This window comes from Pygocentrus nattereri, chromosome 3, assembly GCF_015220715.1.
Source record: "Pygocentrus nattereri isolate fPygNat1 chromosome 3, fPygNat1.pri, whole genome shotgun sequence".
Lineage (NCBI taxonomy): Eukaryota > Metazoa > Chordata > Actinopteri > Characiformes > Serrasalmidae > Pygocentrus > Pygocentrus nattereri.
Window position 1 is genome coordinate 41,485,564 of NC_051213.1, and position 103,369 is coordinate 41,588,932.

General features: G+C 39.4%; 5 protein-coding genes across 9 annotated transcripts in view; 2 read left to right on the forward strand and 3 right to left on the reverse strand.

The window, feature by feature from the left end:
- Positions 1-813: 813 nt before the first annotated feature.
- Positions 814-52,703, forward strand: LOC108443684 (epidermal growth factor receptor-like). Of its 2 annotated transcripts, XM_017724485.2 has the most exons (27): positions 821-1,137; positions 23,333-23,484; positions 23,613-23,820; positions 24,111-24,242; positions 24,490-24,558; positions 26,857-26,975; positions 27,206-27,347; positions 28,120-28,236; positions 29,037-29,163; positions 29,285-29,358; positions 30,402-30,492; positions 31,707-31,909; positions 32,100-32,232; positions 34,689-34,779; positions 35,072-35,229; positions 35,577-35,615; positions 37,335-37,476; positions 39,514-39,636; positions 39,809-39,907; positions 40,569-40,754; positions 43,517-43,672; positions 45,130-45,205; positions 46,776-46,922; positions 48,106-48,203; positions 49,750-49,917; positions 51,204-51,279; positions 51,501-52,703. In XM_017724485.2, exons 1-27 carry the CDS (start codon positions 1,062-1,064, stop codon positions 51,788-51,790), a joined length of 3,492 nt encoding a protein of 1,163 aa, XP_017579974.2. In that variant the 5' UTR covers positions 821-1,061; the 3' UTR covers positions 51,791-52,703. The 2 variants fall into 2 exon arrangements, 1 of the variants encoding a protein (XP_017579974.2); XR_001859167.2 differs by lacking the exons at positions 49,750-49,917; positions 51,204-51,279; positions 51,501-52,703 and adding an exon at positions 47,678-47,835 and having other exon boundaries at positions 814-1,137; positions 48,106-48,196.
- A 155-nt stretch (positions 52,704-52,858) lies between these two features.
- On the reverse strand, positions 52,859-69,158 carry rmc1 (regulator of MON1-CCZ1). Its single transcript, XM_017724486.2, has 20 exons — positions 68,972-69,158; positions 65,663-65,739; positions 64,617-64,701; positions 64,471-64,527; positions 64,287-64,373; positions 62,965-63,105; positions 62,558-62,661; positions 62,211-62,300; positions 61,772-61,877; positions 60,904-61,012; positions 59,533-59,577; positions 58,879-58,932; positions 58,602-58,730; positions 57,518-57,624; positions 57,133-57,252; positions 56,842-56,919; positions 56,308-56,412; positions 55,207-55,275; positions 54,890-55,115; positions 52,859-54,105 (listed from the first exon to the last, which is right to left on the reverse strand). Exons 1-20 carry the CDS (start codon positions 69,068-69,070, stop codon positions 54,026-54,028), a joined length of 1,968 nt encoding a protein of 655 aa, XP_017579975.1. The 5' UTR covers positions 69,071-69,158; the 3' UTR covers positions 52,859-54,025.
- Positions 69,159-70,011: 853 nt separating this feature from the next.
- Positions 70,012-79,203, reverse strand: LOC108443679 (receptor-type tyrosine-protein phosphatase H-like). Of its 3 annotated transcripts, none has more exons than XM_017724476.2 (8): positions 79,124-79,203; positions 77,942-77,960; positions 76,708-76,962; positions 76,190-76,453; positions 75,780-76,043; positions 74,213-74,470; positions 72,576-72,669; positions 70,012-70,649 (listed from the first exon to the last, which is right to left on the reverse strand). In XM_017724476.2, exons 3-8 carry the CDS (start codon positions 76,829-76,831, stop codon positions 70,469-70,471), a joined length of 1,185 nt encoding a protein of 394 aa, XP_017579965.1. In that variant the 5' UTR covers positions 76,832-76,962; positions 77,942-77,960; positions 79,124-79,203; the 3' UTR covers positions 70,012-70,468. The 3 variants fall into 3 exon arrangements, with proteins under 3 accessions (XP_017579965.1, XP_017579964.1, XP_017579963.1); XM_017724475.2 differs by having other exon boundaries at positions 79,082-79,168; XM_017724474.2 differs by lacking the exon at positions 79,124-79,203 and adding an exon at positions 78,363-78,642.
- A 231-nt stretch (positions 79,204-79,434) lies between these two features.
- Positions 79,435-93,447, forward strand: LOC108443677 (serine/threonine-protein kinase pim-1-like). 2 transcript variants are annotated; one of them, XM_017724472.2, is made up of 4 exons: positions 79,435-79,724; positions 92,377-92,755; positions 92,848-93,021; positions 93,306-93,447. In XM_017724472.2, exons 1-4 carry the CDS (start codon positions 79,491-79,493, stop codon positions 93,377-93,379), a joined length of 861 nt encoding a protein of 286 aa, XP_017579961.2. In that variant the 5' UTR covers positions 79,435-79,490; the 3' UTR covers positions 93,380-93,447. The 2 variants fall into 2 exon arrangements, 1 of the variants encoding a protein (XP_017579961.2); XR_005130071.1 differs by lacking the exons at positions 92,377-92,755; positions 92,848-93,021; positions 93,306-93,447 and adding an exon at positions 84,774-85,070 and having other exon boundaries at positions 79,638-79,724.
- Positions 93,448-98,269: 4,822 nt separating this feature from the next.
- tuft1a (tuftelin 1a) overlaps positions 98,270-103,369 on the reverse strand; it is a 21,316-nt gene continuing 16,216 nt past the window's right edge. The window contains exons 7-12 of the mRNA XM_017724484.2: positions 103,198-103,308; positions 101,808-102,031; positions 101,290-101,395; positions 101,087-101,170; positions 100,917-101,002; positions 98,270-100,813 (exon numbers count right to left, since the gene is read on the reverse strand). Coding sequence (XP_017579973.1) covers positions 100,741-100,813; positions 100,917-101,002; positions 101,087-101,170; positions 101,290-101,395; positions 101,808-102,031; positions 103,198-103,308 — 684 coding nt within the window. The 3' untranslated portion in view covers positions 98,270-100,740. The remainder of the gene's footprint in view (positions 100,814-100,916; positions 101,003-101,086; positions 101,171-101,289; positions 101,396-101,807; positions 102,032-103,197; positions 103,309-103,369) is intronic.

Here is a 103,369-nt window from a genome sequence, read left to right on the forward strand (position 1 = left end):
CAAGCCTGGAACAACAAAAGAACCCGCGTTTGTGCTGTATGGAATCCTTTTAAAAAAGGTTTTACATAGAATCCTCTAAAGCACATTCATCTTAGGAACCCTATCACGCTGCAAAGAACCGTTCAATCATGCATAGGGTTCTTTGAGTGTTAATGGTCCGTTTACTAAAGAACCTTTGAAGAACCACGTTTTCTAAGACCATGGAACCATTTCTGTTTAGAACCACATGCAACACATTGTCCATCAATCTGCAGAACCACGTCACCATGTAAACAACTATTTGGGCATGAAATGGTTCTATACAGAACACATGGTTCTAAATTGAACCATTCCCTTTACTGAAGAACCATTTAGGAACAGTAAGAGTACTGTAACAACAGAAGAACCCTTTTTGGTGCTACCTAGAGCCATTTTTAGAAGGCTCCCTATAGAACCATGTACAACACATTCCCCCTCAACCTGAAGGACCCTTTCACCATGCAAAGGAGCATATGAGCTTGAAATGGGTCAGAATCTTCACCTTTACTAAAGAACCCTTGAAGAACCATCTTTTTGTGTGTAAAGCGTCCAACAGTGTCCATGTCCAGCTGAAGGAGCATATAGAGAGAACGCTTTATGCTAAGCACTGGGTATTTTTCTGTTACGCGCTTCTGTAGGTTCACCTCAGAGCAGACCCGTCTCCTCACTGCTGAAAAGACATGCTGAATTAGTTCGACTCTGTGCTGCAGCAGCTGAACAACACATGAAAAGAAAGCTGGCGGTGCTGAAGCGGTGATAACAGTGGGCTAACCTCCTGTTTGGCCATGTTAGGCTACACTAGGCTTGTCCGTCAGCAACCTAACCTACAGCTCGCACCTCTGTAGCTCACACACGTCACAGCTGCCCTGACAAGTAGCCTGAGCTTATCTACCGTGCATACTCGACAGGACGTACACGGGGCTGTTGCCACCCCCAAACCACGGCTGCGAACTACAACAGCAGAACGGTGTACAAAATAACGTTGAAAAGGTTTTTTTTTTTTTTTTTTTTGCAAGAAGATAAGAAGAAAGTTCGCTTGGAAAATGTTACCTGGAATTCTAGGAGTCTTCCACGTCGCCCTGTTAAGCCTGCTGTGCAGTGCCGCATCTGAGAGAAAGGGTGAGTACGCTGACTTAGCTCAACTTTGAGTGCGGGCACAGCGAGGGAACGGTTCTATTCGCTTATTCGTTCCCGTTTATGTACAAGTCGATAGAAAAAAGGAGTTAAAAACGCTCCTGTAGTCTCCCTCAGTCCGCTGCTGCGTTTTATACAGGGCCACGGTGAGTGAGTACGTTTTTATTTAGTAGCAGAAACAGCAGGCATTGAGAATGAACGCTAATTCTGAACTGCACGCTATATTATTCACTTTAATAGACGCCACACATCACAACTGTTCATATAGAACGTAAAACCATAAGCATGTGTAGTCTGAACTACAAGGAAAGGAAAGGGGAGATGGCAGTAAGATATTACTGAGGGCAGAGCACCTTAAATCAGATGGCACGCCATCTCTGAAGGTTGACAAGCTTAGGCTATGTGGGATTTTGAGCCATTATGGGCATGGAAAGAGGCTAATTCCTCAGGTGAGCTTAAAAGGCCATTTAAAGTCATTTTTTTATTTATTCATTTTTATCTTGGCAAAAGAGTAGAACAAGTGTTTACTAACACATTAAGTTCCAAGACATGACATTGCTAGAATTAACTAACAGGCACAAAAAGTTCTTTGTGTGATACAAACTCATTTTCACAGAGGGCCACATCAGCATAATGGTTGCCCTCAAAGGGCCAGATGTAAGTGTAAGGCAGTATAAATGTAACTAAATGTAACCAAATGTAATCTAGGATAAATGTAAGTACTTCTTAATGTTAAATAACTCTGACTTTATTTGCTTATTCAACTTATAAATATTTGCATAGATGTAAACATATGTTTGCTTGGTGCTCTGTTAACATAACATAAATCCTGTTAATTTGTCAGATTAAGAAACTCATATTACTCCGTCAGTCAACGATCAAACTCTCCAAGTGAATAAAGAAAACTATCATCAAACACAAGTTATCACATTAACTAACTCAAAACTTTGTCGTAGTTGAAAGGGGCAGAATAACAATACAGCCAACAACTGTGAGCTGCAAAGAACATGTGTAACAGATGTGGCATTTTACAAAAAACAATTGGCTGCACGCATCCTTGCAGAGGTCATACAAACACTTAATGACAGATGGTTTGATTACAGTAAACATTTGTCTGCAAAAACACAAACCTAACACATAAACACATAAACCTAACACATAAACACGTAAACACTGAATACACTGCTACACATATAAAGTAGTCCATCCATCCATCCATTTTCTAAGCCGCTTCTCCATCAGGGTCGCGTGGGGGTGCTGGAGCCTATCCCAGCAGTCTTCGGGCGGAAGGCAGGATACACCCTGGACAGGTCGCCAGTCCATCGCAGGGCAGACAGACAGACAGACACAGACAGTCACTCACACCTAAGGGCAATTTAGCATGTCCAATTGGCCTGACTGCATGTCTTTGGACTGTGGGAGGAAACCGGAGAACCCGGAGGACACCCACGCAGACACAGGGAGAACATGCAAAATCCACACAGAGAGGACCGCCCGGCCGGGGAATCGAACCCAGGTCCTCCTTGCTGTGAGGCGACAGCACTACCTGCTTTTTTATTTATTTACCTGCTCACAGACCTTCAGCATACACTGCTTCAAAAATGCACCCTCTGAAAAAGACTTGGACGCGCGGGCCACATTTGGCCATAGAAGAATCAGTTGGGTATCCTAGAGAACCTAATGTAAAAGTTCTTCTGTTGCATAACACAAAAAACCTGTTACAGACCCTTTATTTTAAAGAGTGAAATTTAAGTGCTGTCAGTGGCAAGAAATGCTGCCACCTTCTTGGGGCTCGAGCTTATTTGATATAGACTGATGCACATCGGAAAACAGGTCATCATTTGAGATTGTTTACTTACATAAATGGACATTGTGTTCTCCAGGCCAAAGAAAGAAAGGACGGTTAATATTGTTACCAGTGTAAAAGGTCAAAACGTTTGTCAAAAGGGTTTGTCATGGTATGAGGGTGTATTTGTGCCCATGGCAGGGGTACTTTACACATCTGTGAAGGTACCTTTATCACTAAAAGATATATACAGATTTTGAAGCAAATTATGCTTCCTTCTAGAAGCTTTTTTTTTTTCTTCGCTTTTTCGGGAGAGGGGGGTGAGGTCCATGCTTATTGCAACATAACAATATGAAGACACATTCTGTACATGTTACAATAGCATGGCTGCGTAATCAGAGTGTGGGTGCTAGACCGGCTTGCCTGCAGTCCAGACCTGTCTTCAGTTGACGCTTCATGATATGTGGCGCATCGTGAAGGGCTTGTACTTTTCCTCAGATGAAGAATTGTATAAGAAAACAATGGCAAAAATATCTACAGTCAAAACAAGATCAATTGTTGTCTTCAGTGCCTAAATGTTATTAAAAGGAAAGGTGATGTAAGGTAAGCACGCTCCTGTCCCAACTTGATGCATTTTCCCGGACCCAGATTAATATTATGCCTAAACTAAGCAAAATTCTTACTGCTGATTCACCTTTCTCACTGCAGTTAGTCCAAGTCCAACTAGTTAGTCCAAGACTAGGCTTTTCCATGTCCAGGAAACTGGCCCTGTTTGTCTAGTATACTCTAATGTGAATTTGCAACTGTGCCAGCGTTTTATCATTATTCATGATCAGCACTCAGACATGTACAGTCTGGCCCTGACTCTGATTCTCTCTTGATAGTTTGACAAAATAAGCATCATGTCGTATATATTCACAGAGCAACCATTGCAGAGGATTTCTGAGGGGCTGGAATCTTCTTCTGTATTGTATATTTTACCATAACTGTACAAGAAGATAACATACGTTAGTACTTTTTCCAGTAGAGACAGTTTTTTTCACTGCTTTACATAGAGGTTTTGTATTTTGATATGTTATGAACAATCTGTTTACATCTGTTCATCATCCATGCCCAGAAATGATTTTTTGTAGTGTTATCAATATAAAAATATATATAAAATTAACTTTAGACACTGGTACTGAGTGATAATGGCAATTATCTATCACTGGCATTCAGGGTTAAATTCTAGTTGTAATTCTAGTTTTAATCCTAGACAGCTGGCTCTTGCAAATGATAGCAGTGTAGGGGTGAGTAAAAGTAGATGGTCAAGAGAATGGATTATAGCATCATATAATAGAGTATACTATAGTAATAAAGTGTAGTATAGTGTAATGACTATATAGGGGGCAGCCATGGGCTGGAGGTTAGGGAACCTGGCTGGTGAATGGAAGCTCCCTGGGTGCTGCGGATAGGGCTGCCCACCTCTCTGGGCAAGTGTGTTCACTGTCCCTTAGTGTGTGTGTTTGCTAGAGTGTATTTTTTTGTCATCTTTTTTGAGGGGGCTTGAATGGTAAACTAAATAGCATTTTCCTTTATTTTATCATGTTTTTTTATCAAGAATAGTGATTACGTAGTCCGCTGGCAAACAGCATGATGGCTTCACAACAGCAACAATGTAACCAAAACCAGCTGTACCGATTTCAAAATGTACAAAACACATGTGTGCTATGCATCATCATCATCATAGCTTGTTTACTCACCCAGGATGTTCATCAAAACTACCTGACTTTTCAGTGTCTCTTCAACGTACTATCCTCTGAAAAAATCATCTTTGTGCTAAGATGCTTTTAGAAAACCCAGCCCAGGTTGTTATGGACAGGGCAGATACATCTAGTAGATCCCTGCTCAGAATATGCTTCAGTTATATCAGTTAAAGTGGAGTGTCTGCTGGTTTTCCTCCTTAAATGAAGTATGTATATTGCTGTTGTCGGAAGAAAACCTTTTATCTCTAGAATGGTCAATTTACAGGAGAAGAAAAAAACCTACTTTACTTTTAAAGATTAAGAGACCTTTATTAGTCCCACATCAGGGAAATTTCACCTCTGCATTTAACCCATCTGTGAAGTGAAACACCACATACACACTAAGGGGCAGTGAGCACCCTTGCCCAGAGCAGTGGGCAGCCCTATCCTCAGCGCCCGGGGGTTAGGTGTCTTGCTCAAGGACACCTCAGTCACGTACTGTCAGCTGGTTCCCTAACCTCCAGATCAAGTCATTTTGGACCATTTCTTTAGGTCCATTTATCATGAAATTTACACGCAATGTAAAAAACAACAGGCATTTTCAAATTATGTCAAAAACTGCATAACGAAAAAAGATTCGAGGTTTTCTTCTGACAACAGTGATATGTATAATTTTTACATCATGTTTTTTTTCAGTACAGTTCTTCAGAGATTGTATCAGTCAGGATGTTGCCAATTCCACCAGCTATGTAGGGCTCAAGTAATGCTGTGGGGCAACTGAAGGCCAGGAGAGAGCTAATAGCACAATTTGGACATCTCTTGCTACACAATGTTGCCAAAAGTATTCACTCACCCATCCAAATCATTGGATTCAGGTGTTCCAATCACTTCCATGTCCACAGGTGTATAAAACCAAGCACCTAGACCTGCAGACTGCTTCTGCAAACATTTGTAAAAGAAGGGGTTGCTCTCAGGAGCTCAGTGAATTCCAGCCTGGTACCGTGATAGGATGCTACCTGTGCCACAAGTCGGGAAATTTCCTCGCTACTAAATATTCCACAGTCAACTGTCAGTGGTATTGTAACAAAGTGGAAGTGATTGGGAATGACAGCAGCTCAGCCACGAAGTGGTAAGCCACATAAAATGACAGAGTGGGGTCAGCAGGAGGAGGGACATAGTGCGCAGAGGTCGCCAACTTTCTGCAGAGTCAATTGCTCAGACTGCAAACTTCATGTGGCCTTCAGATTAGCCCAAGAACAGTGTAGAGAGCTTCATGGAATGGGTTTCCAAGGCCAAGCAGCTGCATCCAAGCCTTACATATAACCAAGCGCAATGCAAAGCGTCGAATGCAGTGGTGTAAAAAGCAGTGGAGTCAGGTTCTCTGGAGTGACAAACCACCCTTCTCCGTCTGGTAATCCAATGGATGAGTCTGGGTTTGGTGGTTGCCAGGAGAACAGTAATTGTCTGACTGCGTTGTGCCAAGTGTAAAGTTTGGTGGAGGGGGGATTATGGTGTGGGGTTGTATAAAAAGAATACAAAACTGTTTATGGAAGCTACTGAAACCAGCCATTTGTAGCTAATAAACAGGTTTTTACCTTTTAAAAATTAAGACACTTGGCAAGGCTTCTTTTTTACTAGCTCTTGAATATCTAGCATAATATCCACTGCAGTTCCAGCCCTCAGCATAGCACAAAGTTGGTCACTAGTGAGCATTAATCTGTTTTCATTTGTTCAGTTTCATTTTTTTGAACAACTGCTTATACATGTAGGCTGCTCCCAGATGGGCTCAGCACTTTGCTAAACATTGTGGCTAGCTTAGGAAATTCATTAGCAGGAAAGTGTCATTAGGATTCCTAAAGGGGAGGTTCAGAGAATTTGTTCTTCAGTTCTCTACAGGTCTCCCTTTATCTCCCTTTGAAGATCTGTCACGTCCACATTGAAGGGGGAGGAAAACAGAGACGTGTTTGTGTAATGCAAATTCTTTAGTTAGCTCTGACAGATTTATGCTACAGTGCTTTAGCCTAGTGGTTGCTGTGAAATGCATTCGAGTGTTCGTCCACTGCTGCTTTTTTAGATTGAGTGGCATTTTTACTTTCTCTTGTAAGCCAGTAATATTACAGCATGATTAGTGAGTGAGTGCCTATTTTTGCCATTTGCTTGGCTATTGGGCCAAATCATGTACTTGCCTGCTACAGTGAGGGGAAACAAGTAGTCAGATACCTTGTAATATACTTCCAAATATATCTACAGTATCTCACAAAAGTGAGTGTACCCCTCACATTTCTGCAGATGTTTTATTATATCTTTTCATGGGACAGCAGTATAGAAATGAAACTTGGATATAACTTAAAGTAGTCAGTGTACAGCAGGATAGATTTACTGTCCTCTGAAAATAACTGTCCCATGAAAGATATAATAAAATAATTTCAGATATATGAGATATATGAGGGGTGTACTCACTTTTGTGAGATACTGTGTGTGTGTGTGTGTGTGTATGTGTATATATATATATATATAGATATATATATAGAGAGAGAGAGAGAGAGAGAGAGAGAGAGAGATCATTGCTGTCGGAACAAAACCTCGTAACTCATGATGATTGCACCAGAAGAAATGACCCAAAATGACATGTAAAAAATTCTGGTTCCATTAACTACATTAAAAGTGAAGTAGGTTTTTTCCTTCCATTTTGGAGATACAATGTTTTGTTCTGACAGCAGCTATATATATAGTGAATTTACACACATTTTGTGCTTGTAAATATAAACAAAAAAGCACACATTTATAAGTATTAAAAAAAAGATATGCTTAAAAAATGAAATTGATAGGAAAAAAGCATTCTAATGCCTCAAATCAATAACAGTAGTACTTGCAAAGTGGTTGCTGGCAATTACAGCTTTGATATATCTAGATCTAATTAGCTTTTTGCAGCAATTTTGGCCCATTTCTCTTGGTAAACCCTCTTCAATTCCCCAATTATGAGGGTCCCTCTGTTGGACATATCAAGAAATTGGCTAGGCCATGCAAGCCTTTTCATCTTTTTTAGAAAGCAGTCTTAGGTTGCTTTGCTTGTATGTTTGTGGTCCTTGTCTTGTTGGAACTACCATCTTCTCTCCTTTGTGGGCTGATGAGATGTAACTGTCCTGTAATATGTCCTGGTACATCATCCATTCATTCATCCATACATTCATTTTATTATGAATTTAATTTATAATGAATTACTGATTTTTTTACTGTTTTATTTTTGTTTTGCCTGAGCAAAGTACACCATTCCTGATTTGTCAAAAATTGTGATAAATACATCTTTTGTTAGTTTCCCCTAAAGCCTCATAAATCATGTAAATATAGCTTCTTAAGCATGAAATACAGAAATGCTGAAACAGTTATAAGCTATTAAACCTGAGCCTACGTGGTTACTAGACAGCAAGCAAGCAATGCTTTTGCAAATTCAATTGAATTTGATGAAATGAATGTCACATTTCGATGTGTATGCCAAAATTAAAAAATGAATACATGGGTGAATTGGTGAGGGCTTTTTATACTGTTTATATTTATTTATATTTATTTATTTGTGTAGACCCCGTGACCCTGAGGGAGAAGCGGCTTAGAAAATGTGTGTGTGTATTTGTATGGCCTAAGATTTTAGTAAACATACCTGCCTATAATGAGTCATTTCTTTCTCTGTGGGCTATATATGGTCTCTACCACTTAGCCTGAAGCAGCCGTGGGATAAATTGTGCAGAAAATTCAGTAATCAATTTACAGCGACAGAGTAAATGCACTAAACATTCACTCTATGTGGTAAATATTGATACAGTGTTTGTTACCCTTTTAATCCTCATCTGTTATTGATTTGTTCAGGAATATGAAATTCTTCATTGATTCCTATTCCTACTAAATGCTTTTATTTCCCAGGGGAAGGGCGCAGACAAGCCTCTATATTATGCTGTCTCTGTAAAATTGGGTCTGAATGTGAAACTGAATTTCTTGGTCAGTGCTTAATTATGTCAGATATTAAAAAGCTTTTAAGACTTTTTACTTTAATAATCAGATGCCAGACACAAACCTGCAGCTTGCTCAAGGACTGTAATTCTATAAAGTAGTATTGAGGGTGAGATTTTCTGGGTTAAATACTTGGGAACCCCCCTCCCCTGTTGATATATCTTGAACTACTGAAAAATTGCAGCTGTTTTGGGGTGGGTTTTTCTCCTGTATGATATTTTTTTCCGGTTAGCTGCCAAATGAGTGAAGCTAGATGGGTAACAAGCCACGTATTCTATTGCAAATGCGTTAGTTTATAATGGATTACTTGAATGAATAAAATGACTCATTTTATTATCAGATGAGGAGGACAACAAGCTAAAAGTTACAGTTAGCATGCTAGTTAATATATAGATCCCTCAGTTTGGCTCTTTTTCTTAGGCATGTGTTTATTTTGTGCTTAATAAAAAGCTAGAATTACTGTTTAGTGTCCTCACAGTCTGCTTTGTTAGATATACCAGTTTGTTAGATATACCAGGTTTCATATCTCTTCGGTATTATTTTGATGTGAAGTGCTCATCATTTTCAGGGCCAAATTAACGTCCAGTAACGTCCAGCCCAATAATTTCTAACCATTAGGTATTTTTATAGTTCAGCATATTTATCTGCATATCGCTGTTGTCGGAACAACCTTGTATCTCCAAAATGCTAACTTTACAGGAGAAGGAAAAAACTTACTTTACTTTTAATGTAAGTCAATGGAACCAGACGTTTTTCCAAGTGATTTTGGGACATTTTTGTTGGTCCGCTTATCATGAATTTTACGCACAACATAAGGAACGAAAGGCATTTTTCGAATTCTGTCAAAACCTGAAAAACACCAAAAATGGAGATATGAGGTTTTGTCCCGACAGCAGCAATATAGAGACATGTTTATTCATAGAGATAAGAAGCTCACAGACTGTCTGGACAGGGAATCAAACCCCAGTCTCCCATGTGATGGGTGAGAGAAATATCTATCATGCCAAGGCTTTAGGATTTGACTCTTTACATTGTCCACATCCAGCTAAACCACATAGGTATTCTTCAGTTGATTTATGTGTTTGATTGAGAATCTCATTCTATGACTGAAGTAAGCGGTGTACTAATGCTTGCTTTGATTGTGATTATTAGCCAGTAGATCAGCGGCTAGGCTAGAAGTCAGGGTTGGTTGAACACTGGAGAGAATCCCAATGGTTGAATGATGTATTTGCATCATGTAGGCTGGTCACTGTAGTGAGTGAGCCTTGATGATGAAAGAAAATATGTCACGCCAACAGCATTAGTTTTAGGCCGGAATGGCCCTGTAAAGCACCATTTCTACATGTTATTGGGAAAGCCTAGCTGTCTGCTGAGCTAGTTGTTGAACAGACTTGTGTCTTATATAGAGATTGATTAGTATGGTTTCAAGCCTTTTTACTTCTAAGATGACTTTGGATATTAAGCCATTTAAAAAACACTTCTTCTCACTAGTTCTGTATTGCATTGGAGTTGTAGATGTAAGCCTGGGTTATGGCTCATTCCAATCTGTGCCAACTTTCCAAACTTTAACCTAAACTGCACTGTTACGTTTGATGCAAAGGCTGTTTATCAAGAGGAAGATGGAAAATTTCATTTTAAGGCCATTTTTGTGAACATTTTTAGAGCGGAAATTAACCGTATGGAAGTTTTTATTCACACCTTTTTCATTTTTTTGAGGTGTCATTGGCTTAAGCGAACATGTATTTTGTGTAGATTAGAAGCAGAAAAGAAGAAAGCATCTACTGTCTTCCATGTGAACAAAAATACACTGCAATCACAAGACACCATTAGCCTTACATGCACTTCACAAATAGATTAATCCACGCACAAAGTGCTGCTTACACAGTATCAGTCCAGAATTCCTTGTAGATAAAATGTCAGGATAAAACTGTTGTTAAAATACCAGTTTTGATCAAATCATTCCCCCCGAGGCAAACGTCTCAGGTACATATGAGTGCTTCTGTAAGAGCAAGCCATTAAATCATCTTCCTAAACATGTTAACTTCTCGTTCTGGGGGGGTAAACTGTGATTATGAGATCAGTTGTTTCTGATGAAGAATTCAAAATAATGATTTCGTTAATCTTATTTAATTCACTCTTTGTCTGTTGTCTGCGTAGAAAACTTCAACGTGAGGCATCTTCATTGGATTTAAGACACTGCAAATTTGATTTGCTACAATTTGGTTAGTCTGCAGTTCATTCACATGCCTCTTATTGTGGGTGACAACAGTAAACCTAGACATACACTGCTGCTGGGAGAATGCTTCTACATGCATGTGTATCCATTTGTTACTCAGACTATTTACAGTTTTACTGTTTAAAAAGCCTCTACAACATTCTTCTGACCTAATATCAGCATGTGTACAGTTGTGTGTAGTTTGATCGCCACTAAGCAAATTATGTTGTGTTGATTTCCATACATATTTTCTCAGGTGATGTTTGACTGGGATTCTTAATCATGACATAAAAAGCTTAGAGCTCTTTGTTGATGCGGTAAACACATCTAAATAAACAACAGACCTCGCGGTCTAGGCTCAGCTTGCATACCTATGTGCTCATTTACCAATGCAAGACATCATCATTCCAAGAAGTTTATTATTGATGTCATGTTTGATAAAGGCTGATTTATCTAATATTATTATTATTGAAAAAACCTTAAAGTTTGTGCGTACTTTTGCATTTTTTGTGCATCTTGAACAATTTTTGGCTGGAAAATATAGAAACAATCTGGCAACCCTGACTGCAGAACCATCTTTTGGGAGCTAAAAGTATAGCAATGTTACTCCAGTTAAAAGCTACCTTTTCTTTATTCTGTAAATGAACAAAATTCTCACTCTTTCTAGTGAGAACAATGCATGAATTCTCTTATGAATGTGTGCTGATGGCTGCATTCCTGCTCAGACACTACTACAGTGCAACCAAAAATGATGGAAGCATCATGCATCTTGCATATAATGACAGAAAACAGCAGGATCATTCTACAAAAACGTCCATTTCTGGGCCCCTAGCGGTTACAGATATATTACACTAAATAAAAACCTGTTAGGGTTACAATTAATTTATATTTTAAGATAAAAAACAATAAGTTAGTTGAACAATTACACCTTCTCGATCCGCAGAGGTGCTTGTCGCCATAGTCATGTAAAGGCTGAGGCCATATTTTAAGCAAAGAACATGGTTTTTCTATACATAAATATGGATTATATGAATTAAATGACATGAAAAAGAACAACTGTCAATATATTGAAAGTTGTGATCTCCAGGAGTCGTGTCACTGGTGTTACTGCATAACAGAAAGTCTCAAAAAAAATCACACTGATGACATCACTTCAGTTTCTTTTACCTTTTTTCTGAAGATCTGTGAAGAGAAGCACATGTTGAGTCCACTGTGGCTTCTACAGTTATCCAAAATTTCTACATTTAGCTCATGATTTCTTATGAAGCTTTTAGTTGAAGTCATTGCTATGACCTTTATTCTTAGGTAATTGTGGAAAAAAATGTGCAAAATGCATTTTTCATTAAAGATGTCACTGGTGTTACTGTCACTGGTGTCAGCTTTCTTCTGTGTAACGCCAGTGACACCTGTGAAGAGACAGAAAAGTGGATGCTTCTGTAGAATGACCCATCACGCAGAAGACTCCAATTCTACGTGCTGATACTTCTGAAAAAAAAAAGTTTCAGGTTTTAGTGCAAGGGCAATTTTAATCCGATTATATTAATCCCAATTTGTATGTCAATTTTCATTAAATCCATTTAACTTATAGCATCAGATCAGAATGTAAGATACTTTGTCAGTGTGGCCCAAGCACCTTGTGGTGGATGAAAACTGCAAATGGCCTGTAATAGCAAGTGCTTGGCTGCAGCCGATACATCTTACTGGTGTAAACCAGCGTAAACCACAAGAGATGGTAATGGTGTAAGATGTTCACTCTAAAAATATCAGGTATTAAGTTAAAGTTGTCGTGGTAACGTGGCGGCATGGTGGTGCAGTGGGTAGTTCACAGCAAGTGAACTTGGGGTTGATTCCCAGGCAGTTCACCCTCTGTCTGCGTGGGTTTTCCTGCCACAATCCAAAGACGTGGAGTCAGGCCTACTGGAGACACTAAATTGCCCCTAGGTGTAAGTGTGTGTGGGAATGTATATGTCTGTGTGTCGGCCCTGTGATGGACTGGTGGCCTGTCCAGGGTGTTTCCTGCCTTCCACCCAATGAGTACTGGGGTAAACTCCAGCAACCCCCACAACCCAGGAAGAAGTGGCTTACATAGTGTGTGTATATTCAACAAACTCAAGAAATTTAAGGCTACCAGCTTCCTTTTTTAAATTAAAGAAACATTTCTGCAGTATGCTCTGTAGTGGTGGAAGCTCAGTTCGTGAGTGTTGAATGGGAATGCCCGTAATGCAAATCTGTATTCCATCCTCATGGGAAACTGGCAAGCTCATGTGTAGCAGCTCCAGTAGGTCATTCAAATTGAACTGTTGAACTACTACAGATACGGTTCTAGCCATGCTCACACTATAACTACCAGAGGTAGATGTTACTAGTGTTCTAAACTTACCATTTAAGTGAGCAGCCAGGCTGTTGTGTGGACTTATGTTTCAGATGTGTGACTTTGGTTAGAGGTAGTTTTGCCTATGTACAGTTTAGAGCCAGTGATAGATTACTAGTCCCACAACAGTGAAATTTCACCTCCACATTTAACCCGTCCATCGAGTGAAACACCACATACACACTAGAGAATGCACACACACAAGAGGGCAGTGAGCACACTTGCCGAGAGCAGTCCTATGCACAGCTCCCGGGGAGCAGTTGGGGGTTAGGTGCCTTCAGTCATGTACTGTCAGCTCAGGGGAGCAAACCAGCAACCTTCCAGTTCCCTAACCTCTAGCCCATGACCCAGAAACTTCCCAGACCAGGAATCGAACCCGGGCTGTGGCGGTGAGATTGCCAGATCCTAGCCACTAGACCACCACCAAGCACTGACCTGAATGCAAAAACTGGAAATCCCACTAATCCCACTCCCACTAATGTCCTCGACCCCACACAAACAAATAAAAGAGAGAAAGAAAAAGAAAACAGTCTTTTTGCAATCAATCATGATTGCAAATGATCTTTTAAGTTTGATTGCAAACAATCATTTAGCTTGAGGTCAGTATGGCTGTATGCATTGAATTTTGTTGAAAGCTGTCAGTTAGAATTCCTGCTAGAGCAGTGTCAAGTAAATACTTAGGCTATATGCTAAAACACGGTGCACAACAGTTCATGGATAAACAAATCAACCTTTCCCCCAAAGTAAATTACTCAAGAGATCAGATAGAGAGAGAGAGAGAGAGAGAGAGAGAGAGAGAGAGGCCTTGAGGCGATTAAGAAGCAAGTTGCATTAGAGGCAAACATAGTTCACAATCTTGTGAAAACTGCCAATTAGGTTATTTGTGACCTTGAGAAGGAGGTAAAAACAACACCACTTAACAGCACTTTGATCCAGCAGTAGCCTCCGGCTAAATTTTACAGCAGGATTCAGTTCTAAACATATTCTGGACCTGCAGCAATGGAAATGAGGGATACAGAATAAAAAAAAGTAAAGAATGAAAAGCAAAAAGCATCAAGAAATTTCCACAAAAGTTTACTTTGGTATTTGTGGTGCTATGAAACATATTCAATTCAGTGCATTCGAATTTACATGGAAACAACCCCGATGCTGCTATACTCGTGCTGTTATTTCCTAAAGTCTAGAATGGGAGCATGTCACGGTGGAATGTGAGAGATGTTCCCATTAGGTGTTTTTTTTTTTTTAAGACCAACCTGTTCAGTCACATCCTCCTGCCTTGGCTCTACCCCAGGGCACAGCAGCTGAATCCCAGCAGAATGCACACTATTCTCTTATGCTGCTGCCCATTTCATGTTTTATTTTTTGTTTTGTTTTGTTTTTTGTGTGTTTAATCTCACTTGATTTCTCTTTCTATTCTTGACCCTTACCACTTTGTCTGTCATCATATCATAAGACAGTGGGGTTGATTCTTAAGTATGTTGGCAAAGATTTTTTGGGTTGTGAGTCAAATGTTTTGATTCTCAGAGGAACATTTTATATTAAGAAAGCATGACCGCAGTGGACAGAGTTTCATTTGTTTGCGTCTGTTTGTCTTTATAAGTATGTTAAGCTACAGACAGTGAGGTCTTGCAGCATTTGCTCATCTGGTGTGGTTTCAGGCACTGTAACAACGTACCAGTATGATCATGCATTTTGTGCAGTTGGATTTCGTAAGGGTAAGATGATCATGCTGAACCTGGAGGCCCACACAAAGAAAAAAATGTAAAAATGTAGTATAACAGGTCCATAGAGGAGGAACTGTGCCAAGTTCATTTAATCATTTAATTACTTCATCATTTTATAAAAACAAGGTTGGTTGTCATATAATTAGATATTACCCACAATAGAATTTTACAGTCAAGCTGGTCCCACAACGGTGAAATATCACCTTCACATTTAACCCATCCAGCTAGTGAAACACCACATACACAATAATGAATGCACACACACTAGGGGGCAGTGAGCACACTTGCCCAAAGCAATCCTGCGCACAGCACCCAGGGGTTAGGTGCCTTGCTCAAAGGCGCTTCAGTCATGTACTGTCAGCTCAGGGGAACAAACCAGCAACCTTCCGGTTCCCTAACCTCTAGCCCATGACTGCCCCAGAAACTTCCCTGACCAGGAAGCAAACCCAGGCTGTGGCGGTGTGATCTTCAAATCCTAGCCACTAGACCACCACCGAGCAGTGACCTAAATGCAAAAACTGAACATTTTTCTTCATTTGTGCTCCCGCTAACCAAACCGAATAAACTGGGTAACGAGAGTCATTGATCAGACGCATTGACTTCTGTTGAACTTGTTTCGGACAAATACAGACAGTTGAATCAACATTGATGCTTTGACACTCTGAAAGCAATGTAGCAGGGCATTGACTGGGTGATCCAGAGCTCAGACCAGCTCATTGCTGGATTGTTTTGGGGTATCTTCACCTCATTTGTTTGTTTGTTTGTTTATTCAAATGAACAGACATGCTAAATTACCTCTAAGTCTGTGTGTGTGTGTGTGTGTGTGTGTGTGTGTGTGTGTGTGTGTGTGTGTGTGTGTGCCTGTCTGCCCTGCGATGGACTGGTGTATGGACTTCCACTCAATGACTGCATGGATCGGCTCCTGTTCCCCCCACGGCCCAGAAGGATAAGCAGCTTAGAAGCATGAAATGGTTCTGTAACTCATGGTTCTACATAGAATTGTTTTCTATGTAGAACCATGAGTTACAGAACCTTTACTAAAGAACCCTTGAAAAACCATATTTTTTTAAGTGTCTGGACTACCATGCTCCAATTACTCGAGCACTGGTATCCCACAGAGATGAAGGGAAATTCAATTAATTTTGCCAGAAAATGGTCATTTGAGTAGGAAATTTCAGAAGAAAGCTAACATGCTGGCATGCTAACTGCCCAGGAATATTGAAAGACAGGGAGTTAAATTGAAATATTTTAGGACTGACTGTAAAACTCATATAAACATATAGTTATAAAGCATTAACTTTTCCTGCATGTCTGTTGGAAGCACCAAATATCTTTGCTTTGCCAGAGCTCAAGTGCTAATGCTGCCCCTGTTACCCCTGCTGGTCAGATGCATCGTGTTTGTGGCTGATCTGCGCTGTACCTTTGTGCATTATGTGGGAACAGAAATGGACTGTGGTATGACTGACCACGCTATATTTTGGAGGCTTGTGGCTCTAAAGGTTTGAGACCTGTGTAGTACCATTGTCTGCTTTTTGGATATTTACTTTCAGGGTCAGTGGCGGACTCAGGCTGTTTGATGGGCAGGAGCTAAAAAATAAAAAAGAATTGAATCAAGAAAAGTTAACCTAACAATCTAATAATCATATTTGCCCCTTGCAAATAATTGTTAGCAGTTATATGTGTGTTTTGAATGCAAGTAGGATTTGAGAGGCAACTTCAGAATCTTATCAAAGTATTTAGAGGCTCCCCTAGACTGTTGTCATGGCACCCACTTCAGGAAAGCCTGCCTAGAGGACAGGGTGTAGGGGAGACTGTAGGGCGCTGAATGTCGTTTTCTTCACTGGTGTTTTTTTTTTTCTTTCCAAGGGCACTTCATCGTGTTTGGTCTCTTGGAAGGGCATCTAAAAGGGCAATACAAGAGGGCACTTTTTTGTTTTCAGAGAGGAGGCTCGCCCTGAGTTTGTGTTTACTTTGAGGAGTTGGACTCTTTGCACGTCATGACAGCCTCAGCATTCTCTACAGAGATTCTCCAGGAAGGAAAATGCTCGTGTGTTGTGACTAGTAGTGATGAAGTTATGAGCATTACATGCAACATACTTTGTAAATTAAGCTCTGGCCTGCCCTACATTTAAAAATTACACTGTTGGCAGCATATTTATACTGGAATCGTTGATAGGCTTATGATATTACATGAATCTACCGTGCTTTCTTTTTCTCTTGTCATTATCGAAGCGTTCTTTAAATCATAGGGGTTCCAAGTTGCAGTCCTGGCATCTCCACGCTCCTCATAATTTGTGCTAGATAAGACAAAATACAAAAAATGTGCAGGGTGTAGGGCTGGCAGGACTGGGATTGAGATCTGTGTGATGGCCCACTAAGTGTGTTAGTGGTTTTACCGCCTTCTTTGTTTGTTCCCCAGGAACCATGTCTGCAGCGTGGGTCAGTGGGTGGTGCTTAAGAGGGAGTGCGGGCTTACGGAGCATGTCTTTATAGACATGCTTGGAATTCTGGGAAATGTGGACTAGACTATCTGGAACCTTTCTAGGGGGTAAACCAGAAGTACTCAGAGAGCTGTGTGAATAATGTGTAACATTACTGTTTGTATATTGGGAATGTGCTGTGAAATGGGAAACAGCGTTATCAAGCTAAATGTAATCTGTTAGTTACTGTTGGTGAAGAAGGTACCTTGTGGATTGTTTATGGTTTCACCCATGTTGTTAAAAGTGGCCATGTTGCCCTGTTTTGGGAGGAAAAAAAAAAAGGTGGTTTTGCCTGGCCAGAACCTTGTGTCCCTGTAAGGGGTAATAAATGTTTAAATTGACTCCTTGTTGTGCTCCTTTGCTTTTGGTCACACCCTGACAATCTGACAGGTAGTTTATTTCAGTGAAAAGCAATACAACAGAACCTGCCACTGTAAAGGTCAAGTGATGATCAACAACCGATGTACTGATGTTTTTTAAAAGACACTTGATATCTGACCATGTGGTACCTTGAAGTGCAGGTTTACTTTTCCCCTATTTGTATGTCCCACTCTTTGAATAACGACCCAGTATTGGTCCTTCCCGCTGGTCAGACCAGTCAAATGCTTTCTTTACTTTCTTTACTTACAGCAAATGATGTAGAAATTTCTTGAAAAGTGTGGTTTCTCTCTCTATTTGCTTAGCACCTGGCTTTTTTAATGTAGGGTGGTCTCTGACTTTTGTATTACACAATAAACCACACTAAACTTATGCTCTTTCTATATGATGTGCACTGAATGATGTATCTCTAAAATGGACAAAGGTACATCACATAGCTACAGACTGCAGTAGCAGCTGTCTTGAATCTAATTTAATAAGGTGACTGACTGCATTTTGAATTAGGGTCAAATGGTATAAATTACATTTTTGGCCAAACTCTCGCTTTAATTGCAGTTCATCTTCAGAATTCCCCAGCTTATTATGATTATTATTGCTGCACAAGCAGTTAATTACATTTACTGTAATGTACATAACCACTGCATATACTGTATCATGATCCCTCTGAAAACTTTCCACATGTACACCTTAACTCTTAAATCTCATTGTCCATTTTATCAGCTCCATTTACCGTAGAGGTCTACTTTGTAGTTCTACAATTACAGACTGTTGCTTGGCATACTTTGGTTGCCCCCTTTTACCCTGTTCTTCAAGCACCAGAACCACCACAGTGCATTTAACTTGTTGGTCCACTTTCTAGATGTAAAGTCAGAGACAGTAGTTCATCTGTTGCTGCACAGTTTGTGTTAGTCATTCTTTTGTCCAGGGGTGCTCAAACCTGGACCTGGACCTCTCTGAAGAGTTCAAATCCAACACACCAAGCTGTAATATTCAGATGCTCTTGAAGGCCCTTATTCAGGTGTAATAGATTAGGGTTGGAGCTGAACATTTGCAGGGTAGTAGATCACCAGGACCAGGATTAGGCACTCCTGCTTTAGTCCCTCATCAGTGGTTACAGGACACTGCCAACAGGACGTTGTTGGCTGGATATTTTTGGTTGGCAGACTATTCTCAGTCAAGGAGTAACACTGAGGTGTTCAAAAACTTCAGCAGCACTGCTGTGTCTGATCAACTCGTACCAGCACAACATACCCCAACACACCACCACTGCGTCAGTGTTGCTGCAATGCAGGGAATCCTGTCTTGGGTATTTTTCTCACTCATGAAGTTGACTACTATCAAGCAAGCATGAACATGATTAGAATAGTAGAATTGAGTAGAATAGGCCAATTTATATTCATTTATTCATGCCAACGACCTGAAAACAATGCAGTTTCCACATTGAACTTTGACAGAAGGCTGATTAACCAGTTTAAGAATGCTGAAAATGTACCTCAGCCCCCATGAAGAGCAATGCATTCTTTTATGGTTAAATGCACTTTTGCGTGCTATGGTACATAATACAATAGACCTCTGAAGTCATGTCGTCATTCTGCAGTTGGCGTCATGCCCGTTATCAGGAAATCTGAGTGAGCTTTTTTTTTCTCTATGGCGAAAATGAATACCCTTTTTTCTTAGTGTATTCGGTGTACATTTCCCCCCAGAATATCACTGGATTTTTAACATTTTGGATAAATTGTAGAGTGAAATTCTAAACATTTTGCCAGGGTCTCAGAACAAATCAGACGCTCGCAGATAAAAACCCAAAGTAGAGCTTTACTTCAGGTTAAGGGATTCACAGAACAATCATGGTCAAAGCAGTCCAAGGTCAAAACCAGACAACAGGATATACAGAACAGGAGACTTATAAAGAGAGGCCCAAATCACAGTCCAGGGTCAAACTCGGAAATGGAAAAACCTCGACAGGGCAAAAGGGAAAAGGCAAAAAGCTGGTCAGGAAAAAGCAAGAAAGGTCATACATGGATAATCAACAATTCAAATAACATTCATTATGCAATGGGAGATGGTGACCATCCTTCACGATTTACTAGATTAAAGCCTGGGCTTGTATACTAACTGATTATGTGTAATGACAAACGGGTGAGATATTAGAGCTCAGGGGTAGTATAGCATAGAATTGGCTGACAGAGATAAGGCTGGAGACATAGGATCCACACAAACTCATGGGAGTTATAGTGCTCTTCACAGTCCATGGACACTACAGAATCTACTAGCTGAAAGGAACAGACAGAAGGGGCCTCCTCGGCAGAAGGTGTGACAGATTTTCTGCATAATTCATTGATTGAGAAGTACCACTTCAGTGGTAGTGATAGTAACCAGGGGTCACCATGTTCATAATGCAAATATAGACATTTTATTTACTACTTGAAACCACCAGTGACCTACACATGTCTTTTAAGTTTATTGTTTAATATTTATAATGGGAAAGTAGAATTTATTTTTGCATTACAAAGTACATCCATATGTGGATTTTAGAGATTAGTCGAAAAGCTTATCTCAGAACTAGAATGAAATAACATCTGAGTGGTTGCCTTTTCAGGTGAGCGAATACTAAAGCTAACACTAGAGATAACCAGTGCAATATTTGTGAGGAAAATCTGTAGCCTTCTCTGTGAGATCTATAGGAAATGTCAGTGACACCTAACACAGAGGGTGGCACATATTCAGGTGCATTAATATTAATATAACTTTACACCGAATATTTTTTAATGAATTGTAATTTTTTTACTGAAACTGTCGCAGTGGTTTCAGCATTCGAGAAAAAAAACTGTTCTTAAGAATGTATTACCTTCTTTGAAGTTAACATAAGCAGATTAGTCCACATAGATGCTGATCACAATAGTGCCAAACAGTTTGTTAAGTACTGTGTGTAGAGTATGGAAAGCCATTTCATCAGTCCAACTTTTCCTTATATAAAAGTTCAATTCAAAGGGTTTAGTGCTAGTATTTTGTACTATTATTTGTAAAAAGGACCAAATGTAAAAATTCAATTCATATTAATCTCTTATTCTCCAGGGTGTATTTTGGTTTGTCCACCTGAACTTATGTGACCAAATCATAAGGCAAATTATTCAGCAAATTTTTATTTTATTTATTTTTTACTTTTTGGTAAACGTTCCCCTCAAATTTACAGAAAATGTGTTTTATGATCATACGCATATCGATATATGCTTACAATTTACTGCTGAAAGCCAAAAAGACACTTAGACACTCTTTTTATATTTTTTATAAAAATAATTTTTACAGAGTAAAAAGATCAGTGAAGAGACACCATCTGTTTGTAGTTTATAGCTCAGATTTGTGGAAAAATTGGTCGACTTTTAGTAGGAAAAAAAGTTCAGCTTCTTTTATTATAAGGGTTTAAAATTACACCACCCATCTATTTGACTGGAGAGAAGACAGTTACAGCATCATATGACACCCACCTTTTCAATGTAGCTTATGAAAATTCTGAAGAATATGACAAAGTGTGTTTTAGAACAACCAGTGGTTCCAAGGAGTTTAAGAGGTTACATTTTTTTTTTTTAATCTGAAATTTGTTTCTACTGCCAGCTGACTTTTCACATGCTAACTCAACTCACATTAGTAAAAGTTAAATTTGGACTTTTTTTGACATGTCTTTGACATATTTTGCTAAAATGACTATTTTCCTAAAACAATAAACAATGGATTAAAAAACCAAGCAGCTTTCCATAGAGGAGCACATGTGATTTGAATGCAGTACTTATACTTTCCACAACACAGGAACCTATATTAAGGATTATAGCTAACATGCAGTGGAGGAACTAGGATCTAATGGGCCACAGTGCAACAACATCTAGCAACAAATTCTTCAAAGCTTCAAACTCAAAACCCCAATAACAAAGATCCATCTGAATAAAACTGGCAACTGAGCCGTGTGCTATGAACACTGCATATCTGAATGCAAACTGTGCCCAAGGCCAGTATGAGAGACTCAAGGTTCCTGTCAGACACCCATCACACACCCAGACATTCTCTCACACCTAGGGGCAATTTATCGTGTCCAATTGGCCTAATGGCATGTCTTTGGACTGCTACCCACTGTGCCATGCGTCATGATGTTAAACATGTAAACATGATCTTATCAATTACGATGATGTAATTTGATATCCATTTTTTCTTGTACGTGACTCGCTGAAACAGCTCTGTCAGAAGAGAGGATTCTTTCAATAAGTTTGTGTGATAAAAGAAGATATTTTATGATTTGATTGAGATGATAAGTTGTTTTTTACAGTCTAGAAACATCCTTTACATTTTCCTCTGTTTTTATCTCCTGTTTTGCTTGCCATTGAAGCAAATGGAAAAAAGTCAGTAGTGCAGAGTTGAGCCTTCATTACAGAGTATAAATTGCATGTGAATGTAATTTATAATTGACTCACTATGCAATTAAATGTGTACCTACCAGTGGCGTAGACCATCTTGAGATCATAATAAATGGTCTCGGCCTTGTCATCATTTGGGGTCTTGTCTTGGTCTAGAGATAAGGTTTAATTGTTTTCGAGACAAGGCGAGTCCAGTGCCTCTGTCTGAGATAACTGGATACAAATATTTTCCATTATTATTGATGTTAGGTCACCAATGTCTTCAAACAAAAACTGTCCTTTCTCCACCTACTTAAGGAAAACCTGATCACTGCTGGTTTAGGATCTAATTGATTCTTTCCATGATGGCTGAACTGGATATTGTTTGTTTGTTCCAATATTGAAATATCCCTGGAGGGCAGCTCGGGAATGTTATTATCACTGTGTTTTTGTTCAATAATAATAATTGATGTATGTTGGTGATTTATATGTAGTTGACTTTGTGGTGATTCTGAATACATTGTACAGTAGAAGGTACAGAGTATAACCTTAACCGTCATTTGCTTCCAATAGATATGTACAACCACAATTCCAATGAAGTTGGGACATTGTGTAAAACATGTTTTATGTTTTACACAACGTCCCAACTTCATTGGAATTGGGGTTGTATAATGAATGGCAATGAATGTGAAAATAAACTAAAAACTAAAAATGTTTCACTTTTTTATTTTTATATTCTGAATGAAGTCTTGATCTGGCCTCGATTCTGTCTCAGTCATGGCCACTCCTGGTCTGGGCTTTGACTCAGACTTGAATACTAGTATGTCTCAGTCTCAACTCGGAATCGATGTGTCCAGGTCTCGCTCTTGATTCAGACTCGCCTCTAGCAGTCTTTGACCACAACACTAGTAACTAAATATTTACAATAGAAAACTATCGCAAAATGAAGCAACATACTTGCGTAATTTCTCAGCGCACCCCAGATTACACTAGACAATATAGGTTACAAATGAGCTTCATTCGTTGTTTTAGTTATTTATGAAAGACACTTGTTTTTATTGCTGTATATTTCTGCCATTTTTCAGGACAGATTTCTTTTCATATTTCTCTTCCAACAGTGTGCCAGGGAACGAACAACAAACTAAGTCTTCTGGCCCAAGCAGATGATCACTACGAGGCACTGGTGAGGATGTACAGAAACTGCACCGTGGTGCTGAAGAATCTGGAGATCACCCATATAAGAGAGAACTATGACCTCTCTTTCCTCAGGGTGCGTCATGACGTCACACTAGAATAGAAAGCCGAATTCCCGAAAATGGAGTTAGACCATGTTTACACTACTGCATGTGTTTAGGGAGAATGAATGAAATATTCTTGATTACTATTCTTCATTTACAGAGCATTGAAGAAGTTGGTGGTTATGTGCTGATAGCGATCAATTATGTGAATGTCATACCCTTGGAAAACCTTCGTCTAATTCGAGGACACTCCCTTTATGAGGGCAAATTTGCGCTGGCAGTGATGGCCAATTATGACAAAAACAGCTCGACTATTGACATCAACAGTCCCAGAGGACTTAGGGAACTTCCTCTGCGGAGCTTAAGAGGTAAGAGAGGTCAATTTGTCAGTCTAACCTGAATTTTAAAGTATTTAAAATTTTGCTCTATTAAATTCTACACACGTTTGTGGTGAAGAGATATTGCTTGCAATCAAGAAGTCCAAACAAAATCTGCTAAATAATGTAGACAGGCAGTAATACATATATATGTATATATATTCCAAGTACAATCATAATTGAGCCAGGTGTTTGTTCCTACTACATTTCATTTTAATCATTCAGCCTAATCAAATACTTCAACTGCTAAATACATTTTCTCATTTGTTCATTTATCACAGAGATTCTGAGAGGTGGAGTAAGCATTGCCCATAACCGCTGGCTGTGTAACATAGAAACAATTCAATGGCAAGACATGGTGAGCAAGGAGAGCAGTAGTACAGTGATCATTGAAGGAAGCACTGACCCTAAATGTAAGTGCATACTTTCTTTTTATCTCATATAGAAGCAGATTATATGTAAATTGTTAAGATGTATACTAAAACATTGATCTGCTTTAAAATTCTACATATTACACAATACGTTGCAAGCTTGATAGTTCAAACTGGATTGAAACAGATACCCATGAGACATGAGGAATGTGCTTCAGTTGAGTGTAAAACATGAAACAAACTCTTTTTTTGGTAAACATTGTGACGCAAAACTTGAACTCTTCTTTAGGTAAACAGTGTGACGCAGGTTGCTATAATGGATCATGTTGGGCAGGAGGACTAGAAAACTGTCAAATCTGTAAGTACGTTCTTTCACATGTATGTTGCATCACTTCATATACTGTGCAAAATCCCATCTCCTCTGGAGTTCCACAAGGTTCCATTTTAGGAACACTACTTTTCTCTCTGTGCAGGCCAGATATGTGATCAGGAATTATGAGTAAAATTTTCATAGCTATGCTGGTGACACACAATTATAAATATATTTTACCTTCCCTCTAAAAGTGAAGGCTCTGTTGACAGCCTTACGGACTGTGGGTCAGTCCAGTCCAGATCTCCAAATGGATGTCAAAAATCAAGCTGCTTAATCATTACACTCATGACATGAAATAGTGATTCTTGGTACTGAATTTCAGAGTATCAGGGAGCTCAGTGAATTCCAGCATGGTACCGTGATAAGGTGCCACCTGTGCAGCAAGTCCAGCCGTGAAATTTCCTCGCTACTAAATATTCCACAGTCAACTGTCAGTGGTATTATAACAAAGTGGAAACGATTGGGAATGACAGCAACTCAGCCACGAAGTGGTAGGCCACGTAAAATCACAGAGTGGGGTCAGCGGATGCTGAGGCGCAGATGTCACCAACTTAATGCAGAGTCCATCACTACAGACCTCCAAACTTCATGTGGCCTTCAGATTAGCTCAAGAACAGCATAGAGAGCTTCATGGAATTGGCTTCCATGGCAGAGCAGCTGCATCCAAGCCTTAAATCACCAAGTGCAATGTAAAGCGTTGAATGCAGTGCTGTAAAGCACACTGCCACTAGACTATAGAGCAGTGTAGACGTGTTCTCTGGAATGACGAATAATGCTTCTCCATCTATCAATACTATGGACAAGTCTAGGTTTGGCGGTTGCCAGGAGAACGGTACTTGTCTGACTGCATTGTGCCAAGTGTAAAGTTTGGTGGAGGGGGGATTATTGTGTGGGGTTGTTTTTCAGAAGTTGGGCTCAGCCTCTTAGTGCCTCAGCAGACCAAGAGATTTTGGACAATTTCACGTTCCCAACTTTGTGGGAACAGTTTGGGGACGGCCCCTTCCTATTCCAACATGACCGTGCACCAGTGCACAAAGCAAGGTCCATAAAGACATGGATGAGTGAGTTTGGTGTGGAAGAACTTGACTGGCCTGCACAGAGTCCTGACCTCAACCAGATAGAACACCTTTGGGATGAATTAGAGCAGAGAGGGCGAGCCAGGCCTTCTCGTCCAACATCAGCATCTGACCTCACAAATGTGCTTATAGAAGAATGGTCAGAAATTCCCATAAACACACTCCTAACCCTTGTGGAAAGCCTTCGCGGAAGAGTTGAAGCTCTTATAGCTGCAAAGGGTGGGCCGACATCAAATTAAACCCTATGGATTTAGAATGTCACTCAAGTTCATATGAGTGTGAAGGCAGACGGGCAAATACTTTTGGCAATATAGTGTATAAGCTCCTAATAACCATGCAAGACCTGGTAGTCCACCAAAACTCTCACAATCAGATTTACAGCATTTATACAGGGAGATTCACTTGAAAGAGGCCCCAAATATTCTGCTGTAACTCCCGTTAGGATGAAGCAATCGGAAACAAAACAAATACACTACATAATTTGACATGTGTAATCAACTGCATTACACACGATGCTGGAAGTGATCTCCATTTTTTGCACATTGCATGTTGTTTTGTTCAGATTGCCTCATCCTAGCAAGAATTATTACTGAATATTCAGGGCCTCTTTTGAGTGAATCTCCCTGTAGCTTTTGTGTTTTGAGAGAGAGGAGAAAATCAACTCCACATTTCAGATCTGAAAAACACACAGTGGTTTCTGGCCATCATTTCACTGTGAGAAGATGACTCAACACTATGAGTCTGAAAAGATAGCTGTCAAGATGCCCTTACTGAGAAAGGGAAACAGACAAAGAAGCTGCTGGTGTTCTCAGAACAATGGTCTGACCACCCAGTCCAGACCTCAACATCACTGAATGTGTTTGGGAGTACTTGTGTGAAGTATGACTACGTAAAGCAAAATAAAAAGGCAAAGGATAATGACTAAAATGATATTACATCATATTATATTATATTATGCTATATTATGTTATATTATGTTATATTATATTATATTATATTATATTACACTGAAGAATCTGTGTAATTTCCTGTGAAATACATGTTTTCTACCTTCCTCCTGACACTAAAAAATGTGTAACTTGTGTTTAATGGCTGTTTTGACCAGAAATGAAATAAATGAGGGGCGATCTCAGATTTTTCAGACAGTACTGTAGATGAAATATTTAGTATTTCTTTAAGCATGTAAATATTTATTTTCCTCTCTCAGTGACCAAGCTTAACTGTGCAGAGCAATGTTCGCATAGATGCAAGGGACCCAAGCCTAGTGACTGCTGCAATGAACATTGTGCTGCTGGTTGCACTGGACCCAAGCCCACAGACTGCCTGGTAAATAACATGTGCTGCACTAAAACAACAACAAAATTTCCTAGTCAGCATGTTTCATAAGTTGAACATAGTTCAGAATTTATTTTCACTTTCAGTTCTACCCAGTGAGCTACACAAGCCTCACTCAAGTGAATGACAACAAATAGTGTAACAGCAGGAGTTTGAGGAGTTCATGTTTGTTTTAAAACAGTTAGAACAGTTCAGATGTTTGCTTTATGTGTGCTGTTAAGGCCTGCAGAGACTTCAACGATGATGGGACGTGCAAAGACGCGTGTCCTCGTCTGATGACATACAATGCAAACACTCATCAGCTTGAAGTAAACCCAGTAGGGAAATTCAGCTTTGGAGCCACCTGCGTGAAGAAGTGCCCTCGTAAGTGTCCAAAAGCACAGGACAAAAGTATTTTAAAACATTTTAGCAAGATAAATCCATAATACTTATTCATGGTAACTTGTTTCTCTGATTTCTTTCCATGTCAGCTTGAGTCAGAATATGAGTCCACTTAAGTGGTGCTAAAGAGTGTTTAAAAAGGATAAAATCTGCATTAATAAGTGCTGTTTGAATCATTAACCTTACACACAAGTGGTAAAAGTACTGTAATAAATAGTATGATACATCTTTATAAATACATAAAGTTTCTAATAGACTAAAGGGGTACAAACAATGATTATTCATTTTTTACAAAGTATATATTAAACACTTAGAGGACTTGGACATCTGAGTCATAGCTATTACAAACTGATGTTATGTAACTAAGAAATATTACTATTTATATATTTATATGTAGTAATATTTATAGTATTATAGTATAAGTTATATATTTTTGGGGTTATGAGTATAAAGTAAATGTATCATTATTAACATACTGTGAACAATGGTTAATAATTCAAATGGTACCATTTATTTTTGCATATTTAACTATTAGATAATGATGAAGCTGCTGTTTAGGGCCTGTTATATTAAAAAGTTGCCACCAGTTTTTCACCAGATTGCCAATAATTTTTCTCTACAAATGAAGAAATGGGATATATGGATTAAAAGTGAAATTAAATGACATTTTACATTCTTACCAGTAGCTGATAGCTGTTGTGGCTCAGCATGTGTTTAGTAAAAGTTGACGTCTAAGCCATTTCATCTGCTATAGATAACTACGTAGTGACAGATCACGGCGCGTGTGTCCGGACCTGTGGTGACAGCACACATGAGGTGGAGGAGAACGGGATTAGAAAATGCAAGAGCTGTAATGGACCCTGTCTAAAAGGTGAATATCCACGGAAAGGTTTGTTCTAAACTGTTGGCAGCTCCATTTGTTCCTGGTGTTTTTTTCTTTTTTCACAACTCAGTGCTGTGGGTCTAAAAGATGTGTAGCTGTCTTGAAGGTTATACTAAGAAAAGAAAATAGACCAAAAAAGGAAGAAGAGGAAAATTTGCAAATAAACAAAAAAGCTGCTGATGTTCTCAAAAGTTAAGTCCTGAGAGGCCTTAAACCGTTGCTATAATTTTCCGGTTTGTTTTCTCAAGATAACAAGATGAGTAACTCGTTATTTTGAGTTAACAATTTTATCTTGAGATAGGTAAGTCATTGTTTCAGGATAACCTCTTTATCTTGAGGTAATAATATAGGTACCTTGTTATTTCAAGTATTTCAAGTTATTTCAACTACCTCATGGCCTCTCTAGGCTTCCGTAGAATTTGTTTGGGATTAGTTGGATTGTCTGGAGCAAAATAAAAAGGCAAAAAAAATCTATTAGCTGCTCCATTTGTTCATTGTAAATATCGCCTGTATTTACATTTATGGCATTTTGCTGACGCTCTTATCCAGAGCAACTTACAGTTTGATCGTTTTACACAGGTAGGCCAAGGTGGTGTTAGGAGTCTTGCCCAAGGACCCTTATTGGTATAGTGTAGGGTGCTTGCCCTGGTCGGGGATTGAACCCCAGTCTACAGCGTAGAAGGCAGAGGTGTTAACCACTACAATAACCAACCAGCACTTATATCTTCTGATAATTAACTCAAGAGTTGTGAGTAACAGAACTGTGAAATATTATTGCCTTTATGTAGATTGCAGTGGACTTGGAACGGGGAAACTTGTTGGAGTCATGTCAGTCAACGCAACTAACATTGATACCTTTAAAGATTGCACCAAAATAAACGGAGACATCTCAATATTTGGAACTACATTTCATGGGTGAGAAATCTAAAGTCATTTGCTTCATTCAGTCTTGTTATTTGTGGATAGTGATCATTTAACACAGTTATCTGGAAAAGTCAGCAAAAGTGTTTTTTCTTTTTTCTTATTTTCTTTTCAGGGATCCCTATACAAAAACACCTAAAATGGACCCTGCTAAACTGGATTATTTTAAGACAGTTAAAGAAATAACAGGTACTTTAGGATTAATATCACTTCTCCTTTGGATACTTCTTCTGACACTGATGATTTCTATGGAGAAAATATTGAGTTACGGTCACATTCACATACGTAAAATCACTTCCTAATGTATCAGTGCTATTTGTATTTATTCTAATATTAATTTTTCCTGAGCAGATTTCTCAGGTGCTTAGACTTTCGTACTTTACTGCACATTTTGCAGTGCTAAACAAATGTTAACAGTTACAGTTAACAGTGTTTTGAGCCATATGAATCTGATTTGGCATATAAAAATGATAGTTACATTTTCAGTTTAAACCCCTTAAAATCCCAGGCTTATGACCTACTAAGGCTTATTATTCATAATAGCACTGGCCATTTAAGAGGTTAAATGGTGTTTCTGTTCTATGGTACTACCAGTCTGCCCATGGCACAGTGTGTGTGTGTGTGTGTGTGTGTGTGTGTGTGTGTGTGTGTGTGTGTGTGTGTAAATGTAAGTTGTTAGAATTTGGGTGTTTTAGAAGTCCTTCCAATTCTGCTTCAGAATATTCTGGCCATTTCAAAATCTACATTAGATGCAGTACAGAGTAGTAAAATATGTTTTTATCTGTTGGACTAAGAAGTTAATAAACACATATACAGAAAATAAATCATCCACAGTCTATTTTTCTTATACTACAGCCTCAGGGTCTAGTCTAGACTTGCCTTTTCCCTGAATTGCAAGAAGTGAAATGCACGCTTGATTAAATGCAATTTAATAACTTGACAGCCTAGAATGCAGTTCTTCTACTTGTTTCCACAATGATTGCAAAAGGCTGCATATCAAAGCATAACAGTTGTCAAACAAATGTAATATGGCACGCTTTGATGTCATGAAAAGGAAGAATATCAGATATTTAGATATTAGATATCTAAAAATATTGACTATGATGTATAATGCGTCAATGGGACTAATGATCTATAATGCCTCAGGGCCAAAGGGAAGAGAAAGTGAATTATTTTGTCCTGCATCTGAGCCTTTTTAGACCATTGATCATTGTCATTGTGTTCTTTTACAGGGTTTCTGCTGATTCAGGCTTGGCCAGAAAACCTCACTTCATTGAGTCCGTTTGAAAATCTAGAGATCATCAGAGGCAGAACCAAGCAACAGTCAGATCTTTATAACGACCATATATGAATGTTATTTTGTTCCAATGCATATACAGTACTGCGCACAAGTTTAAGGCACCCAAGCATGCAGTTTAAAACTATTTCTGGCAATAATTGTAAAAATACTTGCAAAAAATACTTTATATCATTAGGACAGATGGAAATAAACACAATCGACAAGACTTTCTTATTTTGAGAAAAAAAATGGTATCTTGTGAGCTGGGTTGAAGAACAAAGTTTGATTCTAAATGTCTCCTGGATGCCCCCAGCTATTGCATAGGTTTGCTAAATTCTGTTACCAGCACATGTGAAGCATATAATGTAATACAATAAAGCACTGACTAGCAAAACCAGGTGCTGGCCACAGATAAAACTGGGCAACCCTGAGGAAATGTTTGAAAATGTTTGGAAACAAACATTCACATATGTAAATTTACTGCTTAATGTATCAGTGCTATTTGTATTTATTCTAATATTAATGCTTCCTGAGCAGATTTCTCAGGTGCCTAAAACATTTGCACTTTACTGCACATTTTTAAACAATTTTTAAACAAGTGCACATTTTTAAACAAGTGTTAACTGTTGCAGTGTTTTGAGGCATATCAATCTGATTTGGCAGAGAAAAATGATAGTTACATTTTCAGTTTAAACCCCTTAAAATCCCAGGCTTATGACATACTAAGGTTTATTATTCAGTAACAACAGAGATTTTGGGCCTGCCAGTGGCTGCTGGTCATCTAAGAGGTTAAATTGTGTTTCTGTTCTTCTGTTCTATGGTACTACCAATCTGTCCATGGCACAGCATTTTTTATATATATATATATATATATATACACTATCTAAGCTTTTATGAATTAGAATTTAGGTGCTTAGAAATGTTAACGTTGTTATTTTAATCTCTCAGACACATTCCTGAATTAAGTCCTTTCTGCAAAACTTTCTGGATTTTATGGCCATTTCAAAATCTAGATTAGATGCTATACAAAGATGTACAATATGTATTTATTTTGGACAGATACAGGTAGATAGATTTTTATGCTGGACACCAGAACAGTTTTTATATAACACCGATTTTGGAATTGGTGTATGAAGCATGGTTACAGCAAACATTGAAAGCCCTCTTCAAGATGCAAACATTTTAAAATGCTTAAAAAATGTCAAATGTAAATGTGCATTTTACCAAAGGACCTTTTTTCTTTTTCTTTCAAATGTAGTGGCCGAGTCAGTTTCGCAGTTCTGAACATTCCAAACCTACAGTATCTAGGCCTACGTTCTCTGAGGGAGATCAGTGATGGTGATGTGGTCTTAAAGAACAACCCCCGGCTCTGCTACACTGATGGCGCTTACTGGCAGAACCTCTTCAGATCTGACAAACAGAACATACAAACTAGAAACATTTCAGCCACCAGCGCCTGTGGTAAGGGAACAATTGGTGCATTTATTTGAAGGAATCGGTAGTGCACAATTGCCCTGGGAAAAGTATAACAATCCACTGGGAAAGATGACAGTGATTTTATTTTTTTTAAAGATGGACTTTCTTGGTATAATGTACAAATAAATAAATCGGAGAAAGCGTGTGATTCCCTCTTACTGTGCTTTTTCATTAGAGTTCCAAAACAGTATCTGCGATGGAATGTGCACTGAGGAAGGCTGCTGGGGTCCAGGACCCTCCATGTGCTTCTCCTGTAGGCGTGTCAGCCGCCGAGGGAGCTGTGTGAATGCCTGCAATCTGCTTGAAGGGTGAGTGGCACAAATATTTGGTTCACAGGCGAAGTTCTGCTAACAATAAGGGAGAAATTCAGTCTTTTAGGTCTCACTGTGCCATTCCCAGTAAGTTAGCTGTCATGACATATGCGTCAGGAAGGGTGCTTTCCTCTTCCATAACATCACCGTTGTGTCAAAATCTTCTTCTTTTTTTGTTTTTCCCCCATTGTTTGGCCTTTCTATCTTTTGGTAAGGGTTAATCTTGATTCTAGTCTTACATTACATGATGAATGGACAGATAGACATGGTCTTTGGAATTCTTAATTGGAGTAAAACCTTGTTACATTAAATTATATTAAAAATAAATTGTTTTCTTCATTTCCCTGGAATTTTGGAGATGCACGTTTTAATACGTATGTATGTATTTACGTATGTGTATATCTATATATATATATATATATGTGTGTGTAATGTTCGTCACCATGTCATTTAGAGTGGATACTTATCACACTTTGGGTTTAAAACTTGTATTCATAACATGATGTGCATTATAGTGAGTTCAATAACTGATAAGCACATATGGTGAAGATGGCTATAGAGATCACTGACATCACCATATCGTTGCATTAGCATTGTGTGATGCTTTTCTAGGCTATTACTGACGCTTCTTCCAGTTGTTGTTTGATTTGGGAGGTTTCTGTCTTCTATGTATTGGTCAGTGTCCTCTTCAGTAGGTGAAATGCATGCTTACTTGGGTTAAAAGTCTGGTAATTGACTCGGTCAGTCTAATGAAATCCTTTCTTGTGTTGGCAGTATGTTTTGGATCATTGTCTTGCTGCATGATGAAGTTCCTTCTAATAAGTTTGGATGCATTTCTCTGTAAATTGGCAGACAGAATGTTTCTGTAGACTTCTGAATTCATTCTTCTCGTACCATATGAGTATAGATTAGTGAATCTGTTCCAGAAGCAGCCATGCAAGCCCAAACCATGGCACTGTGTCCACTGCGATTGACCGATGAGCTTGTATGTTTTGGATCTTGAGCAGATCCTTTCTTTCTCCACATTTTGGCCTTTGCTTTCGTAGAGGTCAGTCTTGTCATCAGTCCATAAAACTCTGTTCCAGAGCATTTGTGGCACATGCCCGTATTTCTTTGCCGACTCCAATCTAGCCTTTCGACTCTCACTGCTGATGAGTGGTTTGCATCTCGTGGTATGGCCTCAAAATCTTTTTCAGACAGTGGGTTGTGACGCCTTTGCTCTACCCTGTGAGGGTTGTAAGTGATGTCATTGACTGTTGTTTTTGGCACGTTTTCTCACGATGTTTCACCCTGTTGTTTTCCTTGGCCGCCCTGTTTGATCTCTGCTTGTTAGTATGCCAGTGGTTTCCTTTTTTTTGTATGCTCATGCAATAGCTCTGACCAACTGTCCCTCTTTTCTCAGCTTCAAAATGGCTTGTTTTTCTTCCTTCACAAACTGAACTCTGAGTAGCCATTCAGAGCTAATAATTGTTTAAAAAATCAATCTAACAGGACAGGTCTGGGCAACAAGAAACACCTGCCAGTCACATGTTCCAATGTTTTTCAATGTTTTTGCCCATTTGACAAAACCTGTTCAAACAAAAGCTGCTATGTTCTAAGTTGAGTAACACATGCAGATGTAAATATCATGTAATTAAAACTGAAATTCTGACAGAAACAAAATAATTGGCTGTGCCGTTCCAATATATTTTGAGGAACAAGACAGAAGGTATAAAATAATGGAGCTCACAATTGGCTGGCCTGGTATTAAACAATGCTATTCATTTAATATTATTTGAATACATGCAAATACTTTTTGTTCTCTAAAATGTGGTTACTATGTACAGAATCCCTGCAATTCCTTTGTTTCATGTAGTGTTGGACGGTTTCCTCTAGTAGGCCGTTTCCATTAATGGAAGCTTCTTTCTGCAGTAAGGGTCTTTTTTTGGCCCTCCCTGCATTTAATCTCTCACTTTTTGGTGCTTTGTAGCACTTCTTCTTTGATTAACGAAAACACATTGAGGCTTCAATAAATAGTGTAAATTTAGTTCATAGGAACTTTAGGAACTGTAGGTCATTCCCTTAATTCTCTTTGAATTAGGTAACTAGTCCACTCTCATGAGAACGAAGTGCTTATTTTGAAAGACTGTATGATGCTGTGTTGTAGTGGTTTCCAACCCTGATCCTGGAGTCCCCTCTGCCCTGCACATTTTAGTATTTCCTCTGTTCCCGACAAACCTACGCAGTTAATTAGAAAGCCTTTCCTGGTTGAAATGGGTGTTTTAGAGCAGGAAAACACAAAAAAGGGAAGGACCAGGGTTGGAAACCTGTGCTATACTGGAACATGGATGAAGAGCGCTCATATCCAGCTGGGGTTGGTTTTGAAATTGAACATTGGGATGTATTTTGAGTGAGATTAGGCTGGCATCTTCTTTGGCTTGCTATTTTCATAACTCTCAATTTTCTTTGTACAGAGCGCCCCGTGAGTACATGTCCAACCACACCTGTTTGGAATGTGACCAAGAGTGCAAGATTCTGAACGGAACCCCAACTTGTCATGGACCAGTATGTGGCATTCACTCATACTTTGTGGCTATTTTTAAGGATGGACTAAGGGTCCTTAGCCATAGTAACTCAAACCCAGAGAACTGGGCTGTAACATGTAGGTTGTTTGCAATTATCATTCTTCTACAGTAATGGTAAAGGTCAGTGAATTAAGTGCTTTAATATCACCATTGCTTCAGACAAACTTTGTATTCCCCCCCTTGGACTTTTGCTTAAAGTTAATGAATTGATCGTCTCCAATCAATGGTTTGTCTTACCTTCCCCTTCCTTATTTCCCGTACTGCCTTTTCAGGGGGCTGATCAGTGTGTTGAATGTGCCCACTTTAAAGACGGCTCCCATTGTGTTTCCCAATGTGCCCATGGTGTACCTGGCATGAACGACAGACTCGTCTGGAGCTACCCTGACAAAAATAGAGAGTGTCAGCCATGTCATCCTAACTGCACTCAAGGGTAGGACAGTGCTTTCACTCATGAGCTTTTGTTTTTGTTATTTAATATACTTAATATACTTCTAGAGCATAAATCCACTTCAAATTTATACAAATAATGTGTTTTGTCTTGTATTGTGTTAACACGTATGAGCCGAAAATGCAAGTGTTCAAAAGAATGAACAAAGATTACACATCATCAACTTTAGGTGTGTGAATTTGAACTGGCTATATGCACTGAAAGTATATTAAATGTGTCTAAGTCCTTGTCTCCACTGCACATTGACCTTTGTACTATGTTCTGTGGTATTTTCTGTGTTCTGTTATAAAGTACTCGTGATAAACAAAGAACTATGTCTCTTTGTTTAGGTGCAGTGGACCTGGACTGGAGGGATGTGAACCGCAAAGGTGGGCAAATATATAAGAAAATACCTGAGAGTTGTCTTCCCTCAGAGTTGTTATCTTTGTTAGTCTTGTTAGCGTAACATCATACACACCTTAACATATTGGCCCTTGTTCTCTAAAGCCTCCTTTAAAAGCATATAATAATACACAAACACACACAGCACTTATGTTCTGACTTGTTGCACAATTCATATGTTTGTGTTGCAAAAATGAAGTGCTATACATTTCTGATGACTTTTGAGAATATTTTCAATTCAAGATTCCGTACTACAGTCTATGCTAACATGATTGAAGTCATTCACAAAATATGATCGGGTGCCTACACCAAAAGCTGTATCAGTTCAATTCTTGGAGTCAGCCCTGACACATTACATACATATACTGTGAAATGATCGATAGGCTCTAAAGTCAAATTGATTACACTGGATTAGATGCATACATGCAAATAAATGTAAGAGAATATAATATAATATTTTAAGGGAAATAACCTGGATTAAGGATAACCTTGATAACCTGAGATGACTAATCAAATGTAAACTAATGTACTAATATAAATCAATGAAATCATTAAAGTCAGGTATTTCAATCACTTCCATGGCTACAGGTGTATAAAACCAAGCACCTAGGCCTGCAGACTGCTTGTACAAACATTTGTGAAAGAATTAGTCGTGGTACCGTGTCTTGAAGTCCAGTCTTGAAATTTCCTCACTACAAAATATTCCACAGTCAACTGTCAGTGGTATTATAACAAAGTGGAAGCAACTGGGAACGACAGCAGCTCAGCCACGAAGTGGTAGCCCATGTAAAATGACAGAGCAGGGTCAGCAGATGCTGAGGCGCATAGTGCGCAGAGGTCGCCAACTTTCTGCAGAGTCAATCACTACAGACCTCCAAACTTCATGTGGCCTTCAGATTAGCTCAAGAACAGCATAGAGGGCTTCATGGAATGGGCTTCCATGGCAGAGCAACTACATCCAAGCCTTACATCACCAAACACAATGCAAAGTGTTGAATGCAGTGGTGTGAAGCACACTGCCACTGGACTCTAGAGCAGTGGAGACGTGTTCTCTGGAGTGACCAGCTTCTCAGTCTGGTAATCTGATGGACGGCTCCGGGTTTGGCGGTTGCCAGGAGAACGGGACATGTCTGACTGCGTTGTGCCAAGTGTACAGTTTGGTGGAGGGGGGATTATGGTGTGGGGTTGTTTTTCAGGCCTTCTCGTCCAACAACAGTGTCTGACCTCACAAATGCACTTCTGCAAGAACGGTCAAAAATTCCCATAAACACACTCCTAAACCTTGTGGAAAGCCTTCCCAGAAGACTTAAAGCTGATATAGCTGCAAAGGGTGGGCCGACATCATATTAAACCCTATGGATCAAGAATGGGATGTCATTCAAGTTCATTTATGTGTGAAGGAAGAAGACTGAATACATTTAGCAATATAGTGTAATAGTTATCTGTGCTTTAGGGAGAAAGAAGATATCAACATTGTCTCTTTAAATGATCTCCTTTTAACCTTTGACTGCATAAAACAAGCATGTGGCTGGAATAAACTATAAGTAACTAGTCAGTTTACCCTTATTATTGCAAATAACATGCAGTAGAATTCACCAAAGTGTATTGTACAGTATGAGCTGTATTGCTAAAGCAAGAGATTTGAGCACACAAGAATATGGCAAACTTTATTTCTCAAGTGATTTGATATAACATCTCATCTCCAGCTCACACACGTCCTTGGTTGCATCAGGCATTGTGGGAGGGATGCTGCTAGTTGTCATGGTTCTCTTTTGCATCTTCATTCTGTTGCGCCGAAGACGCATCCGCCGGAAGAGGACACTGCGTCGCCTATTGCAGGAGAGAGAGGTGCGGAATGATGAATGTCAGAGTGATGTTACTGTCATGTTGAACCCTGTTGATGTGGTCCAAGATTAATCATATAAAACTACCATTTCAGAGATATGAGGTTTTCATGACAGTGACGTGGTATCGGTTTAATTTACTCTGTGTATAGTTTAACATTTGCATAAATATTTAAACATTCAATTAATTTTTATGCATAATAGGAAAAGCATGAATTAATAAAGCAAAGCTTTAGCTTAATTTACATTTACGGCGTTTGGCAGACACTCTTATCCACAGCGACTTAAAATTTGTAACAATGGTAGTGTTAGGAGTCTTGCCCAAGGACTTTAATTGGCATAGTGTAGAGTGTTTACCTAGGTGGCGATTGACTCCCAGTCTACAGTATAGAAGGCAGAGGTGTTACCCATTACACTGTACCAACCATATAATCATATAGCAAAACTGATTTGTTGTCTTCACAACATAATTCACAACAACCCTAATGGTTTTGCCTTACCATTTAACAGTTTTAATCCAAGTGTTTTTTTTAATCGCAACTTGATTAGACACATTTATTTTGGCATTTTACACACTGATATGAAACATTAACTTTGTCGAAATAAACACAAGAATCTTATTTTTTAGTACATAACTGACAGCAATGTGATTATTAACCTAGATTAAACCAGACTGACTAAAAAAAGGTAGTGTTAGTGTAGAAGTAACTGGTTTTTATTTTGTTTCCTTTGTGGTGGTTATGCTGCAGATTTTAAAATCATATCCACCTCATTCACACTTAGATTATTGTGTAAACAATAAAAAAATTCTCTTTGTAAAAGACTATGGTGGATTTCTCCATATAGTACATTAGAGAGACAGCACTGCAAAGCAGTGGAATATTTTGAAAATACTTATTGGTTAAACTAGCTGTTAAAAACAAGTTGTTAGCATTTAATGCTGATTCTGCAGGACTGTGCAGAAACCTTAGACAGCCAGGACAACAGCTGTTTATCTCATCAGTAAGCCAGTAAAACACTAAAAAACATTAGAATAAGTACGAATAAGTTCAGTAGGCATAACCAGAATATCGGTTTTAAAGAGTTATTAGTATATTGTTTGGAAGAGTACAGTTAGAAGAGAGGTTTGGCTGCTGACTTCTCAGTGCACTCGGCCCATTTGTCAAGTTCTGTAACAAGTACACATGATTTTATTTACTAAAAGATTGATTTGCCAAAAATGCTTGATTTCCTTAATAAGAGGTTTGGTAAGGTTATTACTTGGTTACACATAAACTCACAATATATTATTAATTTGTTTATTTACACACACGCACACACACACACACACACACACATATATAGTATTTTGTTAGTTTTTTAACATGGTAATGTTTACTGTCTGACTGAATAAGACACACACACACATATATATATATATATATATATATATATATATATATATATATATATATATATATATATATATATATATATAAATATTTATTAGTATATGGTTAGGCACATACTATACTTACTATATATGTAGTAAGTATAATATGTGCCTAACTAAATCGAATGTACTCTCAAGGAGCATTACTGTTAGTGATTGTCAAACTAAATACATAATGTAAAAAATATATGAAAATATTAAAATGAATCAATTCTTAGTTTGCTTAGTGCACATACAGTGTTGACAAATTTGGACGATTTAAGTTCTTGTTTTTGCTGCACATGTACATAGTTTGGATTAAAAATTAATTACAGTAAATGGCCCCAAGAGTCCAAGAATAAAAAGACTTTGCATCATCAGTTTAGATGCTTAATGGCTCACTGTTGCTGATATAGCTGACCAGTGGGGTACTGGCATTTTGTATTAAATGGCATAAAAGAGCTACGGCAGTGACAAATTAATTGAGTCAGTGTCATAAGTGTAAAAGTAGCTGCAAATTGTGCCCTAGTAGTTGTGAAATCAGGTGATAAACAGCTGTTTGCTTGGAATTCAGCTCACTTCAGCTAATTTGTGGTTAGTCATTGCTAACCTTGTTGACTGACCTTGCAGTTGGTGGAACCTTTGACTCCAAGTGGCGAGGCACCAAATCAGGCCCTCCTCCGCATCCTGAAAGAGACTGAATTAAAGAAAGTCAAAGTTCTTGGATCAGGAGCATTTGGAACAGTCTTTAAGGTAAAGCAGTAAATCTACGATACATTAAATATTTATTGCAATATCTGTAATGCTGCCCTACTGCTGGCCTATACTGACATCCTGGTTTCTCTTGCTTTTAATTTTATCCGGTCTTGTTTAGCTTATCTGAAAACATACTTTATTAAGCATCATTTTACATCTTTTTTCTCAGGGTTTGTGGATTCCAGAAGGCGAGGATGTGAAGATTCCAGTGGCTATTAAAGTTCTCAGAGAAGTCACCTCTCCTAAAGCTAACAAAGAAATTTTGGATGTGGGTATTAATACAGTAGAGATGAAATTGAAGTATTTCACCATTAGTGTTTAATATTGACTGTACTGTTAAATACAATTGGTTGATTAGTTCATTAATTCCCAGCCACAACCTGCAGAGTAGTTATGAGATATTTAATTATAATTTTGAGGAGTTGCAGAATGTTTGTCAATAAAATTGACAAAAAATTGACAAAAAAATGATTTGACTGTAGGTTTATAATTGTTGGACAGCTGTTGCTAAAGAAATACAATACGGTGCAAAGGTTCTAGGCAGCCAAGAAAATAGTTGGCAGTTGATGTCTTGGAAAAATAGAGTTGGACGATCACAGGTTTGCTTCCTGATTGTTCGCTGCACGTCAGCTATTGACAAGTTAAAGCAGGTACTGGATGGTTACCATAAGTACTGGCCTTTCTTCCTGAGAGATTTGGAAATGGTGACACACATAAAATCACAATGTGTTGTTACTTTATCCTTATTACAATATTACTGTATTTTTAAATAAATGCTGCCCAGATTATGGATTAATAGACAGAGCATATAATTTTCTCAGATGCTCCAGACTTTTGCTCAGTAATGTATACTGTATCAAATTGTAAATATGATAAATGCAGTATATGCCTATCCATATCTAATATGTATAATTTCTTGACCTTTCTAGGAGGCCTATGTTATGGCCAGCGTGGACCATCCACATGTGTGCCGTCTGTTGGGAATATGCCTGACATCAACAGTACAGCTCATAACCCAGATTATGCCTTTTGGTTGTCTGCTGGATTACATCAGAGAAAATAGAGACAACATTGGCTCACAGAATTTGCTCAACTGGTGTGTGCAGATAGCAAAGGTAAGTCTGTGACAGATGATTAACCTAGAAATCAATACATTACTCACAAAAGTCACTTCAAGTGGTCCTTATTGTAATTTCTTAATATAACTTGTATACATTAGAACAAAATATCATTCTTCTGGTCCCTTAGTGCAACACACAATAACAGCACAGTGCACAGGACTGCATAAAGTGCAGGCAGTGATAAATGAGTGTATAATATACAGTATGTACACCAGACTAAATATAAAAGATGATAAATGAACAGAACAATAAATCTACATGACAAATACACAGACAGAAAGTAGAGTCTGGCGATGATAGACATGTTCACCAGTGTTTTGGATGTTGGATGATTGTTTCGAAAAACTGGCTACAGGAAACAAAAGCACGATATTTTCACTACCTAAAGAGGCCACTGTGTCCGGCATCTTGGAGATCCGTCTGCACCCCTAAACTTTTTCCGGAAACTGATCCATCACTAAAATGCCAAGAGTCATGATAAATAAGAGTTCGATTGGGATCAGAGTCAGATGGTTTATTCATATTTTGGTCAAGCTGTCTTGTGATTTTATGATGAGCACACAAGCTGTATTTGAATACTGTTAAGAATAAATCCAATAGATGGATGGATGGATGGATGGATGGATGGACTAAAAACATTTTCATTTTAAACAATACGCACAAAAACAGTTTCCATGTAAAAAGATAGGCTAGGTGTGTTTATGTGGTTACAGTAGTGTCATTAGTGTCAACAAGAAACAGGTGTGTTCAATGAACTAATTCCAAGACACTCACATCTGACCTTTACCTTCCCCGTTAAGCTGTAGCCTAAATGTTTGACTATAAGATCATTTTATTTGCTCATCCATTTCTGCAGTGCTTACCTGGCACAGTGTTTGCATTTTCTTTTGAAAGGACTAAGACTAGAGCTGCATTCGCCCTGGTTCACTTGTTCCTTCACTGTTCCCTCTGTAGCATTTGCTATATAGTGAACTTGATTAGGGAACAAGCATGGGGCGATTGTCCGGAGAGTGTCCGGACACGTCTTTCGGAAGCACTGCTTTTATGATGAACCAAAAAAAAACAAAAAACCAACACTTAACAATTAACAGGCATGTACAAGACTTTGTGATTGACCTTTTAACAGTTTTGTCATGAGCTTGTAATTCATGAACATGCTACATAGTTTGTCATAGCTACCAAGTTAGTCAGTCCCTCCTGTTGTGCTAATGTTCAGTATTATATCTTGAAAAAAAGCCAGATCAGCTATGGTAAATATAATGTGGAACGAGGAGGCGGACGCATGTGCTGAGTAAAGCGAGATTTATTTTGGGCAAATCCAGGGTCGCAGTCGTAACAGTCCAGGTTCATACAGCCAACACGGAGACATCGCAGGACAAACATGACGAACAGAACACAGGATCAAACACAGAGAACAAATAGCAAACATATAACTCAAACAAGCATACAAACAGCATGTCAAAACAAATCAAACAACTCCAACATACATCAAACAGTACATCTATAAGCAAAGACCAACACAGACCAGGGCAAACATGGGGCTTATATATCAGAGGGAAGATGACGGACAGGTGGGAAACAGGTGGTAACAATCAGGGAGAGTCAGAAAACAAGGGGGCCGGACTGTGAAGAAATCAAAACAAAAGCACATGACAGGACTAAAAGGTAAACAAAAGCATATGAGGAGACTGGGAGGGGCCAATCATGACAGTAAATAACAGATAAACTGCTCATCTTATTTTTTAGCTCTATCAGTCTATCAGTGTAGCAGGAGAATTTTCATTTTGTCATTTATCTCCAGATCGAATGAAATCAAATGAAATGCTGAGAAGAGTTTATGAGAGATAAGTCAGTAATTGGGCATCCAAGATGATTTTCATCTAAGAAAATGTGTCCTTAAGAGACATTTCTCCTTCGCTAACTGTTGTTACCTAAGATATAACCATGCAGTCCTATAGATGGACTCTTTGATTAAAAAAAAAAGCTGTTGGTGAATCGTGTTTAAATTGACCTAAACTGCTAAGATTATTCCATCACAGGTATTTGCAGCAGTAGAAGATGAGAGCAGTGTAAATGGAGATGTTCATGGCAGGCAGCTAAAGTTAATGAGGGCAAACTACCACAGAAACAGATACAGGATTGTGAATGCCACTTTGCATATTTTTGATATAATGGGGGAAATAGGAAGATAATACCTCATAATGAAAGCATAGGTGGCAATATGTGTGCCTGACTTTTTGTGAACTTAAATATAATCCTAAATAAACACAACACAGCAAGCACACGACTGAATTAAGTCAGTGAAGTTTACCAGTAAGATTTCAAACAACACTAGACAATGGTCAGACACATTCTATAGTGCACTATTTCTGTATTAGGGAGCGAGTGCAAATTCACCATAGGTTTTAAGCATAGTGTCTCAAATTCAAAATGTTCTTGGGGAGAAACATCGATCCTGTGCATAAAAAAAGTGGGCAAAAATTTTGCTTTACAAGAATGAACTTTTTTATCACAAGATATGTGAGCAGAGTACATAATTTAGTCCTTTTAAAGTTTTAATGTATCTATCCTGGTTGTCCTGCATAGCCCAATCAGAAAAAAATACATTCCTCCACAATATACAACATTTTGGGGAAGGGGAGGGGGCTACTGAATGCAGCGATTCTTTGTGCCAAATACTTCAACAAATCAATTACATAATTTCAGCAAATTACTCTTAGTGGCATTTCCATTCTGCATTGTTTGTGTCTTAACAGGGCATGAATTACTTAGAGGAGCATCGACTTGTCCATCGTGACTTAGCAGCCAGGAATGTGCTGGTGAAGACACCCAATCATGTGAAGATCACTGACTTTGGCCTGGCCAAGCTCCTTAGTGCTGATGAAAAAGAGTACCATGCAGATGGAGGAAAGGTGTGGTCATTTGAATCCAACTCAGAATAGTGCAGTTTCACTGACAGAACAAAACTTTGCATCTGCATTTTTATCTTCTTTTTTTTTTTAATGATTTGAAACACTATCTGCTGTTTATAATTTATTGGAATGTCACCATGAATGGACTGAAAGAAATGGTGCCAAATGGCATAGAAGAAGACTTTTTACATGAACTTACATCGAAAGTTAAGAGTTTTTCTCCTGTAAAGTTACTTTTTTGGAGATATGAGGTTTTGTTCTGACAACGACAGTATATTTTAAATTTGAATGAGGAAAGGGTTGCTTAAATTTTTAATTCCATAGGTATGGGAAAATGAAGGTAAGGATGTGTTTTGCAACTCTTAAAAAAGGATTTGTTGTTTTAAGTTCATATGAGTTCACTGAACATTAGATTAATAGTGGGGTTCCCGAGTGGCGCAACTGTCTAGGCGTTGGCCCTATCATGAGATCGCAAGTTCGATCCCAGGTGACGCTACAACCATTTGTAGCTGGGCGTCAAAGACAGCACAATTTGCCTCGTTCTCTCTGGTGGGTAGGAAGGCTCTTCACCCACCCCCCCACTTAACGCAATGTAAGTCAGGCATCTGTTAGCTGACATAACAGATCTGGCAGTTGGCACTTTCTTCCGAGCGCGTTTGGCTGTCCAGTGACGTTGCGTGAGCGGCAGTTCGAAAAGATGCGGTGGCTGGTTTACAGTAAAGTGGCGGCAATGGTGATAATAAATATTAAACATCTAGATTTAGAACATTTATTTAAAGTTCAGTTAAATCCACCGTTTAAGGCAGGCAGGTTAACTTACTTTTAAATTAGAACTTCCTTTTTTTTATACAGTCTTTTTTAATATACCCTTATGTCTTGCTTTTAGTAAAAATAAACAAGCTAGTTTTTGAGACTGTCATTGCATTAGCCACGTCCATAGCTTAAACATGATACGGAAATACCCCTCCTCTGACTTTGATTGACACATATTTGTCATTGTGATTCTCTATTTGTACTGACCTACTTAAAATGACTTACAGGGGCTATATCCTACATTTTTCTTGTATTATGTTTTAATAGGCTACGTTTGTTAGTGTGCCTTTAAGACTAATATACGTATGTAAATGTCCTTTGTTCTCATTGACTGCCCTGTTTCATGCGGAACCTGAAAGATGCCAGAGATGTTCTGCATGGCTTCACTTAAATTAGCTTTACATGATATTTAGCACTGTTTTCTTAGCTAACACTATTTTCTTGGCTAACAATAATCTTTCCTTGCTAAATCTTCTATTTTCTCTTATATTGTATCCTTGTATCCCAGACGAATTCTGTACCTCCGCCAGATGATTGGCTTACGTACATAATGCAAGCTGAGATTTCACTTTTCACTGTCCCAGTACTTAGAGGGTGCTAGTGGTGCCTACCTGTAAAATCTATATTGTGTCTTTTTCTACCAGGTTCCCATAAAGTGGATGGCTTTAGAGTCCATTCTTCACGGGACCTATACACATCAGAGTGATGTCTGGAGTTACGGTCAGTAGCAGTGCATTCTGGTCTATTTTAAAGTTTATCCATGTTCTATTCAAGAAACAGCTATAAATTAATACAATTTAAAAGCAGATTAACACTCATGAAATTCTAAGCTGCTGCCTGCTCAGAACTGAGTGGGTGTGTCCACATGCAAAATGATTGACAGTGACATCTAAAAAAAATCAGAAGACTCAGAAGACTCATTGGTGTCTGATCTAAGAAACCTGAGAAACCCCATTTGGTGTGGGTGTGGCTCCAGGTCTCCGTCACCTGCATACCACTATCATGCTTGCATAGAAAACATTACTTTTCCTGGCACAATTTGATCTGTACCGCATATGCGTAAGCACTTTCAAGCAGTATAAAATTGTATATGAGTACTAATTACATGTCTTGAATGCTTGGATGGCAAGCATTCACATGTGGGGTTGGTGTTCATCCAAGGTAGTGTGCTCACTCACAGTTTTGCCAAAGAACACTACCTTGAATAAAGAATGGTATCAAAACATCCTCCAAGAGCAACTTCTTCCAGTGATTGAGGAGCAATTTGGTGATGAATGATACATTTTCCAGCATGATGGGGCACCATGTCACCATGTAATTGAGTGGCTTGGTGGACAAAACATTGAAATTTTGGGTCCATGGCCAGGAAAGTCCTTAGATCTCAGTCCCATTGAAAACCTGTGGTCAATCCTCAAAAAGCAGGTGGGCAAACAGAAGCATAGAAAATGTGATAAACTCCAAGCAAGACCGGGTTGCCATCAGTCAGGATTTGGCCCAGAAGCTGATATCCAGCATGCCAGGGTGAATTGCAGAAGTCTTGATGAAGAAGGGTCAACACTGTAAATACTGAGTCTTTGCATAAACTTGATGTACTGGTCAATAAAAGTAAAAAAAAAGAAAAAAAAGTAATGCTTATAATTGTACTTCAGTATACCGTAGAAACATCTGACAAAAAGATCTAAACTTTCTGAAAACCGAAATTTGTGTCAGTCTCAAAACTTTTGGCCAAGACTAAAGAAGGAAAGTGAGTGAGACTACTTCTATGGGCTTAGTGGATTCAGAATTAAACTAGAGAGAATGAACACCCCAAACTTATGTTATCACTGTTGCTACCCGAACTGCGTCCTCTGCCTGCACATGTGCATCACTGCATTCAGAGAAGTTATACAGATCCTACTAAAATGGAGCCATATCTTACATTTTTCTTGGATTTTATGCCCTGAAAGCCTAATAATAGTTTTACCATGCTGCACAATCTACACCCCACGTGCACACACCTTTTTCCAACATCGTAATAGCCGATTGCTTTGGTCTGATTGATGTGGGAACTAAAATGTAAGCAGGCTCATTCTCATTCCTAGTTTAATGCTGCTTAGTATTACGGCTGAATCTCAACAGGAACGGCCAACAGCATTCCTCTTCTGCCAGTGAATTGTAAACACATCACATAAAGATAATTCATAATATAGATAATAGATAATGGAAAAAATCATAAAAATGAGTAGACTTCAGCAGGCTATATGTACTTATTAAATTGCCTATGTAAGTGCCTCTCTCTTCCTCTTTGCAGGGGTTACTGTGTGGGAACTCATGACATTCGGAGCAAAACCCTATGATGAAATTCCAGCAAGTGAGATTGCAGATGTTCTGGAGAAAGGAGAGCGTTTACCACAGCCTTCCATATGCACTATAGATGTCTACATGATCATGGTCAAATGTGCGTCTGCAGTAATTCACAGAAAATATTAAATACAAATTGATTTCAACTATTCAATCAATAAGTTCTATTATATTGTATATTATACAAACATTTACAACAGCAAGAAAACCTAATCATAGATTTCAGCATGAATTTAGGGTGTCCAGATTATTAAGTAGCCTATTTGTACCTGCACTTACTGTCCATTTTATCAGGTACATCCACCATATATTACATTGTAATATATGTACATTGTAGGTGAAAAATTACCGACTGTAGCTCATCTATTTCTGCACAATTGTCAGCCGCCTGTAGAATCTAAACCCTAACTTAACCAGGAGACCAGCCGTATGTTTGGAGGTGTGAAGTTTATTCATTTGCGCGCAGGTACCAGACACCTAGCCAGCCTGTAAGACACTGGGCTGATGCAGTTTTATAGCAAGACTGATGCCAAGATTCGGCTCAGCCTATACATGACAAGTGGCAGGTGAGAAAGACACGACCATGTCGGGATAAACAAGAGTAGACAGAAGAGCGTTCTAAATACAGTCACAGTCCAGAGCACACAATACAGAATATAATGACACACAACGCTAAACACGTTACAGAGCAGTACATTTCTACACCTCTCTACCAGTAAGAGTGTTGCTGTGTCTGCTACTCATGTACTAATGAAACTCCTATTACTACTGCATGTATAGCTATGCTGAGATCCATCACCCAAATAATATCTGGCCAGCGGCGGTCATGCCTTCTTAATTTTCTGTTGATAGATGGGGTAAAGGTTGGCTGACATTGCACAGCTACACACAAGCTAACGTCAGTAACTGTAGAAGTGATCCTGCTGTATATCACTCAGGTCGGAACAAAACCTTGTATCTCCAGAATGGTAACTTCACAGGAGAAGGAAAAAACCTACTTTACTTTTAATGTAAGTCAATAGAACCAAATTTTTTCCAAGTCATTTGGAGCCGTTTCTTTTGGTCCATTCATTGTGAAATTTACACACAGTGTAAAGGACAGTAGGTATTTTCAAATTTGGTCAAAAACTGAAAATCAGTTTTGTTCAGACAACATCTATATGTTTATGTGTATCTGATGAAATGGCTAAAGAGCATAGGCACAATGTAGGTTTTGATAATAGACTGGCAATTCGGTGTAGGCATTAGTTACCTTGTCTCACCTGTGAATTCCACTTCAGGTTGGATGATAGATGCAGACAGCAGACCTCGCTTTCGTGAGCTTGTTGCAGAGTTATCAAAAATGGCTCGAGATCCACCTCGCTACCTGGTAATTCAGGTAAAACTGTCACTCCTCATCAACATTGTGTTCTTTATTTAAGCTTATGTTACACTCTGAGTAATCCACACTGGTGCATAATAACTAAAAGCAGTTTCACCATGGTTTAGCAAATACCTTAGTAAACAGGTGCAAGCTGATGTATAAGCTGATGAAGTCACTTGAGTGGGTTTGGTCAAGTCTGTTATTCACAGTGAGCATGGATGTAATATAGAGTGGCATCTGGGTAATAAAAGCTTCACAGATAAAAAATAACCAGTGAGTTTCTATCTGCACAGATAGAGAGGATCAACCAACTCTGTACTGTAGTACACAGTGATGAGCACTGTATGGGTCTCCAGTGACTCACGATTGTGTATACTGCAAATCAGTGGTGGACAGTAATGAAATAAATGTAATTAGTTACTGTACTTAAGTACTTTTTTTCATATATCAGTACTTTACTGAAGTATTTCGATTTTGGGTGACTTTTTACTTTCACTCCACTGCATGTCGAAGTCTATTATCTTACTTTTTACTCCACTACATTATGTGAAATCTGTCATTCCTTTTGGCTTATATATGCATAAAAATGTAACATCAAAATGAAAGAAGCACAAAGCGAGAACACCAATCAGGGTATCATGTTTCTTTTTCTGAATTTATACACTTTCATTTTATAGTAAATTTGTTTTGACTAGTTTATGAACAGTGCATAGTAAAGGAAAACTCATTTTTGAACCTGTGATTTAAAGCAAGTTTTTATTAGAATTAAACTTGTAACTAAGTTGTATATAAATCTTAAACTGAAATTTTACTTGTTAGTAAAAAGTGATTTCAGAGCCACTCGGTTCTACCTGATGGAAACTGTTTGCCTTCAGTGTTTTGTACTTAGGAGAATTTTACTAGACGTCAGTGTCCGACTAATTAATGACATTCTATTAAAATATTGGTGTTACAAGAGAGACACTGGAGTATTTTCACCTAAAATGAGTTCATGAAGCAAGTCTTGATAATAGGACGTTAGTCATAATTAATCTTTTAGTACTTTTACTTTCGATGCTTAAGTACATTTGAAGGCAAATACTTTTGTACTTTTACTCAAGTGGAGGTCTAAAGGGAGGAACTTCTACTTTTACCAGAGTAATATTTACCTTGGGTGTCTCTATTTTAACTCAGGTAGATGGTTTGTGCATTTCGTCCACCACTGCTACAAATAAGGCTATTACAGTTATAATAATTGTTTGAGAAATTTAGTTTGCAGAAATGCTGATCTTGAATTGTTGGGGGAAAAAAATAGCCAATGTCAAAAATCATCAAAATTGCATGTAAGCTGATCGACATCTATATGCATCCCATGTGATGTTTGTCCATAAAAATGAAAGATTAAAATTCATGTTTTGTTGAATATTGTAAAATCTAATTTATAGAATTCTTGGAACAGGACTGGGGCTTCTATTTTAAAAGAACAATACCACTTTACATCTCCTTTTCTGTATATAATGCATATAATGCAATCTTAATATATGCACAACATAATAATTTGACTTAATTTGGTTGTCCGCAGGGAGATGAGCAAATGCACCAGTCCAGTCCAACAAATACTAACCTGTATCACACCCTGCTCAGCACAGAGGACATGGGGGATGTAGTTGATGCAGAAGAGTACTTGCTGCCTTGCAAAGCCGCCTTCAACAGCTCACAGTCACAATCTTTACCTCAGCAAAACTCAACTGTACGTACAGTGATCTTGTACTTGATAGTAGTGGTCATGTTGTAGTAAATGTCCACTTGTTGTAGTGGACATTTAGGATCAGATTCCTGGACATGGGCGTATTTGTGGGCTCTGTCTACTCGACAGAATCTGTCTACTCTCCATTGAATGCTGAGTAGTCCTGGCTTTAATGCCTGTCCAGAAACATAGTTTTATTTTATGTAAAGTCATGGGATGTGTCACTTAGGATGTGACTGTTGTACAAAAACCTTGTATTGACAAAATTGTTTACAGGAGAAGGAAAAAAGCATTCCTAATTGGTATTGGAAGGTTATATGATACTTTTTTTTCCCCACCCAAATGATTTTAAATCATTTCCATTGGTCTGTTCATCATATAATTTTGACACAATGCCAAGGGTAACTTTTATTCCAAGTTATATAATCTCTGTTGCACAAAAGATTACATATGTGCTTATCTAATGCTTTTCACATTAGATTTGCATGACAAACGTTTCCATTTATGTACTAATAGTGGCATGTTATTGCTGTTATGTCATGCCTCGGACTGAATCGGACTCAGTGTCCCACAGTGCTTCAGGAGATCACATGACTATGGACAATCACATGCTTCACTACCAGAGTTCACAGTCTCCTGATTATTAACCCAACACACCTGTGCATGATGACCTAGTTAGTATATAGACCCGGGCTTCAGTTAGATTCAGTGTGAAGTATCGTTTCTCCCTGAGTGTTTATTTTGTTGTTCTGAATTCTGTGTATTGACTGTATCTTTGTTATTTTGACTTTCTATTTTTTGTACCTTCACCAGCTGGTTTTGTGTATTTGAACTTGGACCTATTTTGGATTGGTTTTTGACCACGATATTGTCTTCTGCTTGGTTGCCTGCGCTTTCTGGTATTTGACCCTGATACTCGATCTCCGGTATTAAACCTTGTTTGTCTTCTTAGCCGCGTTCGTCTTGACTCCTGTGCCCATCCTATCATTTACAACAAAACCTCCGTATCTCCAAACTATACCTCCAAAATGGCAACTTTACAGGAGACCAATATACTGGACAGCAGCCCTCCAGGGGTGGTGAAGCCATCCATTTCACCACTGCTGAAATATCTTCTCACACAATTCTGGACCATTTATATTAGTTAATTTATCACAGAATGTGTAAACATTGTAAAGGCAGGACCTTTTTAATTGGGGAAAAAAATTCCAAAAGTACTGAAGTTTGACATGACAATGAGATGATAATGAGATACGGCATGCACTCATTTGAAGCCTCTTCTTGTTCAGGAGGTGCATGGGAATGGTATGATTCTGCGGTACATCACCGATCCAACACACTGTCTGGATATGGACCAACTGCCAGGTACCTCTGTTGTCTGGTACCATATTCCACATCAGTGGTCACCAGCTTTCCTCCACCTTCCTGCTGACGGAGGCTTCAACCCTGAAATCAGTTGGAATTAATTCAGCTTTGGAGGAGAGATGGCGACCACTGTTATGTATTATATTTATTATTCAGAATAAATTCCATTCTTATTGACATTGTACCATTTACCCTAATTCAAAATGGTGTTTTGTTGACAGAGTACATGAACCAGGACATCACCACACACAGTGACAGGGTGAACCACAACTATGAGAACACCATCCCTAGAGAAAAATACATAGGCAGGTCTCGCAGTATACCAGAGAGGTCCAAGTTCCTGAACAGTTCACCGAGTACTGTCCCAGTTTCCCGAGGTGCCAGTCTGGACAACCCAGAATACCAGCATGACGTCCTTCACAGCCAAACCTCTGACAGTCTCTTCCTTCCTGCAGCGGAGAACTTGGGTTATCTAGGTCTTACTACAGCTGTGCAGGCCCCAGGGCGTTAGAGACGGTTGATGTGGGAATGTTGTATGAACTCAAAACAATTCAGGACCTGCATAAAGCCTGTTTCAGCAATAATTTCAAGGACGCCAACACCAAACACATTTATAGTTTCCCCAACACCCTGAACTTCTGCACATATTTTTTTCCCCAGATAATGAAAACACAAGGGTTACAAGGCCACTGAACTATTTTGACTGCATTCATCACAAGTGACAAACATTTTTTGTGATTGAACCCATTTCATGCCCATGTTTTTCAGCTGCTGGACACTTCAGCTATACATTTATGTTTTCAGAATTGCTCAGGGTGCACTCCAGGTGGACCCATGACCCACATAAACATGATTGAAACAATGGACATTGTTTGGTTGCATTTTTAATATAAAAGACCAGTCATTGCTTTTTCTCTCCCCTCAGCAACTCTACTGACCCCTTTTACCAGAAAGTGTGGTGCACGTTTGCACTTATCCAGTGTTTTCTTTTCATTTTTAAACACATGAATACAACACCTTGTTAAATTTTAATATTTCCAGGTGGAGTCCAGTCAGTAAATCAGTATTGAAGCACTTGAAATCAAACATCAGCCATAATGTAATATTTAATATTGCATGCTCAATTATTCATGCACTGTATTTTTTCTTTCTAACAGCGCAAATAGAAAAATATACTGAATGTTCAAGTCTCAGCACTGTATTCGCAGGTTGGTGTGTTGTGCCCAGGTCTACGTAAAGGTGAAATTGTTTAAAAATCCACAAAATTTTGTTTACATTACTTCTAACACTGCAGTATTATAAAATATGGACCATGGAAGAAACCGTGGTTGTCTGTGGTTGCACAAATGTGAATTAACTAACGTCATCTAACATGTAAAAAGAACGGTAGTTAGGTCTAATAAAGTTTTTGTTTTATGTCAAGACTTTTAATTGCACGTGTCATTGTCTCAGCTGATCGTTTGCCAATAATTTGGCTTACGCAGTTTGTCCTGATGTCTCATACAGCTTCATTTTTTTCTTCACTAAAGTGTACTTACTTTACAACACAACTGTGTAGCACACATTCAATAATTAATAGTTATTGATAATAAGTAATATATACATTTATTATGTACAGCAGTAATGGGTATATTTTGAAAAAGCACATATGCATAGATGCAACATACATTCTGAGGAAACCACAGGTAAGATTGTTACATTTAAAATGCTTTTAACAATCATGGCAAGATTGGTCACAGACCAACAACGGCTCATTTCACTGCTTTTCAAACATATCCAGTCTGTTTGGTGCATTAGTGGCTGTTTCAAATGCACCTATCAAACTATAACACGTTAACATAAGTGCAAATACTGCTCCCATGAAGTTAGCTTGCCTTACAACTGTAGCAGATGCTACAATCAAAAGCACCATCACATACATAATTTTATCATTTAAATTGGCATTACTTCTTATTATTAAGTACTGTTGTGTGACGAGAAGGGCTTCGATTTTATTACTTTAAATAAAATTCCTTTTACACCACAAAATAAACAAACAAAGACAGAATATTATAAATATGAAACTGTGGAACAGGATTCCTATTATGGAGCATAAAACAAGCTTTTTAAAAAAAAAAACTTGAACCTCATTAAGACATCAGAAATTAGGGCTGCACAATGGATATTTTGTTTTACGCATCATGAGCATCGTGACTAGGAAGTCATTCCGATTCATTCCATTCGAAAGAACTAAAAAAACTTCTTAAACTAAATGTTTTTGTCCAAATAATCCACGCCAAACTTTATACTGGTAAGTATTCACCATGATCTTTTTTGTTAAGTTATGAAAACTGCAAAAAAACGTGTGATGTGAAAAGAGCCTTAATAGAGCCTCAATCCTTAATTTTAAGAGCCAACAAGTCAAACTGACTAATATGATCTGTAACTTTTTTACAGTATTATTTCTGTCATTGACTGGCTGCACAGTACAGTAATCAATAATGTCATGCAGGTGTGCCTAATTAAACGGAATCCACAGTGCTTATGATCTTCAGGCATATAGTTAAACAAGATGGTATTAGGTGGCCACCATAGCATTGTTAGATTTCCGAGAATTTCAGAGATTTCGTTGTTATAAAAGTGTTCTTGCTCACTTGGTTGGAGGCTAAATGTGCTGTAAAATATGCCCTGTGCGCTTTCCAGCTCCATCCAACAGGCTAATTTGTAAACGTTCAGGACCTTGGCCAGTAAATCTCACTTTATCTCTTCAGACAGTTGCAGCTTTCATCAGTGTTTGCTCCCCGAACACTTCTTTAAAGTAAGCAACATGCTCCTCACAGTGCTCACCTGGAGAAAAAAAGAGAAGAACTAGGTCAAAGAACACCAACAACAGCAAAACTACTTCCCACATCACGAGTCCTGAGATGGGCCTATAAGTAATCTGTTCAGCAGTGCTTACAGCTTACAGCTGATAACGTTTGGGCACCCCCAGCCAAATGACATATTTTGTTGATTTTTTTAAAATGAAGAAAAAAAAAAATCGTTTTTTTTTCTGCAATATTAATCAAATTACTATATATATATGATGAACATGAAATTAAAAAAAATTAATTGTGGCAAGCGCAAAAGCTTGGACACCTTGCCAAGACCATCTTAGCAGATATTACACAGTTTTTGTAAACAGCTTGGAGCGTTTCTGTTAATGTTTTAGGAATTTTCAATCACTCCTCTTACTGAAAGCATCTAGTTCTACGATAGTTCTTGATCCATCTTGCACACACTCCATGCTTAAGAGCATCCCACAGATTTTTAATGATGATTTTTGACGTTGGGTGAAGCCCAAAAGGTAAATTAGTTTGCTGCAGAGGTTGTGTTTACCCCCCCCCCCCCCCCCCTTCACATATGTACTCTGACTTTTGCAGAGAACTGTATCTACTATGAGACTCTGTGTGAACTGAAATATAAATCTTTGTGAAGAAATATATTAGCCAGAGAAGTAGACTTTTTTACAACAGTTCACAACAGCAGTTCAGTCATTTAAACACTTGAGCTGAGCTTAACATGCACGGCAGCAGATGTGCACCCAACAATATCAATATTTCAGCTTATGAAGGAGCTCAGCACCACCTACCTTGGTTGAAAGCAGGATTGCCACGTAATCTCAGATTTCTTTGCTCAAAGAAGCGGAAGATTGTGTAGAATAGCATGGTATCATTGGTCTGTCGTGCAGCATCCAGGAATTTGCGTGCTGAGACGTTGTCGTGGCCACCGACACTGCGGACAAACCGAAGAGCTCCAAGGACCTGCTGCTTTGACAGGAGCACCTCCACAATCTCGTCATTGGCTGTGGAGAGTCTCTGTTGTCACACAAATACATACAAGTTCCTTAACAATTAATGTTGTACTCAACAAAAGCACGTCTGCAACAAACACAGATTTGCTCTTTACCTTGAGCATATCTAGAGAGAGCTGGTGGGCTGGAGGATATGTGCTCTCCAATGACAGCAGCAGACAAGCCTAAATCAGAGAAGAACAATCCAGTGAGGTGGCAGCTGGTACTACTGAGCTACTACAAAGTACATTACATAGTGTTATAAATATTACAGCAAATGACCACTTTTTGCTATTTATTCTTGCTTGTTTTCTTTGTTCATTAGAGAAACACAGTTCTTATCAATATTAACACAACAATTTTGTCAAAAATTGCTGAAATGATATAGCAGTCATGTTTAAGGGGACCCATATCTTACATTTTTGTCCGCCTAGATTTTGAGACTGCCAATGTTTGCATACCACAACAAACTCTTCTTGCAAAATAGCAAGGAGAGCTTGGTTTTCCGTGATATGGGCTACTAATATCTAACATCTCTTGTAATAATTTGGTGCATGAAATAAATAAATACATGTGCTTTTCATGACGTACAGTCATGGCACATAATACAAGCCTTGCATATTAAGTGATTAAGTGATACTTTTTTGATCCCACAATTCCACCTCCGCATTTAACCCATCCGTGAAGTGAAACACCACATACACACTAGTGAACACGCACACTAGGGGGCAGTGAGCACACTTGCCCGGAGCGGTGGGCAGCCCTATCCACAGCTCCCGGGGAGCAGTTGGGGGTTAGGTGTCTTGCTCAAGGACACCTCAGTCATGGACTGTCGACCCTGGGGATCGAACCGGCAACCTTCCGGTCACAGGGCCAGATCCCTGACCTCCAGCCCACGACTGCCCCCGTATCCTTGGGGTGTTCAAGATCCTGCACATTTCAAACTTGGAGGCAACTTTATAGCATTCTCATGTCATTCTAGTTTGCAAACACTACTTTCTCAGATCATCAGCAAAAAGGTCAATGAGCATGGACTACTAATATGAATGTCATTGCCAAAAACAGCCCTAGAACAACTATATCCTGAGAGAATCCATTTTATCATTGATAATCAAGTCATTCTTAATTTGGTTATAGTCTTGTCACTTTTAACGCAGCTCTCAGACACAGATATATTACAGAACTCGTTTGGGAAATTTCTTTAGAACTAAACTCACCAGTGGTTTGGAGTCACTCAGCACATGATACTGAAGGAACTGATGAAGCATGTAGAAGAGATTGTGCTGGACAAGAGTTTTGATAACTAGCTCATACAAGTAGTGCTGTGAAACAGAAGACAGTCCATGAAACGTTACGCAACACAGTCCTATTTGTCCATATTAAAAGATTGCAAAATTCTTAACCCATGTTAAGATCAATCACTAATCAAACCATTAAGCACCTCAAGACCCGTCTGTTCATTTGTGTGTTCACCCAGCTGTGCCACTTTTCCCTGGACGCACATCTAGCAGTACAGTGAAGAAGAACCTTCCTTTCATTAAATCACTGCTATTTAAAACCTGGATAACGGTTTTAATGAAGCATGAGCACAGTGGGGTTTACAAAATGACCTGTATCCGCAGCGCCCCCTTTCACTCATTTATCTCTCTCGCTTGCACTGTTGTTTAGTTTTGCTTCAGTGGCATTGAAGGCTGGGCGTGATGGACTGAGGGCTGTCTGTAGTTCCGTAATATCTATCAACGATTCTGTACCTGAACTGTGATTTGGAACTGGTTGAGTGAGCGAATGTATTCCATGAGAACTGCAATGATGAACCTATGGGACACATCCTATACAAAAAAAAAAAAAAAAAGAAAAGGTCATAAATGATTGAAAATGAACTGAATGGCACAATAAACGACATTTTCAGGAAAAAAAAACCTTGCTGTATCTTTGTCATTAGTTAAAATGTTTCTAGCTTTAGATTCAGTATTTCAGACTCAGATAGTAAAGACAAAACATAAGTCTTGATAAATGGACCAAAGCAGAAGCTTATTAATCACCTTCTTCTCAGTAAATGCAGAGAGGACGTGAGTGTACATGTCTGACTGGTCTATGACTGCTTGTGTACGAACTGGTCTTTTGTAGGAGTTGCTGAAGCGACTGGGCCCCGATTCCATAGCCTAGAGAAGGTGAAACCGTATCATAAACATGCAAAAGTATATTTAGGTCAATAAACACAACTCAATCTTTTTTCTTTTTTTAAATAGTCTTCATGCATTATTTTGTCTGGTAACTGGTGACTTGATCTCTTAGACTCTAAGGCCCTGAGTTATAATTGAATTATAGTAACTGAATTATATGTCTAATTATATGTCTAGTAACTGAATACTAAGCCAAGCATCCAAGAGGTAAAGACGGTAACAATGAAAAAAGGACTAGAAGTACCACAGTGTACGCTTGCTCTGCCTCCAGATACTCCTTATACACTTGGTTAAGCTTATCAAACACAGTGGCCACCACAGGTAAGTTCCCTTTCTCTCCACCTTCAAGCACTTCAAAAACAAGAAGACAGAGCACATCGTTTTCTCACATCATATAGGAAAATCATATAATCGGACATCATTAAGATTAAGATTAAGTGACCCTTATTAGTCCCACAATGGGGAAATTTCACCTCCGCATTTAACCCATCCGTGAAGTGAAACACCACATACACACTAGTGAGCACACACACACTAGGGGGCAGTGAGCACACTTGCCCGGAGCGGTTGGCAGCCCAACCCGAATCACCTGGGGAGCAGTTGGGGGTTAGGTGTCTTGCTCAAGGACACCTCAGTCATGTGCTGTCGGCTCTGGGGATCGAACCGGCGACCTTCCGGTCACGAGGCTGGACCCCTAACCTCCAGCCCATGACTGCCCCATCATGTACATAGGATGCATGGTTGAATGCAAAAGTAGGCCCCAGAACACATATTACAACCTTTTATGAGGTTATGAAGGCTATAAGTCAACTGTGCTTTTGCTTTGGGTTCTAAGGGTTGATGACATTTTGGACAGTGGAGCTTTTTTTACAAGCTCTTTTTAACAGTTTGCTGCATCTTTACATTTTTAAAATCAACAAAAGATGTACTATGTAACCAACTTATTAATATCAAAAATTACACAAGATCACTTCTAACTGAAGTATGACAAGTCTCTTATATCGAAGCTGCAATTGATCCTGGACGCATACGCTGTTCTTTTGTCCCCCTCTTTAGTTTAGGATATGGGTGAGGAGAACTGGCCTCAAATTCTTGAAGCTTCTCAGGGTAGGAGTGCTGATCCTTTATCAGATTTCTGTCTCAATCACTAGAAACTAGTAAAACAAACAAAGAAACAAAAAAAAAGAAAGCAAGATAACAGATCAGCACTCCTGCTCAGAGAAGCTTCATGAACACGGGGCCCTTGACCTACGTCAGTCTTCTAGCAGAAGTATGCCATTTAAATAAAATCAAAAACATCCATCATCAAGGTCTTTCGAGTGACGTACTCTGTGAGCAAACGGACAGGATGACCATTTTGCAGTCACGTCTGCGCAGCAAAAAGTCCATTAGTTTGCCTTTGTCTTGAAGAAGATTCACTGTTGGCTGGAGCTTCACCTGAAGGTACCACAGATACCCTGAGAGGTACACAGACAGAAGAAGAAATATGAGATACAGGAAAAGACTTCATTATTACATTCCTATCTTTTTCTACCATTAAAAATTAAGAGCTTTCCATAATAACGTATAGTCAGATTGGGGCACAGTATAGTACATGCCACCTACCCTCACTTGCACTGATGATGATATCTGGTTGAAAGACACTCCAGGTTGATGAGTCTACATGTTAAGGGACATCTCAAGGCAACTCTAGGGTGTGGTTACATATTCATGAAGTCAAGTTACTTGTTAAATTTATAGTAATGTAGGCTAAAGTTAACCGTCATCCTTGATAAGGAAGTTACACCACAATGTAGGACTGTAAAATACAGACAAAACAGTGATTATACCGCTAAATACAATGACTGCAATAATCGCTACAATATACTCCCTAATATATACCAGTAATGTGAATTGTTTACAGACCATTTTTGCCAAGATTCACATTTGCTGGATTTCATGAATACCTTGATCCATCAAAACATCACTTGCAAAGTGCAGCTTTTCGCAAAATCAGTATTCAAATAGCCAACGTGGTAATGACTAACAATGTAGATGGTACAACCCCAATTCCAGTGAAGTTGGGACGTTGTGTAAAACATAAATAAAAACAGAATACGATGATTTGCAAATCCTTTTCAACCTATATTCAATAGAATACACTACAAAGACAAGATATTTAATGTTCAAACGGATAAACTATATTGTTTTTTGCAAATATTCACTCAAAAATCAAAATGATTTATAACTGATCAGGTCACCGCTGATCTTAAAGGATACAGAGCTCACATGGCACCGAAGCCTGACTAGGGGCAGCTGTTGGTCCTATGATACAAGAGAAAGTGTGAAATGATATGAATTGCTGGTAGCAGTAGACCTATTAACTCTCCAGTTTACGCTGGTGAGAAAATGTTTATCAGAAAATGTGAAGACATATGGACATGGAGATGTTCAGTGAATGACAAAATAACAGATAGTCAAATATACATCATTTAGAATTTGCACATGCAAATCATTAAATTAAATGCAGATTCTACAACACATATCTGGCAAATTGCATACCTACAATCCAAAAACATTGGGACAGCATGTGAAATCCAACCAAGAACAGAAAGCAGTGATTTGTAAATCCATAATAAATACCTTTATTTAAATGACAACCTTTTCAATTTTATTGTTTTTTGCAAATATACACTCATTCTGAAATTGAAACCTGCAACTAGTTCTAAAAATATTAGGACAGGGGAAATTTAAGACTATGGATGCTATGACAAGTTCAAAAACCATCTGGGGTATAAAAGGAGCATTCAAGAAAGGCCTGGACTCGGGTTTGCCACTTTGCCAAAAAACACATCAGCAAATAATCCAACAGTTTAAGAACAATTTTCTCCAAAAGCGATTGCATCGCATTGTATTAAACTGTAGAGTGCATAATAGCATCAAAAGATTTAGAGAATCTGGAGAAATCTCTATATGAAAGGGCAAGGCTGAAAATCACGACTGAATACCTGTGACCTTTGGTACCTCAGATGGCATTTTATTAATATCCAGCATGCTTCTGTGATGAATATCACCATATGGGCCCAGGAATATTTTGGCCACCTGCTGTCAATAAACAACATTCTTGAAAATGCATGCATGCTAAGACTGTACTATGCACAACTGAAGCCATATGTCTTCCGGCTACTTATCAGGGCTTGAGCTCATATAAAATGGGCTGAAGCAAAGTGAAAAAGTGTATTGTAGTCAGACTAATCAATCTTTCAGATTGTTTATTGGAATAACGGTCATTGCATTCTCTGGATCAAAGAAAAAAGTCATATACCGATTGTTACCAGCATAAAGTTCAAAAGCTAAGGTCTGTCTTGTTATAGGGGTGTGGATGCTAGACTTTCAAACAATTATTAAATGTAGCTTAAACAAAAAGTGATGTAACACAGTGATATGTATGCTCCTGTCCCAACTTGTTGGAAACATCAAATTTAAAAGAGTGTATCTGTTTCTATAACAGTTTTTTGTTTCAAATATTGCAGAAATCTACAAACCACTATTTATTACTAATGCTTTATGTTTTTATTTGCATTTCACAGACTGTCCCAACTTTTTTGGAATTGACGTTTGTAGTTCGGTTCCCTATCTACCAGAGTGCACCTGTGAGAGGAATCTTGCAAGGGTGGATTGATCGTGCAGGGAGCACAGGTTGGTGAACATTCATAGCACAATCTGGCTCCCTTAGCTTGATGTCAAAGATAATGGAGGTCTGAAAGAAAAATAAAGGGTTTATTCAGACAAGCAGGCTAAAAGAAATATTGTTGTTTATCTGTTGTTCCTAAAAGTGTAAAATAATACTAGACACAATTTCATGCACTAACAGAGGAATATCATAGATATGCATATTAGAGGCCTAGATGGTTGATTATGCCATGCTATACACATCCACGTGAGACTGCTTGACCAAAACTCCCTCTCCACTCTGTGGACATATTCCCAAAAATGCAAATATAATGTGCCACATTTTCCTTTAGGAATACCCCATTTAAGCGTTGCACAATTTTATGTGCAAGTATCCATGCTAATGTTTTATTTAAAGTTCTGTGAATAATTTATGACCTATTACAGCCTAATCTAGGCTATCAGGTCCACTGAGTAACTGACTTTGTAAATTATGTTGGATATTTTGGACAAAGCACTAGAGCGCATTTTAGCTAATTACATCTTCAACTAGCTTGTTAGTTAGCACCATTTTTAAATAGCATCACTGACCCTCAATAACTCCATACTCTGCCAGTCCATATAGGAAACTAAAATGCAAAATCACCTGATTTCATTGTTTCTTTGATCTCACTATAAACACATATCCACCCATTGAGCTCTATAGGAGATTAGCCCTGCCCATTCATGCTGAAGTTATAAGGAATGTTTCAGCCCAGATAACGTTTTGACACAAAGACAGATATTAAGGCAGGTTTCCCTAAAAGTACTCGTCTCTTACATGTGACAGCAGCTTGATATAACTCACCTGTGAGCTCTGATGATGCACCACAACTAGATTATCCACAACATTCAGAGCAAACTTGCCTGTGGTGTTCAGTTTCAACACATGAATCTTCTTACAGGGTCCTTCTCTGTGGAACAAGCCAGAAGTTTAGTGGAACAGGAAAATATTTTTTCCTTGATCATCTGGCATTTACACTAACGGCAAATAAAAGAAAGCACTGCCAGTTAGTACAAATATATGTAAAGCTGATGTTAGGTCCAGCATTGTCAGTGGAAGATGTGAAAAAATTTTTTTAAAAAGCTATTTAAATGCTGTATTTGAACAAAATGGCTAAAATCATGGATTCATGTTTACAGGGGTAAAAATGTACCACCGTTAATAAATATGATGCCGAATAAATGTGAAGATTTTTTCAAAATCTGTAATCTGATCTGTGACTTTCTACAGTTCTAAAACTTGCCTGAGTAAGTGATATAGAACTACTTCTGCTCCTGAGCTGTTGGTGCTTCTGGAGTGATGTTTGAGGTACATCACATAGACTTCACCATAACTGGTTGAGGAAAAGCAACAGGAGAAGACAGCAATGATGAGTATGGACAAACACCACTGATGCCCATCAAGGTAAAAATTCACTTACATAGATATACATGTGTGACAGTAGAATCTGAATTTTATTTTATTGGTTCTTCATTAAAAAAAAAAAAACATTACTAGACATTAAAAATAATGTTAAGCATATTCATAAACGAAGACAGTTACTATCAGTAATACATTCAGCATATCACACTCCACATACATTATACTTACATGGAGGCTACTGCGATGTCCCTTTCAGAAAGGCTAAGTTTGGCTGGTTTGGGGACCATTGGCAGCTCTATTTCAAACTTTGACATTTTTGACATTGTCCCGTTCTACAAAAAAATCAGACAAAAACTGTTAACTTAAAGACACTGAGGAGTTCTATAAAACATTAAAAACACATATAGGATTATTCCAGTAAGCAAACCTAAGAAAACCTAATTTTGGAAAACAGAATGGGTTATGGTGACTATACAAGACAGTTTCCCCAGAAATATAATTAAATAATACATTAAATTCAAATAAATGAATAATATAATTCAATTGTATTATTCATCATGATTCTCCACTTGAATAGTAAGTAAAACACTCAAACACTCCTTTACTTCAAATTCATTTTCCGCTGGGCAACTTACTTTGAAAGCAAATGGCTGCAAAACATTGCCTTGAACAGTAGTGGAAAGCAGAAGGACTGCAGTCTCTGGGCAGTAAATATACCAGTTCACATTAATGCTCTGGCTCTTCAACATCTTCAGCGTTCGCTTATCGGGCAGCACCTAAACAAAGGAAACGAACCAGTAACACTTTATCTTGACAGTCCACTGTAAATGATTGTGGATGCTCACCTTGTCTGTAACACTCAAATTTATCCCTAAACCTAAATCTAACCCCAACCTTAACTACAACCCAAACCTAATCCTAATTCTAAACCTAGCTTTAATGTTCTTGAGAGATTGACCAGATCGTTTGATCATAATTTAAGCGTCTGTAGATGCAACCAGCCAAAGTGCAGCCAACAAACCACCTGTTAGCAAACCTAAGTACAGAATGACTGAAGCTATTCTGATCAATGGCATTAACTACTGAAAGGTTATAGACCGCCTCCCATAATCAAATCAATATGTTTTATGTTTGTGGGTTTTTCTCTTCACGTGACTGATCCTTCGAGGATGTTCCTGCTGCATGAGATAAGGACTTATTGGTTTACGTGACTCTCCAAATCATTCTACACGGAAGATATTGCAGGGTCTATAGTTAGAGAAACAAAACTGAATACTGTGGAATTGGGTAAAAGGTGTCTGAGGAGATACATAAACATTTGAGGCATTGGGCCTGATTGAAAATGCCTGTTGTAGGGTTGTTAGGATAATTAGGATGTTGCATTCCACTTTATTCATTTCTGTGTACCAAATCCATTCTATTACATTTGCTTGGTAAAGATTAATTAGCAACTGCAAGCACTGCATGTATAATATACATCTGCTTTCGCCAGGTCTGTGATAGGCAGGGGGCGACCCAAGGGGTCTCTCAGTCCTCATCTTCACTCATCTCTCTGTCTCTTTGAGTTTTAATCTGTTGTAATTCTTACTGATGCTATTTTTTTACCTTACTTAAGCCGTTACGCGTGACTAATGTGCACTTACACATTTTTTTCTCTCACTTTTCATCTGGTAAGAAACACCTTTTTATTAAAATTTTTCAATGTTTAATTTCCCTTGTGCAGTGTTTTCTGCTTAATTTTTAGGGTACATCACATCAGTTGTTCATTAGCGTTTTTCCATACAAATATACACTTTTGTCTTAGACTAGCTGTGGTAAATGTACTATTACTGGAATGATCTACTCTCCTCTTTCATCTCTGCTGCTATCCGCTATTACCTCTGATAATATAAATAATATTAGACTCGACCTGACCTGAATGCCCCACCTTTGTAAACGAGTGAATTTACCACTGTACCTGGTAAAATTCGATTCCTTGGTCAGTGACAAAAACAATTTCATTCCAGTTAGTCCAACAGAATCCCAGAACATTGGCATTCTTGGTCTGTTGGGATGAACAAACACGTTACCAATTTGACAAGTATTTTGTTTGTTGCCATCACAACAATAGCCTACTATAACACTGTTGCCTCTGGACATACCTTACATTCATGGGAGAATTCCAAGTGAGGATAATCAGGGATGAAGTTAATGAAATCCTAAAAAACACGGAAATGTCTTTAGAACTTGCTCAATATTGATTACAGGTCATTTCGGTGTGAACAGGGCAACTTTTTTAAACACTTACCACTGATTTTGGAGTCCGCTGAACAGCTAAGATTTTGTTCCCCAATGAAAATTTGATGCATTTCACCTCACCTTTATCATCCATTCTGTAAAGCAAATAAAAATCAGGCTCGATTTGTCTCAATAAATTTTACATTTGTTATAAGTATAAGTAAGAATAATGTCCTTTCTCCAGTTCTTAATAGCAAGCCTTTATTACTATTAGTTGTATGATGAGTGGGCTATATGGGGAGAAAAAAAAATTATTCAAAAACTTCAAGACACTTCCCTGATACACGGTGTGGACCACAATGTTTAGTGTTTAAACAGATGAAGCAATAAACTAGTAGTACAACTTTTTAAAAATACTATCAAAACTAAATACACTAATTTTCATTAGTAAGTTTTTTTAAGTATTGAAAATATGAATTATATGCTCAGAAAAGCCTACAGTGACAAAATATAACAGAATATCATAAGAACAAAAATGATCCTACTGCCATCACCATTAACAGCAGTTAAACCTCTAGACACAAGCGGTGAGGAGAGTTTTGAGCTAAAGCAACAACTAAACAATAACTCAGTGATCTATGAAAGAAACCATCACTTAATTGGCAAAATGTGATCAATTAGAAAAGAAAGATTGCAGAGCACATGGAAACAGTGCTGGGTGTTCTATCACTATCAACCTCAACACCATTGAAGATAAAAAAAACATTCTACGTTGTTAACATTGCAATGCCCAACTTTCTGGTTGTGCATCTGCCAGACTTATCTTTTGGTATTGATTTGTGCAAATATCAAAGGCAGCAGCTTTGGTGATGTCATTGGGTCAAAGTTTGATCTAGTTACTTTGTGCAAGAGACCAATCTCCAGGTATTACTCATAAATAAATGTAATATTCTGTACATTTCTCACACCTGACTTTTTATTTAAATTACACCTGCTGGAATATGCAACCAAAAAAAGAGACGACGATGATGAAATAAGCACAGTTGCAACCCCACAAAAGACGGCTGAACAACAGGTGTACAGTATGTCAGTGTGAACACACTAAATGATCCCTACCTGAAAGCAATTGGGCTTTTGTCTTCTGGCCCCTTCACGACTACTCCAGTAGCACCACCAGATCGCACAGCAAACACCTATATGTGTAAAAAAAGATTCATATTTCAAGTGTATTAACAGTAAGAGGAGGCAACTTACTCCACAAGCAACGGCATTTTTGGATATGATTCGTCTGTATAATTAACTGTCTATGTAAATGTGTGACATTCACACAATGGTCTCCTTTTATACCAACAAATTATTTAATAGCGCATTCATTGTTGACATATTAGTGTATATGTCCTCTGCAACTGGTAATGCGAATGACAAGACCATGGCCTTCAAACAGGCACCAACTACACCGAAAAAGATTCCTCGAAACTCTTGCACATGAATTTTCCAACAACAAGTGACTCTTGTTATGTTCACTGAGTTTGTAGAGTCAGTCAGGACATAGTACTCTTGGCAGGACTGGTATATGGGGTTGGGAGCTGGGGGTGGACTTCACACTACACTAGCTACGTTTACATGCAAACAACAGGGGAGAAGGTTTGGCCGGTTCAATGTACATGGTTAGCCCTAATGGCCCACCGCTATAATGCTGTCATTATGATTCAGTCTGTATTTAAAGCACTTAAAACACCACAAGCAGTTTAATTTTTCCTTGTCTCTCAGTTTTTCTGTTCAAGCACCAGTGAGGAGAAATGCAGCTTGGCTGTCATCATGACTACCGGCTTGAAGGTGGCGTCATCAGCCAGCAAGTATTGTTACCACATCAGTTCTCTGTGATTCTGGCGTAGGACATTTATGGCTCATGTCACTGTGTCACATTTTGGTGCTGAAAGACAGTCCCAATGAAGCGAAGACGCGCAGTTTCCGAGACGCGCACTTCCAGGCTTACATAAACCACTGTGCTAATGCCTTTGAAATAAACAGGCACTAAACTTATGACTCTGTTCAATACCACCTCCAAGGCACACAGTTTAAGAAACTAGGCCGAACCACTGTTACATTACAATATTTCTGATGTTGTATTTGTTTACGTGAACTCCATCTGCACAGACTAACTTAACTACAACATAAAACGACGACTTCACGACACACGTTTAAAAATATACTGCCAGGCTTTTGCAGCTGACAAGATGCTATTCCTGCGGTTGTAATGTAATTACTGAGAAATGTGCTCTTAGCCTTTCTTTTTTATGGCACTGCACAAATAAAGACTTTGTTTTGGTGTCATAAAGCTGCCATGAGACGTGGTATTTCAGCAAGTGCCATAAAATGTCTCCAAAAACTTTGGGAGTCAGTGGAGCAATCTAAAAGGTTTTAATTTATTTTGAAAAGTCTAGCCAGTACCACCACAGCCTTATTTTAGTCCTGTCAAACATGGGCTGAGTAAGACCAGGATCCAACTGTGACAACTGAACCGTGCTGTTTAAACAATGGGATCTTAGTTAGACCAGCGGTATGAAATTAATGTTGAAATATTGGTGTGCTTAACGCAAAAGTATTCAACCACAGTATTATCCACATTTTCTGACTCACACTTTTCCGATTTAGTCTCACTATAAACTCACAGGCTCCAGCACTAAATCGTCAAACCCAAAACAGATATGTTAAACAAAATGACAGAGACAGAGTTAAACAAATGAAAAAAAGGGTACAAAGTAATACCCAAGTGTTTGAATATCCCACTAAGCATCACTAGATCAAGCTGCACCAAACAAAACTTAACATCATTTATAAGAAGTGTACAAAATAAACAAATATTTATACTTACTGGATATTTTATGAGGTACACTTACCATTAGGGTGCCTAAATTATTAAATTTATAATTATTGACCTCAACAACCCTCAACCCCATCCGTCAGTGGAAACAGACCTCTAGTGCTAACCAGATAGCAAATGGTAGCAGTGTAAAAGTGTGCATGGTACACTCTCAAAAAAAAGTGCACCTCTCAGGGTAAGTCAATGAGGTGGTATTCCACTGATTTTTTAAAATGCAAATTTTGGCTTAAAACATATTTTAAACCATTTATTTAAATCTACTCATGGCGGACAGGTACATGCAGTACACCGCAAGGCTAAATAAGCCCCAAAGAAAAGTTATATGTTCAGCTTTATGACTATTTTACCATAATCAACATTGCATATAAAAATTCATAAGACACAAGTAGGTTCACTGGTAGTTTTGGATAGTAGATGAAATGGTGCTGTAGATAGTTCCTATCCTATGTAAAGTAATCAGAGTCTCTCTACAACAAACCATTACAACAAACCCCTTTAAATGGCTCTTGACATCTCATAGATGGGATTATTTGGAAATTTTGACAAATCTGTGGACTTTCCTTTTCAAGGGAACGCAGCTGTAATATTCCATCATATTGTTTTCATTGTATATGTTGTCGTTACTCCATGCTTTCTGTTTTCATTTGCTTTACCAAGAGATATTAAGGTATAAAAAGGTCCAAATATGCACCTTTGCTCTGGGAACATTTTTACAAGTGTACTGCTGCCAGTGTTACAGGCACTGGCAGTTACTGCTGCCAGTGTAATAGGCACTGCCTGTTACTGTTGCCAGTGTTACAGGCACTGGCAGTTACTGCTGCCAGTGTAATAGGCACTGCCTGTTACTGTTGCCAGTGTTACAGGCACTGGCAGTTACTGCTGCCAGTGTAATAGGCACTGCCTGTTACTGTTGCCAGTGTTACAGGCACTGGCAGTTACTGCTGCCAGTGTAATAGGCACTGCCAGTTACTGTTGCCAGTGTTACAGGCACTGGCAGTTACTGCTGCCAGTGTAATAGGCACTGCCAGTTACTGTTGCCAGTGTTACAGGCACTGGCAGTTACTGCTGCCAGTGTAATAGGCACTGCCAGTTACTGCCGCCAATGTTACAAGCACTGCCAGTTACCGCTGCCAGTGTAATAGGCACTGCCTGTTACCGCTGCCAGTGTAACAATGCTGTTGCTGGGGTTTTTACACAGTGTGTTTAGCCGTACTGGCCATTTTATTAGACTCAACCTACAATGCTAGTACACCTTGTAGGGGGAGTTACAGACTACAGCTCCATGTTTTCCACTCATAATGTGTGTAAATCTTTTCTCGACATTAAAAATGGTACAGAAACCCACCTGGTGTAGACGTTAACCTAGCTGTACTCTAAATACGTTAAAGAAGCTAGCCTAGCTGACATATAACGTTAGTCTAACACGGCCGCCAGAAAACCAGAACCAAAGCTTTAACCTGTCTGGGCGTTTTATTTGAGTTTGACACCAAGTTAGCTACCTGGCTAGTCGGGAGTGCCCTCATATAAGCTAGATTACATACCTGTTTATTAGCCTCGTCGAAAAATACATTGTTGACGGTCGAAGCATTTTCGAACTGGACCGGGTTTTCGCTTAATTCTAAATAATATTCATTATCCATGGCGGATAATTGTAACTATAGTCTCCTATAAACAGTAGAGAGCCACAAATATCGGTGTTTTTCCGAGCACAAGTCATGTGACCCTCGCATCACGAGGCACTAGAGCACAACAGTCTATCAAAATAAAAGCCGAACTTGATCCGGCAACACTCCTGTATCTGATCCACTCGTACCAGCGCAACATTTCCTAACATACCACTATGCTCTGTAAAAAGGGACTCACATATTATGCACACAAACAGATGGACTGCAGTCTGTAGTTGTTGAACTATAAAGTGCACCCATTTGGTAAATGGACCTGAAGAAATGGACTAAGAGGGTGGATACAAGGTTGGTGTATATCAGCCAGTGTATAATAAAAAGCTGATAACTCAATGGGCCACATTCACAAAATCTTCCCAAGATTTTCTTAAATTTATTCGAGGAAAGTCCACATCAGATGCATAACATGTTCTTAAACCACAGGATAGCGCACACCTTTGTGCTCAGTAGTGTGTATACACTCTATTCTTACCCAAAAACGAATCACAAATAAGAAAACGTGGGTAAATATCAGAATCCTTATGAAAACTGCAGGTTAGGGAACAAGCCCTGTGACCAGAAGGTCGCCGGTTCGATCCCCAGAGCTGATAGCGCATGACTGAGGTGTCCTTGAGCAAGATACCTAACCCCCCACTGCTCCCCAGGTGCTCCGGCCAAGTGTGCTCACTGCCCCCTAGTGTGGGTGCTCACCAGTGTGTATGTGGTGTTTCACTTCACAGTGGGGTTAAATGCGGAGGTGAAATTTCCCCGTTGTGGGACTTAAGGGTCACTTAAGTGGGCTTTATGATTGAACTACTTAGATGGATGACGCCTATGATGAATGTTCATATGTCGCTTTAAATGGTAATTTATGTAAAACACAGTCAGCAGAGCAAACCAGTCAGTGAAACACACTTCAGTTCCTAAAATACATTTATTGAAAGATACCAGACCAAAGTAATGAAAATATATTTACATATTTCACACATACAAATTATAATGCCCAAGAGAACAATATTTAAGTAACTAGGCTATTTGACCTATTACTTTAAATGACTTTACTCTAGACATTATATAAGCCATTTACAAATTGCTTTTACTTAAAGGTCCATAACACTACATTTCAACCTATTTAAAAAAATAAATAAAATAGATGGACATCTGGATATGCCTCAATACAGCAGCATTTAGATTCTTTACATATTCATAATTTGTTGTTTGGGCTAAGATTATTAACATGAGGTGACATTCAAGAAACAGAAATCATTTATAACATGGTGTCAAAAGAACAAACCAAGAAAAGGATCAGTTCATGCTCTTGCAGCCTTAAACACACCCTCAGCTTCTCTCCTTTCTCTACACCAGTATCCTTGCAGTTTAGTGACATCTAGGGCTTTGGTATGGATTGTCCTGCAAGGGCTTAATGCTTTTTTGCTTACGTGAAAGGTGCTTCTTCTGAACAGATGCCCTTGTTTTTGCCTGGACAGGAGCATTATGCCCACCTTCTTCGAGTCCTTGAATTGGTGCAGAATGGGTAGGTTTCTCTCTTTGGCTTTTTCTGCAAAATTCAATGTGAACAAATTCAAATGACACCAACAAGAACATGAATTTCAGTCTCTGTATCTCTGAACACACTTTCTATAGGGATGCACCAACGTGGGAATTGTGAGCTGATGTCAGACTCCAATATTTTATTTTATTTTTTTAAGTACATCTCTAACAAATGTTGATAGAAACATTTTTGAAATGTAGAAATTGGGACTACCTACAACCCCAATTCCAATGAAGTTGGGACGTGTAAAACAAATAAAAACAGAATACGATGATTTGCAAATTCTTTTCAATCTATATTCAATTGAATGCACTACAAAGACAAGATATTTAATGTTCAAACGGATAAACTTTATTGTTTTTTGCTAATATTCACTCATTTTGAATTTGATGCCTGCAACACGTTCCAAAGAAGTTGGGACAGGGGCATGTTTACCACTGTGTTACATCACCTTTCCTTTTAACAACAATCAATAAGCGTTTGGGAACTGAGGACACTAATTGTTGAAGCTTCATCATTCTTGCTTGATGTACAACTTCAGTTGCTCAACAGTCCGGGGTCTCTGTTGTCATATTTTGTGCTTCATAATGCGCCACACATTTTCAATGGGAGACAGGTCTGGTCTGCAGGCAGGCCAGTCTAGTACCCACACTCTTTTACTACGAAGCCACGCTGTTGTAACACATGCAGAATGTGGCTTGGCATTGTCTTGCTGAAATAAGCAGGAACGTCCCTGAAAAAGACGTTGCTTGGATGGCAGCATATGTTGCTCCAAAACCTGTATGTACCTTTCAGCATTAATGGTGCCTTCACAGATGTGCAAGTTACTCATGCCATGGGCACTAACACACCCCCACACCATCAGAGATGCTGGACACGACTTTACAAAAACAGTTTGAAATGTGGACTCGTCAGACCACAGGACACTTTTCCACTTTATATCTTTCCATCTCAGATGAGCTCGGGCCCAGAGAAGCCGGCGGCGCTTTCGCTTTGCATGGCAGAGTTTTAACTTGCACTTGTAGACTGAGCAACGAACTGTGTTCACTGACAATGTTTTTCTGAAGTGTTCCTGAGCCCATGTGTTAATATCCATTACAGAATGATGTGGGTTTTTAATGCAGTGCCGCCTGAGGGATCGAAGGTCACAGGCATTCAATGTTGATTTTCTGCCTTGCCACTTACTTGCAGAGATTTTTCCAGAGTCTCTGAATATTTTGATATTATGGACTGCAGATGATGAAATCCTTGCAATTGCACATTGTGAAACATTGTTCTCAACAATGTTGTTCACAAAGGCGTGAACCTCTCCCCATCCTTGCTTATGAACGACTGAGCCTTTCAGGGATGCTCTCTTTATACCCAATCATGACACTCACCTGTTTCCAATTAGCCTGTTCACCTGTGGAATGTTCCAAACAGGTGTTTTTTCAGCATTCCTCAACTTTCCCCGTCTTTTGTTGCCCCTGTCCCAACTTCTTTGGAACGTGTTGCAGGCATCAAATACAAAATGAGTGAATATTTGCAAAAACAATAAAGTTTATCTGTTTGAACTTTAAATATCTTGTCTTTGTAGTGTAATCAATTGAATATAGGTTGAAAAGGATTTGCAAGTCATCGTATTCTGTTTTTAATTATGTTTTACACAACATCCCAACTTCATTGGAATTGGGGTTGTAGATTAGCATTACAGAGGCATAAAGCATTTATTTCCATATGGTACCAAACTCGGCAAAATGAAAGAATGTCACCTAAACATTCTGCTCTTCAGGGTAAAAATCTGTTATTATATCAGTTTGAAATATCTGTCAAATCTAAAAATCTGAATGATGAATTTTTAAGCAATTACCATCAATACCAATGATTCCAATACCATTGGGCATCCCTAATTTTCAAAAATTTAATTTCATATATAATGACAAAAAAGCTAACCTGTTAAGAACAGACCGCCTGCACTTCATACAAACTCCGAGACAAATAACGAAAACAACGAACAGAGCAGCCAATGTTGCTCCTGCTATCACTCCTGGGAAATACAGAGAAACAGATAAACCCACTGCCTTCCCCAAAGTAAGCCAGATGGAGTCGTACTAATTCCTCAGCACTACCACATAGCAGGATCTCAAATAAGTCTGAAAAACCAAAGAGGTTACATAAATTAGGCCGGGCAGTGCATATCCTGGAACATCTCAAGAAGGTTAAGCTTCCTGAAGTATTGCTTGTCCATGTCTACACTGCCTCAATTGGGCCAATCATTGCACCCTTTGTTTGAGTAAGCTGTGAATCTTCACTCACCATATGTAAGCCCTTAAAAATACACATGCCAATTATATGCAGGTTATCTGGAGAAATGTGGTAGAAGAACCACTTTTTGCTCCCTACAGCAATGCTTCTCAAACTGGTTGTCAGCCCCCCTGAGACATTTAGTTACATCCCCATGTGCTGGGAGCTGCAATAAAGCAAAAAATGTGGATTATTTGGAAATCCTAAGGCCTGATTTCAGAACTAGTGATCTAAAAATCCTATCAGCTATCAATAACTGCATGGTTTTCAAGGGACACTACACTCTCAGAAAAAAAAAGGTACGATACTGTCACTGTGGTGGTACCCTTAGGGGTACCTTTAGTCATAGAACATAACTGTACCATAACCCACTGAAATGATATTTTCTAAGATGTATTGACTCTACACACCCCGTCTCATCGCCAGGCTTTTTATTAAATGGTTCTGTTTTTAAAAATAAGTTTATAAAAAGATAGAAATGTCAACTTTTCCACTGGGAAAAACCTATTTAAGGTACACAATTGGACCTTAAAACCACTGTTGTACCTTTGAGGGAACGTTTACACTGTTTGTACCTTGATGAATGAATCGTGTATCTGCACGGTACCTTTATTTCTAACAGTGTATGATATTGTATTGCATAACTGTTCATATATTATTCTTCACTCCAGTGGAAAATCCACTGCAGCACTACATATTATACAGGGTGTCCCAAAAAAACTGACATCATTTCGTAGTCTAATAACAGACAACTCTGCCTCAAATGATCTCAAATTGTAACAAAACGTGTAAAAACTAATCGTTTAATTTTTAATGTTTTTTCCCCCCTCGGTTGAACACGGCACAAACGCAGCATGTTCGGCAGGAGCTGGACTACCAACATGATGTGTGTCGTGTCACAGGCGTTGCGCATATCAAACATTTGTGAAGCTGTGAAATCGGTTATAAAATCTACATCCCGCTGAATTTCTTGTTTGAATTTTGATAAATAAATCTTGTATTGTTCAACATGAAGCCTATTTAATTTCCTTTGCCTTGGACATGCAGTTACTCAGATATTCACATCTCAAATTATTTTTAGGACACCCTGTATATTACCTCCAAATCTCAATACAGATCAATAGAGAGTAATCTGATGAAAGGTGTTTTTTTTTTTTGTTTCCACCATCACTACAAGTATTAAAATTATAAACAACTATCAAGGAAAAATTTTCCTTTGGAGAACAATTTCTAAAGCATGAAGTAACAGCTAAACTATTACCCAAAACTGCATGACACGTCCTCACCTTTGGGATCAGTCTGACAGCTGACCGACACCGTAGCACTCCTTATAGCTCCCGAGAGCAACTTCAGTGTCAGATGATACCAGCGTGCAGGTTGAAGATCACGGATCTCGAGCCTTGTTCCATTTGAGTACTGAGGATTCCTTCCCTCCACTAGCACCTCCACTCCAGTCCATGTTCCAGCTGGAGCATTCCATATCAAAACTAAAGCCCTGCCACCAGACACACGCTCACAGCGAAGGCCAGTCACTGTCCGGGAAACTGGTGAAAACACAGAGAGCAAGAGAGTTGCTTTTTTGTGCATCATTTTGTAACTAAAAGAACCAAATCACTTTGACTTGGAAACACTTAAAGATCAGACTTTCAGAACTTCTGAATAATACTTCCTAGATTACATCATCTCAGTCTAGGATAGGATGCATGAAGTGTATAAACCTTCAGTTCCACCTGTAATATGGAATATTTATATATCTATATTCTATCCCCTGTGGACCCTGCATCTCATCTATTTCTCAACCTCACAAATTTGCATATTGCACATATGGAAAAGTGTCCAATTGTACATATAGCTTTTATTTCATAACATATTACTGTATATTGGAATAGTGCAACACTATATATATGGTCTATATTGTGTATACAGAGTCAATGTATATATTGCTGGTGTCAGGAGAAAAAAAAAATCAGTTTTTGTCATAATTTGAAAATGACTGTTGTGCTTTACACTGGGTGTAAAATTCATGATGAATGGACCAAAAGAAACAGTCCAAAATGACTGGGAAAAAGTCTGGTTCCATTGACTTGCATTAGAAGTAAAGCAGGTTTTCCCTTCTCCTGTGAAGTTATCATTTTGAACATAAGTTTTGTTCCGACAACAGCAATCTATATAGTTAATATTTAATAAATGTAACATTTTATTTTTTTTTTGGTTGGTTTGACCATACAGCTTTTTCCTGTGACTGCTGTGTAACTAAAATGCCTGATTTTGCTCACTTTGTGTAATATTTGCAACAATATTAGTAAAATTTGCTCTACCATACTTTAACCGCTTCCTGTAATAATCCAGTGTTTTAACAGTAAATGGGAATAAACTATTACCTATACATATTTTTTAGCAAGCTGTTTAAAGTCAGATCAACCTTCCATAGTTCTCCATCAAAGCAATAATCGCCTTTGATGCATCGTCAGAGTTAATTTTATGGCCAATAACAGATTAAATCGTCCAATTGCCCAGGCCTACTTTGAACTAATCACCTAATGTTCTTTGCAGTAATAAACATGGTGCGTTATTGTCCATAAAAGTGCACAGAAAATCAAGTTAAATTTTTGTTTCTTGATGAGAAACTGAGTCATTTCACACTCTAAAGATTCCATTTGCCAATGAACTTTCTCCCGGCTTTACCCACGGCTTGCCAGCTAAACAGCACAAAAAGAAAAGCACGTCTACATAAATGAGAAATTACTTGTACAATTTAAACCTTTAATGCATAAATAATGCAGTGACTGGACAAAACTGCTAGCACTTGCAAATATTGCTAGGGTTGGTATGAAAACAAGAATAGCTTTAAACCTGTGACTGAAGAGAATTTCAGGCCTCTGCTCCTCACACCTTCGAACACAGTATAGAGGGTGAAGGTGTATTTGGTCCCTGGAGAGAGTGATGTAACTGTATAGGTGACTGGAGAATTTTTGTCCGAGTCAGTAATTGAGGTTTCGGTCCCATTGCTGTGCACCAGAATGTAGCTGATGTTATTGCCGTTCCCTTTTTCCCAAGACAGCACCAGGTAATTTTCACTCTGCTGCATCACATTAACTCTAGGAACATTGATGGGCACTGAAACACAGAGGAACACCAATAAAATCACAGAGAAAGATCACAACAAGGTCTTTCACGCAGAAATAATCAATTAAACCAAAGGATTTTAGATCTCATAACCATTCCACATTGTAATTAGCTGCGAAGGACGCTGGTGGACTTACTGGTGACCACAGAAAAGTTGTACCCACTACTCCTTTCTCCTCCAAATACTGTGTAGAGAGTGAAGTTGTATTTGGTCCCAGGAGAAAGCGATGAGACAGTATATGTCGCTACAGACCCTCCCCAGTAGATAGGAGTGTACGTCTCAGTCTTGTTGTGCCTCAGTAGATAAATGTAAGAATACCTGTTGTGCACTTTTTTCCATTCAAGCGTTACTGCAATCTCAGAACGAGCTTTTACAGAAACACTGGCAACATTAGAAGGACCTGGAAGAGAGTGAACAAGAAAGAATACATTTGTAATAAATCGATAAAATAATAAAATGTCATGGCAAACAACGTTAAAATAAAAGGTAATTACAGTCTTAGACAAAGCCTTTAAAAGAAACACTGATATTAGAAGGAGCTGAAAGGGAGATTGAGAGTAAGAGAGAATGTATTTGTCAAGGAAACATCACCTTCCACCACCTTTCACATGATCTCAGTTGAATTAAAAAGGACACAAGACTGTTGGCCCTTACTAGTAACTACAGTGAACTGGAATCCACTGCTCCGTACACCTTTAAGCACAGTGTACAAAGTAAAGGTGTATTTAGTCCCAGCAGAGAGAGAGGAGACTGTGTACGTCACCATGGAGCCATTCATCGATGCGCTAAGTGGAATCTCTGTTCCATTAAAGTATTTCAGAACGTAACCGACATTGGTCACTTTGTTCCATTCCAAGGTCAGCTCTGTCTCAGTCCGGGCCTTTACAGAGACGCTAGCAACATTAGGAGCTAGAGGAGGGAGAAACGGAGAGATAGATATTACACTTTTTGCTTTTTAATAATCCCAACCAATCAAACCATCCGGTGAGGGCAGGATGTACTTGAACTATAAATGAAAATCTCTGTAAAACTCAGAGTTTCTAGATAATTCAATGGTTGGCACATAAACAGAGACATTCAGAGCGTTCTGAAGTGAAATGGTGCACTGCAGAGAAGCTCAGCGGGTCGAAAATGACCAATGAGCTTCACGTCTTCTAGTTTATAATGGTGAAATAGTGGTAAATGTGAAAATGTAAGTTTCCCTTGGATATGATTTTGCCTTAGAACCCACTCCATGAATCTCTTTCCAAAAATACATTACAGGTTAAACCGTTCACTCAAAACAATCAGAAAACAATGTCTCTGAGAACAAGCAGCATATTCATAACCATTTCATATACAGAAATAACTTTCTGTGAGGGAGCGTTTAGAGGCATTAAACTCTTTAGATGTCTGGTTCTCGTCACCACCACTACTGTGAACAACTGGATTCGGTTGTAGTTTGGAGCATTTTACATCCAAACTTCATTTTAGTCATGTGTATGGCGTAGTGGGTAACATCGCTGCCTTCCACGCTGTAGGCTGTGGTTCAGTCCCCACCTGGGCAAACACCCTACGTTAAACTAATAAGAGTCCTTGGGCAAGACTCCTAACACTACCTTCGCCTACCTGTGTAAAAATGGTCAAATTGTAAGTCGCCAAATGGTGCAAACGTCATGCAGAAACATTTAAACAAGACGTGTAATTAGGCTTTCTGACAAGTTATGTAAGATTAACATAAATGTCTTGATCCAAGCTTTGACTGGCTTTGACTGGGTAAAAAACAGAGCTTGTGTTGTGAAATTTTGGAAACAAATGCAAAAGCAAAGCACACAGCATTAAAAGAATTTAAGAGCTTGCATCTCAAAAACCCATCCTAGCCCCACGAAAAGAAAGGATATGGTCTTACGTGTCACAGACGACTGACCCTAGGAAAAAAAGATACAATGCAAAAAGTAATTAGAACAGTGCTTTTCAATTCAATTCCCATCTACTAGGCATTTTAAGTTTATTCCACAGGAAATTATAAGTGAATAAATGATTTATTCAGCATATAATCACAGGCCTTAGAGGCTCCGAGTTAAGTGTGTCAGGGTAAGAAACACAAACATGTGCATGGGGTGCCTGAGAATGAAACTGAGTTAGAGAGATTGATTGATTGATTGATTGATTGATTGATTGATTGGTTGGTTGACTTTTGGTGTCTCGCTTACATTGAACTTGAAAAGGTGAATGAGCCAGGGCTAATCTAATCATTTCATTAAATCAAACTAAGTGCATTTAAATATATTTAACAAAATAAGACAACTATAATACGCATGTAACCTTACCCAGAGAGGATCCACACAAAAGCACAACAACAGGAAAGCAATTCTCATTGCAAGGACCCAGCTAAACAGTGTAAAAGTGTGTCACTGTTAAAACCTCCGACTGCATGGAACTGCGTTGAAAGGCCCAAGAGCTTCTAACTACATTAACTTTTACAGGACATGCAGCAACAGCGTCAATCTTCTCGTCTTAATTTGGGCAAACAGTAAACGACTTGCACGAAGGCCTCGTTAGGTTATCCACACGTCCCTTGCAGCTCACGACGCTCTGAAACGTGACACCGTAGACACGCCCATCAATGTCGTCGCTCACTGCAAGAATTCTTATTCAAGCTGCTTTTGGCTCCGTTCACTTTTTTTTTTTTTTTTTAATTAGAATTTTTTGATACAGAACAAATGTCATAACTACAAGTTACTAGCTAGGGGGCGTAAAATATGATTACAAAAAAAAAAAAAACAATACAAAGGAGCCGAGCCATACAATGACAGATTAGAACAATACGTTTCTAGAGATCTGGTTTTTCCAGTCATTTCTATTTAATGAAGAATAATATGATTTAAATTCATTCATAAAGCAGTGGTAGGATGGCTTATCCCCCCCCCCCCCCCCGAACTTAAGTTTACCACATAAAATAAAATGGCATCAACATCAAAAGAAAGAATGTTAAGCTTGAGATTAATCCAGTTTCTAATTTCCATCCAAAAACTTTGAGAATATTTACATGAAAAAAACAAATGCTCCAGGGATTCATCTTCTGACTTACAAAAAGGCATGGCTCCGTTCACATTACGAGCCCACGATTTCCCCCTCTTACAAGACGGTTCGCATTACGAGATTCAAACCCGTCAACAATGGAAACGAACCGGGCATGCGCACATCCTAATCAATGCTGTCACGTGAATGATTCACGTGTGCCACGCACAGCAAACAAACTACCCAGCAGAGCGCGACTCCAGCGAAGATAACTGGGTCTGATCAACCCTCAGCGGTGTGTTATTGATATGAATATGATATGATATGAATAATATCAATAACACACAATATCAAATCCGGTTTATCAGACCGGACTTGTGCGCGCAGACGTCCTCAACCTATCAGCAAGCAGGAGGGCTGTTGGTCAGAACAAGGCCATGCGGTCACACCGGCGTTTCTGTTCCTTAAATGCGCGGCCCGAGGACCTGAGTTGTCAAAGGGAACGTGATTTCCAGGGGGAACCGAATCGGATACAACACATGCGGCGACTTTTCGCGTGTTGTTGCCCAAACGCCTGGTCGCTCATCGCCTGTGGGCGGACCGTTGGCTGCCATGGTTTCGCTGACGTCAAGCACGAATCAAATGCGTTCACACTACAAAGAAAAATCCTGGTGAGAAATCCTTTTTTATTTAAGTAAAAAAACTTTTATTTTATTTTATTCCCCGTGTCTGTGCAGACAGTTTGTAAAGAAAACGCTATTTGGTCTTTCTGATTACTGTCTATTTCCGGCAAAAGCATCACAGCCATTACTCCACCTGTAGTAGTTATCTAGGAACTACGGAGCCCCGCTGGTGACCTCCTGTATAAATAAAAATAATGCGTGGCCACGACTTAGTAAGGCGTGGGGACGAGATCCTAATGCGTGGCCACGACTTAGTACGCCGTGATCTCATTCCCACGCCTTACTAAGGCCCAATCCCATTTCACCCCTTGCCCCCAACACTTAGCCCTACCCCTCCGTTTTGCGCGTTCGCGTCTAGGGGTAGGGTCGTCCCGATTGTTGTTGAGATGGAGGGGTAGGGTGAAGTGGAAGGAGAAGATTCCCAGTCGACGGTAAGATGGCTGCACAAGAGGCCAAAAGAGACACATAAATGTAAGTATTTCCCTGTTTAAAAAGCCGTGGTATTGTAAGAGAACCATTGTAATAGCGTTTTATGGTTATTTCCTTCATAACACGCATAAAAATCGCTAGTAATACGCTGACGTCTCGGTTGCTACCTGGCAAATTTTCCTTTTTAAATAAACTTTATTAAATAATCCAAATACATTTCACATTTATGCAAATTTATACACAAATACACAATGCAATTACACACACAAACTATGAATTTAATGAGATAATTATAAGTCCAAGGGATATTTAGATTTTCTGTCCATGGTTCGCAGTCGTTTCAGTTCAAACGTTATCTGTTATAAACAACTTCTGCAGGGATTTGAATCTGTAATTACCATTTTACAGCTCGTTTTCCATAGTTTACAGTTTGTAACACAATCGACCAATAAAAGTCCTTGACATTCTTTGACAAACTTTCCTCAAAAATACCAAACATTATACTCTTAACATTTATATCAAACTTAACACCGAGAGCTTTTAGTCTTTCCCACACAACCACAGAGCGTAACAGTGAAGTAACAGGTGTTCAATAGTCTCATCTTCATCACAGTCAGCCGATGGGCACATTTTCATGGTGACATAGCAGCTCCACTTAACGACACATCGCACAGCCAATCTCCCCACACTGATCAGCCATGCTGTGTCTCTCATGTTCTCCGAGATCTGCCTGGACTGAATGTTTCTGATGCATATCTTACTCTCTGCTTCACTGAGGTGTTTATGTGGATAAAGACCTCCGTAAATGTGTTCGCTTATAATGTTATAGATCTTTTTACTATGAAAATTACACCAGAAGCGAATTTTCCCGATCCACCTTAAATGGTGCAGCAGTTATGTTCTAGTACATGAGGTTGCCTCACCATTTAAGGTGGAATGGGAAATGGATCATGAAGCTGGCGATTTCTTGGTGGCGATAATATATAATTGCCCCCCTCTTTTAAGGTGTATGATGCCCTAAATGTATTTAAGCAGTGAGGAGCTGAACTTTCCACTCTGCCGTCACTGCAGGCTGGCAGGGTCGCCTACAGAGCAGCGCTAGTAGCTGTTAATGAAGTGATGTAGTTTTTTTTGGTTTGTGCTCTTTTTTTATTCGGTGACTCGTTTGACTGATTGACGTGTAAAACTGAAGTTGTGAATGAATCGCGAACGCCCTGCATTCCAGTCTCCTTCGGATAAACGGCAAATGTCAGTGTGATATACCATTATTACTATCGTATGGAGACAAAGCAGGAAAACATGTCCTGATTATTTTCTCCAGGCTATTTTAAATGTGATTCACCTGTCCTGTCATGTGACACACAAGTCATGAAAATCTCAAGGCCGGAAAATCTCATCTCGTCTGTTTACGTAAAAGTCGCTGATGACGTATCCGGGTAGTCTCATTTCATAGGGGAAAGATTTCAACCACTACCCCTAATAATCAGTTTCAAGGGGGGGGGGGTTACATTCGAAAATAAGGGGTAGGGGTAAAAATAAGAAATGGGATTGGGCCTTAAGTCATGGCCACGCGTTAGGATCCCGTTCCCACGCGTTAATAAGGTGTGGCCACACATCATTTTTTATTTATACAGAATGTCACCAGCAAGCCTCCGTAAGGAGCCGAAAATGGAGAGTGCCGTTTCACAGCGGCGGAGATAAAGCGCGTACTATCCTGCTCATGAATGAAGCTTGACCCGGAGTTCCTAATATGGGCATAACGAGGACTACAGAGTGACGCACGACTACAGCGATCTATAGTGTCGTCATTTTGTAGTTCGTCCATGCTCTTATGCCCAGATTAGGGACTCTAAGCTCCATTTCTCTATGGCCAGAATGAATAGGGTTTTCAAAAATCACCCATATCACACTCTGTGTTAACTAAAAATGTTCATAACCCGATACATTTTATCCTGCAAACATTCTTCTGTTGAATATCACTGGATCCTCCGAATTACGAGGTTGTTAAAGAGTTGAAATTTGAAAATTGCTACACGTGAGCTATAGCTACTGTGCACTGAATTCACGTCATTAGACTGGCAGCCTCCTTGAACAGGTTTTGGCATGTTCAGACTGAGGGCAGATGAGAAGGAGTCGGAACAACATCACCAGCTTTCCCTTTCACTGAAACATGATGGATCTTTCCTTTTAGTTTGATTTGAAAAGCTCTATGTGCCTGCACTCAGGCTGATCCAGTACAGACTTGGCTTAATATCACTGCTGACCCCCTGATAAACTGATTCAGGCCTTTATTTATCAGAGGTACCATGTTTCAGTACATTCGCCAGCTTCTTGTTCAACATTTCCCGTTCCACCTTAAATGGTGCAGCACATCACGTTCAAACAAGCAGCCGGCGAATAAGATGATGCAGTCTGCGATGTCAATCTTGATGTCAGACTGAATGAAACTTGGACCGCGTTCAAAGAAATCCACTTTATTCATTCGGAATTCAGAGCATCTAAGAAACCAGGATTTGGGTTTTATCGAATATGAAGCTAGCTGTCACGGTTTTAGGGAATGTTCTACCATTCGGACGCCTCTCTCACTCGCTGCTAATGATGTTCCGGCACTGCATTAACTCTTTGGTGGCTTGAGTCGCTCAGCTTCAGCTAGTGTACACAAACCTATGAGAACTTAGTCTGGTCTAATGTCTGAAACTAAGCAATGTTGGGCTTGGTCAGGGCTTGCATTAAAAACTACCTCACATTAGAAATCTATATATATAATCTATATAATCTGTTGAAGCAATAGAAGGTATCATTTGTTGTTTGCAGTCTTAGAGCACCACCTATTGTCCACTTCAGGTTATTCCCTTTATAATATGGGGATCCACGTTGTCTTCCTCTTCTCATAGGGGAACAAGAGTCATAGTTCCTTCATTGTTGCCTCATGTTCAAGTCACAGTTAGAACCAGTTTGCTTTTAAAGGCATTCATTTCACAATGCCCATAAGTAGAACTTGTTTTCTTGTTACTTTGTGTCATTTGTATACCTATGAGAACAAGCAACATGCTATATAGCTTTCTGTTAAAAATAGCTTTTCTTCGCTTCCATAATCGTGGCTAAATTTAACGTGTTGCTAGGTACTGTCAAGCATGTCCATGAGATTCATATTCTGTAAGAATTTGAGACGTGAGATGCTTCAAAGACGCATATAATTAAAAAATAATAAATCAATGATGAACTTTTAACTTGGAATCAACAACGTATTCATCATTCTGCCTTTTAAATATGATCATTTTTACTATTGTAGTAGCATTCTCTTAGATTTTGACCATAAGACTTAAAAAAATTTAAATGTATATGTTAAAAGTAGAAAACAGACGCTATAATAATTACTAGAAAGTGAAGTTTTTGAAGAAACTCTGTGTTGGCTTGTCACCGTCTACTGTGACCTCATTAAAGTATGTTAAATGACATTCAGTACCTGTGCTGAGGCAGGCCAAGTCCACCCATATTGAGGTAGCCTGAGTGCACCTGCGCTGAAGCGGACTGAGTGAGCATTTAGTTTTGGAAACTTCAGAAGGCTTCAAGACCCGTTTGGAGGGTAATGCTTGGTTTATTTGACATACCAACAGTTTCCAAAATGACATTTACTCAGACCTACTCCTGCAATTTGTTAATGTCAAACTTTATACAATAAAATAAAATAAGCATCACTTCCTAACAGTTAGCTGTTGTCTGCTATGCTAAGATAACGACTCATTGTTTTTTGATTGCTCACAAAATAATCTAAGAAATGATAAAATCTTTTTAAAAAGTAATTTTCAAAGACTTCAGAGAGCCAGGGCGGAGTGAGAAGTACTACATCCTGCAGGGAAACATTGCCAGAGTGAGTAATGCAGGCCTCATTTTCCTGGACCAGTCTATGTAAACATTATTTTTAAGTGCCATCAAATGGTTTCTATTGCTTCTCTAGAACATCCGTTCTTCTGTTCTGGTCTTCACGCTGCTTAATGGCTTGTTCATTATTCCTCTGATTCTCAGTTGGGTCTGTGCCGGTGCAGGACGTCCCCTTCAATGTGCTGGGAGACAATATGAAGTGGAGAGATACGGCGCTCACCAAGATGAGCCTTCGTGAAACATTAACCTTTACTCACCTCTGAGTAAAACCTAAAGAGGGAGTCGGGTTCAACTCAGCATCACATTCTGTGGTCAAGATCATTTCTATTTTATTATTTAACAATACAGACAATAAAAAAAAAACCCATGAACTGAAATGTAACTCCAACAAATTGTTATTTAAAAATCCCTAAAATGTTGCCAATACAAAGTGATGCACATGACCTCTTCTGGCTTTATTGGGGCATCATGATGCTTTAATAGAGTAAATAGTATTTTAGACATTTTTGTGTTTTATTTGACTTGGTCACAATTAGCAGGACAGCTGGACAGCTGCTCTACGCTGGGTTAGAACCTGTAACGTCGGTCACAAAACTACTAAAACGTGCCGCACCCTCATGCCCTAGCACCGCAGTTTTCTGCTTTATTTTTGTGCTTATGCTGTGACCATGGAAGCGGGCCTTCAGTGTAACTAACCCTCACCAGCATGTACTGTGTCTTTCGCAGAAACCAGAGATCTTGAGAAAGACAGCAGAAGTGGAGCTTGTGGTCATCTCCACTGACCCCTGCACAAACACGTTCCTTCTGACTGCAGTGATGGAGGAGCTGCTGTGTGGATTGGCGATACTGACGCAACAGTCAATGCTTTGGTGCTCAAAGTGGCAGTAACAATGGAAGGCGGAGTAATTTGTGTAGTGGAACGTCCTCTGTTTTCGGAGGTTTGAGATGGGGAGGCGTTGTGTTCTTCTGCTCTGCTTGTTCTCTTGCTTTCACTTCATTTTTATTAAATATTGATTTGCTTGAGATTATATTTATATATATATATATATATATATATATATATATATATATATATATATATATATATATATATATATATATATATATACACACTGCTCAAAAAAATAAAGGGAACACTCAAAAACCACATCCTAGATCTGAATGAATGAAATATTCTCATTGAATACTTTGTTCTGTACAAAGTTGAATGTGCTGACAACAAAATTACACAAAAATCATCAATGGAAATCAAATTTATTAACCAATGAAGGCCTGGATTTAGAGTCACACACAAAATTAAAGTGGAAAAACACACTACAGGCTGATCCAACTTTGATGTGATGTCCTTAAAACAAGTCAAAATGAGGCTCAGTATTGTGTGTGGCCTCCACGTGCCTGTATGACCTCCCTACAACGCCTGGGCATGCTCCTGATGAGGTGGCGGATGGTTTCCTGAGGGATCTCTTCCCAGACCTGGACTAAAGCATCCGCCAACTCCTGGACAGTCTGTAGTGCAACGTGGTGTTGGTGGATGGAGCGAGACATGATGTCCCAGATGTGCTCAATCAGATTCAGGTCTGGGGAACGGGCGGGCCAGTCCATAGCTTCAATGCCTTCATCTTGCAGGAACTGCTGATACACTCCAGCCACATGAGGTCTAGCATTGTCCTGCATTAGGAGGAACCCAGGGCCAACCGCACCAGCATATGGTCTCACAAGGGGTCTGAGGATCTCATCTCGGTACCTAATGGCAGTCAGGCTACCTCTGGCGAGCACATGGAGGGCTGTGCGGCCCTCCAAAGAAATGCCACCCCACACCATTACTGACCCACTGCCAAACCGGTCATGCTGAAGGATGTTGCAGGCAGCAGATTGCTCCCCACGGCATCTCCAGACTCTGTCACGTCTGTCACATGTGCTCAGTGTGAACCTGCTTTCATCTGTGAAGAGCACAGGGCGCCAGTGGCGAATTTGCCAATCCTGGTGTTCTCTGGCAAATGCCAAGCGTCCTGCACGGTGTTGGGCTGTGAGCACAACCCCCATCTGTGGACGTCGGGCCCTCATACCATCCTCATGGAGTCAGTTTCGAACGGCTGGGTTTTTGCCCTCCTACGGCCTCCTCCACGTCTCCTGGTGTACTGGCCTGTCTCCTGGTAGCGCCTCCAGCCTCTGGACACTACGCTGACAGACACAGCAAACCTTCTTGCCACAGCTCGCATTGATGTGCTATCCTGGATGAGCTGCACTACCTGAGCCACTTGTGTGGGTTGTAGAGTCCGTCTCATGGTACCACGAGTGTGAAAGCACCACCAACATTCAAAAGTGACCAAAACATCAGCCAGAAAGCAGAAAGGTACTGAGAAGTGTTCTGTGGTCCCCACCTGCAGAACCACTCCTTTATTGAGTGTGTCTTGCTAATTGCCAATAATTTCCACTTGTTGTCTATTCCATTTGCACAACAGCTGTGAAATTGATTGTCAATCAGTGATGCTTCCTGTGTTGTTTAAGTGTTCCCTTTATTTTTTTGAGCAGTGTATATATCCTGATCTGCACTGCTGGATTGGAGCCATACTGGGCTGGATGGAGGTCTAACCTGTGCTGCATACAGCGTTGTGCAATGGAGAAATCCTCAGAACGATATAATGAATTATAGATATGGTGTAATATAAATCCAAACAGAGGAATGAAACATAAGTTCAGTTATCAGACAAAAATAGTACAACCCCATTTCCAAAAAAGTTGGGATGCTGTGCAGAATGTAGGTAAAAATAGAACGCCATGATCTGCAAATCATGTGAACCATATTTTTTGAAGGAAAATACTACAAAGACAACAAATCAAATGTTGGAACTGAGAAATTTTATTGTATTTTGAAGTTTTATGCCCATTTTAAATTGGATGCCAACAGCACATTCCAAAAAAGTTGGGACGGGGACATGTTTACCACTGCGTTTCCTCACCTCTTCTTTTAACAACAATCTGTAAGTGTTTGTGAACTGAGGAGACACTACTGTAGTTTCTTGTTTGATACAGAATTTCAGAATCTTAACAGTGCTGGATCTCTTTTGTTGTATGTTTCATTTCATAATGCATCAAATGTTTACAGTGGTGACAGGTCTGGACTGCAGGCAGGCCAATTTAGCACCTGGACTCTTTAATACAGAGTAATTCTGTTGTAAAACATGCAGACTGTGGTCTAAAAGAAGCAAGGCCTTTCCTGAAAAGGAAGTCGTCTGGACGGCAGCATATGTTGCTCGAGAACCTGTTTATATCGTTCAGCATTAATGGTGCATGTCCCCCATGCCATGTGCATTAATGCACCTCTCCATCATGAATACTGGCTTTTGAACTGTGCACTCATAACAAGCTGAGTGGTCTTTAGGCCGGGGGATGCACTGTCCATGATTCCCAAAAAGAATTTCAAATTTTGATGTGTTGGACCACAGGACACTTTTCCACTTCCCCTCAGCCCATTTTAAATGAGCTGAGGCCCACAGAAGGTGGCAGCATTTCTGGATCCTGTTTATATTTGTTTTATTCTTTGCGTTTTAAAGATTTAACTTGCATTTGTGGGTGCAGTGACAAACCTTTCACAGACAGTGGGCTTCAGAAGTGTTTCTGAGCCAAAGCAGTGATTTCCACTACAGAATCAAGTGTTTTTAATGCAGTGCTGCCTGAGGGCCCAAAGATCACGGCCAGCAAATGCTGGTTTTTGGCCTTGTCCTTCGCATACAGAGATTTCTCCTGATTCTCTGAATCTTTTTCATTTTATGTGCTGTAGGTAATGAAAAGCAAAAGTTCTTTGCTGTTTTACGTTGAGAGACATTGCACTTGATCATGCAGTCTTTCACAGAGAACCCTCATCTTTACTTCTGAAAGACTGTCTGGGATGCTCATTTTATACACAATCATGTTACTGACCTGTTGCCGATTAACCAGCAGGTGTTCCTTTAGCATTACACAACTTTACCAGCCTTTTCTTACCCTGTCCATGGAATATAATATGTCCTAATGAAATATAGGATTTAAATGATTTACACACCACTTTATTTCGCTTTTATTTACATCTTGCACAGTGTCCCAAATTCTTTGGAAATGGGGTTGTATTTTGTAATGTGTAGTTCTTTCAAATGTGTAAACTGATTCAAGTCCAGTAGGTGATTAGAAATTTAACTCAACCTTTCACCTGCCCAGTTACTGTTTCATTAATCCTGAACTGACTGAGTACTTTATACAATCATTATTGGAAACCACATAAAAAATGCAGCGCAGTGTCCAGTCCAGCCTAAAGTCACACAGCTGCTGTATTTTTAAGAGCTTTTGAACTCCAGTTATAGGAGATTAAAATGTCAGTGAGCGGGAGCAGCCAATCAGCTGCTCCGCTTGCCAGCCAGACATCATTAGAGACTATTTTAACTTAATGTTGCACTGAGTGAGAGCAGCTGATGAATATGCAGAATAAGGAGCTGTGATTCGCTGTAGTCAATAAGTCATTTATCTGCAGCAGATTTAGTGTAATACCACAAAGGGCCGTTAGGGGGCCGTTAGTGTAACAACATTAAAAACGTCCATCTTTTTAATGCACTTGTCAGTGCAAAACGCGTTTTGTGCTGAATCAAAAGTTCACAGATATCACAGACCTTTAGGTCCCAATAGAAAACTATCAAATGCATTTAGAATCAGCCACGAATCACCTGTTAAACCATTAGGATCCTTTACACGCGTCACACATCAACCCATTAAAAAAAAACACATTACAAAACCATCAGGGCCTAAAGAAAAAACGTAATGGTTTCTATGGGTTTTTTTCAGCTAGGTGGTCTCCAGCTCTGAGATACTAATGATTTGGTCATTCAGAAGTGAGGTGCTGAAGGGGGGAGTCGTACAAGATGGCGACTGGTGCAGACGCTATTTAAGGTCGGCCTGATTAGCTCGTCTTAATTCGCCTCTTATTTTGCCCTATTTTTTGTTTATTTGCCTGCAATTCAATGTAGGAACGTTGGGGACGTTTCCTCCACAATATCTGCAAAAAAAGAAAAAAGACCAACGATAGGAAACCGTTCGACGTGCTGCTCGTATTGTGGTGACTGCCAGCGAAATGGAGATGGTGAACAAAACACAGAGCAACAGAAAAAGCGACATGGACTCCCTCTCGGACCACTCGTATTCAAACGAGCTGAGCTCTGACGAGAACATGCAGCAGGAACTTACAAGACCCTCTGGAGGAACTGCCGCCATCTCCTGCAGATAGAATAACGGGATAGATCCCAGAAAGAATAACGGGCCAACACCATCACGGCTCCAACAACAAAAATCAACGAGAGCTCTGGTCATCTTGAACGGTGGGTTCAGGCAAACTCAGTCGAAATCGCTGAAATTAAAACCTCTTTGAATTTTGCCTTCGATGAGATTGAAGAGTTGAAAAGAAAAAACCCCGCTCTGAAAGAAAAGTGCAAAAAGCCAGAAATGTCTGTTTCAACCCTCGACGAAAGGCTGTCAGAGGTGGATCGTTACACGAGATGGTGGTGTCTGCGGCTGTCTGGTTTACCCAAACAGGAAAGCGAGGACGTGAAAAGCAAAGTGATGGATGTCTGCATGAGGCTGGCGCCGGAGCTGGAAGACAGCGGTAAAATGGCCATCGATGTTGCCCACAGACCGGGCCATCTGTGATCATTCTCTCTGCGTTCCGCTGGATCAGGGACTTGATCTGGAGGGAAGGCCAAAAACAGCGCCTACCTGAAGGAGCGTGAACTGCGTTTTGGGGAGGACCTTACAAAGATGGAGAATCTGATGAGGTCTCTGCTCTGGCCACAAGTCGAACAAGCTCGCAAAAACGATAAAAGAGCCCTTTTCCATGGTCGAGAGATCAGATGCGTTGGTCACAGCTAAAAGGCTGGTAATTCCCCTGAGAGGGATGAGCTCTTAACTTGCTGGCTGAAAACATTTCTCAGCCTCTGGAACTAAGTTTGCTTCCCGTGTGGGGCAGTTTGTTATGAGCGTGGTGTTCAGATATGATGTTCAGTACACGGAGTTGCTCAGAATTAGTTTTCGTTTCACTGAATGTGAGAGGATTACAGGATTCACTAAAAGAATCTCTTTTACTAGAATCTCATTCACCTCCTACTGATGTGTCTTTGGAAAGCGCAGTGGGGTAGCGAGATCTGGTTTTCTCATGGATCTAATCATTGAGGTGTCCTTTGGGGTAAAAATAATGGAAAAGTGTTACACTGCAAGTGTGATCTTAATGGTCATTGGCTAACTTTAGCAATTGAGTGTGATGAACACCAATTTATTCATTCCAATATTTATGGGCATAATGGGAACAGGGATAACGCTAAGTTGTTTGTGGACATTGGAAAATATATCGGTCATTTTCTTGGTTTGTACCCAAAAACCCAATATTATAACAGGGGGAGACTTTAACATAGTAATGGACAACATAAAGGATAGATATCCAGCTAGACCTCGCTCCCATACCAATTGTCTACAGTTATTTTGTCTTAACTTAGACTTGTTAGACATCTGGAGGGCAAAAAATCCAGATTTACAGTTATTTACCTGGAATAATAAGGATTCAAGTCTTTAGTCTAGAATTGATATGTGGCTTGTTTCAAGGGATTTAGAAAGCAAAATGAAGACTGTTGATATGAATCCTGCCATATTGTCAGACCATAAGATGATAAAGATCCACCTAGTTTTGGAAGACAAGCCATCTAGATTAAAATATGGAACATACTGGAAATTAATTTTAATTAAATTAACTTTTAATTTTAAAAATTGTAATTAACTTTTATTAAATAATGATGAGTTGGTAAGGGGCTTAAGTAGTCTTATTGATAAATACTGGAAAACTGCTTTTGACAGTAAGGAATATGGGGAAAAATTGGGAGTTGTTAAAATATGAAATTAGATATTTATCAATAACTAAAGGGAAGGAGCTTGCTGTTTAAAAAAAAAAAAAGAGTAAGAATGCAAATATAATACAGAGACTTTCAGCTATGTACAACAACCAAGGGGAAAATGAAGTTGATTTTAAAGAACTTTAATGTCTGCAAACTGAGCTAGATGATTTTTATAAAGAGAAAGCTGGTGCTTTTATACGTTCTAGACAGAAAAGGATGGAGGAAGGAGAAAAAAACTGTAGGTATTTTTTTGGCCTTAAAAAGAAAAGTGCAAAATACTTTGTTGAAAAAACTGAAGATTGAGGAAAAAATGTGCGCTGACATAACTGGCGTTTCTGATTTTGTTGCCAGTTTTTATAAAAACCTGTATAAAGCTTTACATCATCCAGACAGTACACAATTATTTAACTCACTTAGGAACCCTTTAATAGCTGGTGAAGAATTTAAAACAATTTGCTCAGGAAAAATAACCTTGGAAGAAATTAGAAATAGTATTCTTAGACTGAAAAGTAATAAATCACCGGGTAATGATGGACTGACTTCTGAATTTAAGTTATTTCTTGATAAAACCTCAGTTTTCCTTCTTGCAGTTTATGTAGAATCGTTCATTAAGGGAGAGTTACCCCGTAGTTTGAAACAAGGGATTATTACTTTAATTCCAAAACCTAATAAGGACATATTGTTAATTGATAATTGGCGACCTATTGCTCTCCTAAATAATGATTACAAAATCACTGCATCTGTTTTGGCTGCACGTCTTAAATCAGGTTTAGACTCTATTATTAGTCAAAACCCATCTGGTTTTATAAAAGGTCGCCATATCTCAAGTAATATCTGATTGATACTGGACCTAATTGATTAATCAATTAGTCAAAACCCATCTGGTTTTATAAAAGGTCGCCATATCTCAAGTAATATCTGATTGATACTGGACCTAATTGATTAATAGTGAACTCTTGGAAGGTAACCCTTTTATTTCTTGATTTTCATAAGGCAATTCACACAATAAGCCATACGTTTATTTTTGATACTCTGCTTTTTTTTTTTAATCTGGGCCACCCTTTTGTCCATATGATTAAAACCTTATATAATGATATAAATAGTTCAGTCAAACTGGCTTATGGAATGTCACCCAGATTTTCTGTTAAAAGAGGCATTTGTCAGGGATGCCCTAGCAGCCCATTACTTTTCCTTCTTTCCACTCAAACTCTTTGCCTTTTAATTGAACAAAATTCATTTAAGGGTATTAATATTGGGAATATGGAAATCAAAATCTCACAATTAGCTGATGACACAGCGTTATTTCTTTCAGATCCTGACTGAGATAAATGCTGGTAGAAACACATAATGATCTCAAACCACCATGAGTTTCTCTCCGTGTTCTTCACTGACAGTTCCTCAGCATCTAACTTCCTATTTTCCTGCAGCCTGTTGAGCTAAAAGTCGTGCCTGTGGAGGTGGCTCTGCTGCAGATCATGAACCAGCCACCCATCTGCAACGCCATCATCCAGCTCATCGAGTGGTTTGATGAGCCTGACCGCTACATCTTGATCCTGGAGCGCCCTGACCCTTGCAAGAGCTTGGATAGTTTCCTTCAGGACTATGGAGGTTATGTCACTGAGGACATGGCACGAGACATCATGTGGCAGTCGGTGGCGGCAGCGTTCCAGTGCAGCAAGCGAGGTGTCATGCACCGGGACATCAAACTGGAGAACTTGCTGATCAACCCGCACACCTTGGCGGTCAAGCTGATTGACTTTGGCTGCGGTGATTTGATCAAGAAATCTGGTTACGACATTTTTGAAGGTAAAACAAGGATCTTATCTGTTCAGTGTTGGTACAGAAATGAATGTATTTGCTCAGCTCTGCTTAAATCTCTCCCTCTTTCATGTTCTCAGGCACGACTGAATACTTCCCTCCCGAGTTTTTTCTGAAAGGGAGGTATCACGCTGGACCAGCAACAGTTTGGTCCCTCTGTGTCCTGATGTTCAGGATGGTTTGCGGGTACCTTCCCTTTGCCGAGGATGACATCACTAGTGGAGCTCTGCACTTCAGAGATGGCCTTTCTAATGGTAAGATAAATGAGAGCATCCCGGTAAACAAATGTAAATGAGTGGTTCATACCTTTAACCTTGTAACTGAGTACAGAGGAACAAAGACTGAAAAAAGTATAATTGGAGATGAATATGCAGAGTAATAGCTGAAGAATTTGCTCTACAGGTCTAATGTACACATAATGTATATGTTTATAATAGTGTGTCTATCACACGGTGGTACTTTTAAAATATAGAGAAGAAAAAAGTTTGATTTAGAGGTTAAGCATCTCTCTCCCACCCAATCCCGTCACTCTGTACAGAATGCTGCGATCTAATTCGCTGGTGCCTACAGCGCAACCCAACCATCAGGCTGAATTTGCAGAAGTTACAGTAGCATGACTGGCTACGATGCAACGTGCCAAATTAGGATCAGTTGAGCCAGGGAGGAGAGGAAATGACCACTACCAGAAAAAGTAGTGTAGCTTGAATATATAGTGTTTTAATAAGACAGACAAATGACATGTTGAGATATGTGTACGTGCCACAAATGCAAAGGAAGAAGTGCTTCAGAAGTGCTTCTCTGCTAACTTCATGTCTTTGGGTTTATGTTCCAGGTCATGACAGATTTAGAGGAGGGCAGTTAAGGGCACTTCACAGTTCAGCCCACCTCATCCTTCAGAACACAGGAGACCAGCTATCAAGAAATAAACACTGAAGCATTGCAGTTCTTATTGTGTTTTACTCACAAGAGCCTTTTTCTTGATATTATAGAATAGAATTTACAACCATTTGTTTCTGTGTTTGCACACTGTGGAATTAGACTTCTGCCTTTAACCCATCCGTGCAGTGAAACACCCACATACATGCACACTACTGAACACACACACTAGGGGGCAGTGAACTCACTTGCCCGGAGCAGTGGGCAGCCCTATCCACGGCACCCGGGGAGCAACTGGTGGTTAGGTGCCTTGCTCAAGGGCACTTCAGTCATGGACTGTCAGCCAAGGGGATCAAACCAGCAACCTTCTAGTCACAGGGCTGGTTCCCTAACTTCCAGCCCATGAGTGCCCCCAACATTGTTATAATGATTATATGCCCAGAATTCACATTTATAGCCCACATATGATTATGTGAACTGCTTACTAACCACCTAGCAACATCCAGCAACCAATTGGGATGCTGTAGGAACCACCTAGCCACACAGCGTAGCAACTATACACTCTAGCCATGTCCTAGTATTGTCTTAGGAACCACCTGTTATACCACAGCAAACACCTAACAACTACCTTGAAATGCTTTTGCCAGCAGCTGAAATACCATCATGACTACATTGTATCATCTAGTAACCACCTGAAATACCGTATCACCTGTTTGGCAATGGCTAAGCATATACACCAACCAGGCCTGACATTATGACTTCCTCCTTGTTTCTACGCTCATTGGCCATTTATCAGCTCCACTTACTGTAGAGCTGCACTTTGTAGTTCTACAATTACAGACTGTAGTCCATCCATTTCTCTGCATACTTCGTTAGCCCCCCTTTTGCCTCCTTTTTGGACCCTCGCAGAGCAGGTACAATTTGGGTGGTGGATCATTCTCAGCACTGCAATAGCATTGATGTGGTGGTGGTATGTTGGTGTGTGTTGCGCTGTTTTGAGGGGATCAGACACAGTAGTGCTGCTGGAGTTTTTAAATACCTCAGTGTCGCTGCTGGACAGAGAACCAGAAATATTCCAGCTGACAGCATCCTGTGACCACTGATGAAGAACTACAACCCCAATTCCAATGAAGTTGGGACGTTGTGTAAAACATAAATAAAAACAGAATACGATGATTTGCAAATTCTTTTCAACCTATATTCAATTGAATACACTACAAAGACGAGATATTTAATGTTCAAACAGATAAACTTTATTGTTTTTTGCAAATATTCACTCATTTTGAATTTGATGCCTGCAACACGTTCCAAAGAAGTTAGAACAGGGGTGGGTTTACCACTGTGTTACATCACCTTTCCCTTTAACAACACTCAGTAAGCACTGGGGAACTGAGGACACTAATTTTTGAAGCTTTGTAGGTGGAGTTCTTTCCCGTTCTTGCTTGATGTACAACTTCAGTTGCTCAACAGTCCGGAGTCTCCGTTGTCGTATTTTGTGCTTCATAATTCGCCACACATTTTCAATGGGAGACAGGTCTGGACTGTAGGCAGGCCAGTCTAGTACCCACACTCTTTTACTACGACGCCACGCTGTTGTAACACGTGCAGAATGTGGCTTGGCATCGTCTTGCTGAAATAAGCAGGACGTCCCTGAAAAAGACGTTGCTTGGATGGCAGCATATGTTGCTCTAAGACCTGTATGTACCTTTCAGCATTAATGGTGCCTTCACAGATGTGCCAGTTACATATGCCATGAGCACTAAACACCCCCACACCATCAGAGATGCTGGCTTTTGAACTTTGCGCTGATAACAATCTGGACAGTCCTTTTCCTCTTTGACCCGGAGGACACAACGTCCATGATTTCCAAAAACAATTTGAAATGTGGACTCGTCAGACCACAGGACACTTTTCCACTTTGCGTCAGTCCATCTCAGATGAGCTCGGGCCCAGAGAAGCCGGCAGCGTTTCTGGGTGTTGTTGATATGTGGCTTTCACTTTGCATGGCAGAGTTTTAACTTGCATTTGTAGATGGAGCAACGAACTGTGTTCACTGACAGTGGTTTTCTGAAGTGTTCCTGAGCCCATGTGGGAATATCCGTTACAGAATGATGTCAGTTTTTAATGCAGTGTCGCCTGAGGGATCGAAGGTCACAGGCATTCAATGTTGGATTTCTGCCTTGCCGCTTACTTGCAGAGATTTCTCCAGATTCTCTGAATCTTTTGATGATATTATGGACTGAACATGATGAAATCCCTAAATTCCTTGCAATTGCATGTTGAGAAACGTTGTTCTTAAACTGTAGGACCATTTGCTCACGCAGTTGTTCACAAAGTTCATGTTCCCTTTCAGGGATGCTCCCTTTATACCCAATCATGACACTCACTAGTTTCTAATTAACCTGTTCACCTGCGGAATGTTCCAAACAGGTGTTTTTTGAGCATTCCTCAACTTTCCCAGTCTTTTGTTACCCCTGTCCCAACTTCTTTGGAACGTGTTGCAGGCATCAAATTCAAAATGAGTGAATATTTGCAAAAAACAATAAAGTTTATCCGTTTGAACATTAAATATCTGGTCTTTCTAGTGTATTCAATTGAATATAGGTTGAAAAGAATTTGCAAATCATTGTATTCTGTTTTTATTTATGTTTAACACAACGTCGCAACTTCACTGGAATTGGGGTTGTAGAAGAACACAAATAGGGCAACAGCAGATGAGCTATCGTCTCTGACTTTACATCTACAAGGTGGACCGACAAGGTAGGAGTATCTAATAGGGTGGGCAGTGAGTGGATGCAGTGTTTAAAAACTCCTGCAGCACTGCTGTCTCTGATCCACTCAGACCAGCACATCAGTGTTACTGTTTATTTCTTATTATTGTTATTTAAATAAATACATTATTTACACAAACCAATTCATAAAGGATAGAGGCAAAATAAGTACACTGGATCATAGGTGGGCAACGTGAAATGAAAAGGTGGTCTTTTGTATTAAAACTAGAAAACATGTGGAGCTGTAATACCGTTGTCCAGCAGGGGGCAGCAGCGCACTCCGGGAAACACCAGAGCAGATCATTTTCACACCTACAGCTTTGAAGCGGCGCTGAAACAGAAAATCCTGCCAGGCGTTTCTTTATGGCAAGTCCAGGTCAGGGTTCTGATGGCGCATGAAGCTTTTTCTCATTATAGTTACTTACTATCTCAAAATAATAAGATCTTTTTTTATTATGAAATGCTTGGTCTTTATTTTGGAAAACGTCTTCACTGTTATAATTAAACGGCTATATTTTCCCTGTGGTGGAAACGGGCCTCTGCACGAAACTACGCGTACAGGAACAATAGGGCCGCGTCCCAGACCGCACACTAGCACACTAAATAGTCCACTCAGTAGTGCAGTATGTGTAGTAGCTACTGTAGGAGAGAACAGGCCTCTCTCTGACTTCAACGCGTGGTTTTGGACACAGCTCAGGCGTTGAGACTGCGTGCGACAGTCAGCGCAAGCAGGTGCATCACTTTCAAAATAAAAGTCACCAAACCTGCTGGAGTGAATCTAAGGCTCATGTTAACCTCTCTGAACGTTGTTTAAAGCCAGTACTCTAACAGCTTACATTTACACCTGAAGTTTACATTTTAGATGAGAATCATTTGGACTGTTTTACTTGAATGTCTGTGAAAAGAAGAAAATGACCATATAACGTGAAAAATGAACGTCTTGCTCTTTTAAAACGCGTCCTGATGTGTGGCCACGACTAATCACGGCATGGGAATAAGATAATTAAGCCATGGCCGCGACTTACTTAGATAAGATCATGTCTTAGTAAGTCGTGGCCACGCATTACAGTCTCGTTCCCATGCCTTACTAAGTCATGGATTAGGATTAGGAAGTTGTGGCAACTCATTATTTTTATTTATACATGATGTCACCACATGTACAAAATTTTTTAAAAGCCCAGTGGTGGAGCTTCATTTATAGCACCCCCAGCTCTAATATTGAGGTGCTCCTCAAGGCCTTGATTTACTGAGTCTGTTGTGTTGGATGAAGTTTGGACCTGACTGGGACCCCTGGGGTAGTTCGATTACAAGCTCCACTCTAACTCAACACACAGTATGATGCACTGTAATAAAGTACTGTCACATGTCACTGCTTTAACTCAGTATTGATGTTGTTTTATTCACCCTTGGGACAGTCTGTAAAGCAGATGTCCAGCTCATATTTATGAAATATTTTCCAATATTCGTACGTCATGTGATTTACTGTTAAAATACCTGACGTTAGAAGGTCTGAACTAACAGCCCAGGTGGAAAAAGTGTGTGTCATGTTATTGAAACTATGGAGGACAAAAATGTGTGATTCCTCGACACTGTGTGAAATGACAGCTGTTCATTGGAGGCCAGTTAAATCAAGGAACTCCACCCCCAGCTATCCATTTTATTTTGATCCACTCTACTACCTTTTTGGGTGACCCTGAACTAAAAATACCTTTAGAGGTCATAAAATCAAAGTCATATAGCGTGACTGAGGTCAGGTCACATGAAACTACTGTATAATGAAACACAATCAATCAAAACTGCACTAAAGGTCACATAAGTACAGACGGTGCTGTCGAACTGGAAGAACACAAACCGCAAGCCTTTCGGATCGCTTTATTCAAACGGACAAAAATGTCATATTACATAAATATGCAGAGCCATTAATATGATACATCAACTCTAACACCGCTCAAAAGGGTCACTAAAAAAATAGCTTTTATATTAAATAAAGAACAGAAAATATTGCAGTGAGTGCAAAGTTGAATGAAGCCTGTTTGGGGGACGGTCAGTTGTGGAAGCGAAACGTGGAAAAAGAAGAAGTTTAAAGTTTTCTTAAGCCAGTATGTACAAGAAGCTTGTGATGACGAGTGAAACGTCAGTGAACTGAAATGACCAAGATGAATGAATTCATCTCTATATAAACAAAATTCATCACCACCGTTCTTCTGTTTGTCCATGGGAGCGGTGATGCTCTCTGATGAAGGTGTGGCTGAGTCTCTTGTATTTTGGACAATTTATTGGGCTAACAGAGCCGGAAAAACAACCGGAAACTCGTCCTCGTTTGGTCGGCAAAGGGCTTTTTGATCATTACTTGACACTGTAATCTGCTGTTTTTATCTATCATAGCATTGCAGTGGTCTAATGGTCTAACACCATTTTCAGGCATTGTTTAATAGTGTTTTTATGAGCCCACATTGTTAATGTCAGCCTTTAGTGCCATCATCAGCTGTCAGTTAAGGCTAATATAACGTCGTGACTGTGTGTCAGGCTAGTTCCCTATATATATATCCAAATAGTGAACTACATATTCAGTAGGGAACCTGGCTGAATCCCAAATGGTTAGACATGTTAGACATAATGCATGGCTAAGAGTGCAGAAGCCCTTATTTAAAGACCAACAGAGTGCACTATGTAGGGAATAGGGAGCCATTTGAGATTCAGCACCAGCTACTGCTAAAAATCTGCCTGGAGGCCGTCAAGCATACAATATGTAAAGGAAACAAATCCAATTCAACCTTACTTTTTGTTTAACGGGGCATTCCAGCCTAAAAGTAGCATGTATTGTTGTTTATGGTGTTAAGTAGTATTCTGTAAAGCAGCATTGTATCCCTCAGCCTCAAGAGTTGGACAGAATTCTTGATTATGCATGTGTTTTCGTCCATCAGTGTTCATTCACTACAATACCCAGCATGCACTACGCAAATACAGCATGTAACCATTGTAAATCCTCCCATGGCAATGAACAAGAGGCTAATCAGTACAGATGTGATGTTTGGCTTGATGTCAGCTAGTAAAATGTCACTTCTTTCAAACAGCCCCCACCTTCGAAATACATCAGAAGGGTGGTTTCCCAGCCTTTAATCTAGTACATCTCACCCTTGGGATTACGTGGCACCACTGCAGGAGGTGAGGAAAGTAATTTAATAAAAATTCGGACCATGTTTTGGGATCACAGGACTAAAAAGCGCTTCTAAAACTATCCCTGACTTCAAAATAGCCGAAACTGAGCCTCGTCCAAAGAAAAACCATTAGTTATGCGCTGTTTTGAGGAGATTTAGAGTTGACAGCTCTTTCTGACGGAGTAATCCAGGCTTAATCTACTCCCGCGAAAAACAAGCCCACTCTAAACCACAACACGAAACTCAAACAGAGCAGTTTCAATGCTGCGGCTCACCATGGTGGCGTTATCAAACAACAGCCTGGCCTGGTCTTACCATTCTTGTTTCATGTCTTAGCCTGCCTTGGTTCCGGTTTTACTTCTATCTAAATAGCCTAGTTATACGACCATGAATGCGCAGATATTTTAAGAGCCTTTTCTACGCACTTTTATCTTAGAAGCTGGGCCATAATCCTTTAGCTCCATGCGCTGGGCTTTGTACAGATTATGGCCATACAGATACATTAGTATTCCTTCATTAAGACAAGAGATAACTGTTAAAGCCCACACAGATTTGCTCCTTAACTGTAATCTCTAGTTCAGAGTAAAAGATTCGTTGATTAATTAACGTCATCGACATGAGGGAGTGCTAAACCAGATTGAGAGCGAGCGAGAGATTAAGTGCCACAATCTGTCCTTCTCATCCAGCCACCGATTCACAGAGGGACTGTGTTCAGAGGGCCAGCCTCAAAGAAACACCAAATCATCCACCCCCTCGTGCTGTCCTTCAGTTCTGCTCCACCCCATTCTTCATTTCTTCACTTCATTTTAAGTAGGTATCCCCCCATCCTAAACCTCACTTGAACTCGTACTTCAGCCGAGGTTGGGTCAATGTTATGCATGCTAGCATGTCGTGTGCTACAGTACGTGAAAACCTACACCTACACTACATCTAAGCACATCAAACCATAACCGAAATCCTATACACGTGAATTAAAAAGCTTCGCATGGTGATGAGCTGCAGTCGTGTTTACAGTCAGTCAGTTCGATACCGAAGCCATCACGCTGCTCCAGTTTGTTGCGGAACAGTAGTGAGGCAGTGGAGGGCGATGTGGACTGTTAATCGAGTCTGTAGAAAGGTGTGGACCTTGTGCTGGAAACAGAAGGTTATTCTATTCTCCTGGTGCTCTTCATGATTTGATCTCGATGACTTTAATGAATGGCAGGCTCTTGTTGCTCTGAGTGGATGGTTTCAGTGGCTTGCTGTGGAGGACATAAAGAGAGCTACTGTTAGCGCACATGTGTCTGAGAGCAGGTCTTGTATTACGTACGGAAAAGCTTCTGTGTGATGTATCAGCAAATGTACCTGTAGACAATTTGAGCGTTGTGATCGGACAGGTATGACCTCTGACCTCCGGCGAAGTAGTCCATCTGATCACGCATCTCTCTGTTCTGTAATGAGTGAATGATCATGTCAGTTGTCTTGGCTTTTGACAGATTTGGGTGGCATTTGGGTGTTTATGTGCGTGTACTGACCTCAGCCTCCAGGAAGGCCACTTTCTCCTCTAGTTCTTTGATGATGCGGTCTCGCTCTTGAATCACCATACGAGAGTTCTGCAGCTGTACAGGGAAAAGTATGAGTGTAAGAAATTCTGACGTACTACAGCAACAGTCCAGGTGCGTGTGTGTACATGTGTGTGTGTGTGTGTGTGTGTGTGTGTGTGTGTGTGTATCTGTACCTGCTCGATCATCTGTCTGAGTTTCCTCTGTTGGCTCTTGAGCATATCATCAAGGTGATGAATCTTTTCTTTCAGGATAGCATTGTCCTTCTCCAGCTGCTCTAACCTAGAATAGGAACAAGAAGTCTATTATGACTACAAGGAAATTATATTTTCTGAACTTGAATTTACAGAACATCTCACTTTAAAGAGCAGCTGAAGACTGAAGAGACGTGACTGTTTCTTAATACTGCTCAACAAAACTAACTCACCTATTCGTTGGCCAGAGCACAACCTCTTGGCCTACTTTCAGTAAGGGTCATAAAAAGTATGTGCCACTAAACCAGCTAAACCAAACCCACTTTTAAAATTCCATGTTGTGTTTAAATAAGTCCACATCAACTCAGAAAGTACAGATATACATATATACATATATCTACTGTGATGGACCAATGAAATCGCAGACTACCAAAAAAAACACACATGCACCACCTGAAACCATAAATGGAATAATTTCTGAATTCCCACACTTCACTCACCTATCCCTCTCGGCTTGACCCTCCTCCCTCAGCTCCCGCAGTTGCAATAGCTCCGCCTCCCGGGTCATTAGCTCCTCCCTCAGGGTGGAGTTCTCCTGCTCCATCCCTCCTAGCAGCCGCTGGAGCTGTTCAATTCGCTCGTCTTGCTGTCGTGCGTTCTGCTGAGCCTCTATCAGTTGGTCACTCTGCTTGGACAGTTGCTGTTTATACTGACCAGCCTCTGTCTGGAAGACAAAAGAAAAGTATAAATGTGACAAGGGGGAAATAGTTGTCATTATTTGGTCCCAAACCGCTCATTTTTAACTGCTGATAGTAGCTAACAATGGTTTGCCAGCTGGATTTCTCAGCAACCTCTAGTGCTTCTGAACCTCACTGTTTAAAGTGATTCAGGATATTTAATGCAAATGCACAACATCTCCAAATAGACATGATTTCCAAACTGCATTACCTTATGTACAAAATATGACAGCATATAATATATTCTGCTGAAGCACTGTTTGATCGAAAGGGGTCAATGTGTTTGTATTTTGATACGTTATGTTTCCATTCAAACCCTAATTAATAATAGAAAATACTGGAGAAGCTCTTACTCTGATAACAGAGTACTGGAGAAAGAGGAGTGGCGTAGGAATGAAACAAGAAGATCAAAACACTGCCATAAGTTTCAGAATGAGGCGTGATTTCAGCAGGATCATTCTGATGTGAGCGGTTTCACATTGTAGTCTGAATGAAACATTACATCATTGGAGGAGAATGAATTTGTCTTTCAGTCACTCTGTCACACAGTGTTCCTTGTAAGTTTGGCTTCCACAGCAGCTGGGAAACCTGCAGGACTGGCAACGGTCCTAAAACCCCACTCCACCCCGAAGGCCACGGGCTAAAGGAACTCAGTACAGTGTTTTCAATTCATACTGGTTCCTCAGGAATGCCTCCATTAACAATGCAATGCTGGCCCTAAGGCTATAAAGACAAGAATAGGGACAAAAGACAGAGAGAGTCGAGCCAGGCATGACATAGAGAAAGAGAGGGAGGGAGGGAATGTGAGAGGGAGGGCAATGGAGAATAAGGGAGAGGCAGAGGGAAAGGGAGAGAAAGGGAGAGAGATGGCAAAAAAGTGACTTGCGCAGAAAAAAAAGGTATGAAGGCCAACTTTCACAAGAAGCCACAAAGAAACATCAACAGCGAAATACTGCAATATTTTTTTATTTTATTTATTTATTTATTTCCGTTTACAGATTCCAAAATGTTTTTTCTTATTTTAATTTCCTTGAAAAACGTGTTGTATGTTGCCAAAGCGTAGCCTACAAACGCAGCACTGTTTGTCATGCCAGTAAATCCGCCTGAACTGAATAGTTAGAGTTCAGAAGAGTGAAAGCAGTGAAAGACCCACCTGCAGTTTTTCTTTCTCTTCCTGGTGTCTCTTCTCTGCCTCCTGCAGCTGAGCATAGAGCCGCTTGCTGACCTCCCTCATCTTCGCTCGCTCCTGCTCATCCATCAGCTCCTGAGAGAGAGAGGGAGGGAGAGAGAGAGATACAGAGAGATTGTTTTTACTATTGTTATTT

Excerpts from the sequence above, each read along its gene's own strand:
- LOC108443677 (XM_017724472.2), top strand. The coding sequence starts at position 79,491 with ATGCGGTCACACCGGCGTTTCTGTTCCTTAAATGCGCGGCCCGAGGAC. Across the intron at positions 79,725-92,376 it reads CACTACAAAGAAAAATCCTG|CCTGTTGAGCTAAAAGTCGT; the intron begins GTGAGAAATCCT and ends ATTTTCCTGCAG. Across the intron at positions 92,756-92,847 it reads TGGTTACGACATTTTTGAAG|GCACGACTGAATACTTCCCT; the intron begins GTAAAACAAGGA and ends TCATGTTCTCAG.
- LOC108443684 (XM_017724485.2), top strand. The coding sequence starts at position 1,062 with ATGTTACCTGGAATTCTAGGAGTCTTCCACGTCGCCCTGTTAAGCCTG. Across the intron at positions 26,976-27,205 it reads CCAAGCCCACAGACTGCCTG|GCCTGCAGAGACTTCAACGA; the intron begins GTAAATAACATG and ends TGTGCTGTTAAG. Across the intron at positions 35,230-35,576 it reads CATCCTAACTGCACTCAAGG|GTGCAGTGGACCTGGACTGG; the intron begins GTAGGACAGTGC and ends CTCTTTGTTTAG.
- rmc1 (XM_017724486.2), bottom strand. The coding sequence starts at position 69,070 with ATGGATAATGAATATTATTTAGAATTAAGCGAAAACCCGGTCCAGTTC. Across the intron at positions 64,702-65,662 it reads AAAAGCCCAATTGCTTTCAG|AATGGATGATAAAGGTGAGG; the intron begins GTAGGGATCATT and ends TTTGCTTTACAG. Across the intron at positions 63,106-64,286 it reads AAGGAATCGAATTTTACCAG|GTGCTGCCCGATAAGCGAAC; the intron begins GTACAGTGGTAA and ends TCCTTTGTTTAG.
- LOC108443679 (XM_017724474.2), bottom strand. The coding sequence starts at position 78,410 with ATGAGAATTGCTTTCCTGTTGTTGTGCTTTTGTGTGGATCCTCTCTGG. Across the intron at positions 76,454-76,707 it reads CCAGTTCACTGTAGTTACTA|GTCCTTCTAATGTTGCCAGT; the intron begins GTAAGGGCCAAC and ends ACTCTCTTCCAG. Across the intron at positions 72,670-74,212 it reads CTGTCAGACTGATCCCAAAG|GAGTGATAGCAGGAGCAACA; the intron begins GTGAGGACGTGT and ends TGTATTTCCCAG.